Here is a 144179-nt window from a genome sequence, read left to right as displayed (position 1 = left end):
TACTGCAGAGGATAAGTTCATTAGAGTTACAAGCCTCAACATCAACTGTTCAGAGGAGACTGTGTGAATCAGGCCTTCATGGTCAAATTGCTGCAAAGAAACCACTACTAAAGGACATCAATAAGAAGAAGACACTTGCTTGGGCCAAGAAACACGAGCAATGGACATTAAATCAAAATCAAAATCAAATCAAATTTATTTATATAGCCCTTCGTACATCAGCTGATATCTCAAAGTGCTGTACAGAAACCCAGCCTAAAACCCCAAACAGCAAGTAATGCATGTGAAAGAAGCACGGTGGCTAGGAAAAACTCCCTAGGAAAAACTCCCTAGAAATGCCAAAAACCTAGGAAGAAACCTAGAGAGGAACCAGGCTATGAGGGGTGGCCAGTCCTCTTCTGGCTGTGCCGGGTGGATATATTAGACCTGTGGAAACTTGTCCTTTGGTCTGGAGTCCAAATTGTAGATTTCTGGTTCCAACCACCGTGTCTTTGTGAGATGCTGTGTGGGTGAACGGATGATCTCCGCATGTGTATTTCCCACCGTAAAGCATGGAGGAGGAGGTGTTATGGTGTGGGGGTGCTTTTCTGCTGACACTGTCTGTGATTTATTTAGAATTCAAGGCACACTTAACCAGCATGGCTACCACAGCATTCTGCAGCGATACGCCATCCCATCTGGTTTGGGCTTAGTGGGACTATCATTTGTTTTTCAACAGGACAATGGCCCAGCACACCTCCAGGCTGTGTAAGGGCTATTTTAACAAGAAGGAGAGTGATGGAGTGCTGCATCAGATGACCTGGCCTCCACAATCCCCCGACCTCAACCAACACTCAACAAAGAGCTGCAGTTTAGTTTCAGAGTGGGTGGCAAGGAATAAGTTAGCCCTAAATATCTCTAAAACTTAAAGCATTGTACTTGGAACAAAACACTCACTAAACCCTAAACCTCAACTAAATCTTGTAATAAATAATGTGAAAATTGAGCAAGTTGAAATGACTAAACTGCTTGGAGTAACCCTAAATTGTAAACATACTGATGCAGTAGTAACTAAGATGGGGAGAAGTCTGTCTATAATAAAGCGATGCTCTGCCTTCTTAACAACACTATCAACAAGGCAGGTCCTACAGGCCCTAGTTTTGTCGCACCTTGACTACTGTTCAGTCGTGTGGTCAGGTGCCACAAAAATGACTTAGAAAAATTGCAATTGGCTCAGAACAGGGCAGCACGGCTGGCCCTTGGATGTACACAGAGAGCTAATATTAATGATATGCATCTCAATCTCTCCTGGCTCAAAGTGGAGGAGAGATTGACTTCATCGCTACTTTTGTTTATGAGAGGTTGATTGCACCGAGCTGTCTGTCTAAACTACTGGCACACAGCTCGGACACCCATGTATACCCCACAAAACATGCCACAAGAGGTCTCTTCACAGTCCCAAAGTCCAGAACAGACTATGGGAGGCTAAATAGAGCCATGACTACATGGAACTCTATTCCACATCAAGTAACTCATGCCAGCAGTAAAATAAATAAATAAAAAAAACAGATAAAAAAAACACCTTATGGAACAGTTGGGACTATGAAGCAACACAAACATTGGCACAGACACACACACACACACACACACACTATGCATACACATGGATTTAGTACTGTAGATAGGGAGTATGGGCCTGAGGGCACACAGTCTGCTGGGAAATCTGTGAATGTATTGTAATGTTTTTTAAATTGTATAACGTGCCTTAATTTTGTTGGACCCCAGGAAGAGTAGCTGCTGCTTTGGCAGCAGCTAATGGGGATCCATAATAAATACAAAAAATACAAATTCAAATATAAATTGAGATGGTTTGGGATGAGTCGGACCACAGAGTGAAGGAAAATCAGCCAACAAGTGCTCAGCATATGTGGGAACTCCTTCAAGACTGTTGGAAAGGCATTCCAGGTGAAGCTGGTTGAGAGAATGCCAAGAGTGTCTAAAGCTGTCATCTAGGCTATTTGAAGAATCTCAAATATAACATATTTGTTAAACACTTGTTTGGTTAGTACATGATTCCATATGAGTTATTTCATCGTTTTGATGTCTTCACCATTATTCTACAATGTAGAAAATATAAAAAAGAAAGAAAAACCCTTGAATGAGTAGGTGTTCTAAAACTTTTGACCGGTAGTGTATATATATTTGCAAAGAAATATGTGGGGGATTGGAAGTGATGCAGACAATTACATTGATGGAAGCTACAATCTATACTAGCAGTATTAAAGCTGATATGCTCCCTAAAAAGAATAAAAATTAACAGTGGCGGGGAAGCCGCTTTGTTATTGTTTCAACATTGTTGTGATAATACTCAGAAACAACATCCACACTAACGCCCGTTAGTGCCACTCAATGTATTAGCTTAACTCTTACACCTCTTTTGTACTTACAATCTCCCTACTGTAGTATGTACCTTGGTACTCACACACAGGATATGGGCCTTTCTAGTAGAATAGTGTATAACAGTTGTCAGCTTTAAATCTGAATTCTTATAGCTTCTGCGTCAAAGTCTTTATTATGCGGCCGTACCACACAAAATGTTACTAAACAGTCCACTTCCATTTTGCTACCTTCAGGATGTTCACATAGAGTAGACCCTGATTGGCCATACTATCGCTGACGGTGGTGCTCCTAAAGGTTGAGGTCATGTAAGGATGTTCTATGTTGTGCCGTAGCAATTCGTCAATACTTGTAGAGAACACATGATGTACTGTGGGATCACAGAGTGGTTTATAAAAAGTGAACAATACCAAGGGCCATAGCAGCCCTCATTAAACCCTGTGATCATAGACAGGATCAATAAAGAAAACACACAAGGCAGGCAGCACTCATAGATACAGCAGATACACTACATGATACACTACATGACCAAAAGTATGTGGACACATCTCATTCCCAAATCATGGGCATTAATATGGAGTTGGTCCCCCCTTTGCTGCTATAACAGCCTGGGAAGGCTTTCCACTAGATGTTGGAACATTGCTACGGGACTTGCTTCCATTTAGCCACAAGAGCATTAGTGAGGTCGGGCACTGATTTTCGGTGATTAGGCCTGGCTCGGAGTCGGTGTTCCAATTAATCTCAAAGGTGTTCGATGGGGTTGAGGTCAGAGCTCTGTGCAGGCCAGTCAAGTTCTTCCACACCGATCTCTACAAACCATTTCTGTATGGACCTCGCTTTGTTGCTCAGGGGCATTGTCATGCTGAAACAGGAGAAGGCTTTCCTCAAACTGTTGCCCTAAAGTTTGAAGCGCAGAATCATCTAGAATGTCATTGTATGCTGTAGCGATAAGATTTCCCTTCACTGGAACTAAGGGTCCTAGCCTGAACCATGAAAAACAGCCCAAGATCATTATTCTTCCTCCATCAAACCTTACAGTTGTCAGTATGCATTGGGGCAGGTAGTGTTTTCCTGACATTTGCCAAACCCAGATTTGTCCGTTGGACTGCCAGATGGTGAAGCAGGATTCTTCACTCCAGAGAACTTGTTTCCAGTGCTCCAGAGTCCAATATTGGCGAGCTTTACACCACTCCAACCGACACTTGGCGCTGCGCGTGGTGATCTTAGGCTTGTGTGCGGCTGTTTGGCCATGGAAACCCATTTCATAAAGCGTTGCTTCCAGAGGCAGTTTGGAGTGTTGCAACCGAGGACAGATGATTTTTACGTGCTACGCGCTTCTGCACTTGGTCCCGTTCTGTGAGCTTGTGTGGCCAACCACTTCGCGGCTGAGCCGTTGTTGCTCCTAGACGTATCCGCTTATCAATAAGAGCACTTACAGTTGTTGGGTTCTGAGAATATGAAATGTACTTATTCATGTCACTTAGGGAGAGAGGGGAATGTATAACGTTTGCATTTTGTCAGGATATGTTATTGTTAGCCATCAGGGATCCTATGGGAGGAAGAAAGACACAGTCTGATACGAGTCAACATGTCAGCCGTGAGTTGGGGAGGAGTGAGCACTTTGGGGCGAGAGGTCAGGTCAGATGAAGTGAGGAAGAACAGATATCACTAAGGTTCTGTCTCGCAACAGAGATGCATTGGCTGTTCAGATGTGTAGGAGGAGACTCTGCATAGGAGAAAGGGTTAAATATTAGTGCTTGTGTGAATATGTCTTTGTCTGTTCAGCTGTTCGATGATGAATAAATGAATAAAATTGGTTTAAGCTTGCAGTGTCCTGCGAGTTCTTACTCTGATATTTAGAACCTAACACAGTTGACTGGGGAAGCTCTAGCAGGGCAGAAATTTGACAAACTGACTTGTTGGGAAGTTGGCATCCGGTGATGGTGCCATGTTGAAAGTCACTGAGCTCTTCAGTAAGACCATTCTACTGCCAATGTTTGTCTATGGCGATTGCATGGCTGTGTGCTTGATAGCTGAATCCACTAATTTGAAGGGGTGTCCACATACACATTAATTACCAATTGATTACCAGTACTTTTCACACCCATACTTACAGTATATCACACAAGGTGTAGAAAGCAAACACAATTCAGAGTGAGAGAGTAAGAAAGCGAGAGACAGAGATTCAGAGTGTTTAATAGTGACATGGACAGGGTTGCAGGTGTGACTGCAGGGTATAGTGAAAATCTTAGGTTTCGAGCTCCAAAATACAGGACTAAGTGAGAGCACAAGAGAGGGGCCACAGTGCATATTAAATCATTACAGATATAGACAGATCATTCTCGATCCATACCTCACTGTACAGTAAGATCTAAATTGCTGCTTATTGGCACATGTGCCCTGTGCTCTGGCACGAGAAGGCAGGTTTCCGGGGGCTGTTCCCATAGTAACTGAGGGGATTTGATTATAAGGCCCGGGTAATCCTGGTGGGAGGAGTTTGTGTAAAGTATGTCACACTGTTTGCTTAGTGAATACTACTTCCTCCTGATTCAGCTCACACAGAGTTTCAAACCCAGGACCTCTGCTAGAACACATGACCACCATCCTGAAGCGTCTTACCAGTCACGCCTGGCAGAAATCTAGCTGCTCGCTGGCACAAGTGGGGACACTTCAGGCTGAGGATTAAGGTTCACATCTCCAAGTGCCACATTCCCTGCTCAAACTTACTCAACAGCGATCCCAGCACAACTGTTAATTCAAGTCACTAGGCACCACTGTAAAGGACATCACACTGCTTGCTTAGCAAGTACCACTTCTTCCTGATTTAGCTCAAACTAGCCTCGAACCCAGGACCTCTGCTTTGCTAGCACACATGACCACCCTCCTGAAGCATCTTACCAGTCACGCCACGTGAAAAGCTAGCTATTGGTTCAGAATGAGGAGTATGTTTCACACATCTGCCCTACGTTTTCACCAGGTGAACAGTGATTGCATTCGTTTTGGAACCGAGCTGCGTCTCAGGTGTGAGCCAGGTGCCCTGTTTAAAGCCCATGGCGAATTTGACTCAAAACAAAAGTGACATAGCCAAAGATAGATTAAGCATGTGGAGTAATGCATAGGACTCTTTGTTTTCACATGCAAAGGTGATTGCCTTTGATAAAAAACGCTTTATCTGGTGCGCCGCGGCTCAGGTTAATAAAACTCCCTCAATGTCAGAATTCATGTTGTCAACCATGGTTGGCATCAATTCTCTGTGCTCCCATTGGTCCTGAGCAGTTCCAACCCCTCCTCCAGGCTAGTGATTCTCTGCAGGAGTCTGGCCCTGTCCTGCTGTGCACTGAGCCCCGCCTGCATGCTGCTTGGCCCCCCTGGGACTTTCATCCAGTACCAGCACTCCTGCTGAGTGGAAATTGTCAGTCACCAAGAAGAGAAGTACAGGTTGAAAAATAGTTGGGAAGAGATGTTCGATGTGCCAATTCCATAGTACATGATTTATGAACTGATACACAAAACAACACAGGATTCAAAACATGTAAATTATTATACAACATTCTTGCAACCAATAGAATGTTATGCATATGGGGGATACAACCATCCCAGCTCTATAGATTTTGCTGCGAAGAGACAGAATCATTAGATCACTTGTTTGGTGCTGCCCATACGTAGCTTGTTTCTGGTCACAGGTTCAGGAATGTCGGAGGAATTTAAACATTTAGCACTGCTGGGTGACTTGAAAATCAAGGACTAATATAATAATGCTCTTAGTAAAAATGTTAATCTTTAATTTATGATCTGTAGAAATTATGAGAATAGAAAGGTTCAGAACTTTTGGGAAACATCACATAGAAATCAAAACTGGATGGTTTTCAGAGATAGATGGGAAGAGTTGAGGGTAGCTGAAGGATAGGACTAAAAACAAAACAAAAAGATAACTAATGTAAAGTATACCGTGTCTGTAAATTGTATATATTTAGTATGTATAAGCTGAAAGTTGAAGGCTAAGTATTGTTGTCCATTAGTTTACTCCAAGTAGGGGTGGGGTGGTGAAGTAAAGGGGAAGGGTGGTGGGGTAAAGGGAAAATAATAAAGAAGGAAAATATATATATATGGGTGATTGGAAATCATGCAGAGAATTACATTGATAGAACCCACAATCTATCCGCAATATCGAAGCAGTTTTTTCTTGTTAATTTTTCAACTTTTTATCTTGATATTATTTTATATAGACAAAACATAATTACACATTTATTCTGTTGTTTTTTAATCTACTGAGTTCACATGGTACCCACATGGTATTTCAATTCAGTAAGTTCATGTGGTGTGAGAATACATATACATATTATTGTAGCCCCAAAATCAGTCATCTCCACAGCATATAAATTACTCATCTTCATACTGAATTGGGGCTCAGTACTGGTTCCAAAGATTAGCCTCCTGTGGCCCTGGCCGTGGTCCCAGTTCCTTGGGGGACACAGGGTGCTGATGACACTGCTGGAGCAGCCCTCCCCACTCTGCCCCAGAATAGCAGACGCCATGTGATTCTGGATGCCAGCAGAGCTCAGGAGCCCTGAGAATGGAGCTCTCCATTGGTCACCATTAATTTAGCAATTACTATATATGTGCCCACTGCTGGCAGTAATCTCTGAAGAAAATCGATGAACCCAATGGGAGGCTCTGCTGTGCGTTAGCTGTCTTAAAGTTAGGGTGCACTATTTAGGATCTTAACCAGTCAGGATCCCTCAGATATCTAAAGGATCCTATGCATCTGGCATAGGATACAATAAAGAACCCTTGTTCTGTAGTAGCTAAATTCCTAACTGATGTCTTAAAGTAAAATTTCAGCCTGTTTTTATGGCTTTTGGCGTGCCTGGTGATCAGTGGTGACCCTTCATTCAGGGCAAGTGAGGCAGAGCCCCACCTGTTTTGAGCCCCACCTGTTTAGCTGAATAAAATACGTAGTATCACATTTCAAGGAAGACCCAAATGCAGACAGTGTTGAAGTAACAAAAGTTTATTACTATAACAGGCAAAACGACAGATCAAGGGCAGGCAGAGGTCAGTAATCCAGATCAGATTCCAAAAGGTACAGAACGGCAGGCAGTCTCGGGGTCAGGAGACAAAGGGCTGTGAGACATGGGTTTGATCCTAGACACATGAAAAGTGGGATGTATACGGGATGGGATGGGTACGGGGCAACAGAAGACGAACAGCAGAGGGGCTAATGATTTTGGAGATGGGGAAAGGGGCAATAAACCGGGGGGGAAGTTTGTGGGAGTCCACCCGGAGGTGCAGATCTTGGATGGACAGCCATACCCTCTGCCTGAGACGATACCGGGGAGTCGGCGTCCGGTGGTGGTCTGCTTGTTGTCGATACCTGAAGGAAGGGTGTTACGGGCGTATTCGACCCACACTAGTTGCTGGCTCCAGGTGGTGGGGTTCACGGAGACCAGGCAGTGAAGTGTTGTCTCCAGGTCTTGGTTGGCTCGCTCCATTGTCACGGAGAGAGGCTGCCCGGCTTCATCAAAACGCCCGCAGTGTGGCAAACTATGCAGTGGATTTCCGCACGTTGGCAGCTGAGAGTGCCTGGAACCCGGAAGCGCTGTTCGACATGTTCCTGCACGGAGTATCGTAGGAAGTAAAGGATGAGCTTGCAGCTCGGGAACTACCGATGGATTTCGACTCGCTCATCGCCTTGACCATTCGGATCTATGGGTGACTACAGGAGCGAAGGAAGGAGAGGATGTTCGATATCACTCACCCACCTTGCCTCCGAGGCATCCCGGAAGTCTCCGACAGCTCCGTTGCCGAGAGAACCCAAGGCTTCCAGAGTTCCCCCTAGAATCTCCGAAGGCTGCCGATTCACCTCTTCCCGAACCGATGCAACTAGGCAGAGCTAGGTTGTCCCCGGCCGAATGGCTATACAGGCTTCACACGAAGAGTTTCTTGTATTGCGGGACTACCGGTCATTTCGTGTCCACCTGTCCACTAAAAGACCAGGCTCACCATTAGGAGCGAGTACTCTGGTTGGCCATACGGAGAACTTTTCCTCTCCCCTTACTCGCACCCCATTTCATGTCATCTTGCTGTAGGGGAACCAGTCAAAATCTCTCCGGGTACACATCGACTCTGGGGCCGATGAGAGCTTTATGGACCCTACCCTGATGTCCGAGCTGGGCATCCCAACTCAGCCCCTCTCCATTCCCATGGACATTAGAGTGCTGGACGGGCGCTCTATAGGCCGGGTCTATCATGACACAAGGCAAGATCCAGATGCAGACACAGGAGGCAGATGGTTGGAGTTTAAGATGTTTAATAATCCAAAAGGAGTAGGCAAGAGAATGGTCGTGGACAGGCAAAAGGTCAAAACCAGTTCAGAGTCCAGGAGGTACAGAGTGGCAGGCAGGCTCGAGGTCAAGGCAGGCAGAATAGTCAGACAGGCGGGTACAGAGTCCAGAAACAGGCAAGGGTCAAAACTGGGAACACTAGAAAAAGGAGAATGCAAGAAGCAGGAGAACAGGAAAAAAAACGCTGGTTGACTTGGAAACATACAAGACGAACTGGCACAGAGAGACAGGAAACACAGGGATAAATACACTGGGGAAAACAAGTGACACTTGGAGGGGGTGGAGACAATAACAAGGACAGGTGAAACAGATCATGGTGTGACAGGGTCACCCACAATACCACCCCATACCACCCGCTCAAGTCAGCACAGCCTGCCCCGGGACGTCTTCCTGGGAAGACGGAAGTTGCCCCGGACCTCTCTGCCATTCCCACAGAGTACCAGGACCTCCTGGAGGTGTTCAGTAAGACCCGGACCACTTCGCTTCCGCCGCACCGACCCTATGATTGCGGGATCGACTTTCTCCCAGGCATCACTCCGCCCCAGGAACAACTGTACTCTCTGTCGGGTCCAGAGACCAAGGCTATGGAGACCTACATTGAGGACTCCGTAGCTGCAGGGTTCATCCATCCTTCTGCCTCCCCCACCGGCGCAGGGTTCTTCTTGTGGAGAAGGAGTACCCTTGCAAAGCACTCACTATTTTGCTTCCCCTGCCTGCTATTCAGGGAGTGTGTGGTCCAAGTCTGGGTTTGAAGATTTAAAACATCTGTCTGAAAGGGTCTCTTTTCCAAGCTTAAAAGGATAAACATTCACACACAACACCATGGTCCAGAAAAGGTTAAATAGATTGCCCATGCTGTCAATCCAGCATGACTTCTGTCGCGTTCAAAATAACTAGAAACTCAGAACTGGGAAATCTCAGACAAGTCAACTGCTCCGACTGGGAAAATACTGTCATCCAACTCAGAATTCCAAATAGGGAACTCTGGCCTCTTTCAACCTTGTTTTTTTCAGAGTTCCCAGTTTTGTTGAAAGCACCATAAATCCAGAGAATGCCAGACTCTGATGACAAAATTTGATGACAACATTTGCCCACAAGATGGACCGGCGTGCCATCTTCCTGTTCAAGTGAGCACAGCACAACAATGGTGAGTCCAAAAATGTATTGTATGCTACTGCATAAATGATGTAATATGCCAGGGAGATATGTATACTGTAGCTAAGAAAGTAATACTTAGTGTATGTTGTATAGTAAGTTGTTAGTAGCCCATGTGCCTCACCCTAATAATTTGGACCCTTTCCCCCTCAGAACTTAGCCTACTGTTCTGACTTGGGGGTGCACATGTAGCCTATAGTCTGTTTTAGAGAAATATCATCATCGAATATTGTAAGAGCTTTCTTTGTCTGCTTATATGCCCCCTTTATTTATCCTAGGGTTCTGACTTTGTGTACAGGGAGAATACTGTAAGAACGTCCCATGTTCTGAATTATGTCGCAGTACATTTCAAAAGTGCTGAACAAATAGTTATATTGACTACATCCATCTTAGCTCGCTCATTAATGTCTTAATTGAAATTCTTATCCGCTCATCATTCATTTATGCTATAGTTTGTACATCTCAATTGTTATAGGGCTGTTGCTTATATAAGTCTATCTCATTAGTATCTTATTCATCATTTTGGCAATGTTGGAATGATTTCATTGCTTTGCTTACTTTGTGTATTATAATTAGCTCATATGCTTTTCTTGATGAGGAAGAGATACTATATAATGTTGTTGGGTCTGTAACCAGGTTTGCCAGTGACAGTCTCTTCCCATTCACATATTTGTTTTCAACAAAAAGTTCAGTAATAGACCCAAGTAATTCCAGTTGATATTACAATGGTTGTTCTGTTTGCGCAATGTGCTGTCTGTGCGTCATTACATTGTATATAAAAGTGGATCCTCATGATTGTATTTTCTTTCCTTTTTAGAACACATAGGCCTAATAAAATACTTAAAATGGTAGGCTAACCGAGTCTCTCTCACTCTCTCTCTCTCCCTCTCTCTCTCTCTGCAGACTTAAAGAAGAGTAAAATTAAGGCCTCAACATCTTGTTGAATTTATTTGAACTCATTATATTATTTGAATTTCTGTCGGTGTCCATTTTGAAAGTCCTGAGCGAGTAGGCCTATCTCGTCGCAGCTCGTTTGCTTGCACTTGCTTATAATTAGAGCTAAGTGTTAATGACATAAGAATAAACATTATGACTTTACCGAACATAAATGTAATAATATTTGAGTATGGTTCAAACCTCATTGCGGTTCTTATCGACTTACACAAATCCACAAGGAGTCAGTAGTAACCACATTTTTTAAAGCAAGTCAGACACATCAGCTATGGTTTTTAAAAAGGTAGGAAATGAGGTTGGATGAACTGTTTTGCTGGTAGAGAAGGCTCCGCTGATAGCCAGGCGTAGCGGTGGTAAGGATTCACTCCATGGTGCTGAAAGGAAAGCTCTGCTGTTGGGACAGCTTTATGTAGGCCCTAACAGTTTGTGGGCACCTTTTTGTCACTGTTATAGTGCAATTAATATATTGTTCAGTGTTGTGTAGTGACTATGCTGGCATGCATCTAAAAAAATATATTTTTGAATTTGCCTCACCTACATGCTAAAATCGCCACTGCTGGTGACATCACCAGGCAGTAAATGAGTTAATAGACCAATAAGAAAGAGAGTCCCAAACCTCTCTGCCTATAACAGCTAGATTTCCGTTTTCCCCTTCGTACTCAGACCACTCCGAGACAGTCCTAGCAAAATTCTTGCTTGAGAAATTTCTCTTCACTGAGAAGCTTTATTTTAATCAGTTTAATTGAAAACAATCACAATTAGGTACTTAATTTTCACCCAGAAATGATTTGATATTGAGATCAAAACAGCTGAATTGGGCCATTAATTGAGAGGTTTGATCCACTCCTGATTTTGTTCATCATAACAGAAATGATGAGCTTGTTCAGTTCACAACTACAACAGCTGCAACTGGTTCTGGCTCTCTACTGCTCATGCACAGTCAGGTCTGGGTAGTAATAGATTACATGTAACAGGGATGACGAATCGGATAAAAAATGAAGTAGCCTGGAATCAGCCCTGATTACTTAAAAAAAATGTGCAATCGGATTACAGTTACATCCTTAAAAACAGCTGATTACATTTTGGATTACTTTATCTAATATCAGAAGGAACATATTATACAACTTTGTCAGCAATGCTGTCACCCTCAAGACTTCACACATTAAGGGTGGATGGCTTCTATTGTATTCAAACTGGTTGAATGAATAGGTAGGGCGGAACATTTACACCTGGCCCACTGAACAATCAGATCATTAAATGTACTGTTAGGTTAATCAATTACACAACTATCAGAAATATAATATTTAGAGTTACAATCTAACTAGCCACTTCCTCTGGTGGTCAATTGTGCTGCGTTCATAACCAAGTGGGAAGTGGGAATATACCATCACTCTCCAAGGGTGTCTGAGGGGGAGTTGGGATATGCAAAAAATACATGACCATTTCACACTTGTACAGGTTAGTCAGGTTAGTCACTTGTACATGCAGTGAAACAGGATAAATATAAGCACCCCCTATTTGACCTTGTGCATGGACATTGCCATTAAGGTCTTCACCATATTAAAGTAGTCAACTGGGTTGGACTTCCTATGGGTGAAGGAAAGATCACATGAGGGATTAGCTAATGAATTATACTCGCGAGCAAACATTTCATAACTGTAGGTGGCAGTAAATTGCCATCCTTGGCTTTATAACTACTCAAACAACACACTCTAGATGGCAGTATGCACCATTTCCGTGTGCTTGCTAACTCATAGTAGTAGTAGAAGAAGAAAATTGACTACTTCAAAATGGAGATGACATCAATGGCGCTGCCTATGCACTTACAGACGTCATAATGGGAAATATACACTGAGTGTACGAAACATTAGGAACTGTTCTTTCTATGACATAGACTGACCAGGTGAATCTATGTGAAAGCTCTGATCCCTTATTGATCAGAGCTTTCACCTGTTAAATCCACTTCAATCCACGTCACCTGTTAAATCCACTTCAATCAGTTAAAGAAGGATTTTAAGCCTTGAGACAAGTGAGACATGAATTGTGTATGTGTGCCATTCAGAGGGTGAATAGGCAAGACAAAATATTTTAAGTGCCTTTGAATGGGGTATGGTAGTATGTGCCAGGCACACCGGTTTGAGTGTGTCAAGAACTGCAACATTGCTGGGTTTTTCATGCTCAACAGTTTGCTGTGGTCTAGCACCCAAAGAATGGTTCACCAACCAAAGAACATGCAGCCAAATTGACACAACTGTGGGAAGCATTGAAGTCAACATCGGCCAGCATCCATGTGGAACGCATTCGACAACTTGTAGAGTCCATGCCCACTATGAATTGATGCTGTTCTGAGGACAAAATATTAGGAAGGTGTTCCTAATGTTTTGTGTTCTCAGTCTGTAAAGATGATATCTTGATCATTCTCTATGTTTACCATATACGACTGGGAAAAATCTATTTGAACAGCCCTCCAACTGGTAATTACAAGTGGGAAACTCGTCTATCATCCTTGAGTGAGAATTTATCAGTTGTGAAGTCGTAAATACCAGTTGGATGCATTCACGTGCTTTGAAGATGCTGAGAAACGCACAATTGGCTAATGACCAATAAGCTGTGTCAATCATAAACTAAAAGTATAGCTATCAAGCAAGTAAAGAAATGATGGTGTTCAAAAACTATATTAATAGATCGTTTTTAAAAAATAGTTCATTTAACATCTGAAAATGTCACACCCTGATCTGTTTCACCTGTCCTTGTGCTTGTCTCCACCCCCTCCAGGCATCGCCCACCTTCCCCTTTATTCCCTGTGTAGTTTTTCCTTCGGTTGTCTGTCTGTTGCCAGTTCGTCTTGTTTGTTCAAGCCTACCAGTGGTTTGTCTCAGCTCCTGGTTTTCCCTAGTCTCTCTTATTCCTCGGCCTCCTGGTCTTTGACCTTTACCTGTCCTGACCCTGTACCCGCCTGCCTGACCACTGCCTCTCTCTGAGCCTGCCTGCCGTCCTGTACCTTGGCCTCTGCTCTGGATTATCGACCTCTGCCTGCCTTGGCCTGTCGTTTGCCTGCTCCTGTGGTTACAATAAACATTGTTACTTCACACAGTCTGCACTTGGGTCTTACCTTGTTTCCTGATACGAAAATGCTGTTATCGAGGCCATTTTCCTTAGTAGGTGACATCAGAGGTCACCATGTGGGAGAAGTCAAATAGATTTTTCCCAGTCTAGATTAAATTAAAACAATTATTTCTTGAATCATACCATTCAAGTAGCCTACACTTCTTATACATGAGAAGAGAACTTTATAACATGAGAACAAAATGTGTATATTGTGTGAAAACATGAGTAGGCTATGAATCCATGTATATGCTATGCTTTCAGACAGAATATAAAACGAGATTTATAGGTTCTTTATGCTCTCACACTCAAATTGGAAATAGTAATGTTACTAAATGAAATAATGCTATATTTGGAGTATTTGCAACATGTCTGCGGGACTGAAGTATTTCAAATTGGATTGTTTTCCTGGGGCCCAGAATTATTTATTTCCTTGTTCTCAAAACTCTCCTCGGGGACCCCCAGCTGGTTCATGTATTTGACCTATTCCAGAACTAGCACACCTAAGCCAACTAACCTGTCGCGCCCTGACCATAGAGAGCCTTTTATTCTCCATGTTGGTTAGCTCAGGGTGTGACTAGGGTGGGTTATCTAGGTTATTTTTTCTATGTTGGCCTGGCCTGGTTCCCAAACAGAGGCAGCTGTTTATCGGTGTCTATGATTGGGGATCATATTTAGGCAGCCATTTCCCCACTGTGTTTTGTGGGATCTTATTTTGAGTAGCACCTCTGTTGTCACTGGTTTGTTGTTTGTTTCTTTTGGTTGTTTGTAAAGTTTCACTAAATAAATATGTGGAACACAGAGCACGCTGCGCCTTGGTCCGTCTCTACACACAAGCATGACATAACCCTTGATTAGGTGAATCAGATGAACTAGTTCAGGACAAAAACAAAATTGTAAAACGTCTGGGAGAGGTTTAAATACCACTGGACTAAGCTAACCAGGTAAAACTCCGGACCCTAGTTGGAGGGTATGGCATAGTAATAAATCAGCTGTAAAATAGTTTTCATATGGGCTATGATGGGACCAGATTTTTCTAATCAGGTCATATGGTTTAAAAATAACTACTGCGATTGGGCAATGTAACTAACAGGGCTGAGTTGCATCATGTAGGCCTTTGCATCTGTAATTAAAAAGTTACTTACACAGTTTGTCTTCACTATTGTGTCGATTGATTAACTACAGTCAAAACTTTTGGCCGGATAAGGTCTTGGTAGCCTAGTCACTCGAATTTTGAATAAACCAAATTTGATCACATTCACATTTTATCTTAATACAAATGAATAGGCCTAATTTAAGCTATAAATACATAGATTAGGGTATAAATGCATGACGATACCACTTAGTTTCCGCTGGCAAGAGGGGATCAGAGCGCATAGGCTTCTCTAGGATACTTGCAGCTGTGCTTATCAGTAGGCTACAGCTGATCAGACTGAAGCGCAGATTAATTGTGCACTAGTTGACAAATAAATCATGAGGCAAATCAGTGCAAACAACAGTACTTTGTCCCTCATTTCAATGCTTTTGTGTCAATATTTTTTCTATGAAACCGAATCAGAAATGTTGGGGCAAATGCCAGCCCGCCACACGTTTGCCGGTGGCCCTGCTGTGCCGATCTCTGCCACATGAATAGATGGAAATCGCCACATAATGCTACAAATGAAGAAACATATCCTATATGTATATTCTACTATCTGGAAATGTCGAGTTAGAATCCATTTTAATTTACATAGCATGTAAATGTTTATATATATAGTATCTTAACATTTTGAAATAGTATCTCAACATTTTTAGAAATGATTTTGAAAATTTTAGATAGTATCTTGACTTTTTTAGATATTATCTCAAAATGTTGACTTACGTATCTAAAAATGTTGAGATAGTATTTCAACATTTTTAGATACGAAAGTCAACATTTTGAGATAATATCTAAAAAAGTCAAGATACTGTCTAAAATTTTCAAAATCATTTCTAAAAATATTGAGATACAATAGTGTTGTTTACCTGTAATAAAGCTATTGCGGGTAGCAGTGCTGATCCTAATCACAAGAAGAATTCATTCATTACATTTTGAATGGGTCAAATTACATACTATACTTATACAGTTGAAGTTGGAAGTTTACATACACCTTAGCCAAATACATTTAAACTCAGTTTTTCACAATTCCTGACATTTAATCTGAGTAAAAATTCCCTGTTTTAAGACAGTTAGGATCACCACTTTATCTTAAGAAGGTGAAAAGTCAGAATAATAGTTGAGAGAATGATTTATTTCAGCTTTTATTTCTTTCATCAGAGTGGGTCAGAAGTTTACATACACTCAATTAGTATTTGAGAGCATTGCCTTTAAATTGTTTAACTTGGGTCAAACGTTTCGGGTAGCCTTCCACAAGCTTCCCACAATAAGTTGGGTGAATTTTGGCCCATTCCTCCTGACAGAGCTGGTGTAACTGAGTCAGGTGTGTAGGCCTCCTTGCTCGCACAAGCTTTTTCAGTTCTGCCCACATATTTTCTATAGGATTGAGGTCAGGGCTTTGTGATGGCCACTCCAATACCTTGACTTTGCTGTCCTTAAGCCATTTTGCCACAACTTTGGAAGTATGCTTGGGGTCATTGTCCATTTGGAAGACCCATTTACGACCAAACTTCCTGACTGATGTCTTGAGATGTTGCTTCAATATATCCACATAATTTTCCTCCCTCATGATGCCATCTATTTTGTGACATGCACCAGTCCCTCATGCAGCAAAGCACCCACACAACATGATGCTGCCACCCCAGTGCTTCACGGTTGGGATGGTGTTCTTCGGCTTGCAAGCCTCCCCCTTTTTCCAAGCCTCCCCCTTTTTCCTCCAAACATAACGATGGTCATTATGGCCAAACAGTTCTATTTTTGTTTCATCAGACCAGAGGACATTTCTCCAAAAAGTACGATTTTTGTCCCCATGTGCAGTTGCAAACCTTAGTCTGGCTTTTTATGGCAGTTTTGGAGCAGTGGCTTCTTCCTTGCTGAGTGGCCTTTCAAGTTATGCCGATATAGGACTTGTTTTACTGTGGATATAGATAGTTTAGTACCGGTTTCCTCCAGCATCTTCACAAGGTCCTTTGCTGTTGTTCTGGGATTGATTTGCACTTTTCGCACCGAAGTACGTTCATCTCTAGGAGACAGAACGCGTCTCCTTCCTTAGCAGTATGATGGCTGCGTGGTCCCATGGTGTTTATACTTGTGTACTATTGTTTGTACAGATGAACGTAGTACCTTCAGGCATTTGGAAATTGCTCCCAAGGATGAACCAGACTTGTGGAGATCTACACATTGGCTTATTTCTTTTGATTTTCCCATGATGTCAAACAAAGAGGCACTAAGTTTGAAGGTAGGCCTTGAAACACATCCACAGGTAAACCTCAAATTGACTCAAATGATGTCAATTAGCCTATCAGAAGTTTCTAAAGCCTGTACATCATTTTCTGGAATTTTCCAAGCTGTTTAAAGGCACAGTCAACTTAGAGTATGTAAACTTCTGACCCACTGGAATTGTGATACAGTGAATTATAAGTGAAATAATCTGTCTGTAAACAATTGTTGGAAAAAATACTTATGTCATGCACAAAGTAGATGTCCTAACCGACTTGCCAAAACTATAGTTTGTTAACAAGAAGTTTGATGAGTGGTTGAAAAACAAGTTTTAATGACTCCAACCTAAGTGTATGTAAACTTCCGACTTTATACTAACTGTATATAATATTATTTAGACTGATGAAAGTGTGCTTCCACTCATGAGTGATGAGCAGTTACGCACCTAACTACCAACCTATGGGGTTCGCCTTGCCATTCTCACATCCTGCAGGGAGAAGACAAAACAGTTTGACACATTAAAATTCAAACTATTCAAACTAAAGGCCAAGCAGAGCCATCAGTCAACAGATCAATCGCCACAGGAAGAAAGCTCATGTAGAGAGACAAAATCAAGAAAGCTCTGAAGAGCAACAGAAACATTGAGTTGGGGTGGCTAATGTATCAGAGGAAGAGAGCTTTTGTGCAAGTCCAAGCCAGGCGAGGTTGGGGGACCTGCAAAGTTGATCTCCCCAAGGACTGGGGAAAGAAAGAAGTAAAATAAATGTCTCAGAATTCATATTTTCCAAATGGAAAAAATTAACACTGAATAATTGAAGACTTTGATGTGGATCTGATTGATTACAAAGAACATTCAATTGATGACTTCATGACAGTTTGACAATTATATGAAGCCACAAAGTCAAATATTATGAGGTTCTACCTGACAACAAAAGCAAGTTAAGAGGCAAATGAAACCAATGAAAGTGAAGAAGCAAATGTTGCTGCTGATGACAATGAAACGCTCTCCAGGTGCAAGCCGTCACACATGCTTACAGTGGCAAAAAAAGTATGTGAACCCTTTGGAATTTCCTGGATTTATGCATAAATTGGTCATAAAATTTGATCTGATCTTCATCTAAGTCACAACAATAGACAAACACAGTCTGCACTCATAACACACAAACAATTATACGTTTTCATGTCTTTATTGAACACACCGTGTAAACATTCACAGTGTAGGGTGGAAAAGGATGTGAACCCTTGAATTTGATAACTGGTTGAACCTCCTTTGCCAGCTGTACTGTCTTTGGCTATGCCGGATTACGTGGTATGACATGCTATTCCATAAAATCCTTTCTCTGTAATTAATATAACCTGATTGAGCTTATCATATAAATATAATTAACTCGAAAGTCGGGGTACCACGAAAGAGTGTTTATAGAGCTGTTATCTTCCGAATAAACTCTGAAAGACCTAGTAATATTTTATATCAATAGCAGTCAATATTAATCGTCACCTTATTTCAGTCTCATCTGAAAGTTGTAAATTCTTGGTTATCTTCACAAACCCTGTCTAACAAGTTGAATCAGCAATACAAAATTGGGCTTAATTATTTATTTACTAAATACCTAACTAATCACACAGAATGCAAATTATGTCATACAGAAAACTTCCGTGGGGGACGGAACTGTATGACGGCTTGTTACACAAAGAGAGCGGGTTGGGCTTGAATGAAAGAGCGGGAAGACTGAGGAACAAAGGGGAGCTAAGCTTTCAAAAATACAGTGTCTTATAAATTCTAAATTACCGCCCATTTGGAAAAGGAAAATGCTATAAATATTTACTCTGAGCTGCGCTTCCGTAGTTTAGTCGTAGATGCTGGCCGTGTTGGCCAACAGAGATCTTCCTGTCCTTGGAAGAATGTCTCTGGTGGTAAATTGGATACGTTGTAGTATCTTCGTTGTGTGTTAGACTGAATACGTCGTCCGTCCTTTCCTAGCCCACGTTTACAGCTGCTGTTGCTAACTCAACGGCTAGGAGGTCTCACTTCTTTAGTGAATAAGAGTTCAAAGTTCATACCATTCACAACCAAAGCTCACGCTAAGATTGGCTTAGTTCTGTAGTTGACATGTTAGTCCCTTTTAACGTATGGACCATTGTCCTATTGTCCTTGGAACAGGAGGTTACATTTTCGTCAAGGGCTTATATAGTGGAGGGAGAGAAGGGTGTGTTTCATAGTTTATAACCCATGTCTCTTCACAGGGACGGGCCACTGATTGAGCAGGGCTCTAACCTTATGACCTTATGAATACCCAATTCTCTCATTTGGAAGCTAAAATTACATTTAATCTTTTCACAAATAGTTTCATTTAAAATGCATTTTAATTGAACAACAATTCTATGTGAATCTGATAACTATAATGTGTAGACTTTCCCAGGTACAGTTTATGTCGTCCTGTCATCAGTCATAATGTCTCAGATGACAACCGAACAGACATCATATTCATTAACCTCATTGAGAATTCTGCACTGTCCTCTTTGCAGGATGGCCACTCCTAGGGAGAGTAGCAACAGTGCTGAACTTTCTCCATTTATAGGCAATTTGTCTTACCGTAGACTGATGAACATCAAGGCTTTTAGAGATACTTTTGTAACCCTTTCCAGCTTTATGCAAGTCAACAATTCTTAATCTTAGGTCTTCTGAGATCTCTTTTGTTCAGGCATAGCTTCTTGTGAATACTGTAGCAAACTCACATTTTGTGAGGGTTTTTTACAGGGCAGGGCAGATCTAACCAACCTCTCTCATTGATTGGCCTCCAGGTTAGCTGACTCCTGACTCCAATTAGCTTTTGGAAAAGTCATTAGCCTAGGGGTTCACATACTTTTTCCAACCAACACTGTTAATGTTTAAATTATGTATTTAATATAGACAAAAAAATACAATAATTTGTGTGTTATTAGTTTAAGCACACTGTGTTTGTCTATTGTTGTGACTATAATGAAGATCAGATCAAATTCTATGACTAATTTCTGCAGAAATCCATGTAATTCCAAAGGGTTCACATACTCTTTCTTGCCACTGTATATAAGCCTTCTGTCTTTGCACGCACTGACTCTTCATCCCCTGAGCAGGTCACCCAAAACACTGACATTGTAGCGATGGCTTTTGCAGGCGTAAGCACAGATTTTCTGGACGCAGAAGTCTTATTATATATAGCGGATATGCAATCTTTAATGGATCTCAGTCCTATGGATGAGAACAATATAGTCACAGTTGGAAATGGAGAACATACAGGGATAGTGGACATGAGGCTTGAAGACACGCTACCTCTCGAGAGCACCTCAGAGAATGCGGCTAGGATAGAAGACGTCAGTCTTGAGATTACTTCACCTCTTGAGGGAACTATCACCAATGCAGCAAAGAGTATAACACTAGTTGTACACCGAGGCCAAGTACTTAATGGACTGATCTGCCATTTCTGTGAGGACACTCATATTAGAAGCTGACATTCAGATCAAACTCATTCTTCCTGATTAAAAGTACACTCTAAAAAGAAAAGGTTCCTGGAGTATCATTTAGGGGTTCTTCAAATTGAAACTGTGATGGAACCCCTATAAGTTCTTGAGGGGGTTCTTGGAAGAGCTTTTTGGGGGCAATTTTCAGTGCCAAGAACCCTAAGGTTCTTCGGAGAACTTTGAGGATCTTAGAAGAACCCATGCTGAACCCCTAATTTTTGTACGAACAGGCCACTGATGAGGGAGGAATTCCGAGGGACTGTTTATCTGAGTTCTAGGAGAAGTTTTACGACCAATGTTATAGTACATTCCAGGTGCCGTTTCTTTGACACGACTTCGGGGGAAAAGTAATGGCAAAGTGTAGGCCGCATTATTCAGTTGGATGGAAAAAGGAGAGATAACTACATGTGAAAATGGCTCCAGCAATATTGTAACGAGCAGTGAGATCTGATCTTGTGGATAACTTCTAGAAGTACATAACCGAAGGGGAGTGCCTGACCTTGAAGGCCTGTTCGTCAGATTTCAGTGCAGAAATCCATAGTTTTCCCAACTACCATGACAGCACAGGAAAATGAAATCCAGCAATATATGATGACATATCCGGCTGTGTCAGTTCCTTCGGGTTCTGCACAGGATCTGATCTGTTTTGGGGAAAACAATCACAGTCAGCTTTAAATAGATCAAAGGCTTCCAGCGAAGACCACTAATGCATCCCTCCCATTCTGTGCTAAAGTTGTCAATATGACAACTACCCAGACTTTCGATCCGAGATTAACTAGATTCTAGAGAGAGGGTCATGGACATTGAGTAGTAGGGAGAGAGTGTCACACCTAGTTCTTGCCTTTGGATTAATGACGTGTTCACCTGTATTCAATGTTTGGTATTCAATGTTCAAACAACTTTTGATAATGGTGAAGTGGAGGAGGTGGGGTGAATAATATGTTCACCTGTATTCATGGTTTGGTATTCAATGTTTGAACCAATTTTGATGATGGTGGGGCGGGTGGAAGAGAGTGTCACACCTTGTTCTGTCCTTTGGATGAATAAAGTGTTCACCTGTATTCCATGTTTGAACCAGTTTGGATAATACCAATGTTGGCACAGATATGGAACCATCACAAATTTCATCCCAGGGCTGTGGCCTCTGAAGAATGCATACAAAGTAATGTCTATGTGAGTTTGAGATAGTTGGCCTTTAAACAATGCAATGTTATTGACCATGTTTGTACAGTAAAATGTTTATTTTCAAATGTTTGGTTTAATAAAAACAATTTAATAAAAACAATAAGGTTGCTTTAACATTAAACACAATACAAATAACTTTTTTTGCAAATGACTCACATAATAGTTGTACGTTAGTCTTCCTTTCCAAGCAATTACCTACCATCTCATTTGTCACGTTGGTAACAATGATTCGGGAGACAGGCGCAGGAATGCGTAATCGTTTTTTTTTTATTACGCCCCAAATTACGGCGTGCCGTGTAAGGGCACTGGGGATGAAGACCAAACAAACAAGTACACAAAACACAAGGTTGAAACTAGAGGTCGAAACTATTAATCGGATCGGTCAATTAATTAAGGATGATTTCAAGTTTTCATAACAATCGGTAATCGTCATTTTTGGATGCCGATTATGGCCGATTACATTGCAATCCACGAGGAAACTGAGTGGCAGGCTGACCACCTGTTACGCGAGCCAAGGTAAGTTGCTAGCTAGCATTAAACTTATCTTACAAGAAACAATCAGTCTTCACATAATCACTAGTTCACTACGCATGGTTGATGATATTACTAGGCTAACTAGCTTGTCCTGCGTTGCATATAATCAATGCGGTGGCTGTTAATTTATCATCGAATCACAGCCTATTTAACCTTGGCCAAACGGGTGATGATTTAACCTGTTGTGGTATAGGGGGCAGTATTTTCACGGCCGGATAAAAAACGTACCCGATTTAATCTGGTTACTACTCCTGCCCAGAAACTAGAATATGCATATAATTAGTGGATTTGGATAGAAAACACTCTAAAGTTTCTAAAACTGTTTGAATGGTGTCTGTGAGTATAACAGAACTCATATGGCAGGCCAAAACCTAAGAAGATTCCATACAGGAAGTGCCCTGTCTGACAATTTGTTGTCCTTCTGTTGCATCTCTATCGAAAATACAGCATCTGTGCTGTAACGTGACACTTTCTAAGGCTTCCGTTGGCTCTCTAAAGCCGCCAGAAAGTGGAATGGGGTGTCTGCTGTCTCTGGGCAAAGTACAGCAGCTCTGTTTGTGAGTGGTCAGCCTGGGGACAGTGAGACTGAGATGCGCGTTCACGAGACTTCTCAATTTTTTTCTTTCAGCCTTTGAATGAATACAACGTTGCCCGGTTAGAATATTATCGCTATTTTATGAGAAAAGTAGCATAAAAATTGATCTTAAACAGCGTTTGACATGCTTCTAAGTACGGTAATGGAATATTTAGATTTTTTTGTCACGAAATGCGCTCGCGCGTCACTGTTTGGATAGTTACCTGAACGCATGAACAAAACGGCGGTATTTGGATATAACTATGGATTATTTGGAACCAAAACAACATTTGTTGTTGAAGTAGAAGTCCTGGGAGTGCATTCTGACGAAGAACAGCAAAGGTAATCCAATTTTCCTAATAGTAATTCTGAGTTTAGGTGACCCCGAAGTTGACGGATGTCAAAATAGCTAGCCGTGATGGCCGAGCTATGTACTCAGAATATTAAAAAAATGTGCTTTCGCCGAAAAGCTATTTTAAAATCGGACATAGCGATTGCATAAAGGAGTTCTGTATCTATAATTCTTAAAATAATTGTTATGTATTTTGTGAACGTTTATCATGAGTCATTTAGTAAATTCACCGGAAGTTTTCAGTGGGTATGCTAGTTCTGAACATCACATGCTAATGTAAAAAGCTGGTTTTTGATATAAATATGAACTTGATTGAACAAAACATGTATGTATTGTATAACATAATGTCCTAGGAGTGTCATCTGATGAAGATCATCAAAGGTTAGTGCTGCATTCCCACCTCCCCTAGAGAGGTTTTAACAAAAGACACAGAAGTATATTTTTTTAAACCTGCATATTTAGTTAAAATAAATTAATGTTAGCAGGCAATATTAACTAGGGAAATTGTCTTGAACTTATCTTGCGTTCAGTGCAACAGTTTGGGCCGCCTGGCTCATTGCGAATTAATTTACCAGAATTTTACATAATTATGACATAACATTGAAGGTTGTGCAATGTAACAACAATATTTAGACTTAGGGTTGCCACCCGTTCAATAAAATACGGAATGGTTCTGTATTTCACTGAAATAATAAACGTTTTGTTTTCGAAATGATAGTTTCCGGATTTGAAAATATTAATGACCAAAGGCTCGTATTTCTGTATTTATTATATTGTAATTAAGTCTATGATTTGATATTTGATAGAGCAGTCTGACTGAGCGGTGGTAGGCAGCAACATGCTCGTAAGCATTCATTCAAACTTTACTGCGTTTGCCAGCAGCTCTTAGCAATGCTTGAAGCACAGCACTGTTTATGACTTCAAGCCTATCAACTTCCAAGATTAGGCTGGCAATACTATAGTGCTTATAAGAACATCCACCAGTCAAAGGTATATGAAATACAAATGGTATAGAGAGAAATAGTCGACGCGTCATAATTCCTATAATAACTACAACTTAGAACTTCTTAACTGGGAATATTGAAGAACTGGGAGTATTGAACCACCAGCTTTCATATGTTCTGAGCAAGGAACTTAAATATTAGCTTTTTTACATGGCACATATTGCACTTTTACTTTCTTCTCCAACACTGTTTGTGCATTATTTAAACCAAATTGAGCATGTTTCATTACTTATTTGAGACTAAATAGATTTTATTTATGTATTATATTAAGTTCAAATAAAAGTGTTAATTGTTCATTCAGTATTGTTGTAATTGTCATTATTACAAATATATAAAAATCGTCCGATTAATCGGTATCGGCCTTTTTTGGTCCTCAAATAATCGGTATCGGTTTCGGTGTTGAAAAATCATAATCGGTCTACCGCTAGTTGAAACCCAAACAAAAGAGCGAGGAGTACCTCAAATAAATAACACAAGCTCACAATGATTATCACATGGGACGAGACCCGTAATCATCTGTACAATCCACAAGGGCACGAGAGCCCAAAACACACAGCACAGGTACTCACACGAACCAACTGACATTGTAACAATAATCGACAGCACCATGGTGAAGAAAGGGCACACATATACAAATAACAATCAGTGGGAATAGGGGCCAGGTGTGCGCAATGAAAGTTCCAGGGGGATCCGTGACATCAGCCAAAGTTTGGCACTTTTAAACTCATGTTATTGAAGAAAGGCTCTCCTTTAGGGTCATAAACAAAATGAATATGATGTCAGATCAGTTGCTGTCTGAGACATTACTACTAATGACAGGATGACATAAACTGTATCTTGGAAAGTCGATACATTCTAGTTATAAGATTCACATGTAATTGTTGTGCAATTTAAAAGTTTAAATATGAAACTATTTGTGAAAAGATGATATGTAATTTTATGAGAGAACGGTTTGTCATAGAGAAACTCTGCCCAAGTGAACAGACTTTGGTTGTAAACTATGAAACGCCCTTCTTTCACCACTATATAAACCCGTTGACGAAAATTCAGCTTCCTGTTCCAAGGGCATGAGGACTTGCGGTCCCCGCGTTAAAAAGGACAAGGTCACCTACAGAACTAAGCCAATCTCAGTGTGAGCTCTGGTTGAATGACAAGAACCTAACAAAATTAGCATCGAATTTCAATGTGAAGATGACGATCCACACACTGAAAGGCTGAATTTCGACTATACCAGCCAGAATATAGCATGAGCTTAAAGTATGGCAACTTTGTATGAACTTTGAACTCTTATTCACTAAAGAAGTGATACCTCCTAGCCGTTGCATTAGCGCAGCAACTGTAGACGTGGGCTAGGAGAGGACGGACAGAGTATCCATTCTACCATGCTCCAGTTCACCACTAGACATTCTTCAGAGGACCAGAGATCCATGCTGGACCACCCCGCCTTCTATCTACGACCAATCTACCGAAGCGCAGCTCAGAGTAAATATTTATTGCATTTTCCTTTTTCAAATCGGCGGTTATTTAGAATGCATAAGATACTGTATTTACGATAGCATAGCTGCCTATGGCTCGATAGAGACACAAAATCTTTTTGTTCCGCGGGAAGCCGCTCTTTCATTCAAATCCAACCCCCTTTCTTTGTGTAACCAGCCGTCATATCTGTTCCGTCCGCTAGGGACGTTTTCCTTTATGACATAATTTGTAATCAATGTATGATCCATTCTGTGTAGATGTAATTTTGTGTGATTATTTAGGTATTTAGTAAATAAATAATTAAACCAAATTTTGTATTGCTGATTCAACTTGTTAGCCAGGGTTCATGAAGATAACCAAGAATTTACAACTTTCAGATGAGACTGAATAAAGTGACGATTAAATATTGACTGCTACTGATGTAAAAGATTACTAGGTCTTTAAAAGTTTATTCGGAAGATAACAGCTCTATAAACGTTCTTTCGTGGTGCCCCGACTTTCTAGTTAATTACATTTACCTGATTAGCTTAATCAGGTAATTGTCACGGTTGTCGTATGATGAAGGAGCGGACCAAAGCGCAGCGCGTGTATCGTTCCACATTTTCTTTATTAAACTGTGAAACTATGCAATACAACAAAAACAACAAACCGTGACGAAGAGGTGAAACATACACTAACTCAAAAACAATCTCCCACAAACCCAGGTGGGAAAAACAATTACTTAAGTATGATCTCCAATTAGAGACAACGATGACCAGCTGCCTCTAATTGGAGATCATCCCAAAAAAGCCCAACATAGAAATACAAAAACTAGAACATAACAACATAGAAAATCTAAACTAGTAAGAAAAAACATGTCACGCCCTGACCTACTCTACCATAGCAAATAACAGCTTTCAAGGTCAAGACGTGACAGTAATATTAATTACAGAGAAATTATTTTATAGAATAGCATGTCATATCACTTAATCCGGCATAGCCAAAGACACGACACTACCATCCCACCCCCTCCCTTCAAGATACAATGTTGAAATTGAAATAATTAATTTGTTTTGCTTGCATTTCAGAACATACATCAGGTCAGAGAATTGTCCACAATGTACAAGAATATATACTTTTTTTAAATAGCAAATTTAAACAAAGCCCTATTGTCTAAGTGTGTGTTTTCTCATAAAATAATGAATCCTATTTTATGAAATCAGGTCCAAACATTTTAAGTGGATCTGGGCTCAGTACACGTTGGGGAAAGCATACATCCTTATTGGCTGACCATTGGGAGCCCGAGCGTTGTGGGATGGCCTTATTCGGTGGTTGTTCCATGCATAAACCACCTGCTCCAGGTCCTCCTAGAGACAAAGGAAATAATGTTACTCAATGGAAAATATGGGATTCCACAGAGCTTGCATATTAGTGGACACTGACTTGACACATTTCTTAAGAGAGCTTAAAAAGTTGTTTACCAGGAGACAATATTATTGACACATAAAATTGGGAATTCACAGGGGAAAAAAATTATACTCAAATTCAATCAGAGTATCAGACCCCAGGATAAGACCCAGATGCAGACAGTTCGAAGTAACATACGTTTATTTCAAGAACAGGTGGCAGGCAAACGACAGGTCAATGGCAGGCAGAGGTCAGTAATCCAGAGCAGAGTCCGAAAGGTACAGAACGGCAGGCAGGCTCAGGGTCAAGGCAGGCAGAATGGTCAAAAACCGAGAAAGCTAGAAAACAGGGACCAGAGAGAAAAACAGGAGTACGGGAAAACCGCAGGTAGGTTTGACGAGACGAGACGAACTGGCAACAGACAAACAGAAAACACAGGTATAAATGCACAGGGGATAATGGGGAAAATGGGCTACCCCTGAGGGAGTGGAGACAAGCACAAGACAGGTGAAACAGATCAGGGTGTGACACTGAGTTTATTAGCACATGCACTGGAATACACACAGTACAATGACATGCTTACTAAATCCAGACTACTCAACTCACTATATGAGAGATTATTTTATCTGTGTTGTGTTTTGGAAACAACACTAGATGAGAAATGTGTCCAGGAAAGTGTCTGCAAACTGCCCATCTCCTCTGAGCTGGTCAATATGGTCCATCCAAAACAGAGTGAGCCACCAACGCTACATTTTTTTTTATTTTCCAGTGCTGGGGCCCAGAGTGACACAGTCTGTTCCAACCTCATCCACGGAGTGACACAGATATGGGTGTTTTCAGTTCCATGATCAATCCTCAATCTATGGGGGCATCGTTACTGTCACCACACAACATCCTTGAAATACCCAGCGATGATCCAAGGGTCATTGTTTGTCTTGCAGGCTTCTAAGCAATATCATTTTATGCGAAAACCCTTCAATGCATCCACTGATACTGTACATATTCTGTAAGGTTTTAACTTGTCGTAAACATCCCCGTGCCAAACATAATTTGTGCCACGACCGTTAAATACTCGCCTTCTTAGGCGGTTCCTTGCTCGCTGGTTGACACCGACGTTGACGGACAGTTTCCTTGTCGTTAACTATTCCGGCCTTTCAACAATTCTGGTGCATCCATGCCTGTAGAACATTGTAGAACAATAGACACGGGGGTCTTGAGATGGAATAAGTAGGTACCCCTCCTCTAATTACACATATTATTACAACACAATAATAGCTAAGCCATGGAAAAGAATAACCCACATTATCATAAAAAGAATCACAATATTATGAACTCAGTCAGATAACATATACATTTTATATTTATTGTCCAAAACAGGACTGTAACGGTTGTCGTCGGGAATGGAGGACCAAAAACGCAGCAGGAATGTGGATGCTCATCTTGTATTTATTTTAAAATCAAGTGAACACCAAAATAACAAAAAACGAAGAACTCACGAACAACAAAGCAGTCTTGTCAGGCTCACACATGCAAAACAAGAAACAACCACCCACCCTAAAGGTGCAGACCCCGGATGCACCTCATAAATAAACACACAAAAAAAAACAACAACAAACGAAAATTCCCCCTATACTAAAGGGAGGGAAGGGAGGGTCGCAGGCAGACCCCCTCGGTTCCGGGTCGCAGGCAGACCCCCTCGGTTCCGGGTCGCAGGCAGACCCCCTCGGTTCCGGGTCGCAGGCAGACCCCCTCGGTTCCGGGTCGCAGGCAGTCTCCCTCGGTTCCGGACTAGACACTGTTGCCGGATACTCTGGACTGCACACTGGTGCCGGATACTCTGGACTGCACACTGTTGCCGGATACTCTGGACTGCACACTGTTGCCGGATACTCTGGACTGCACACTGTTGCCGGATACTCTGGACCGCACACTGTTGCCGGATACTCTGGACTGCACACTATTGCCGAACTCTCGAGGCTGGGTTGACGCACTAGAAGCCTGATGCGTGGTGCTGGTACTGGAGGTATCAGCCTGGGAACACGCACCTCAGGGCTAGTGCGGGGAGCGGGAACAGGCCGAGTCGGACTGGGCTGACGCACTGGAAGCCTGATGCGTGGTGCTGGTACTGGAGGTATCAGCCTGGGAACACGCACCTCAGGGCTAGTGCGGGGAGCGGGAACAGGCCGAGTCGGACTGGGCTGACGCACTGGAAGCCTGATGCGTGGTGCTGGTACTGGAGGTATCAGCCTGGGAACACGCACCTCAGGGCTAGTGCGGGGAGCGGGAACAGGCCGAGTCGGACTGGGCTGACGCGCTGGAAGCCTGATGCGTGGTGCTGGTACTGGAGGTATCAGCCTGGGAACACGCACCTCAGGGCTATTGCGGGGAGCGGGAACAGGCCGAGTCGGACTGGGTTGACACACTAGAAGCCTGATGCGTGGGGCTGGTACTGGACATGCCAGCCTGGAGACACGCACCTCAAGGCTAGTGCGTGTAGCGGGAAATACTGGACCGTAGAGGCGTACTGGCGGTCTCGAGCGCAGGGCTGGCATCACCCCTACTGGCTGGATGCCCACTTTCCCCTGGCACATGCGGGGCGCTGGTACTGCGCGTACCGGCCTGAAAATACCCGGCCTCGCCACAGCACCCATCACCCCAAAGCACGGGACCTGTCCAGTATGTCTCTGCCCAAAAAGGGTACGGGGAGCTGGCCTGGGGCTCCATCCTCGCCCCGCCAAACTGCCCTTGTGCCCCCCCCCCCCAAAAGAAATTATTGGGGCTGCCTCTCGGGCTCCCTTACCAGCCGTGTTCCCCGGTCCTCGCCAGATTTCCTCCGCTGCTTGGTCCTGTTGTGGTGGGAGGTTCTGTCACAGTTGTCGTCTGGAAAGGACCAAAACGCAGCGGGTTGTATACTCATCTTCTTTTAATAGGCGAAAGAAGGAAAACCAAACAAACACGTATACAAAAATAACAACAATGATGAACGACAAAAAACCAGTCTTGTTTAGCTGTCTATGCCTGACAAGACTGGTTTTTCGTCGTTCATACACACACACACACACACACACACACACACACACACACACACACACACACACACACACACACAAACATTTTGTAGCCTAATTGACTATAGCAGTGGTTCCCAAACTTTTTATAGTCCCGTACCCCTTCAAACATTCAACCTCCAGCTGCATACCCCATCTAGCACCAGAGTCAGCGCACTCTCAAATGTTGTTTTTTGCCATCATTGTAAGCCTGCCACACACAATACGATACATTTATTAAACATAAGATTGAGTGTGAGTTTTTGTCACAATCCGGCTCATTGGAAGTGACAAAGAGCTCTTATAGGACCAGGGCACAAATAATAATATAATAATAATCAATAATTTTGCTTTTTATTTAACCATCTTACATATAAAATCTTATTTGTTAATCGAAAATTGTTAATGAGAATGGTGTGCTTGAAAGGATGCACATAACTTTGCAATGTTGGATTGTATTGGAGAGAGTCACAGTCTTAAATCATTTTCCACACACAGTCTGTGCCTGTATTTAGTTTTCATGCAAGTGAGGGCAGAGAATCCACTCTCACATAGGTACATGGTTGCAAAAGGCATCGGTGTCTTAGCGCGATTTGCCAAGGCAGGATAGTCTAAGCGCAGCCCAATCCAGAAATATGTCACTAGTTTCTGATTAAATTCAATTTTCACAGAACCGCTTGTTGCAATTTCGATGAGACTCTCTTGTTCAGATATCGGCAAGTGGACTGGAGGCAGGGCATGAAAGGGATAACGAATAGAGTTGTTTGTGTCATCCGTTTTGGGAAAGTACCTGCGTAATTGCTCACCCAACTCACTCAGGTGCTTCAATGTCAGTGTCCTGCAATGGCCAGCGAAGAGCCCGGATCTCAATCCCATTGAGCACATCTGGGGACCTGTTGGATCGGCGGGTGAGGGCTAAGGCCATTCCCCCAGGTGCCTTGGTGGAAGAGTGGGGTAACATCTCACAGCAAGAACTGGCAAATCTGGTGCAGTCCATGAGGAGGAGATGCACTGCAGTACTTATTGCAGCTGGTGGCCACACCAGATACTGACTGTTACTTTTGATTTGTTGCCCCTTTGTTCAGGGACACATTATTCAATTTCTGATAGTCACATGTCTGTGGAACTTGTTCAGTTTATGTCTCAGCTGTTGAATCTTATGTTCATACAAATATTTACACATGTTAAGTTTGCTGAAAATAAACGCAGTTGACAGTGAGAGGACATTTATTTTTTTGCTGAGTTGATCTTTAAATTTCCAGATTTATAGTATCTATACTATCTAAACATTTCGAGATGCTATCTAAAAATGTCAGAATATGGAAATCAAAATGTCGAGACAGTATATGTACATAAAAAAATGTTTTAGATACTAACCCACACTTTCAAGATACTAGAACATACAGTACATATAGGTGTTTCTTAATTTGTAGTATTATGTGACGATTTCCAGTGGTGTAAAAATACTTTAAAGTACTACTAGTTTTTTTGTATATGCACTTTACTATTTATGTATATAAATATATATATATATATATATATATATATATATTTGTTTACATTTATTTTTTTTTTGCATTTTCCAATTAAGAATATTCAAAACAAAAGTGAAAAGATATTAGACAACAATAGGACAGTGACAGTAACAGACGAGCGTAACAAAAAAATACAAATAATAATGATAATTATATATACAAACATACAATAAATAAGTCATAATAAAGAGTAAAATTTAAAATAATAATAATGAGACATTGGATCATATGGTCACCTGCCGTAAGCTACATATTATACATTACGTGTGAAACATATAAGGATTATATAGAGATTCAATCAATGTGAAGTGGGGGGAGATACTCCATATAGTCAATAAAAGGTTGCCAAATTCTGTAAAATGTGTATAACTTATTCCTCAAGCAGTAAGTGATTTTCTCTAGTGGGATACAACTATTAACTTCCGATAGCCACATTGCAACTGGCAGGGAGGAATCCGATTTCCATTTCAAGGCAATACATTTCTTGGCAATCGCTAGCAATATTTCTGTTAGCTTTATAGTATGGCTTTGCCTAAGATTGGTGTTAGTAAAGTTACCCAGTAGACAGACCTCCAGGTCTAAAGGGAATGCAACCCCGTGAATCGAGGATATGGTATCGCATTCCCCCTGCCAGAAACCGTGTAGTTTTGAACACTGCCAAGTGGAATGGAGGAATGTTCTTTCATCTGAGCCACATCTAAAACATAGGGAGGAGATATCAGGGTTGAACTTGTGCAGTCTAGATGGGGTGATATAGAGCTGATGGAGGAAATTAAACTGGATCAGTCTGTATCAGGAGTTCAATGTGGATGTAACACCATCCCTGCATAGGTCACTCCATAGACCCTCATCAAGATCAATACCCAGATCTTTTTCCCATCTAAGTCGGGGTTTATCTAGCTCAGGCAGTGTTAGTCCTGACATAAGAGCATCGTAAACACGGGAAATGGTCTTGAACAGTGGTTGGTCTGCATGGCAGAGTTGTTCAATAGGTGACATCTTAGGTAGGTTCCATTGTCCCTTGAGAGTCACCCTAATAAAGTTTCGTAGCTGTAGGTAGCTAAAGAAGTCCCTGATAGACAAGTGGTATTTCTGTTCCAGCTGATCAAAAGACAAGAACTCCCTCCTCATAACAATGTTCCAGAAGAGTGATCCCCTTATCAGACCATGGTCTAATGTTACTATTCTGGAAAAACATAGGGATCAATCTATTGTTCCATAAAGGGGTTTTAGGGGGAAGAAATCCCTCTCGTCTGAACAGCTCATGCAGTTTGCACCATGCCAGGACAGAATGTATGATTAAAGGGTTGTCTGTGATGGTTTTTATAGATTTTCTGTCCCATTTGTAAAACACTTCTGCCCCAGTGTCATTATTTACCTCAAGCTTTTCAATGTTCAACCATGAGGGAGAGGGACCATTGTCAAACCTCTGAGCCAGAAACCTAGACTGTGCAGCCCAGTAGTTCATTCTAAAATTGGGGAGGTTTAAGCCCCCTTGACCGTAATCAAGGGTCAGTTTATCCAGGCCAACCCTAGGTGTTTTGCCGTGCCAGATAAACCGTCTGGTTAGCTTGTCGAGAGAGGAAAAGAATGCTGCGGGCACAGGGATAGGGAGAGATTGAAACAAATCTAGAAATCTGGGCAGGACATTCATTTTAAGGCCATTGATTCTACCCAGTAGAGTGAGAGGCAAGTCCATCCATTTACAAAGGTCACCCTCCACCTTTTACAACAAACTGGCCAGATTGAGTTTATAGAGGTTGTTCAGATTACCATCCACCATTATGCCCAAATATGTGAAGCCCATAGGCGACCATCTAAAAGGAAACTTGTGCTTGATGGTATGATAGTCAAAGACAGACAACGGTAAGATTTCGCTTTTATCGAAGTTAACCTTATATCCAGAGAAAGAACTATAACACTGTAGTAGGATCTGCAAGTGAGAGAGGGAGTGTTCTGGGTTTGTTAGAAATAAGATAAGGTCATCCGCAAAGAGTGATAACTTATGGGTATGAGGGCCCACCTCAAACCATGTATGTCAGGGAACGTTCTAATAGCCTCAGCCAACGGTTCGATGGCAAGGGCAAAGAGGTGGGGGCTAATTGGGAAACCTTGTCTGTTCCCCCTATAGAGAGGGAAAGAGGAGGAAGTAATCCCATTGGTAGAAATCCTAGCTTTAGGAGATTTGTAGAGTGATTTTATCAAATTTACAAACACGGTACCTAAACCAAACTTTTCCAAGACGCGAAAGAGGTATGGCCATTCAACCCTATCAAAGGCCTTTTCAACGTCGAGGGAGACTGCGACACTAGGTATTTTGTTTTTGTTAGCAAGGTGAATTATGTCAAAGATCCTTCTGAGATTATTGGAGGACAATCTATTAATTATGAAGCCAGTCTGATCTGGGTTGACCAACAGGGGAAGACATAACTCCAGTCTCTTAGACAGCATCTTGGTGACCAGTTTACAATCTGTGTTAAGGAGAGAGAGATTGGTCTATAGGAGGCGCACTTTAGCGGGTTTTTCCCTTTCTTGTGGATTACAGTAATCACTGCTTGAGAGAAAGACTCTGGAAAGCAGTTGTCTTCCCCGGCTTTTTTAAGTACCTCCATAAGGTAGGGGACCAACAACTCCCTAAATTCTTTATAGAACTCTGGAGGGAAGCCATCCTCCCCAGGAGATTTATTAGAAGGTAAGGATTTAATGGCCTCCAACAATTCGGGAACTGAGAAGTGTTCACTCTGTCTTCCTCTGACAGGCATGGGAGGATGAGAGAGGAATATTATATTTCAGTTTTTTATTTACCAAAAGCTTGTATAGATCTTTAGTCAGAAATCTGAGATTTCAGATTGAAGGGCACTCAGTTAGGCACCGTGTTTTCTCTTCAGCCCTTTAGTATAGGAAATGATCTGTCCCCTCAGATAGGCTTTCAATGTTTCCCAAAGAATGAAACTGTCAGGAGCGGAGGGTTTGTTTGTCAAAGTAAAAATATTGATCTGCTCTTTGATGAATGCACAAAATTCAGGTTGCTTTAGGAGTGTAGAATTTAGTCTCCATCTATATGCTCCATTTACCTTGGTAGGAATGGAGATTGATAAGACCAGAGGAGAATGGTCACTAAGCAATCTGGGGAGATACTCGATATCTAACACTATGAAACAGTTGGGTCGATAGTAAAAAGTTACCTATGCGTGTGTTGTGTGGGTGTGAATAAAAAGAGTAGTCCCTATCCTGTGGGTGCAACTGTCTCCAGATGTCTAGCAAATTAAGATCTTTCATGAATGACATGGTGAGCTTGCCGGCTTTGGTAAGAAGTGAGGGTTTATCAGAAGAACTATCAAGAATTGTATCTAAACAAAAATTAAAATCTCCTCCAACCAGTAGCCATTCTGGTGGTGCTTGAGCGACCTGAAGGAAGACATTCTGTATAAACATATGGTCATCGAAGTTAGGAGCATAAATATTCAATAGGGTCCAATACTCCGAAAACATATGGCCCTGCACCAAAACAAACCTGCCCGAGGGATCAGAGATGGTGTTGTTGACGCAGAAGGGGATGTGTCTACTTATCTAAATTGCAGTTCCTCTTGCTTTGGAGTTAAACGAGGACGCGAAAACTTGTCCTACCCATTCCCTTTCTTGTGTTCACTGGCTGTAAGATGTGTTTCTTGTAAAAACACAATGTCAGCCTTTAATTTCTTAAGGTATGTATAGACTATTTTCCTTTTAATCGAGCTGTTAAGACCTTTTACTTTGAATGTGACATATTTTAGTGGATTAAGCATAGGTTGGGTTTCAAATATGTAACCGAATGGAAATCTCTCATATGTAAATAGTCAGGAAATGTTTCAACTTTGGTTTGAACACAGAAGTGACCTATGTGTCTCTTTAGGAAGGAAACAACAATAAACATAGAAATCCCACCCACCCCGATTGTCAGACTAAAACAACAATCCCAACAATCAAACATGAATCCACTTGTAGAGATACGTTGCTGCTCGCTTTCCATCTTGCTCTTACTAGCTAAACATTGGCGTAAACTAAAACCTGTGAGCTCTCTAAGTTGAAAACAAATGATGTGAATAGACATTTATGGCTGAATATTTACTGCCCATGGTAAGGGCTGCTTGAGTCTCTTTTCGGGAGAGGAGAAACATAAATGGGGGGGAAAGCAGTGGGCCTAAGCCCACTAATTTGCTTCGCCCAGTGGATATTGACTAAACCAAAATATACTGTCCTGTAAATGTAATAGAACTCACCCCGAGAAAAAAACGGTTAGTTGAAAATGTACAAATCAATTATAGCGACTGGATACCAGGGTAAACGGATCCAAATTCCAAGAAGATATCAGCAGTTCAGTCCCAGGACAGCCCGGATAAGAGAAAACAAACAAACTGTATCTTATCCCCCAGAGAGACCGTCCTGGTTCAGACGCGGTTCAGTTCTTTGAGAAAAGTGAACACTTCTCCCGGTGTGTTGAAGAGATGGCTTCGGCCTTTGTACTGAACTTTCATCCGCGCAGGGTGGATGAGGTACCCGGTGATGTTCTTCTCCTTCAGTGCTTTGGCGGCAGGTCTGAACTGCTTGCGACGTCTGGCGAGATCCGCGCTCATATCCAGGAAAAGGCTGACCCTCTTGCCATCGATGGTGATGTCCCCTTTGGCTCTTTCGAGTTGCAGTATCTTCTCTCTGTCTTGGAAACGGAGGAACCTGATCAGGACGGCCCGTGGGGGCTCATCTGGCCGGGGTTTCGGCGCTGATGTTCTGTGGGTGCGTTCGATTTCCAGCGGCTTGGTGAAGTTGATTATGCCTAGGACATCCGGGATCCATTGAGTGAAGAAACGGACTGGGTCACGGACCTCGCTGTCCTCTTTCAATCCCACCACACGGATATTACTACGTCTGCTCTGGTTCTCCATCTGGTCTACCTTGTTTTTGAGGTAGGCATTGTCCTTCTGTAGTTGTATCAGATCCTGGTCATGTCGAGCGATGGTATCTTCAACTGTGCTAATGCGCAACTCAGCCTCAGTCGTTCTCAAAAGGAGATCATTCATGGAGGATTTCAGGTCGTCAATGGAAGAATGGAGTTCAGCCGATTTCTTGTCAATTTTCATAGGAAGACCTTTGTTACCATCCTGAATTTCCCAGAGGAGAGTAGCCAGAATGTTGCGAGGCTGCCAAGAGCAACAGTCTGGAACTGTCGTCTGAGTTATGAGGGCTAATGCTAATCTTGCTAACTGTAGCGTTATTGTTATCTTGAGAATCAACAACGTTTTGGTCGTCCTTCTTGCCTCTCGGTCGGAGGTCCATGGCTCTTTGGGAAGGTAAGTACTTGACAATTTATCAGCCGATGTTAGAATATTGTTTCAACGTTGTTATTTAGGTAATAATAGAATAACTTTGAAGAGCTCGATTTGTCAACGTCTGCTCAGCAGCATCACGTGTCCCACGTGTCCGCCCTACTATTGATATTTTTGACAACTTTTATTTTACTACATTCCAAAAGAAGATAATGTACTTTTTACTCCAAACATTTTCCCTGACACCCAAAATTACTCTTTACATTTTGAAAGCTTAGCAGGAAAGGAAAATGGTCCAATTCACACACTTATTAAGAGAACACAAATGTTTTCCATTCAGCCACAAGAGCATTAGTGAGGTCGGGCACTGATGTTGGGCGATTAGGCCTGGCTTGCAGTCAGCGTTCCAATTCATCCCAAAGGTGTTGGATGGGGTTGAGGTCAGGGCACTGTGCAGGCCAGTCAAGTTCTTCCACACCAATTTCAACAAACCATTTCCGTATGGACCTTGCATTGTGCACGGGGCATTGTCATGCTGAAACAGGAAAGGGCCTTCCCCAACCTGTTACCACAAAGTTGGTAGCACAGAATTGTCTAGAATGTCATTGTATGCTGTAGCGTTAAGATTTCCCTTCACTGGAACAAAAAAAACACACACAAAAAACAGCCCCAGACCATTATTCCTCCTCCACCAAACTTTACAGTTGGCACTATGCATTGGGGCAGGTAGCGTTCTCCTGGCATGTGCCAAACCCAGATTCGTCTGTCGGACTGCCAGATGGTAAAGCGTGTTTCATCACTCCAGAAAACGCGATCTTAGGCTTGTGTGCGGCTGCACGGCCATGGAAACCCATTTCAAGAAGCTCCGCGGTCATCCCCTCTTCAAAGGGGGTGACACTAGACCCAAACTGTTACAAACCTATATCTATTCTACCCTGCCTTTCTAAAGTCTTCGAAAGCCAAGTGAACAAACAGATCACCGACCACTTAGAATCCCACCGTACCTTCTCCACTATGCAATCTGGTTTCCGAGCTGGTCATGGATGCACCTCAGCCACGCGCAAGGTCCTAAACGATATCATAACCGCCATCGATAAAAGACAGTACTGTGCAGCCGTCTTCATCGACCTGGCCGAGGCTTTCGACTCTGTCAGTCACCGTATTGATTGCCTCGCCTGGTTCACTAACTACTTCTCAGATAGAGTTCAGTGTGTCAAATTGGAGGGCCTGTTGTCCGGACCTCTGGCAGTCTCTATGGGGGTGCCACAGGGTTCAATTCTCGGGCCGACTCTTTTCTCTGTATATATCAAAGATGTCCCTCTTGCTGCGGGTGATTCTTTGATCCACCTCTAAGCAGACGTCACCATTCTGTATACATCTGGCCCTTCTTTGGACACTGTGTTAACAAACCTCCAAACGAGCTTCAACACCATACAACACTCCTTCCGTGGCCTCCAACTGCTCTTAAATGCTAATAAAACGAAATTCACGCTCTTCAACCGATCGCTGCCCGCACCCGCCCACCCGATTAGCATCACTACTCTGGATGGTTCTGACTTAGAATATTTGGACAACTATAAATACCTAGGTGTCTGGCTAGACTGTAAACTCTCCTTCCAGACTCACATTAAGCATCTCCAATCCAAAGTTAAATCTAGAATCGGCTTCCTATTTCGCAACAAAGCCTCCTTCACTCATGCTGCCAAACATACCCTCGTCAAACTGACTATCCTACTGATCCTTGACTTCGCGATGTCATTTACAAAATAGCCTCCAACACTCTACTCAGCAAATTGGATGCAGTCTATCACAGTGCCATCCGTTTTGTCATCAAAGCCCCATATACTACCCAGCACTGCGACCTGTATGCTCTTGTTGGCTGGCCCTCGCTACATATTCATTGCCAAACCCACTAGCTCCAGGTCATCTATAAGTCTTTGCTAGGTAAATCTCCGCCTTATCTCAGCTCACTGATCACCATAGCAACACCCACCCGTAGCACGCGCTCCAGCAGGTATATTTCACTGGTCATCCCCAAAGCCAACACCCCCTTTGGCCGCCTTTCCTTCCAGTTCTCTGCTGCCAATGACTGGAACGAATTGCAAAAATCACTGAAGTTGGAGACTTATATCTCCCTCACTAACTTTAAGAGTCAACTGTCAGAGCAGCTTACCGATCGCTGCAGCTGTTCACAGCCTATCTGTAAATAGCCCATCCAACCAACTACCTACATACCTCATCCCCATATTTGTTTTTGTTTTTCTGCTCTTTTGCACACCAGTATTTCTACTTACACATCCTCATCGACACATCTATCACTCCAGTGTAAATTGCTCAATTGTAATTACTTCGCTACTATTGGCCTATTTATTGCCTTACCTCCTTACTTAATTTTTCACACACTGTATACAGATTTTTCGATTGTGTTAGTGACTGTACGTTTGTTTATCCCATGTGTAACTTTGCGCTGTTGTTTTTGTCACACTGCTGTGCTTTATCTTGGCCAGGTCGCATTTGTAAATGAGAACTTGTTCTCAGCTGGCCTACCTGGTTAAATAAAGGTGAAATAAAAAGATGGTTTGCAGGAGTAGGCCAGTTTTATCACAAGGAGGAAAGAGGAGGAATGGAGGGAAAAGAGAGGGAGGGAAGAAGAGGGTGAGCTTGAGTCGGATAAAAATGGTGGCAAAAAGGGAGATGGTTTGTTAAAGAAGAATGGTAGAAAGTATAAGCAGAGGGTGCTGAAGACAGGAGGAGAAGTTGAGGTGAATGAGGGTGAAGTATCGGAGGTGGTAGGTGTAGTGAAGTTATCGGAGACCGAGGTATGCACCGAGGATCAGGAAAAAGATGAGTCTGTGACAGTAGGAGTGAAGTTTATGGAAAAAGTGGACTCTTGCCTTTTTGGCTGATCCATTTGTGGTTTCACGGTGGGTGAAAAAAAGAGTTGGGTAATGTTGAATCGGTGAGGGTAACCAGAAGTGGTCTAGTGATAATTGTGTTTCTGTTGGTCAGAGGGAGAATGTGCTCGGAGTTAAACGAATGGGGGCAAGAAAAGTGAATTGTTTTGTTCTCAAGAAAAGGGCACCAATGAAAGGAGTGATAACTGGGGCAGCAGTAAATATAAAGTTGACCAGCTGAGGGGAAAGATTCCGGGTGTATGTGATGCTCCACATTTGATGCGATGCAGACAGGGTGGCGAGAGTGGGGAAACAGAAGTGTCATTGTCTGTCCTTTTGAGTTTTGAAGTTGAGTCTTTGCCTGACAAAGTGAAGTTAGGACATAAGTTATCCTGTACGAGCATATGTGCCGAATACATTACAATGTTATAGGTGTCAAGCTTATGGGCATGAGGCAGCAGTGTGTAGGAGGGAGGGTCCAAGGTGTGAGAAATGTGCAGAAGGGCATGAGACAAAGGAATGTGTAGTATTGGGGAAAGTAGTGGAATGTGTTAATTGTTGTGGTGCCCATGGGGCTGGGGATCAGAAATGTCCTGTGCAAGAGAGGCAGGTTGAGGTTTCCAGGGTTAGAGTAGTGCAGAAGTTGTCATATGCTGAGGCAGTGGAGACAGTAGAGGAAGATGGGTTAAGGGGGAGGAGTGGTGAGAGTTGTAGATATATACCAGTACAGAGGGATAGGCCAACAAGTGATATATGTTTCAGTAAGATTGGATTTTTTTTGCATTCATAGCAATGGCTATCAACTGTACTGCAGGGATGGAATGTAAGTCGCAGAAAATTGAGGTTGTGGTGGCAGCAACAGAGAGGTATTTGGGTGTGCGAGACTTCACATGAAAAGAGTTACAGGGTGTGTTAAGGGGTGATGTTCCATCCTTTCAGGATGATGGCATGAGGTAGGAATAAATACATTTAGTTAGTGGAGTAGGGTCTTAATTTCATTTTATATAATTGTGAAGTTAGCGAGTGTAGTGTTAGATGGTAGGGTATTTATTTAGTCAATTTTTATTTATCAAGCAAAGTACAAGGGAGTTGTACTCCCGTCTAGTAGGTGGCGGTAATGCAACAATTCGATGCCAACCGCCGTTAAACCTCATAGAAGAAGAAGAAGAAGAAGAAGAAGAAGAAAGGCACAATAAATGCGGAAGATAAGTTTGTGTGTGTCGACGCGGTGTGCGCCATGGAGTGGGGTTCCCCAAAACACCAATCAGCACATTGTACCGCCTGAAATATCTCTCTATGCCGGACAGTAGCCTAAACAGAAGAACACCTATTGCAGTATTGCAAAATACACTGAAAGTTGCACTCAAAAGTAGTACTGTAATTGAGATAACCACGTCTGACGGAGTGCGGTGAAATTAAATTGTAGCACCCTACAATTTTGGATTACACGGCGTCGGTTGTGCACACTCCGCACGTTCATCAGTCGAATGCCGAAGGAGAGGGATAAGAGGCGAAAGACCTCCAAGGAGGCAGGGCTGTCTGGCGCTGGGATTGGTGAAGGGTTTTGTAAAGAGCGCAGAACAAGCTGCAAAGCATCTGAGAATTGCGATGAATTGTGCCATATGACAGAAGTTCGGATACCTGAGGTTAACGCCGTTCTAGCGCAATCTAGTATGATGGAGGTGCTCCGTGTACCGCAGGTGACAATAACCCCAGATGGAGGCTGCTCGCAGGAGATCGAGCAGGAGGACTGGGCTGATGTGGACGGTCCTCTACGACGGAATATGTCAAACTCCTCTATCTCCTCAGCAGGTTCCTCCATAGAGTCAGAGGATGACATTCTGAGTGACAACGAGAAAAGGAGCAAGGGGAATATCACATTAGAACATTTGTGTGAGCACACGGGAGAAGTGAGTACAGACTATTCTTTATTAAAATAAAGTCATATTGTTATTGGGTCGTTCCACAAAAAGAGTGCCTTTTGCGTCCCTTTTCATATTTGAAGGAGAAATTGTGCACCAATATAGAATTTTAAAAGCCTGTTATAGTAAATGAATTGCCCTTTAATAAAGCTGGGTTGAGAAACTCTGTTACCTTTTAATATAGACCACATGGAGAATTCAATAAATCAGATTTTTGAAATGAATGAAGACTTGCTAAAGTGCACAAATTCGTCATTTTTATTGCATTTATTGCAAGTCCTCTGATTTCTCGGATGATTTTTAACCCACTTAACTCCAAATGTGTCCAGGTTTTCACCATCATGTAGTTAAGCCCTAGTTCTGATAGTTATTTCTGAAGATGATTTTTATTTCATGTGATTAGTGATTCATTTACGTGTACCTCATTTTAAGGTCAACCCTGTTAAAGCGGCAATATGTAAAATTTTGGGGCGACCTGACAAAATTAATTGAAAGCAAGTCTAAGAAGCGGTAGCGCTGTTCTATGTGCGCTTTTTCTATGGTTCCCGTTCTTAAGTTTCGTTTTTGCAGTCTATTACTTTTGTCAACCCTGTTACCCATAGATATAGGCTAGAAATGTTTTGTCTACTAGTATATCTCAGATCTGGCAGTCATTTTGATATTATGACTGAGAACTCTGTCCAGGGAATAGGGCTGGATTTATTCTTCCCCCATCTACTGTACAGTACCAGCCCAAAGTTTGGACACACCTACTCATTCCAGGGTTTTTCTTAATTTTTTACTATTTTCTACATTGTATAATAATAGTGAATACATCAAAACTATGACATAACACACATGGAATCATGTAGAAACCAAAAAAGTGTTAAACAAATTCAAATATATTTTATATTTGAGATTCTTCAAAGTAGCCACCCTTTGCCTTCATGACAGCTTTGCACACAAATATATTTCACAGCGGTTTAAATGGTAGAAGGATTCTCTACACTATACTTGCTTGTTTTGTCACCTGAACTAGAATTTTAGCAACCAAGAAATGGCGGAGTGATTTCTGCATAGTTAGTCTTTAATGGATGTGAGCTTTCTGATTAATTTACTAAACCTCCTTAATGTATTAATTCATCTTTTAGAAGCCCTTTCATACACAAGACCATTAAGCAACATACAGTACATGTGATACTGGTATAATCAGTTGTTTTTGAGGATCTTTATAATGTTTTCTAATTTATAGTGCAGTAACAATGAATCACTGAGTGAAAAACAGGACATTTTTGTATCTAATCAACAGCCATGTGATCAGTAAGCGCTGATCACTTGGGTAATTACAGACACTAATTACAGACACTAATCTAATGGTTTATTTAGTCTTGTTTGAGATCATGTCAGATAGGCCTATAGTTAGCCATCTTAAAGGTCATTTCCTCTTTTGCGGTGCTCTTCAGTGAGACAACACAGAAATGGAAAGGAATTAGTTCACCCCCCCATCTTAATTGAGTTAATCCCCTTCATGTCTGATGGACCCTGGTCTGAAGCAGCCATTTTGTTTTAGCCATGTCTTATAGCACATAGTACAGGCGCTGCTGTTAGCCTGACCTACAGTATGATTTAGGGGGGCTGAGGATGGTGTTGTATTTGACTTCAACGCGCTTGATTGATGACTTGCTGTATAAAATAGTGACACAGTTGTGTTTGTCAGGGCACTACAGTAGTTTTAGATCCTCAAACTTAAAAGTAGCTGTGAATACCTATATGATGATCCAACAAAGCTTCCAAATAATGTCACTTGTGAATGTAAAAACGGAATTCAATGTTTGACTTCTAAGGCCTCTGTTCCTCAACACCACTGGGTGACAATTCTGATTGAAGTGAACAATAATCTACTTATCAGAAGCCATATTTGACTTTGTCTCCGACAAAGATCTGTGCCTGTAACTCATAAGAGCTATGCTCAGCCATCTCCATAGAAGGCTCTTAGCTGTCAGCTTCCTTTAAACACACTGAATACACATTGCCTGGCCCTGCTGGAAGAAATGGCTGGGCTGTGTACACTACATACTGGTTCTCAGTGCTCTCCAACTGGGCCAGGTCAGTATGACAGGCCACTTGAAAAGCTCTCATACCCAACCCGTTTTATTGATCTTCCCAGTTATTGAAAACAAAAAATGGTCACTCGCCTCCCTGTTATGAAAATAGAGATTTCATTAACTCGCTAACCTTTTTAAATGGCAGATGAAGTCTCCAGTCAGCCCCCACACTTGCATTACAAGCCACCCCCATAGTCTTATGACTATGTGCACGTTTTAGCCACATTGACATTTAGTTATTGCCCTTTCAACACAGCAAGAAAACTACAACTTTGTACACTAGGTTACCCATTCTGTTTTTCCAGTAGGGGAGAGGTTATGTAAGTAGATTTTTTTTTAACCCTTTAGCATTACTCCTTCAAGGGAAATATAGTATTCTTTCTAACAAAGATATCTACATATATTTCAGGATGTTGTGTATCCCTGGAAATAATCAGAGGTCATGGAAATATTACAGTTTTGAAAACATAGCTTGTCTACCTGACACTTTTAACATAGGCCCTGTTGTTAGCTCATATCCCCTGTTGTTAGCTCATATCCCCTGTTGTTAGCTCATATCCCAGCAATAATGCCTTGCATTACGCCTGGGAAGACAACACTTCAACTTGTTCAACTTGCCATTGGCTCAACTTACCCCAAGGCAAACATTTAGACTATATTAGCCCACACAGCATCAGTTGAAGTCAGAAGTTTACATTATGTTGGAGTCATTAAAACTCGTTTTTTCAACCACTCCACAAATGTCTTGTTAACAAACTATAGTTTTGGCAAGTCGGTTAGGACATCTACTTTGTGCATGACACAAGTACCTTTTCCAACAATTGTTTACAGACAGATTATTTCACTTATAATTCACTGTATCACAATTCCAGTGGGTCAGAAGTTTACATACACTAAGTTGACTGTGCCTTTAAACAGCTTGGAAAATTCCAGAAAATTCTACCTTCAAACTCAGTGCCTCTTTGGTTGACATCATGGGAAACTCAAAAGAAATCAGCCAAGACCTCAGAAAAAAAATTGTAGACCTCCACAAGTCTGGTTCATCCTTGGGAGCAATTTCCAAACGCAAGTATAAACACCATGGGACCACGCAGCCATCATACCACTCAAGAAGGAGATGCATTCTGTCTCCTAGAGATGAATGTACTTTGGTGCAAAAAGTGCAAATCAATCTCAGAACAACAGCAAAGGACCTTGTGAAGATGCTGGAGGAAACAGGTACAAAAGTATCTATATCCACAGTAAAAGAAGTCCTATATCGACATAACCTGAAAGGCCGCTCAGCAAGGAAGAAGCCACTGCTCCAAAACCACCATAAAAAAGGCAGACTACAGTTCACAACTGCACATGGGGACAAAAATTTTACTTTTTGGAGAAATGTCCTCTGGTCTGATGAAACAAAAATAAAAATGTTTGGTCATAATGACCATCGTTATGTTTGGAGGAAAAAGGGGGAGGCTTGCAAGCCAAAGAACACCATCCCAACCGTGAAGCACGGGGGTTGTAGCATTATGTTGTGAGGGTGCTTTGCTGCAGGAGGGACTGGTGCACTTCACAAAATTGATGGCAACATGAAGAGGAAAAGGATGTGGATATATTAAAGCAACATCTCAAGATATCAGTCAGGAAGTTAAAGCTTGGTTGCAAATGGGTCTTCCAATTGGACAATGACCCCAAGCATACTTCCAAAGTTGTGGCAAAAATGGCTTAAGGACAGCAAAGTCTAGGTATTGGAGTGGCCATCACAAAGCCCCCCTGCTACTCTCTGTTTATCTTATATGCATAGTCACTTTAACTATACATTCATGTACATACTACCTCAATTGTCCCGACCAACCAGTGCTCCCACACATTGGCTAACCGGGCTATCTGCATTGTGTCCCACCACCTGCCAACCCCCGCCAACCCCTCTTTTTTTTACGCTACTGCTACTCTCTGTTCATCATATATGCATAGTCACTTTAACCATACCCACATGTACATACTACCTCAATAAGCCTGACTAACCAGTGTCTGTATATAGCCTCGCTACTCTTTCTTTCAAATGTCTTTTTACTGTTTTATTTCTTTATACACACACACACACACACACACACACACACACACCCCCCTACCTTTTTTTCCCCGCACTATTGGTTAGAGCCTGTAAGTTAGCATTTCACTGTAAGGTTTACACCTGTTGTATTCGGCGCACGTGACAAACTTTGATTTGATTTGTCCTACCCAAAACGTTTGACCCAAGTTAAACAATTTAAAGGCAATGCTACCAAATACTAATTGAGTGTATGTAAACGTCTGACCCACTGGGAATGTGATGAAAGAAATAAAAGCTGAAATAAATAATTCTCTCTACTATTATTCTGACATTTCACATTCTTAAAATAAAGTGGTGATCCTATCTGACCTAAGACATGGAATTCTTACTAGGATTAAATGTCAGGAATTGTGAAAAACCGAGTTTAAATGTAGCTGGCTAAGGAGTATGTAAACTTCCGACTTTAACTGTATAATTATGTATTGTCATGCTAGGTTTAGGACCTAATTTTGAAGCTTATAGAGACCCCCACTGATGTATGGAACCTTCTTAAAATGATCTTCTTTGGTTTAGATGGAGGTTTCATGATGCTTCTAACACAATAAATTCATTTGACTTGCTTACCACTTTTTCAACGTGGTTTCTTCCTTCACAGACTTCATGAAATTATGACCTCTTCCTAAATATTTGGTCAAATGATTAATTTTGTGTATGGTTTACCCCTTTGGCTGAACTTACCCCACCCTCCCCTATGACAATTACTTTTAGTGAAAAAGAGGAATGAACTTTGATGACATCACATTTATTGGCGCTACCAATTTGTAAAAAAAAAAAAACAATACAATAAAATGGTACGTTAATGATTGCTCATATTCAAATCTGACAGGTTGAGAAACTGTTGCAAGGAAAATTAACAGCTTGAGTGAATCATTCAGTATTGTCACTCCCATGTTCCAGTTCTTGTTTACTGTAATGTCATTTATAATTGGTCGAGTCAAAGTGTAGTGGGCTTTATTTTCAGCTGATTCCAGGAGCATTATTTTCCATCAGTCTGACAACCACGCTAGGCACGGCTCTACAAAGAGATGTGTCCCAGAACTCACCAGGAATGTTTTAATAAAGGGTTAAAGAAACAACAATGTTCACAAACATGAAGTTATTGGAGTTTGTGAGAGAACATGCCTCATACCGTTATGGAAATGTAGCATTTACTTTTATGAATTGAAATACCTACTATGTTGAAATTCAGACTAGCTTTTACATTACGTCTATAGAATTGTGTGTAGCGACAAATGAAATGACTGTGTTCATATCTCCTTGTCTTGACAGATGACATGGCGTTATTAAGTACATGTTCATTAATATGTCACTGTACACTGTTGGCAATTATGTGTTTGCGAGAGAGTTGAAGGCCTGTGTGGACATGTGACACCCACATAGCTCTGGCTATACCAATAAAATCCATTTTTATATGCCACATAAACAACACCAGCAAGTGTCACTTGACATTTCAGAGTGTCTGTCTGTGAGTTCTGTTATTTGTTTTCAGTGTATACAATCAGTAGAATGAGTTAGTGTTCTTTCACTGCGGCCAATGACCAGGGCTTCACTTCCTTTTACTGCAATCTCAGTATACTGCATAGTGACCTCCGACCTCTTTCATTGATTACCCTAAATTGTCACTGGACTTACAGTGCATTCGGAAAGTATTCAGGCCCCTTGACTTTTTCCACATTTTGTTACAGTACAGCCTTATTCTAAAATGGATTAAATTGTTGTTTCCCCCCTCAATCTACACACAATACCGCATGATGACAAAGAATAAAGTTTAGATTTTTTTTTTAAATGTATAAATTAAATGTTAAAAACCCGGAAATATCACATTTACATAAGTATTCCGACCCTTTATTCAGTAATTTGTTGAAGCACTGAGTACAGCCTCGAGTCTTGGGTATGATGCTACAAGCTTGGCACACCTGTATTTGGGGATTTTCTCCCATTCTTCTCTGCAGATCCTCTCAAGCTCTGTCAGGATGGATGGGGAGCATCGCTGCTTAGCTGTTTTCAGGTCTCTCCAGAGATGTTCGATCGGGTTTAAGTCCGGGCTCTGGCTGGGTCACTCAGGACATTCAGAGACTTTTACTGAAGCCACTCCTGCATTGTCTTGGCTGTGTGCTTAGGGTTGTTGTCCTATTGGAAGGTGAACCTCCGCCCCAGTCTGAGGTCCTGAGCACTCTGGAGTAGGTTTTCATCAAGGATCTCTCTCTACTTTGCTCCATTCATCTTTCCCTCAAACCTGACTAGTCTCCCAGTCCCTGCCGCTGAAAAACATCCTCACAGCATGATGCTGCCACCACCATGCTTCACCGTAGGGATGGTGCCAGGTTTCCTCCAGACGTGACGCTTGGCATTCAGGCCAAAGAGTTTTCATCAGACCTGATAATTGTTTTTCTCATGGTCAGTCTTTAGGTGCCTTTTGGCAAACTCCAAGCTGGCTGTTATGCCTTCTACTGAGGAGTGGCTTCCATCTAGCCACTCTATCATAAAGGCCTGTTTGGTGGAGTGCTGCAGAGATGTTTGTCTTTTTGGAAGGTTCTCCCATCTCCACAGAGGAACTCTAGAGCTCTGTCATAGTGACCATTGGGTTCTTGGTCATCTTCCTGGTCAGCTCCAGGAATATTCTTGGTGGATCCAATCTTCTTCCATTTAAGAATGATTGAGGCCACTGTGTTCTTGGGGACCTTCAATGCTGCAGACTTTGTGTTGATACTCTTCCCCAGATATGTGCCTTGACACAATCCTGTCTCGGAGCTCTACTGACAATTCCTTTGACCTCATGGCTTGGTTTTTGCTCTGACATGCACTGTCAACTATGGGACCTTTTTATAAAGACAGGTGTGTTCCTTTCCAAATCATGTCCAATCAATTGTATTTACCACATGTGGACTCCAATGAAGTTATAGAAACATCTCAAGGTTGATCAATGGAAATGGGATGCATCTGAGCTCAATTTGGAGTCTCATAGCAAAGGGTATGCATACTTATGTAAATAAGGTATTTCTGTTTTATTTTTAATACATTTGCAAACATTTCTTAACCTATTTTCGCTTTGTCATTATGGGGTATTTTGTGTAGATTGAGGGGGAAAAATTATTTAATCCTGTTTAGAATAAGGCTGTAACGTAACAAAGTGGAAAAAGTGAAGGCGTCTGAATACTTTCCGAATGCACTGTATCTCAGTACTTTAAAAAAATATCTGGTTTTACTTTTATTTATTCAGGGGAGCCCAATTGAGACCAAGGTCTCTTTCACAATAGTGTCCTGAGTACAAACATTTTCGCAATAAAAAAACAAAAAAAACATTCATAATAAAACAATAATAAAAAAACAACCATTTTAACAAATAAACCAATACAATCAATCGAAACTGCAATCTTCAATGAATTCGTTTAACACCAGAGCCCTCAACTGCCCTAGTGGCACCAGGGAATCAAGATGCAAGGAATTTTACTGGTTATTTCAACAATGGGGGGGTACTAAAACTAGAGGAGGATTTACCTAAATTGGTCGAGACCAGAGGGACCTCGAGTTATCCCACTCGCAGGGATGGTTTGGTAGCTCATTCTTTTATACTTTAGTAGCACAGTTAGGTAAGTTGGAAGCTTGTGTAGTAGAGCTTTGTAAACAATCTGCTTCCTGCTATTTAGGGAGAGACAATATCCATTTCTGAAAAATAAGCCCACTTTACATGTTTTTAACTAGCTCATCTGTATATTTTTTTTAAACATTAAATCTTTGTCAATCCAAATGCACAGATATTTATTGGCTGCTGACCCGATCAATGGGAGAACCATCAAATGAATAAATATGTAGTCCATCCCCAAAATTTTGCGAGAATTAGAGAACATGTATTTAGTCTTGCCTACATTAAGTGTACGTTTTAAACCTACCAGAGCGTTCTGTAAGGCAACCAGGCCAGATTGCAGCTCTTACACAGCCTGGTCATCAGTTGGGGCAATGGCATACATAAGTGTCGTCTGCATACAGATGAACATTATAAAAACTTGTATCTCGTAAACTAGACTTAACACCATTAGAAATCACACATTGTGTCTTGTCTGACAGATAATTCTCAAACCACACTGATCCAGGCCTATTTCACTCAACCTTTGGTAGGAGAATGGGATGGTCAACAGTGTCGGAAGGTCTATAAAGAAGGCAGCATAATGATTTTTATAATCGAAGCAATTCAACACATCAGCTGGAACGGTGCCATGTCCAGGTCTAAAACCGGATTGGTGTGGAAATGTTTCCTTTTAGAGTGTAATAAAATGTCTCACCTCCTGTGTCATCAAGCAAGTGCTAAGTCTGTGTCGCAATTCTGCTGTGAACATGCTGTGTGACTGACTCAACGTCTCATCACAGATAGGGAACCAAAGTTGTCATGTCTCTGCCTGAATCATCCACATCTCGTTGAACAAGATCTCCCATGACTGTCTTAATGCAAATCACATGGAAACAGCAAGCCAGTGACCATACACAACAGCTGGTAGTGAAATGTGTAAGTTCCACAGAAATGACAACATATAGCAAAGAAACGAATATGTTTGCAGATGAGGCCAAGGTTAGTGTTTTCAAGTAATGGGTTAGGGGTAATGGCTATGTTTTTATTTATTTTTATCGAACCTTTATTTAACTAGGCAAGTCAGTTAAGAACAAATTCTTATTTACAATGATGGCCTACCAAAAGGCCACCTGCGGGGACGGGGGCTGGGATTCGAAATCAAAATGTAGGGTAAAACGCACATCACAACAAGAGACAACACTACATAGAGACCTAAGACGACAACATAGCATGGCAGCAACATGACAACAGCATGGTAGTAGCACAAACATGGTACAAACATTTTTGGACACAGACAACAGCACAAAGGGCAAAAAGGGAGAGACAACAATACATCATGTGAAGGATTAAGGTTTAGGGTTGAGCAAGAGTGTGGCCATGAAGCTAGGGTTAGATTTGAGGTTTGAATTAGAGTTGAGCCGCGATAAGGATATGAAGCTACGCTTAGTGACTTAGATACATTGTAGCAAATAACCGAAGTAACAGTAGCCAAGTGATTATGACAGCTGTCCGTCGTATTTGAGTCAAATCATGATTATTATCGTTATACAACTTAATTGACATCCACCCGACTGGTGAGCGCTGGCTTGAGGAGGACAGTGGCTCTGCCTGGTTGATAATGGACCAGATACTCCAAAGAGGTAAAGCTGACTGTTACTGTGCTTGGTCTTCCTTCTGCAGAGCATACCCTGGTGGACGCTAAAGAATATCGTCGTCAACTGGCCTTTTGTTGGCTCCCGGAGAAGAAACCTGTCCTGGGTTCAACTAGCTGGACACAAAGGTAAAGCACAGTCATCATGGTCATGACCCCTCACCTATCAGAGCAGCATACCAAGAACCAATCACTAATGACACATACTGTACACATTCCACGCAAAATAAAGCACACGAGACACAGACTACTGTATACTATTAGTCACACACAACTGCAAATTCCATCTGAAAAAATCTTCTTGACCCTTACCAGCTTCAAGACGGGTCACTCAACCGAGACCGCTCTCCTCTCTGTCACGGAGGCTCTCCGCACTACCAAAGCTGACTCTCTCTCTCTCTCTCTCCTCATCCTCCTAGATCTGTCCGTTGCCTTCGACACTATAAACCATCAGATCCTCCTCTCCACCCTCTCAGGGCTGGGCATCTCAGGATCTCCACACTCTTGGATTGCATCCTACCTGGCTGGCCGCTCCTAACAGGTGACGTGGAGAGGATCTCTGCACCATGTCCTCTCACTACTGGTGTCCCCCAGGGCTCCGTCCTAGGCCCCCTTCTCTCTATGCACCAAGTCACTCGGCTCCGTCATATCCTCACATGGTCTCTTCTATCACGGATGACACTCAATTACTTTTCTCCTTCCCCCTTTTGACACCCAGGTGGCGACAGGCATCTCTGCGTGCCAGGCAGACATCTCAGCTTGGATATCGGTCCACCACCTCAAGCTCAACCTCAACAAGAAGGCCTGCCTGCTCCAAGACCTCTCCATCACGGATGACAACTCTACGGTGTCTTCCTCCCAGAGTGCAAAGAACCTTGGTGTGATCCTGGACAACACCCTATCGTTCTCTGCAAACATCAAAGCAGTGACTCACTCCTGCAGGTTCATGCTCTACAACATCCGTAGAGTACAACCCTAGTACTTCACACAGGAAATGGCTCAGGTCCTAATCCAGGCACTTGTCATCTCCCATCTGGACAACTGCAACTCGCTGTTGGCTGGGCTACCTGCTTGTGCCATAAAACCCCTGCAACTTATCCAGAACGCCGCAGCCTGCCTGGTGTTCAACCACCCCAAGTTCTACCATGTCACCCCGCTCCTCCGCATACTCCACTGGTTTCCAGTCGAAGTTTGCATCCACTACAAAACCATGGTGCCTACCTACGGAGCAACAAGGGGAACTGCCCCTCTACCTAGCAATACTCAAACCCTACACCCAACCCGAGCACTACGTTCTGCCACCTCTGGTCTCTTGGCAGTCCCACCCCTACAGAAGGTCCGCACCTGCTCAGCCCAGTCCAAGCTATTCTCTGTCCTGGCACCCAAATAGTGGAACGAGCTTCCACCTGAAGCTAGGACAGCAGAGTCTCTGCCCATCTTCTGACAACAACTAAAAACGTACTACCTCTTAAAAGAGTATCTTAAATGCAGTGTCTTCACAAAATATTTATACCCCATGACTTATTACACATTTGTTACAGCATAAAAAAAATGGATTCAATGTATTTTTTTCCCCACTCATCTACACACAATATCCCATAATGACAAAGTGAAAACATGTTTTTAGACATTTTTGCAAATGTATTGAAAATTAAATACAGAAATAGCTAATTTACATAAGTATTCCCACCCTGGACTTAATCCATGTTAGAATCAGCTTTGGTAGTGACCTACAGCTGTAAGTCTTTCTGGGTAAGTCTCTAAGAGCTTTGCACACCTGGATTGTACAATATTTGCACATTCTTTTTCAAATTCTTCAAGCTCTGTCAAGTTGGTTGTTTATCATTGCTAGACAGCCATTTAAGTCTTGACATAGTTTTGACTTAAATCGACTTGAAAATAAGGCCACTCAGGAACATTCAATGTCATCTTGGTAAGCAACTCCAGTGTATATTTGGCCTTGTGTTTTAGGTTATTGTCCCGCTGAAAGGTGAATTTGTCTCCCAGTGGCTGTTGGAAAGCAGACTTAACCAGGTTTTCCTCTAGGTGCTTAGCGCTCTTCTGTTTCTTTTTATCCTAAAACAACTCCGTAGTCCTTGCCGATGACGAGCATACCCATAACATTATGCAGCCACCTCCGTGCTTGAAAATATGATGAGTGGTACTCAGTGATGTGTTGTGTTGGATTTGCCTCGAACATAACACTTTGTATTCAGGGCATGAAGTTAATTTATTTTACACATTTTGGCAGTTTTACTTTAGTGCCTTATTGTTGTTGAATATTTTTATTCTTTACAGGCTCCCTTCTTTTCACTGCCACCTACCATCAACCAATCATGCCAATACGGAGCCCTCCACATTGGTACAAAATGTGAGAGGCACACGGCGATGTGGTACGGAGCTTGATTTGGCCTCTGTGTTCCTCTGGCGGCTCTGCAATTGTCACACCCTCCATACAAAGCCTCCGACCATATTTTCGGATCAAGCCTAAATTGGATTTGAGTCTGGACTGCGCTGCTGTGATCACTTCCACCTGCCTGGGTTCTTCCTCTTATCGCTGGCCTCCTGGTTCACTCCTGGCCTCGTATCAGATTACCCTCTGACTCTCGCTGCCGTGTATGGCTTCCGCCTCCCCCTGATTATTTGCCAGTAAGCTCTATGGCAGTGGTCACTGACGATAAAGGCTTACACTCCTTTTTTTTGTGTGTGTTGCGCTGTTGTTGGTAGTTGCACTTGATTCAGAAGCCCTGCACACCAGGCAGGCAAAGTGTTCCCATTTTGAACCATTTCATTTGTCTGAAAAGACAAACTCTGTCTACCAGGCAGTCCGGGAGATCTGTGGTTAAATTGAGAGTGCCAACTGTGCTGGCCAATTTTAGATAGCTCAAATCACTTTGTCTACAGCTTCCCCGGCCACAAAGTGCTCTCTCCTTCCCTCTGCTGATCAAGACAACTGGGAACTCTGGCAAAAAATGAGATCCGACTGGGAACAATAGTTTGAACGGTCATTCAACTCAGAATTCCAAGTTGGAAACTCTAGAGCTCCGACTTTCTGGCCTGAAGATCAGTGACGTCACGATTTGACCATGCCCCCCCCAGGTCCCAGTTGTCATAAAAGCACCATTACCATCGGATGCAGGTACCATCAGTCAACAAAAAAAGCTCATAATTTCAATTTATGCTCACCTATGCCTTGCAAGTGCTACACCAACTGATCTATTAGTTATCAAATCTCGAGTTTTGAAATATAATATGGTCTGAGAAGAATATTGGCAAGCCAGGCATATAGCCAATATGCTTTAGGTTTGGGCCTACTGCACAAACCTCATTCCTACAGAACTGTTTTTATTAGGTTAATGTTACATTTTAAGTCCTGTTTAGAAAATATTATGAGCGATAGAATTCTGCATGCTTTTTGACTGCGAAAGTGGTCTTGACTCAGAAAAGGTTGGTGACCACTTCGTTACGGCCTCTCCCCTGAAGCGCCTCTTTCCCTGGCTCTGGTAACCCAGCCTCGACTCTTTTGCCATTGTGTGGGCCACAGTCATCAATCTCATTGAGTAAGTCTCCGCTCGCTGCTTTTTCCTCTGCTAGCAAAGATTTTGTTTTTGACTGTGGGTTATAGTGCTAGTTGGTTTAGAGTAGGCTAGTTGGGCTTTGGCTTGCTGCTTTGCCGACCATGGCGGTTTCCTTCATCTACGGCAACTGAGTTAGGAAGGACGCCTGTATCTTTGTAGTGACTGCTTGTATTGATACACTATTCAAGGTGTAATTACACGTTTTTTCATGCTTAAAGGAATATTCAATGTCTGCATTTTGTGGTCCTGTATGGCTCAGTTGATAGAGCAGGGAGCTTGTGACGCCAGGATTGTGAGTTCAATTCCCGTGGCTATTCACACATAAAAACGTGTGTATGCATGATTGTAATTCGCTTTGGATAAAAGCGTCTTGCTAAATGACATTTATTAATAATAATAATAATAATAATAATAATAATAATGAATCATTTATTATTATATACAAAAAAATACCAATAGGTGCCCTTTGCGAGGTATTGGAAAACCTCACATTTTACATTACATTTACATTTTAGTCATTTAGCAGACGCTCTTATCCAGAGCGACTTACAGTAGTGAATGCATACATTTCATACAATTTCATAATTATTTTTTTTTCTGTGCTGGCCCCCCGTGGGAATCGAACCCACAACCCTGGCGTTGCAAACACCATGCTCTACCAACTGAGCTACACTGGTCTTTGTGGTTGAATCTGTTTGAAATTCACTGCTCGACTGAGGGACCTTACAATTATCTGTATGTGTGTGGGGTACAGAGATGAGGTAGTCATTCAAAAATCATGTTAAACACTATTACTGCACACAGAGTGAGTCCATGCAACTTATTATGTGACTTGTTAAGCAAACCTTTACTCCTGAACTTATTTAGGCTTGCTATAACATTTACATTTTTAGTCATTTAGCAGACGCTCTTATCCAGAGCGACTTACAGTAGTGAATGCATACATTTCATACATTTTTTTACTGTACCGTACTGGTCCCCCGTGGGAATCGAACCCACAACCCTGGCATGGCAAACACCATGCTCTACCAACTGAGCCACACGGGACCACATATAACAAAGGGGTTGAATACATATTGACTAAAGACATTTCAGCTTTTTCATTTTTAATGAATTTATACAAATTTCTAAACATAATTCCACTTTGACATTATGGGGTTATTGTTTCAAGATAGTGTCACTATCTCATTTTTAATTCATTTTTAATTTAGGCTGTAACACAACAATTTGGAAAAAGTCTAGGGGTGTGAATACTTTCTGATGTCACTAAGTCATATGTCTTATTACCCCCCCCCCCCCTAAAATGCCAATATAAACTGGCATTCATGAGTGGTTTGCTGTGGAATGTCAGTGTGTCTGTGCTGCTCTTTTCCAGGTAATTTCAAAGCTGGCGGCGAAGGCACCATTCTGAAGAAGTTCTCAGAGAATGAGAAGCTGTGCTTTGAGAGATTGCAGGGTGACGTGCTCCAGGGCTTTGTACCAGGATACCATGGGGTGGTGGAGAGGGATGGGGAACCCTTCCTACATATGACTGATCTACTTGTCAACTTTGATGAACCCAGTGTCATGGACTGCAAGATGGGAGTGAGGTAAGGGAGCAGCAGATGGTCTGTTCAATAATAATGTGCATAATAATAATACTAATATAATAATACTACATGTCTGGCCCTTTAGGAGGGTTGGGTGAAAGGAGGTATTAAGCAATGTTGAGAAAATGGCAAAAGAATAACTGTTGGAGTAATATAATTTAGCAGTATCAGAGAGCATTTTCCATTTTTACACTTCAGTGCTCCTGATAGCAGAACATGCACACTGTAAACCTGTTTCTTTTTCTCTTGATAAAAAAAAACAAAAAAAAACTGTTTCTGTGAGGATTTCCTGCCACAGTTGGTGGGGGTGTCATGTCACACAGAGGCCCTCACGTTTCCTGTACATAGACAAAGAACCACATACACGCACACACGGGGGGTTGCAGGCACAGGTTTCCCCTGGAGACTCCCTTCTGACAAACACACAATCCAATTTACTCCCTAAGCTCTCTCACCGTCAGCTAACACACCCTGTCACACAGTTAAACTAACAGTCAGGCTGTGTACCCTGGAGTCTCCTCCTGACTTCCTCCTTTTATACAGAGGAAGTTCCATGAGCAGAATGAAACTGACCTTCACCGCGCATACATTGACTTTGCTTCTCTTTTTTTGTCTACCAAGTAAGACTTTGCATGCCGTTGTCTGTAGTGCCACCACACCAACTCCACTCTCATCATACACGACAAGAAACAATGAGAAGTCACTTAGCTGTGAGGACCTGTTGTCCTCTTCTCAGGACGTATCTGGAGGAGGAGCTGGTGCGAGCGCGGGAGCGGCCTAAGCTCCGAAGGGATCTGTATGACAAGATGCTGGAGGTGGACAGTGAGGCCCCCAGCCCCCAGGAGCACCTCCAGAGGGCCGTCACCAAACCCTGCTACATGCAGTGGAGAGAGACCCTCAGCTCAACACACACACTGGGGTTCCGCATCGAGGGCATCAAGGCAAGTACCAGTGTGTCAACATGAAAGAAGGAATTCGGTTAGTTTTCACTCAAAACGCCACCATAGAGATCCTTTCCCATTTAAACCAGAAAAGGTTTTTCTTAGTCCCCCCCCCCCCCCCCCCTCATAAGTTTTTCATTTGAAGTTCATTAACATATGCAATTTAGTCATGTTGGCTGTTCCTTCTCTCAGAAAGCTGACGGTACGTGTCATACGGATTTCAAGAAGACCCGGTCTAAGGAGGATGTCTCACAGGTCTTCAGGGACTTTTCCGGAGGCAACACAAACATCGTAGTAGGTTGACAGCTACGAGTCCTACCTGTTATGGTGTTACAGCAGCATTCATTTCGAGTCCTACCTGTTATGGTGTTACAGCCGCATTAATTTGCATGTTCTGCTGATTCATAGACAAATGGAGGCATACCTTGTCAAACAAATTGGTTTGACTTTACCTGTCTTGTGTAAGATCACGTGAAAAGTAATACACACATTGGTAAATATTTGGATAGGATGAGCAACCCACATGGCAATATGCACTACAGTAGATCCTGTTGGAACGACAGATGGCAAATGGAATTGAGCTACCTGTACACATAATCTCTATTAATTTAATGGATTTATCAAGGGAGGCTCCCAAGTCTCAACTCTACAGCCAGAATTATCATATTGCCCCCTATTCTCCCCCTCTCATACAGAATTCATTCCTCAGCAAACTAGCAAATATTCAACAAGCCCTGAAGTCATCTGAATTCTTCAAGAGACACGAGGTGAATAGAGGAGCTTTAGTTCATCAGCACCTGTTTTCTATTGAAATTTGTTCATCACATTATACAGTCGTGGCCAAAAGTTTTGAGTGACACATTAATTTTCACCAAGTCTGCTGCCTCAGTTTGTATGATGGCAATTTGCATTTACTCCAGAATGTTATGAAGAGTGATCAGATGAATTGCAATGAATTGCAAAGTCCCTCTTTGCCATGCAAATGAACTGAATCCCCCAAAAACATTTCCACTGCATTTCAGCCCTGCCACAAAAGGACCAACTGACATCATGTCAGTGATTCTCTTGTTAACACAGGTGTGAGTGCAAATGAACTGAATCCCCCAAAAAACATTTCCACTGCATTCCACAAAAGGACCAGCTGACATCATGTCAGTGATTCTCTAGTGTTGACGAGGACAAGGCTGGAGATCACTCTGTCATGCTGATTGAGTTCGAATAACAGACTGGAAGCTTCAAAAGGAGGGTGGTGCATGGAATCATTGTTCTTCCTCTGTCAACCATGGTTACCTGCAAGGAAACACGTGCCGTCATCATTGCTTTGCACAAAAATGGCTTCACAGGCAGGGATATTGCTGCCAGTAAGATTGCGCCTAAATCAACCATTTATCGGATCATCAAGAACCGGAGGCGGTTCAATTGTTGTGAAGAAGGCTTCAGGGCACCCAAGAAAGTCCAGCAAGCGCCAGGACCGTCTCCTAAAGTTGATTCAGCTGCGGGATCAGGGCACCACCAGTACAGAGCTTGCTCAGGAATGGCAGCAGAACTTTTGGAGGATGGCCTGGTGTCAAGAAGGTCAGCAAAGAAGACACTTCTCTCCAGGAAAAACATCAGGGACAGACTGATATTCTGCAAAAGGTACAGGGATTGGACTGCTGAGGACTGGGGAAAAGTCATTTTCTCTGATGAATCCCCTTTCCGATTGTTTGGGGCATCCGGAAAAAAAGCTTGTCCGGAGAAGACAAGGTGAGCGCTACCATCAGTCCAGTGTCATGCCAACAGTAAAGCATCCTGAGACCATTCATGTGTGGGGTTGCTTCTCAGCCAAGGGAGTGGGCTCACTCACAATTTTGCTTAAGAACACAGCCATGAATTAAGAATGGTACCAACACATCCTCTGAGAGCAACTTCTCCCAACCATCCAGGAACAGTTTGGTGACGAACAATGCCTTTTCCAGCATGATGGAGCACCTTGCCATAAGTGATAACTAAGTGGCTCGGGGAACAAAACATTGATATTTTGGAAACTCCCCAGACCTTAATCCCATTGAGAACTTATGGTCAATCCTCAAGAGGCAGGTGGACAAACAAAAACCCACAAATTCTGACAAACTCCAAGCATTGATTATGCAAGAATGGGCTGCCATCAGTCAGGATGTGGCCCAGAAGTTAATTGACAGCATGCCAGGGTGGATTGCAGAGGTCTTGTAAAAGAAGGGTCAACACTGCAAATATTGACTCTTTGCATCAACTTCATGTAATTGTCAATAAAAGCCTTTGACACTTATGAAATGCTTGTAATTATACTTCAGTATTCCATATTAACAACTGACAAAAATATTTAAAGACACTGAAGCAGCCAACTTTGTGGAAATTAATATTTGTGTCATTCTCAAAACCACGACTGTATATATTAAACACATCGAAGAGCTTTTGTGAGGCATACCGGTGAACAAGATCAACCATTATATTGTAATGAGTACTAGTCTTCTCTCTCCAAGGTGATTGGGAGCTCCCTCCTCTTCATCCATGACCACACTGAGCGAGCTGAGGTTTGGCTCATTGACTTTGGTAAGACTACAGGGCTTCCTGAAGGACAGACTCTGGACCACTGCATACCCTGGCAGGAGGGCAACCGAGAGGACGGATACATGTTGGGACTGGACAACCTGATGAGGACACTGGGCTCTTTGACCAATGAAGGCAATGGTGAAGGAACTAGTCAATTGACTAGTGAGTGAACTAGTGAGTGCCTTTTAGCTATGGCCACCCGGAAGGGAGATGGATTTTACATCATTCTAGCAGTTAGAGGACCCTGGGCAGTATTCTATAGTCTCTCAAGGGTCCTCTGTCACAAAGTATACCTACTGTATGAATCACACTTACAGCTTACCTACCTACTATATTCAGCACAACCAATTGTATTGTTGTAAATAATACTGTATTGTTGAAGCCATTGCAGCATGGAGGTAAGAGGAAGTTTTTTTTAGCGTATCTGTGCCTGCTGAACAAATGATACATTTTAGGGGATGAAATGTAATGAATATACAGAAACTTGATATTGTAAAGCCTGTACATTCTAGAAAAGGCATACATTACTGCTTATGTAAGGGACAGTATTGCATAGAAATCTAACACACTCCATATTCCAAGGTATTATTAGATATGATTGAAGTATTTGATAATCAAGCATGTCATTTTTGGTTTCAAATGTTAAGACATTGGGCATACTTTATTCTAATACAGTTACATATAGCAGTTTGTATTTAGGATCATATGGTGAAACATTTAAAATGAGTCTTTCTAGTATTGTATTTTGATAGTCCATGAGACTAACCTCAAACGCTATTGCCTTGTGTGAATGGTTGTGTATTGGGATTTCATATGTTAAAGTAAACATCTGTAATTCTGTATTATAAAACACTTTAAATAGGTCATTTATTTGGGGTAGTGAGATACAAGAACAAGTGTAGTGTTTGTTCTTCTGTGTAGAGGCCCATAACTTTGGATATGAAACCAATGTCTGCGGAAATGATGCTGTGACAATATTCTAAGGAAATTATGTGAAAATAAAATAGTTTTGACTGTTTTGGTGGGGGAGATTGTATTTTACCAGGTAGAGTCAGGTTAAAGGGGGTTTCTTCACTGTAATTAATATATAGGCGTCAAGTCTTGTCCACGTCAAAGTGTCACTGTAGCCTACATCATGGAAACACAGGACATTATCGTAACCTAAAATATCCAGTAAACAATGTTTATTTCAGTGTAATAAACTAACATGTACATCAGCAACCGTACCGCTTTAACTACAGCTCGTGACAAATAAAGTAAATGGCAAACAAGCCCTCAAGTAAATACGAACTTTAACTATTTGGTATTTCATATGAGAATGCTGTCCCCTGCTGGGTGTAGGAGGTACAGTAGAGTACATTACAAACCTGTAGTGTTCAACAAGACAAACACACTTTATAAATAAAGTATAATTGCTACAAATGTACGAAGTTAGTCCAGTTTAAGGAATTCCAATGTCAAATAATATTTTGGTGTTGCCAAGGTGAAATTCAGTAGTATTAACATTTTCTGTGGTGGAACAAGATGGACACAGGAATTCCTACCACATGATCTGCTCTAGGTTTCTCTAAAAACCCTCAGTAAAAAGTGAGAATAGCCACCATTTGATTAAATGCACATAGAGGGTAAAAGTATTAGTAAACAATTAATAGACTATAGTATTAAGAAAATAAGTGTGGAAATGACTACATTTAAACTATCTACAAAATAACTATGACAATTCTAAGCGAGATGACATTTTGGTCATGCACCTTATAGGGAACAGTAGGTGACAAGTCATAATTCTTATCGCAAGGAGCTACTTACTACACGTCATAGCATCCTCACAATGTAATTCTCCTTTCTGCCTTACCGTCACCTGCATAGGGAACCAGAGATTCTAATGTCTTCACAGTATTGATTTAGCAGTCAATCCCAGTCATTCATTCCAGTGTAAACCTACAATACAACTTTATTATCCATCCTTTCAGTGACGAACAAACCCCCCCCCCCCATCACAGACACACTGTTGAGAGGAGCACAGGGTCAAGCTGCAGTGCTCTCCCTGGATGGAGAGCATGTTGTGGAGTTATGGGCTCAACGGTAGAGGATTGTCGTTGGGATATGAACCCAGCAACTAAAGGTAATGGTAGAAACCGAGAAGGAATGGACAAACAAAAGAGCCCCGAAGCAGAGGAGACACTGCGCATTTGAATGGATGCCAGACAGTGCAGATGAATCCAGCTCGGGCCTAGAAATTCACTGAGGCTTGGATGTGCTTCTGTGCCAGTGACGGCCTTCTTGGGATGTGTCATATTCCACATCAGGAAGAGAACATACCACCTGTCTCCTGGCAATGCAGCATCTCTTCCTGTCTGTAAACTTGTTTTCCTGCTACTCTGCCTTTCATATAATTCTCTCACTGCCTATGCTAACTAGAACGCATCATCAGTTGCACCAAAACTGTATAAAATAAAACAATGAAATCGACAAAAGGGAGTGAAAATTATTTGGTCAAAATGGCTGCCGTCTCCAGTAGTGTGTTCCTGTGAGTGGCCATTGATCTGTGGGGTCTGTTCCAGTGTTCTGCTCCTCTCCCCCATGGGCCACGGTTAGACAGGGGTGACGCTCAGGTCCTCCGACAGGGAGAAGCCTGAGTCTCTGTCCCGGGTGGGTTTCTCAGGTTTGGTGTGCTTCCTCACATCCTCGTGTCCATAGCTGGCGTGGCGCTTCAGTAGCAGTTTGGGCATACAAGAGGAGGCTGCGCCCAGGCCTGCCCCTGAGGAGGAGAAAGAGCCACTGGGGGCACAGCTGGTGCTGGGGCAGGGCTCTGGGCTTTTGGGCACCACCAGGGGCAGTCTCTCCGCCTCGTAGCTCTGCTCGTCGTAGGCATAGTTGACGTTGCCACAGGGGAAGCTCTGCAGCTTCACCAGGTCCATGGCCTGGCCCCCACTGGCTCCTCCTGCTGGGCCCTTCCGGGAGGACACCAGGCTGAGGCTGGGTGCACCCTGGGGCTGGGGAGCAGAAATGGTCTGGCAGGACGAGGAGGGGGATGAGGAGCACAGGCTGCTGGGGACAGGGAGGCCGTGGCTGCCAGAGTCGGTGCACTCGGAGCTAGGGGGTGCTGCCTGGAGGGCAGAGCAGCTGCTGGACAGGGGCATGGACTGGGTATGAGACAGTGCTGTCTTTCCCTTACCAAAGCTCTCCAGCACCCAAGAGCCGTAGGTTGGGTTCCACAGGTTCTTGGTCTTGTTTTTGAGCCTCTGGCTGCCTGAGAAGGAGCTGTTCCTGGAGCAAGGCTGGAGGGGCTCGGGTTGGAGCCAAGCCCCAGGGCAGACCCCTGGAGCAGGGACAGGCTCAGCCCAGCAGGGCTCCAGGGCCTCACGGTATGAGGCCACCTCCTGAGGCAGCTGCTGGGGCCTATGTAGCAGCAGACAGGGCTTGTGTGGTTGGGGCAGCGGGGTGGGACCAATGCCCAGACCCAGGCTGCTGAGCTGGGGAGAGACCTCCTGGGTGTCAGAGTGGGCCACCAGCAGAGGGGTCAGACTGCCTGAGGTGTCAGGGCAGATCACAGTGCTCAACTCCTCCTCTATTGTGGGGCCATACTCCACAGGCAGGGGTGTGTTGATCACATCAGGGTCCTGAGTGTGTGAGAGAGAGAGAGAGAGAGAATATAAATGGTAAATATGAATGATGAGTGTTATAAAGGAAATGCATCCCTGGTTGCCAGTGGGTCAGTACCTGAGTGCAGTAGTTGATCCTCTCCAGAATGGTGGAGAAATTGGGTCTGTGTTCAGGGCAGTGCTGCCAGCACTGAGTCATGATCCGGTAACTACAGAAGGGAAAGGGAGAAAAAAAACTCAATATCATGGATTTAAGTCTAAAATTGCATATAGGCATTTCAACAACAGTAAATGCATTATAAACTCCCACCAGGAGTTAACTCCATCAGCTCAATCTGATCTACTCACACAGGCCCGGGACAGCTCTTCGGGGGGTCCATCCTCCCCCCACTCGTCACAAACTCCAGAACCTCTTGGTTGGTCTTGCAGGGGTAAGGCATGTAGCCCAGAGAGAAAATCTCCCAGAGCAGTACTCCAAATGACCTGCAGAGGGAGAACAGAGCTCAGTTTAAAAAGTTGCTAAGAGAAATCAGTTGCTGTCCCATTTACACTGGCCGTATGTACTTATACCACTCATTCAACTTTGGATAAATAAACTTTGGATCATGTAGAAGAGTAAATGGGTTACCATGTGTCAGTTTTGCAGGTGAAGATGCCTTCCATGAAGGCCTCTGGCGGCATCCACTTGACGGGCAGCATGGCACGGCCGCCCTTTCTGTAGTAGCTGGCCCTATGGAGGAGAATGAGTCATGGTTAGCGTCTCAAACTCCTCTAGGTATATAACTCAATGGGAATAGTACTCGAGTCTTCATCACTGCATGGAGCAAGACCAGACTGATCCTACAGATACGTTGAGATTTCAACTAGGAAAAACACACAATGGAGAAATGAAACGGCTCATGTCTCATGAAGATCAAGAGGCTTGGTAGATGCTGAGCGTGCTATCGGTGTACCTGTATATATCACGTGCCATTCCAAAGTCCCCTATCTTAGCCACTCTGTCTGGCCCAGGGCAGGTCAGCAAACAATTCCTGGCAGCTATGTCTCTGAAACACACAACATTGAATACCTCTTTATGTAATATGAATACCGTATACAAAAAAAAGGTCATGCTTAGGTTGTGGTAGGAGGACGTGGTAACCTGTGGATGAAGTGGTTCTCCTCCAAGTAACGGCAGCCGAAGGCAATGTCTCTGGCCACGTGTAGCAGCTCCAGCATGGTGAGGGAGGAGCTCTGACTCTGAAAAGACACCATACAAAACCATTACTGCTGGCTTTTACCTACACAGACCTACAGGGCTGTTGAACAGTTGAGAGACACTCCGCTTCTGACCGTTTTGGGTCGGTTCTGTCTCAGGAAGCTAATGATCGTTTTGGTTCTGTTCTGTCTCAGGAAGCTACTGACCGTTTTGGGTCGGTTCTGTCTCAGGAAGCTAATGATCGTTTTGGTTCTGTTCTGTCTCAGGAAGCTACTGACCGTTTTGGTTCTGTTCTGTCTCAGGAAGCTACTGACCGTTTTGGGTCTGTTCTGTCTCAGGAAGCTCTTCATATCTCCTCCAGTCATCAGCTCAAGGAGGATGAAGCGGGGCAGGATCTGCAGACTCACCCCAATGCAGCGCACTATGTTCTGGTGGCTGAACTTACTGTGGACACACAAGGACAATGGTGGTGAATACACTACCTCAGGCTAGGAGAATTGGCCAGACACCAGCTGTAATAGCTTCAGGGTACACAGGATCCGGCACCATTCCGTTTTGAACTGTGTCATTCCTGAAACTATTTGGCCGGATCCGATACCTCTCCTGGCAAAAAAGAAATAAACGTAATATGAAAAAGTTGATTTTCAGCCCTTACCTAATAGTCGAAGAGTTGATTGGGGTAGGCCCAGCCTGGGTTTATGGTTTGAGCAACATTATGTTTGAGACCAACGCATGGCCGTGGCTGTGTGAGAAGCACGGCTTTATCGCTCACAGAACTAGAATGAGATTCAGTTTCTATGATCTCTCTCCCTCTCTCTGCTCTGATAGACATGAGCCTGCAACTCTCCGCTCTCCAGCGTTGTACTTCATTTATTTCCATATAGAAATCATAGCCGCGCAAAGGGTTCTGGAGGAGCTGCAGCACCCCTGATAAATTCAAATACATTTGACAAAGTTACAGAATTACTGCTGTCTGTTCAGAAATAAATGAAATAATTTTGAGTAGCCTACTAATTTAGCCACAGAGGATCAACAGCTTCTTTAAAAAAAATAGCCTAGCTGTGGATTTTGTATAGTAGCCCATTAACAAGACATAGCCTACAAGTCGAGAACGCTCGGCATATTGGTCAGTTGCAATTTGTCCATTGCGTGGAATTTGTTTATTAAAAAGCCACATTTTTCCCCAGACCCTAGGCTATTAAAAAATGTTCCCCATGTGTGCAACTTCTGGAAGTGCCTCTACTCTACTGCTCTATGCCAACACGCAAATAAAATGCCATTACATGCAAGCCAGGCTTTATTATACAGGTGATGTGTTTTTTTCCTCATGGGTTCCGGTACCTCAGAGCTCCCCAGGTCACCCCCCCACGCTCATTTTTTGTTCCGGCACCTCCCAATTTACAAATGAAGCACAGATTTTTTACAAAACTGTGTGTGATGTTGTGTGGTGGCATCTACATTAATGTGTTTACATCTGTATGTCTAAGGTTATTTCATGGCGAGGAAACACTCCGGGTCCCAATTTATCCCAAGCTGCTTATTATGTACTCTGTTGTGCCTGCTTTAGCCCGACAGCATCTGCTCGACAGATATGCTTTTTAATGCTTTCAGCAGAGCTCCATTTGGAGGAGAGACGAGGTTCTTCTGGCAACCAGCTGCTGTCTCCTCGATAGGGATGAATTGCCTGACTCACTATGATAAACAACAGCTGGTGAGCTGGTTAACAAAACAAGCAGCGAATGAGGACTACACAAAACATGGCAGCAGACTAGCCTGCCGAGCGCTAAGTGACGGCATGACAGTGTTTGGGTCTCATCCGCCTGCCTCATGGTACGCTATGTTACAGTATGCATCCTTTGTGTGTGGTGCAGGAGGAAGTGGATGGGGCAGTGTGTTCCAGCCCAATGCACCTCATAATCAGGGCCTCCATCAGGAAATCCATCTCGTCCTGTTCAGAGCAGATCTCCGGAAGAGTCTGTGGAGCAGAGAGGTAACAATAGGCAGTCAGGCCAATCAGGTTCTATTCAGAGCAGAAAGAGAGACACCTCATGGCACAAATTTGTTTACGTCACTGTTAGTGAGCATTTCTCCTTTGCCAAGATAATCAACCCACCTGACAGGTGTGGCATATCAAGAAGTTGATTAAACAGCATAATCCTTACACAGGTGCACCTTGTGCTGGGGACAATAAAAGGCCACTCTAAAATGTGCAGTTTTTGGTCACAACACAATGCCACAGATGTCTCAAGTTTTGAGGGAGCGTGCAATTGGCATGCTGTCTGCAGGAATGTCCAACAGAGCTGTTGTCAGAGAATGTAATGTTCATTTCTCTAACATAAGCTGCCTCCAACGTCATTTTTGAGAATTTGGCAGTACATCCAACCGGCCTCACAACCGCAGACCATGTGTAATTACATCAGCCCAGGACCTCCATCTAGCTTCTTCATCTGCGGGATTGTCTGAGGGGGACTGCTGAGGAGTATTTCTGTCTGTAATAAAGCCCTTTTTCTGGAGAAAAAAATAAATAATTCTGATTGGCTCGGCCTGGCTCCCCGGTGAGTGGGCCTGCCTCCCAAGTGGGTGGGCCTATGCCCTCCCAGACCCACCCGTGGCTGTGCCCCTGCCCAGTCATGTGACATCCATATACGAGGGCCTAATGAATTTTTTTAACTCACTGATTTCCTTCTATGAACTGTATGTTACTCAGTAAAATCGTTGAAAATGTTGCATGTTGCGTTTATATTTTTGTTCAGTATACATTGTTTACTGGGGGGCAGGGCTACCGACATAAAGGCTAATCTGAAGATGGTGCTGGCTGAGGTTAAAACGGGTGAGTGTAGATGGTATAGGGATATTGTTATCCACAGCAGCACAAATTATGTTAGGATGAAACAGTCAGAGGTCACCGAGCGCAACATAGCTTCAGCATGTAATTTAACTAGAAAGATATACTGGCATTGAGTAATTGTCTCTGGTTGAAAACTTATTTCTGTCCCTCACAAAAGATAGAATTTCTAGATAGCTGGCCCTCTTTCTGGGACTCACCTACAAACAGGACCAAGCCTGGCCTGCTGAAGAGTGACGGATTCAATCCTAGCTGAAGAGGTGCTCTCATCTTATCTATCAACATTCCCATGGCTCTAACACCTCCATCTCCACAATGAGATAGCTTAGTGGAGTCTCCCCCTAGCACAGTCAGTGTAGTCAGCTCAATTTTCTCCATTGAGACTGGGTATGTGCCTCAATCTAGGTCTGGCAAAACTAAACATGGCAGTGTTTGCCTATGCAATCTCCCTGGAATAAAGACTTCCTCCATTCCTGTGATTATTGAAAGAGAGAGTGAAAATACATCATCTCAAAATAGGACTACTTAATGTTAGATCCCTCACTTCCAAGGCAGTCATAGTCAATTAACTAATCACTGATCATAAACTTGAGGTGATTGGCCTGACTGAAACATGGCTCAAGCCTGATTAACTGACTGTGTAAAAGGAAGCCTCTCCTTCTGGTTACTCTAATGACCATATCCATTGCACATCCCGCAAAGGCGGAGGTATTGCTAACATTTATGACAGCAAATTTCAATTTACGGGGGAAAAAAATGACTGTCTTTTGAGGGTCTAGTCATGAAATCTATGCAGCCTTCTCAATTACTTTTTATAGCTACTGTTTACAGGCCTCCTGTGCCGTATACAGCGTTCCTCACCGAGTTCCCTGAATTCCTATCGGACCTCGCAGTCATGGCAAATAGTCCACAGACACACTCCAAAAGGCTTTCGGAGCCATCATCGACTCAGTGGGTTTTGTGCAACAGGTCTCGGGACCTACACAATGTCACAATCATACCCTGGATCTAGTTTTGTCCTGTGGAATAGATATTGTGAATCTAAATGTTTTTCCTCATAATCTTGAACTATCGGACCACCATTTTATTTGCTCAGACCCCAACCGAGCATTAACAAGAGCCACCCTATAGGTTCTCTGATAACGCAAAGATTCCTAGATGCCCTTTCAGACTCCCTCCACCTACCCAAGGACGTCGGCGTACAAATAACAGTTAACCACCTAACCTAGGATCTAAACTTAACTTGGCGTAATATCCTAGATCCAGTCGCGTCGCTGAAAACAAAAAAAACATTTGTCACAAGAAACTTGCTCCCTGGTATACCCAAAATACCTGAGCCCTGAAACAAGCTTCCAGAAAATTGGAAGTCCACCAAATTGGAAGTCTTCCGACTAGCTTGGAAAGCCAATATCGAAAAAGACCTCACTGCTGCTCGATCAGCCTACTTTTCAAAATTGATTGAGAAAAATAAAAACAATACTGACGCAAAGCTAACTAAAAACCAGCATTCCCCAAGTGATAATGGCCTTCACTTCAGCAGTGATGAATTCATGAACTTCTTTGACGAAAAGATCATGATCATTAGAAAGATAATTGCAGACTCCTCTTTGAATGTGTATTTCTCCAAAACGCAGTTGTCCTGAGTCTGCACAGAACTGCCAGGACCTTGTATCAATGGAGAGACTTCTGTATTTCTCAACACATTCCACGGCAATAGTAATGGCCTCTAAACCTTCCAGCTGCCTAATGGACCCTATTCCAACTAAACTACTGAAAGAGCCATTTCCTGTACTTAGCCCTCCTATGTTGAACATAATAAATGGCTCCCTGTCCTCCGGATGTGTACCAAACTCACTAAAAGTGGCAGTAATAAAGTACCTTCAGGCGTTTGGAAATTGCTCCCGAGGATGAACCAGACTTGTGGAGGTCTACAATTTTTTTCTGAGGTCATGGCTGATTTCTTTTGATTTTCCCATGATGTCAAGCAAAGACGCTTGACATCATGGGAAGAGTTTGAAGGTAGGCCTTGAAAAACATCCACAAGTACACCTCCAATTGACTCAAATGATGTCATTTAGCCTATCAGAAGCTTCTAAAGCCATGACATCATTCCCTGGAATTTTCCAAGCTGTTTAAAGGCACAGTCAACTTAGTGTATGTTAACTTCTGACCCACTGGAATTGTGATACAGTGAATTATAAGTGAAATAATCTGTCTGTAAACAATTGTTGGAAAAATGACTTGTGTCATGCACAAAGTAGATGTCCTAACCGACTTCCCAAAACTATAGTTTGTTAACAAGAAATTTGTGGAGTGGTTGAAAAACTAGTTTTAATGACTCTGATGTAAACATCCGACTTCAACTGTACATGTACAGTCGTGGCCAAAAGTTTTGAGAATCACACAAATATGAATTTTCACAAAGTCTGCTGCCTCAGTTTGTATGATGGCAATTTGCATATACTCTAGAATGTTATGAAGAGTGATCAGATGAATTGCAATTAATTGCAAAGTCCCTCTTTGCCATGCAAATGAACTGAATCCCCCAAAAAACATTTCCACTGCATTCCACAAAAGGACCAGCTGACATCATGTCAGTGATTCTCTAGTGTTGACGAGGACAAGGCTGGAGATCACTCTGTCATGCTGATTGAGTTCGAATAACAGACTGGAAGCTTCAAAAGGAGGGTGGTGCATGGAATCATTGTTCTTCCTCTGTCAACCATGGTTACCTGCAAGGAAACACGTGTCGTCATCATTGCTTGCACAAAAAGGGCTTCACAGGCAAGGATATTGCTGCCAGTAAGATTGCACCTAAATCAACCATTTATCAGATCATCAAGAACTTCAAGGAGAGCGGTTCAATTGTTCTGAAGAAGGCTTCAGGGCACCCAAGAAAGTCCAGCAAGTGCCAGGACCGTCTCCTAAAGTTGATTCAGCTGCGGGATCGGGGCACCACCAGTACAGAGCTTGCTCAGGAATGGCAGCAGGCAGGTGTGAGTGCATCTGCACACACAGTGAGGCAAAGACTTTTGGAGGATGGCCTGGTGTCAAGAAGGGCAGCAAAGAAGACACATCTCTCCAGGAAAAACATCAGGGACAGACTGATATTCTGCAAAAGGTACAGGGATTGGACTGCTGAGGACTGGGGTAAAGTCATTTTCTCTGATGAATCCCCTTTCCGATTGTTTGGGGCATCCGGAGAAGATGCTTGTCCGGAGAAGACAAGGTGAGCTCTACCATCAGTCCAGTGTCATGCCAACAGTAAAGCATCCTGAGACCATTCATGTGTGGGGTTGCTTCTCAGCCAAGGGAGTGGGGTCACTCACAATTTTGCCTAAGAACACAGCCAATAAAGAATGGTACCAACACATCCTCCGAGAGCAACTTCTCCCAACCATCCAGGAACTGTTTGGTGACGAACAATGCCTTTTCCAGCATGATGGAGCACCTTGCCATAAGGCAAAAGTGATAACTAAGTGGCTCGAGGAACAAAACATCGATATTTTGGGTCCATGGCCAGGAAACTCCCCAGACCTTAATCCCATTGAGAACTTGTGGTCAATCCTCAAGAGGCGGGTGGACAAACAAAACCCCACAAATTCTGACAAGCTCCAGGCATTGATTATGCAAGAATGGGCTGCCATCAGTCAGGATGTGGCCCAGAAGTTAATTGACAGCATGCCAGGGCGGATTGTAGAGGTCTTGAAAAAGAAGGGTCAACACTGCAAATATTGACTCTTTGCATCAACTTCATGTAATTGTCAATAAAAGCCTTTGACACTTATGAAATGCTTGTAATTATTCTTCAGTATTCCATAGTAACATCTGACAAAACTACCTAAAGACACTGAAGCAGCAAACTTTGTGGAAATTAATATTTGTGTCATTCTCAAAACTTTTGACTACGACTGTACTGTACTTATAATCTCCACCGGCACAGCCAGAAGAGGACTGGCCACCCCTCAGAGCCTGGATCCTCTCTAGGTTTCTTCCTAGGTTCCTGCCTTTCTAGGGAGTTTTCCCTAGCCACCGTGCTTCTACATATGCATTGCTTGCTGTTTGGGCTTTTAGGCTAGGTTTATGTAAATTATAAGCACTTTGTGACATCTGCTGATGTAAAAAGGGCTTCATAAATACATTTGATTGATTGATTTTCACACCAGATTTTCAAGGAAAATCAATGAATTCATTAATATATGTAGCTGAATTAATTAATTCATTAAATGTCAATGTCAACATCTATAGTATGTGTGATGCAATTATTTTACATTTCCCCTAATTGGAGAGGGCGGGATTGTGGCTGGAGCGGAATAAGTGGAACGTTATCAAATACATCAAACACATGGTTTCCATGGTTTCCATGTGTTTGATGCCATTGCATTTGCTCCGTTCCAGCCATTATTATGAGCCGTCCTCCCCTCAGCAGCCTCCACTGATTTTAACCCTACTCTTAAATGATCATGTAATCACACATTGTTTGACTTACATCATGCATTTTTCCAAGCAGAAGCAATACATACAGACATGTTGTGTCACAGCGAAACAGAGCGACTAATAGAATGACATTTAGATCAGTGTTGATGTCTATTTAAAGGTCACCAGCTCAATCTCCTTTGTTCGATTACAGGTCTGCACGTCATTGTTGCTTACAACACAGAGGCAAAAAGGGGACCTTGTTATTGTCGACATTCAGACAGTTCTCAATGCAAAAGACCAGCAGTACACATAATGAAGAAAATGTAAAGGAAAACTACCATAGAGGAATACATTTTGGGGTCAAATGGTTATCATTATTAACCATCTTCTCTCCATTCCTGCTTTTTAGACATTCAGTCATATGCACTGCCAAAAGCAATTACTTCATTTCAACTGCTATGTGCTAATGTGCTTCAAGTCATGGACGAGTAATGGAGGCGGAGGAAGAGGAACTGACCTTTATGGCCACTTGCATGGCTGTGTTCTCGCCATTCATCCCTAGAACCTGGCCCTCATACACCTCCCCAAATGCTCCATGGCCCAACGCCCTGTAAACACACACCAAGCCAGACAGATGACAAAGAGCTTAATTCCAGATTCCAGTCAAAACCTGAAGTGATTTGAACATAGCACACTACTACAAATAAATGATAATGTAATGCACTTAATAGCTTATAGGTCTCTGCTAAGTCACCCTCTCTGTGTGTGTGGACTACCTGAGGAGGGTGATGTTCTTGCGTGGTACTTCCTTCAGCTCGCTCAGTGAAGCAGCCTTGCCAGCAAAGCAGTAGTTTGGGTTGTAGTCTGTCATGATGGTGGATGACCGGATCTTACTCAGCTTGTACTCTGGACTCTGGAGATGCAGCCTGACTGCATGCAGCTGGTTCTTCTTACGGTAGTATACTGTAGGGGAGAGAGACCAGGAAGATAGGGTTGGTTACTGCGATACAGCCCTCGGCTTCAAACTGTTGCTATACTGTAACTATCAGAGACACAACATCCCACTAGCGCTGCATCAGACACACTACCCTAATGTCTGTCTGTCCTCTAACCTCTGGCCCTGGTCCAATCAGTGACTAGCTGACAGTCTGTGAGTTGAGGACCGAGGACTCACCCTCCGTGGAGGCGGCCTGCGGTCTCGATGCAGGTTGGTAGTCTGCCTGGAGGGCTGGGTGGGGGCCCTGGGGGGCGATGCGTGGAGGTGAGAGGTGCCCTCTGCTGTGATGTTGAGCTGCAGGTGCAGACAGACGCGACACTCGGGGGAGGAGTGGGGGGCCCGTGGACAGACTACCAACCTACATGGGGGAGAGCTCAGGTGAAGAGACACTGTTAAGTGTCTGAGGTCTGTCTCCACCTGGAAGGGCCCTCTCCATGGGCCACCTTGGGGCTGCATAAACCATCTGGCCCAGGGCTAAGGATTTTGTGTTGGGTTGAGTGTGTGTGTGTGTTGTGTGTTGTACGTTGTGTGTTATGCATGTTGTGTGTTTAGGATATAGGGAAACTATTTACTGACACTGTACAGTATGTTTTTTGAATTGATAGCTCTGACATCACTTCCTCTGAGGCTTATGGGAACGTTCTGTGGTCATACCCAAAGGGACTTTCACTTCACGGTGAAACTTTGTGTTAATGACGGGTTTTATTTATTTAGCATTGGAAAAAAGTACAGTCCCACTTCAGTCATGGCACAGTGTATTACAGTTAGTGCACAAGTCAAACTTTAAACATCTGTATCTCATACTGACATAGAGGGATGGTTTGTTGCCTTCACGGACAAAAGTTATCACATAGTTAATCGTTAATATCCAGACACTATATTGTTATTGGAAGTATTAACTCCTCCACAGTTGAGAGATGTACACTATATGAGAGAAGTATAGGGGATTAGAGAAGATCATTTCGCAGTAAAGCAGTAATGCTTGGATCCTGACAGGGCATATGCATAGTGATGAGTCACCACCACAGTGCTTTTAAAGCTTAAGTTGACATTCTGCCATGGTAAGACACTCCATGGTTAGACACTCCTTTAATCAGCACTGGCTGGAAAATAAGTCTTCCACTGACAGAATTTACCTCCGCTCTTACTGCAGCACACGGACCTCAAAAATGGGGCAGTGCAAAGAGAAACATCAAATAATCCCTCACTGTCCTACATTTCTAGCCAAAAAACTAATAAGACAATTGGTTAAACATTTTTTTTTGCATGAGCACACATTAAGTACACACATAACACAGTAGCAGCATTCAATATGATATTGATCATTGCCTATTGGCAAGACAAAGTTAGACACTAATATTAGGAGAATTGATTATTATTCTCTCTTTCAACCCTCAAAGCAGAATAATCAAAGGTACAATTTAAAGGTTCATATCAGTCATTTTCCTAATTCCCTAATCATTCCTTTTAGCAGGGTAATTGTGCAATCATTAGCATTAAGCGGTTAAAAAAATGTTTCACCTTGAATGTGATTAGAAAACAAGTATACAGTAGAGGGTAAGAATTGTTACTGGAGATATGTCCAATGCGCCCTTTGAAGCATGAATAGATATACAGTATATGTTATTGCACACAATTAGGACCATCAATCCCAATGTGCCACACAACCAACTGAATACTTAGCTAACCCCTTCACTCCAACATAGTCTTAGATTTTGTGGTCTGAAATAATGCAAGAGTGAACAGTGGTTAGTCTCACTGTAATCCCTTAAGCCCCTCCAAAATGATGTGTATCACAGTTAAAATATGTCTAGTCTCCAATCAGGCTTGAAATCTGAAAAAAATATAATGCCCAAGGGCTTGCAAGACAAACCCATTATTGTCACTGTGGAAAATGATAAGCCAAAATTCCTAAAAGGCCACCTTTTGTACTCTTTCTGTCAAGTCTATGAGTTATTTTATATTCAAGCTCTGCCTTTCTCTACAATTAAATATCTTCCTGGTTTTTAACTGCTGTGTTGAATCGTGGACTTCTGCCATTCACTCTCATCCAATGTCACATTTCCCTCAAAGAGAACACATCAAACCACAGCTTGGTTTAAAATGCTAAGCGTCCTGCCTTTTCAGGATGCTTTCATTCTGAAAGTTAAATACAGTATCGTTGGCATGGAGAGAAGCTCACAGCTCACAGGCGGTGAAAGGTGGACGGCACAGAGTTGACACAGAACTGGAAGAGTCTCTTACTGATGGTGAGGCTGGCGCAGGTCAGGACGATGCCCGTCACCACGATAGATGCCACCACGGCCAGGATGAGGGACAGGGACAGCTGGCCTTTTGGGGTGAGGCCCTGAGGGGCTGCTGGGAGGGTCAGAGGTCAGGGTTAGCAGGGGAAGATGGAGAACCACTAAGATTATAAGAATGTATCAAAGACAATGGGACTACTAGTGAGGTCGTTAACAACCTTCCATTCCATTCCTCCATGTATTTTATTTGATGAGTGTGCCATTTAATGAGAAACAGATTGGCAGAAATTCTCAAGGACTCATTTTTAAAATTTTGCTTTCATGATCCCAAAACACATCCAGTAAATTAGGGTATTTCCATGACTGTACAGAAGTTACCTGTGCAGGTGACATTGTCACTGGCCAGCACCTCCTCGTTGTGACAGAGGCAGAGGATGAGTCGAGTGTCCTCGTCTCGTTTGCAGCTCTGGGTCTGGCAGTGACTGCAGTTGAGCTGCACCTTGATCTCACATTCTCCATGGCTCTCCATGGCTGAGTGGAGAGGATGACAGAGGACATTAAATCATCACAAGAACAATGCTGTAGCACAAGCACCGGTCAACTTAGCCATATGTATGACTAAAAAGAGAAGACGTTTTACAATCTCAGTTTTTTGTATCTCTTCTTCATAACATCGTCAAACACTGGAGTTAAATTCTTAGCTATGGTCAACTAAACCTAATCATGTTTTCACTGTAAAGTCGATACCGCATGACCATGGATCAATTCATCTGTTTTAGTTTGCGTTTTTGTCATGTCTTTCACTACAGAGAGGACTGCTTTGTATTCCGGGCAGCATTGGCGGCACATGCTTTGGCCACAAATGACATTGTCGTGCCGTAAAGAATTGATTGGCTGCCTGTTTTTCAGCGGCTAAAGAGAAGACAGCATGGCGCCAGGATCAACAGGATCCGTGAGGCTATCAATTAGGTCACCTGTGTCTGAGGATTGAGGCGCCCTTCCCTACTTCTCCCACTGAATCAGAGTCAGGTGATAGAGACACACAAACCTCTGTGTTACGGCCAGGGCTCTTTCCTTGCGCTCTCCTGGCTCCCAGTGACACTGATGTAGTAGGAGAAAGCCTTACCTACCAGCGGCGGGAGAAATATCTCCCCCATGGGATGAACAAAGGAGATGCCATCCTGACCGCCCGCTGTGATGTCATCAGTCAGCGCGGCATCGCCACCTTGATTTAGATTAAACACGATATTAAAGATAAGTGCATGTTTGAGCTAATAATAATGGCTTATTATTGCCTGCACAACATCTGCTGACATTATAAGTGGCAATCTTCCTTTTGAACAAAAAAGGTCTGGGCAGAGGGAGAGTATGTATGGTATGTTAACAATGCTGAAAGAAATCAAATGTCTCTCAATCAATCTGTTCATATCTTGATCGTTCAACCAATTCGGTGCCTTTTGAAAAGTGTCATTTGGTTTAAAAAAAAAAATCATAAAGAACACATGTTCAACTTCAAAAGTTGTCCCATCTCAAGATCTCAAAAATTCTCAAAATTATGATAGTAAATGTCTATTAAGTACCAAATAAAGTAACAGGGTTGACCATAACAGGTTTATTATCAAATCAGCCATAAAGCCCCTTGTGACAGGGGTATTGAATGCAAAAATCCAATAGTTGGCCTAAAATCAGTTTATGTGACAAAACAAGCAAGTATAGTGTAGAGAATCATTTTACCATCTAAACTGTGAAATATATTTTCCATAATCAAACATGTTGTATTTTCAGCTATTTGAAACTGGTGTACAAAACATCAAAGTAAAAGACACAAAAACATAGAAATAGCGCATATAGAACAGATCTACCGCTTTTTAGACTTGTTTTCAATGAGAATGACATACACTACATCACCAAAAGTATGTGGACAAGCCTTAGTGTATTAGTGGACTCAGCTATTTCAGCCACACCCGTTGCTGACAGGTGTATAAAATCGAGCACACAGCCATGCAATCTCCAGAGACAAACATTGGCAGTAGAATGTCTGGTAATGAAGAGTTCAGTGACTTTCAACGTGACACTGTCATAAGATGCCACCTTTCCAACAAGTCAGTTCGTCAAATCTCTGCCCTGCTAGAGCTGCCCCGGTCAACTGAAAGTGCTGTTTTTGTAAAGTGGAAACGTCTAAGAGCAACAATGGCTCAGTTGCGAAGTGGTAGGCCACACAAGCTCACAGAACGGGACTGCCAAGTGCTGAAGCGCCTTACACGTAAAAATCATCTGTCCTCGGTTGCAACACTCACTACCGAGTTCCAAACTGCCTCTGGAAGCAATGTCAGCACAAGAACTGTTCATTGGGAGCTTCATGAAATGGGTTTCCATGGCCGAGCAGCCGCACACAAGTCTAAGATCACCATGCGCAATGCCAAGTGTAGGCTGGAGTGGTGTAAAGCTCGCCACCATTGTAATCTGGAGCAGTGGAAACGCGTTCTCTGGAGTGATGAATAACGCTTCACCATCTGGCAGTCCGACGGACTAATCTGTGGAGGATGCCAGGAGATTGCTACCTGCCCCAATGGATAGTGCCAACTGTAAAGTTTGCTGGAGGAGGAATAATGGTCTGGGGCTGTTTTTCATGGTTCAGGCTAGACCCCTTAGTTCCAGTGAAGGGAAATATTAACACTTCAGCATACAATGACATTCTAGACAATGACATTCTAGACTATTTTGTGCTTCCAACTTTGTGGCAACGGTTTGGGGAAGGCCCTTTCCTGTTTTAGCACGACAATGCCCCCGTGCACAAAGCAAGGTCCATACAGAATGGTTTGTCGAGATCAATGTGGTAGAACTTGCCTGGCCTGCACAGAGCCCTGACCTCAACCCCATCGAACACCTTTGGGATGAATTGGAACGCTGACTGCGAGCCAGGCCAAATTCAGTGCCCGACCTCACTTATGCTCTTTCGGCTGAATGGAAGCAAGTCCCCGCAACAATGTTCCAACATCTAGTGGAAAGCCTTCCCAGAAGAGTGGAGGCTGTTATAGCAGCAAAGCGGGGACCAACTCCATATTAATGCCCATGATTTTGGAATGAGATGTTTGACAAGCAGGTGTCCATATACATTTGATCATGTAGTGTGACATGTAATAAATAATTATCTTAAGAAATGACTTTGTCAAAGTAACAAAATAAACAGGGCTTTACAATGACGCTGAATTTTTTTTGAAATATTGGGGTTAGGTGTGTTAAAATCTTCCTAGAAATCCCTTACAGAAAAAACACATGTGGTCTTATGTGAAGTTAATGTGATAACATGTGACAACATGTAAAAGCAACGTGATAACATTAAACTACACATGTGAAAACATGATCTCATGTGAAATAAATGTGACAACATAGGGCTGCAAAATTTCTACGTGATACCATGAAACTAGAAATTTGAGCACGTGAACCCATGATCTCATGTGAAATAAACGTGGAACAGGAATAAACATTTAAAGTTTTTCCAAATGTGAAAATGCAATTCCACATGTGCAAGTTACATTTTCATGTGAATGTTTTGCACGTGGAAGTGGAAGTTCAATTTTCACATGTAAAACATTTTCCACCACAGTTCGATTTTCTGCAATTTACATGTGAGGTGAAAACATGTTATTCTCCTCACATGTGAAAAAGTGGTTTTAACATGTGAACTCTAAATGTGATACATGTGAACATATGGTTCCACATATGAACAACTGACCTAACAAGTTTTTTTTTTTACATGTGAACATTTCAGCTCAACATGTGAAAACAGCTATTTCACATGTGAAAATGCGAAGTTCATGTGTTTTTTTGTTGTAGGGAAGGAAATGATATGGAGGTTTTAAAAGTAAGTGGGATGCTGTTCAGCTAAAATACTGCAAAATATCTTTAACCAATGACAATATGATAACATTTGACATGATCAATTAGTACTGACGTTTCAATATGACACCACCTGGGATTTGAACTCACAACCTCTGGATTTGGGGTACGCTGATTTTTCTGCTGCATCATAAAGTCTGCAGCATTCCTCTACACATTCATTAATTATAATAAATCTCTGCCTTTAGCATTACGGATAATCCTGAATGAATCGCACAAATATCATACCCCCAAGACATGCTAACCTCTCACCATTGCAATAACAGTGGAGGTTAGCATTTTTGGAGGGGGGTATGATATTTGTGCATCTGTAACTTTCTCACTCATCATTATTCACAATTCATGCAGGATTATCCACAATCATGGTAGCATCGACATTAATGTAGAAGTGTTTAGAAACATATTCTATACTTATTCACAATAAAATTGACTCCAAATGACACAATACATTATTTACTATTAATTTCTATTGGGCACAACATAATCTGAAACACAACCAAAACAAACAAGTAAATGCATCCAGCAAATGTGTAGAGTCACAAGCTTGATGTAGTCATTGCGTGCTATGAATATGGGACCAAATTCTTAACTTTTTACAACTCTAATACACATATAAGTGAATTTGTACAAATACTTTTGGTCCCCTAAAATCGGGGGGACTATGTACAAAAAGTGCTGTAATTTCTGAACAGGGGTTTTCTGTATAGTTGTCTAATGTTGGTGGGTCATATTATTCTGTTTAAATAAACATACACAATGTAATCATGTATGTCAAAGTGTGTCAAGTATGTAAGTTGAAAACACTATGTTAAAAGATATACAGTGGCAAGAAAAAGAAAGTGAACCCTTTGGAATTACCTGGATTTCTGCATAAATTGGTCATCAAATTTGATCTGATCTTCATCTAAGTCACAACAATAGACAACCATAGTGTGCTTAAACTAATAACAGACAAATTATTGTATTTTTCTTGTCTATATTGAATACATAATTTAAACATTCATAGTGTAGGTTGGGAAAAGTATGTGAACCCCTAGGCTAATCATTTCTCCAAAAGCTAATTGGACTCAGGAGTCAGCTAACCTGGATTCCAATCAATGAGAGTAGAGATGTTGGTTAGAGCTGCCTTGCCCTATAAAAAACACTCACAAAATTTGAGTTTGCTATTCACAAGAAGCATTGTCTGATGTGAACCATGCCTCAAACAAAGATATCGCAGAAGACATAAGAATTGTTGACTTGTATAAAGCTGGAAGGGGCTACAAAAGTATCTCTAAAAGCCTTGATGTTCATCAGTCTATGGTAAGACAAATTGTCTATAAATCGAGTAGGTTCAGCACTGTTACTACTCTCCATAGGAGTGGCCATCCTGCAAAGATGATTGCAAGAGCACAGTGCGGAATGCTCAATGAGGTTAAGAAGAATCCTAGTGTCAGCTAAAGACTTACAGAAATCTCTGAAACATGCCAACATCTCTGTTGACGAGTCTACGATACATAAAACACTAAACAAGAATGATGTTCATGGGAGGACACCACGGAAGAAGCCACTGCTGTCCAAAAAAAACATTGATGCACGTCTTAAGTTTGCAAAAGTGCACCTGGATGTTCCACAGCGCTACTGGCAAAATATTCTGTGGACAGATGAAACTACAGTTGAGTTGTTTGGAGGAGAAAAAAAGGCACACCACATCAAAACCTCATCCCAACTGTAAAGTATGGTGGAGGGAGCATCATGGTTTGGGGCTGCTTTGCTGCCTCAGGGCCCGGGCAGCTTGCAATCATCGATGGAAAAATGAATTCCCAAGTTTATCAAAACATTTTGCAGGAGAATGTTAGGCTATCTGTCCGCCAATTGAAGCTCAACAGAAGTTGGGTGATGCAACAGGACAACGACCCAAAACACAGAAGTAAATCAACAACGAGTGGCTTCAACAGAAGAAAATACATCTTCTGGAGTGGCCCAGTCAGAGACCTGACCTCAACCCGATTTAGATGCTGTGGCATGACCTCAAGAAAGCAGTTCACACCAGATATCCTAAGAATATTGCTGAACTGAAACAGTTTTGTAAAGAGGAATGGTCCAAAATTTCTCCTGACCGTTGAGCAGGTCTGATCAGCAACTACAGAAAAAGTTTGGTTGAGGTTATTGCTTCCAAAGGATGGTCAACCAGTTATTAAATCCAAGGGTGTCACATACTTTTTCCACCCTGCACTGTGAATGTTTACACGGTGTGTTCAATAAAGACATAAGAACATATAATTGTTTGTGTGTTATTAGTTAAAGCAGACTGTGTTTGTCTATTGTTGTGACCTAGATGAAGATCAGATCAAATTTTATGACCAATTTATGCAGAAATCCAGGTATTTCCAAAGGGTTCACATACGTTTTTTGCCACTGTACAGTTTGTGTGTGTATCCTATGTCACGCCCTGACCATAGAGAGCCTTTTTATTTTCTATTTTGGTTAGGTCGGGGTGTGACTAGGGTGGGTAATCTAGTGTGTGTATTTCTTTGTTGGCCTGGCATGGTTCCCAATCAGAGGCAGCTGTTTAGCGTTGTTTCTGATTAGGGATCATATTTTGGCAGCCATTTCCCCACTGTGTTTTGTGGGATCTTGTTTATTATGTGCCTGTGAGCACTCCATAGCTTCACGTGGTCGTTTATTTTTTATTGTTTTTTGAGAGTTTAATTTAATAGACATGTGGAACCCAGATCAAGCTGCGCTTTGGTCCGAGTACGCTTCCAACGACGTTCGTGACAGAAGATCCCACCACAACAGGACCAAGCAGCGTGTCCAGGAGGAAAGGGTATCCTGGGCTTGGGAGGAGACCAAGGAGGAGAAGACATCCTGGACTTGGGAGGAAATCTTGGCAGGAGACAAAAGCCTTCCTTGGCGGCAGACGCAAGGAGAGAAGGGAGAACAGCGACGACGCCGGGGTTCGCGGCCACATAGAAAACCCAAAAGACAGCCAAAATTTATTTTGGGGGGTGGGCACACAGGGTGGTTGGCAGAGCCAGGGAGTGAGCCAGTGACAACCTGGGAGGAGATAGAGAGGTGGTCGGTTGACCCAAGGAGAGTACCAGAGCCCGCCTGGGAGTCGATGGAACACATCGAGGAGGGATACTGGAGAATGGAGTTGGCTAGGAGTATGCGGCAACGCAGGCGTTTGGAGGAGCGTGTCACCAGTCCGGTGCAACTTGTGCTGGTCCCACGCATCAGGCCTCCAGTGCGCCTCCCCAGTCCGATACATCCTGTGTCCCCTCCTCACACTCGCCCTGAAGTGTGTGTCCCCAGTCCGGTGCGTCCTGTGCCAGCTTCCCGCACTCGCCGTGCGAAGTGTGTCATCGTTCTGGTACAATTTGTGCCGGCTCTACGCACCAAGTCTCCAGTACGCCTTCACAGCCCAGTATGTCCTGTGCCAGCTCCTTGCACTCGCCGTGCGAGGTGTGTCATCGTTCCGGTACAACCTGTGCCGGCAATACGCACCAGGTCTCCAGTGCGCCTCCACAGCCCAGTACGTCCTGTGCCAGCTCCTCGCACTCGCCCTGAAGTGCATGTCACCAGTCCGGTGCCACCTGTACCGGCCCCACGCACTATGCCTCCAGTGTGCCTTCCCAGTCCGGTACGTCCTGTGCCTGCTCCTCGCACTCGCCCTAAAGTGCGTGTCACCAGTCCGGTGCCACCTGTGCCGGCTCCACGCACCAGGCTTCCGGCGACGGTCCCCAGTCCAGGGCTTCCGGCAACGGTCCCCAATCCAGGGCTTGCGGCGATGGTCCCCAGTCCAGAGCTTCCGGCGACGGTCCCCAGTCCGGAACCTCTGGCGACGGTCCACAGTCCAGAACCTCCTACGATGGTCCACAGTCCGGAACCTCCTACGACGGTCCACAGTCCAGAACCTCCTACGACGGTCCACAGTCCGGAACCTCCTACGACGGTCCACAGTCCGGAACCTCCTACGACGGTCCACAGTCCGGAACCTCCTACGACGGTCCACAAGCCGGAGCCCTCCTTTGCGCCGGTGCCCAGTCCAGGCATGGTGTCCAGTCCAGCTCCAAGGCCGGAGCCCTCCTCTGCGCCGGTGCCCAGTCCAGGCACGGAGCCCAGTCCCTCTCCATGGCAGGAACCTCCCTCTGCGCCGGTGCTCAGTCCAGGCACGGCGTCCAGTCCCGCTCCATGGCAGGAGCCTTCCTCTGTGCCGATGTCCAGTCTAGGCACGGTGGCCAACTTAGCTCCATGGCTGGAGCCTTCCTCGGCGTCGAGGCCCAGTCCGGGCACGGCGTTCTACCCGGCTCCATGGCTGGACCCGTGGTCTGGGCGGGGGCAAAGTCCCGCACCAGAGTTGCCACCGAAAATAGATGCCCACCCGGACCCTCCCCTATTGAGTCAGGTTTTGCGGCCGGAGTCCGCACCTTTGGGAGGGGGGGTACTGTCACGCCCTGACCATAGAGAGCCTTTTTATTCTCTATTTTGGTTAGGTCGTGGTGTGACTAGGGTGGGTAATCTAGTGTGTATTTCTTTGTTGGCCTGGTATGGTCCCCAATCAGAGGCAGCTGTTTAGCGTTGTCTCTGATTGGGGATCATATTTAGGCAGCCATTTCCCCACTGTGTTTTGTGGGATCTTGTTTATGTGTAGTTGCGTGTGAGCACTCCATAGCTTCACGTGTTTGTTTATTTTTTATTGTTTTTTGAGAGTTTCATTGAATAAACATGTGGAACCCAGATCACGCTGGGTTAAAAAAAATATAAAGGTTATGTGATCACGTGAAAATCCAAGTGAAACTTCATGTGAAAAAAAAAAAACGTGAAGTGTTCCAAAAACACATAGTTTTACATGATTTCACACAGGCCAAACATGGACATCTCACATGTGAAATCATGTGGTTTTTCCGTAAGGAGTGAAACAAGTCTTTATACCTAAAAAAAAAATCTGATTTATTGAATTCTCTTAAAATGCAATATTGGTGCACAACATCTACTTAAAATATCAAAGGCACTCTTTTCATGGAACGACCCATCTCCTCTCAATTATGTTTGCAGAGGAGCCAAATGGAACACCCAATCTTATCAATCAATGAAGTACAACTTTCTTCCCGAGACAGAACAAGAAGCAGGGCCTTTCATGATCTCAGTATGGTTTAAACTGTCTCATATCAGTACATTCAGAACGGCCTGTGAGTTTTGTCACCAATCCACAGCTAGTAAATCATACTAGATAAAGACAGAAAAGCATCTGAATGTTGTCAGCCTGCCCCTTTCCTTGGGACCAATGGAAATTCTCCAGCATAAATATCTTGTCAGATTCATCCTACAATAACAGTATAACAGTACAACACATAGGAAAGCAGTAAATATTAGTATTATTATTATGTGTGTGTGTGAGCTTACCTCTGTATCCACCTCCTCCTCCTCCAGCAGTGCAGGCTCCCCCTCCCCCTCCAAACCCCCCGAAGGTGGCCCAGGACAGTTTGGATAAGGCTTGGGGGCAGGAGGAACCCCCCTCGGCCCCCTCCAGGAGAGACTTCCCTGCCCACAAGTGGCTGGAGGAGTCCTTCCAACCTCCACCTCCCCCTGCAACACACACACACACGCAGGCACGCACACACACCCCTCATTTAGCCATCACGCTCTCTAAACACTTCTTCCATAAATGTTTGCATAAGATGTGTCGATAATTGCTCCATAAGACCCTGCTGGTCAAAGGTGATTTAATGGGAATGTTCCATGAAGCTTTTCCAAGAACACTGACATGGTACTGCCATATACAGTATGCTGTTTCTCCCTTTTCAACAGTTGCATAAGTCAAAAGGCTGTAACCAAGATTATGAGCAGACCCAAAGGATAACCAGTCCAGACACAGGACCAGCTTCTTGATACAAACACATGCACTCCTGCCCTTTCTCTGACACACTCTTGTCCTGTCTCCTGAAGACACTCAAGTAGGAGCTTTAGCAGTCAGAGGAATGAAAGCCTTATGTTTTCAGGGAGCAGATCGTTAGCTCTGTGAAGAGAATCAGGGCGAAGGGCCACATGGAGGGGGTGAGGTAAAGGCAACCCTACCAACCTGCTGCCCCAGTCTTGCCGCTGGAGCTGGTGGCCATTGTGTCATTCTCATACTGCTCCAGAGGGATCTGGTCCAAGCTGCTCTCTGGGTCCTCCAGGTAGGCTTTACCTCCACCACCAGCTGCTATGAGTAGAGGCACCAGTACTCCACCCTCCATCTGGCAGGGGTCACAGTCAAACACAGTAAAAGCTTTTAGAGCACCCCTCTACCCTCTGTCATAGTCCATCATGCAACTTAGGGGCCAGTCGAGCGTTACAAAGACATACAACTTCTAGGTTAAAGGGCTCTTGTGATACAAACCAGTTAACATAACCTCTGACCTCTACTGCTTGTAAATACATCTGTAGAAAAAGACCATAATAAATGATCTTTTAGAATTCCTTCAGAACTTTTTTGAAGCTTATAAACCGGTTCATATCTAGCAGCTACAGTACATCTGCTTCCGATGGACACCAGCATGGCTTTCATTTTGTGTAAATGAGGTAAAGGTGGAAAAGAGTTGAATCAAGTTATGTTGAGATTAGGGACTCCTTTTAGGGACTCTTACGGTGTAGATATAGGTGGCTCCTCCGCCGCCTCCTCCACCACCTGCCCAATCATCCCCAGTGAACTCATCTTCTATCACTGAGGATTCCCCCAGGCAGATCTTCTGTGTCAGAGGATTTCTCTACAGAGAAGAAATGGATGTGGTCAGATCAGAGAGAGAGAGAGTGGCTGCTAGTCTGAAATTATATTTTCCTACCATCAGGAGGAAAATACTGTCTGGATGGCACCCGAGGTACCAGGAAGTAATCAAACGTTGAAAGAAAACGAAACACTTTGAACAGCAGGTTATCCATCCAATCTGTCACCTGAGGTGGCCTAACTCTCCACTCTAACACTCACCCCTGGACAGGCATCCTCCCCTTGATGTCCCACCAGTATATACAGGATGTCTCCCTTCTCCAAAGGGAAGATGGCTGAGATGAAGACCCCGTGGGAACGCTTGTTGTGGTTCTTTGCTCCTTTGCCACCTGCAGCTCCATAGGCTGAGATCCTGAGGAAGGCACAGTAAACATGTGATGAGACCACTGAAGGCCATGTTTGGTGCTTGGGTGACCTTATAACAGTGGCTACTCAATTAATTACAAGTGAGCATTGCAGAAAGAGGCAAAAAAGCCATGTTGGTTTGGTCTCTATAGTGCATCAGAAGTTTTGCAGCACTTCAAATCAGACTGTAACACTGGCAATACCAAGGCTTTGTCTGACTGACTTGTCTCATCAGCTTGTATCATCAGATGAAATCAGGGTAAATATTCTGTAGTTTTACTGTAATCAGAGCTCAGCTGAGCCCCCCCCCGACAACAACATACCAATGCTAACAAAGAGGAGCAGAGAAGCTCCCTGATACCCACTTCTTGTCTTTCTTTACCCCTTTTAACATCTAGTGTTATGGAGCTCATTGTAATGCCCCATGACTAGACCAGAAACTACAATAAATGAGTTCAAAGTCTTGGCTTGGCAGGGGCCAGATTAGGAAGAGAGAGTGAGCAGTGAGCACAGACAGACTAATCTATGCCTCCAGCCGGTGAGTCACGCTTCTCACTCTGCCTCAGTCTTTTACACACACACACACACACACACACACACACACACACACACACACACACACACACACACACACACACACACACACACACACACAGTCTGATCCCATGTAAGACCCCCCCATCTCCTAACCTGGATGATGTGGAAATCAATCTTGACACTCCAGAGACTTGCCTATATTCTATAGGTCTAGCGGATACGTGACATGAAGGTGATGGTAGTATTTAACCTGTATTCATTCAGTTGACTGATGTCTCAGGTCAGGCTGCTTCCTGCCAGCTGTCAATACTGATGTGCAGATACAATCATTGGTCAGGGGGCTTGTTTCAAGAATCTTTACCCTAGGGTTTAGTCTAGTGTTCCGACTGCAAAAACAGTTGTTCTCTCTCTGTGGCTTTCATATTTCTACAAGATTAGAATAACATAGCAAAATTTCCACCCACATGTATCTGTTGGTGGCTGGTACCCTCCAGGTCTGCACTCCTTTGAACGGGCCCTCCTTGCCCACGGTGACACTGACATTGGTGTTGCGGTATGCGCTGTCACACTGGGCCTGGGTGGGACCTCGGGGGCCACTGGCCCCACAGGATGTGAACCACCAGGTCATCAGGGACACCTCTGAGGAGAGGAGACAGACACATGAGTCACATGTCAGTCAACAAACAAACTCCCTGTGTTGCATGGAAAGGAGAGAGACATACATATAGTGGAGCAGCTGCTGAGGAAATCAAAGGAAATTACTTTAATGGATGCACCTGGTGTATTATGCAAAATTGAGGGGAAAGGCTCTACGAAAATCGAATTGCAAAGGCCATTGGTCATAGAAAGGCTAAAGATATTCCATTAGAACAGCTGGTAGTGTACCTGAGGCAGAGGGCTCTGGGAGGGGGCTGAAGAAATCCAGTTCACTGATGGAGTCCATTTCATGGAAGAATCTGTGTCCGAGCAGCAGGGAGTTGAGATCTGAGAGGTGGGAGACAGACACATTCATCTCTACAGTCTACAGACGGACCAGAAAAGCATTCTCTTTCAAACGACATCTATTAATAATGGTTTCTTCAAAGACGGAGACAGAGATAGGATTTAGAGCATAGACGTGTTTTTGTGAGGGCAGGATACAGTCCAGTTGAGTATATAAAAAGGCTGCAGGATTGAGGAGATAGAATAAGAAAGACAGACAGACTTATGGAGAAAGTGAAGAAAGACAAAGGGGCTTCAGGAAATAAGTAATAATTGTGAGGGAGGATATTGTGAAAGTCTTAGCAGGAGACAAGATAAGGGAGGTTATGACTTAGGAGCTGTAATTAGCTGTGGAATTCTGGAGGGTCTGGAGATGTGCTACAGTAAAACGTAATAGGGCCGATAAATCTGCGTGCCGATCATAGCACGCCCAACTGGTGCCTGTCTGGCGTCGACAACCCGCAGCCACCAGTACCATTTGCCTTGCACCAGACTCTGCAAGCACTCCCGCCTCCCTCCCAACATTTACCTAACCGCATTGTCAATTCCTATCAAATTAAACTAATGTTGGCAGGCTTCGGACCAAAGAGTTTCATGGTAGAGAAGAATCGATGGAGCGAAGAAGATGTGTCCTCGAGCGTGACAATAACTTGACACTGGAACCCACTGTTGGCGTACAATTTTATTGTCGGATTGCAGATTTCGAATCCCGTGGAGACGCATTCTACGTCGGTTTCCCTCTTTCAGAAGCAATCAGGCAGTGTGTGTATCATTGGGCCTCCTGGGGAGCTCTCCAGCTGCGTTGGAAACAGTGGTTAGCCATCGCATCTGTGTGCATCATTCTTTCGGTTAAGACTCCTCTCTGTCTTTGACTGTTCTTCAACAGCTCTATTGTTTCCAGTCATAAGAAATGCTCTATCAGCCACAGGGCTCTCCAGAGGGTGGTGCGGTCTGCCCAACGCATCACCGGGGGCAAACTACCTGCCCTACAGGACATCTACAGCACCTGATGTCACAGGAAGGCCAAAAAGATCATCAAGGACAACAACCACCCAAGCCACTGCCTGTTCACCCCACTGTCATCCAGAAGGAGAGGTCAGTACAGGTGCATCAAAGCTGGGACCAAGAGACTGAAAAACAGCTTCTATCTCAAGGCCATCAGACTGTTATATAGTCATCACCAGGTGGCTTCCACCCGGTTACGTAACCCTGCACTTTAGAGGCTGCTGCCCTATATACATAGACTTTGAAATCACTGGCCACTTTAATAATGGAGCACTAGTCACTTTAATAATGTTTACATATTTTTGCTTTACTCAATTCGTATGTGTGTACTGGATTCTATTCTACTGTATTTTAGACTATGCCACTCCGACATTGCTCATTATATAGTATATTCCTTAATTCCATTATTTTACTTTTAGGTTTGTGTGTATTGTGTGTATTGTTGTGAATTGTTAGTATTACTGCACTGTTGGAGTTAGAAACACAAACATTTCGCTACACTGCTAAACATGTGCTAAACATGTGTGTGTGACCAATAAAATGTTATTTTATTTTATTTGATAAACGGTCTCATTTGCAACTTCATGGGAATGCATCAGTAGTTCTAATATGGCGTTGTTCTCCACTGAATGTCATTCCTAGAACTAGACACATATGCTTTGGACTGTATTCAGGTGCTCCTGTACAAACTTCATGGCATCCCGCAGGTGAATGCCACATGTCAGTGATATTGGCAACATGAGCTTATAGCCATCATCCAGTTGACCTTTAACCCTCTAGAGTCGATGTCCGCGCCCCTTGTGTAAATCTAATTAGCATAATAAAAAATCCCCATCAAAATGTGGCAGTTTAAGCTTGAGATATCTGTTGTTGTTTTTTTGCATTGGATGCGTCTCAATCCACCGCATCCGCCGATGTCGCACTTCCACATCTGCGATGAAAGGTGACAGAGCTGGAGAGGTGTTTGTCAGACCATGAGACATCCCGAAAATCGGTCTTCTCACAAAATCATCTGTTGCGTCTGAACAATTTACCCTACGAACGATTTGGAAAGGTGCGACTCTCACGAACACGTACATGTCGTTTGCTCGTCTGAAGGTCCCCCGGTACCAGTAGAAAAAACAAATGTACAAAAGTGTTAGAAAACATTAGGAAAACCTACTCTTTCCATGACTTAGACTGACCAGGTGAATCCAGGTGAAAGCTATGATCCCTTATTGATGTCACTTGTTAAATCCACATCAATCAGTTTAGATGAAGGGGAGGAGAGAGGTTAAAGAAGGATTTTTAAGCCTTGAGACAATTGAGTCATGGATTGTGTATGTGTGCCATTCAGAGGGTGAATGGGCAAGACACAAGATTTACAGTAAGTGCCTTTGAACGGGGTATGGTAGTAGGTTCCAGGCGCACCGATTTGTGTCAAGAACCGCAACGCTGCTGGGTTTTTCACGCTCAACCGTTTCCTGTGTGTATCAAGAATGGTCCACCACCCAAAGGACATCCAACCAACTTGACACAACGGTGGGAAGCATTGGAGTCAACATGGGCCAGCATCCCTGTGGAATGTTTTCGACACCTTGTAGAGTCCATGCCCCGATGAATTGAGGCTGTTCTGAGGGCAAAAGGGGGGGGGTGCAACTCAATACTAGGAAGGTGTCCACAATGTTTGGTTTACTCAGTGTATGTGGAGACTGTTTAGTGCCAGAAATATGGGTTGAATGTAAAAATATATATATATATATTTTTACACACACAAATGTTTCCGGATGTTACTTATATCTCTTAGATATATCTCTCAGACACTTCAGAGCAAACTTCATTTTTTGGGACTGTTGTTCCATGTAGTGAATCTGTTTTTCAATGCGTTTGTATGGGCAATTCAATATAGATTAGTACGGGGCTATATTGGGGTTAAGGAACCTTATTAGCCATATCTTTATGAAAGAGGCCCCTCTCAATCAGTATGTAATCTGAAGACATTTAGGGAGTTTTACTCTATCACTGTTTGTTTGAGAGATTATTCAATGACGTGCTAGGAGCCCTCCAAATGGTTGCCCACTGTACTCTAGCCACAAAGTATGCTACAGTATCTATAATGAGAGCTGCCTTTGTGTTGTGTACAGATTGTGTTACATGGAGGGCTACCTGTGTCAAAGCATGCTGCCCCCAGGGCGATGTCATCTAGGGCGATGTCAGCATTGGAGCCTGGTCCCCACAGAGCCTTCACCTTGAGGTGGAACCTGGGTGAACACACATCACCATGAATGGAGGGAAACACAGAATGGCATTATTTTCATATTAGTTTAATTAAGTACCAAAAAGTACCTTAAATTCTTTCACACATCAGTCTATGCATTTCTTATACAGTACACTACAAACATATATTTTGTACTAACTAACACAGTCATCATTTATTCATGAACTACAATCACTCAAGAAACGAACTTTGAGCTTTTATGTGCTGTATGTTTGACACCTCTTGTCAGTAATTTAGCAGTAAATGATGGCACTGTACCCATTGAGGAGGGCAGGTAGCTGCAGAGTGATGTCCTGCCAGTTGTCTTTCCACTGTCCAGACCTCTCCCACACCAACGGGGACGCAACAGTACTGTTATCCTCTAGCGACAGCAGCACGGTGCCATTAAACTCCCCATAGAGATACAGGGAGAAATGCAACTGCAGACAGAGACATTGAGAACAGACGTTACGGTGAATTTCATGACATACTACTTGAAGACTTGACGATGGCTTAACCACCTGTGACCACCTGACTAATTACAAAAAATGTAAGACTTGGCTACGGTTGTGAGATTCTGGCATCTTTGAGGGTGTTTCTAAAACTTCCTTAATGAGGATGTCTAGAACTCATCCGTGAGTCATCAGTGAACATGTAGTTAGTAGGGGAGATTGCAAGGAAGCCATTGGTGGAAAGATATGTCTAATTTTCTCACCTGACAGGCTATGGTAGAGACCGGTCGGGGGAAGGAGGAACTTCGGACAGACGCTTTAATACTGGAACTGTTCCCTCTCACCGCCAGGAACAGGAAGTGCCCTGGGGGGGGGAGACAATAACCGCAACACTGAGGGGAGTGAACACTGAAATAATTTTGCACCACTCAAAAGGGCATGACTGATAGAGCTCTGAAGAGAACAGCTTGTCAGTCCTCATCTGCAAAACACTATATATTGCCTTGGTGCAGTGCTTGTTAATTTGGAATGAAACCAATTGGAGCTATAAACTGAAATGCAGAAGTCAGTGACAGGAAATCAATTCTGCAGAAACATGGCACGTTTTACCTCACACCACATCATGCTGGGCTAAATATAAAGTAGTCAAGTATTATAACTGATTATAAATCATCTACAAACTTTCCAAAGGATCTTATTCAAATATATTCAGTGATAACCCCATAGGGCAGGAGTATTCAACACTTACCCTACGAGGTCTGGAGCCTGCTGGCAGGAGTATTTAACTCTTACCCTACGAGGTCTGGAGCCTGCTGGCAGGAGTATTTAACTCTTACCCTACGAGGTCTGGAGCCTGCTGGCAGGAGTATTCAACACTTACCCTACGAGGTCTGGAGCCAGCTGGCAGGAGTATTTAACTCTTACCCTACGAGGTCTGGAGCCTGCTGGCAGGAGTATTTAACTCTTACCCTACGAGGTCTGGAGCCTGCTGGCAGGAGTATTCAACACTTACCCTACGAGGTCTGGAGCCAGCTGGCAGGAGTATTTAACTCTTACCCTACGAGGTCTGGAGCCTGCTGGCAGGAGTATTCAACTCTTACCCTACGAGGTCTGGAGCCTGCTGGCAGGAGTATTCAAATCTTACCCTACTAGGTCTGGAGCCTGCTGGCAGGAGTATTTAACTCTTACCCTACTAGGTCTGGAGCCTGCTGCCAGGAGTATTTAACTCTTACCCTACGAGGTCTGGAGCCTGCTGGCAGGAGTATTCAACACTTACCCTACGAGGTCTGGAGCCAGCTGGCAGGAGTATTTAACTCTTACCCTATGAGGTCTGGAGCCTGCTGGAAGGAGAATTCAACTCTTACCCTACGAGTGTCACGGATCCCTCCGGTACTTTCATTACGCACACCTGTCCCCTATTCCCAGTGATTAGTAATTGTATAAGTGTGCCCTTGGTTTACCAGTGTCCTGTCGATTATTGTTACAATGTCCGTTGGTTCGTGTGAGTACCTGGGCTGTGTGTTTTGGCTTTCGTGGCATTGTGGATTGCACAGATGATTACGGGTCTTGTCCCGTGTGTTAATCACTGTGTGCTTGTGTTATTTACTCTTTTGTTTGGGTTTCAAACCTGTGTTTTGTATAGTGTTTGTTTGGTCTTCGTCCCTGTGCCTTTACACGGAACGCTGTAATTTCAGTATAATAAAAAAAACTATTACGCATTCCTTGGGTCTGTCTCCAGAATCCTTTATACCAACGTGACAACGAGGTCTGGAGCCTGCTGGGTTTCTATTCTTCCTAATAATTAATTGCACCCACCTGGTGTGCCAGGTCTAATCTTTCCCTGAACAGAGGGGAAAAGCAGTGGAACTGGCTCAGAGGTCCAGAGTTGAGTTTCAAGTTCATAAGAAATTCCTCTGACTAAGCCAGTGTTTGCCGAACTCGGTTCTGGGATACCCCAAGGGGTGCACGTTTTGGTTTTTGCCCTAACACTAGACAGCTGGTTTAAATAATCAAAGTTTAATGATGAGTCGGTTATTTGAATCATCTGTAGTGCTACGGGCAAAAAACAAAATGTGCCCCCCTTGGGTTCCCCAGGATAAGCCATTAGATTCCCAATGTTTTGAAAACTTGAATCTGAATAGAAATTCCATTGGAGTCCAAAAAAACAACATGGATTTCCAGTCTCTGTGTAATATGAGAAACATGGAAAGAAACCTGAAGGATCATCTTTTCCTATACAGTCTTCTCATATTTCCCCTCTCTTAGCTCAAGGACCTGATGGACAAGACTCAGCAGCACTTGAAAACCAATTCTCAGAGGACACATCTAACCCTAGAGCTGTAGGATACCATCATACCTCCATTTACAACTCCTGGTCAATTGCCTATTGGGTGCAAAAGGTGCTTATACTGATGCCTATACAAGGTGCTTATACTGTATTTCACATATGACAAAAGGGTTGCAAGATTGAACAGTGAACTGAATTTTCAGTACACTGTGTGTCCACCAGTGTTTAGTGACTGAGTAAAAAACAATACCCAATTTACAGGATGAGGACCAGTCTAGAGTAAAATTGGTACTTTATACAGCACAATGCAATAACCAACCTCTATTTATGTCTAGCCTGATAACGGCGCCATGTATACCCCCTTCAAATAAAGTGTTAGCCAGCAATTTTAGGACTGGTACCCTTTGAGTGACCTGGTGTGTTTTGCACCATTTACCTTGGGTGTTTTGCAGAGCTGTCCCCAGCATGTCTTTACTGTGTTCTAGTTCCTCCCCACTGACCCTCCTCCAAGAGGACAGCTCACTGGACGTTGACCAGCCACAGGACCCAGGCTCAAAGGAACAGTGGGCTCCATAAGGCAGAGTGTCTGCATGGGGACACAGTTGACCAAAACATACTCGCTTCACTGACTCATTCAGTACCCTATACACTTATAAATACAGATACAGCTTATACAAATGAAAGCTTCTAGAAAATGATAAAATAGGACATAGTGACTAGGTCCACAGACTCCCCTTTTCAAAGACCGCCTTGTACACCAATTTGAGCACTCCCAGCGCATTATCTTTTCTTCTCAGAATGTAGTGGCTCTTGAGTATGCAAAAGGAAGGCTATTCTACTGTGCTGAACCCACAGCGTCTCTCCAGGGTCACACTATTCAATAGGTCTTATTAGGTCTAAGCAGGGTAGTGTAAACAGAATTGCCCAACATTCATACAATATAAATACTAGTAGCAGAGCTATGCTTTTGAAACAGCTGAAATGTACGGCCATTTTCAGGATATTTGAAACTGGTTTTAATTGAGTTTTCACCTGAAATTGCAGTAACAGCTTACAGTTACATGATATCTGATATTGTCAACGAAGCTTTAAGAAAGGAAACCTCAACAGCATTTTTCCCCTCTTGGCTGCTCTGAGCCACCATCCAGGAAAGAAGCGTGCAGCAAGAAGCTAACCAACTCACCAGGGAATTATCAAAGTTTTCAGTCGCAATTTTGCGTTTACCTCATGTAATGACTTCCATGATATTGATAAAAATGAAGCCTGCCTACTGGGCACATCACGTCATTTTAACATGGATAATTGGGTAATATTTGGTTGAGAAGTTGATCAATAAGATTACAACCTACAGTATATTGTTCACCTTTATTTAACTAGGCAAGTCAGTTAAGAACAAATTCTTATTTACAATGACGGCCTACCCCGGCCAAAACCGGACGACTCTGGGCCAATTGTGCGCCGCCCGATGCTTGGATATTCATCCACTTAAAGACAGACAAAAGTTAGTTGAATTTCCAATGTGTTATCATATGCTTCAACCATCTAAAAGCACAACCAAATTCCAATTGAAAAACAATGTCTGGTTTTTGGTTTAGTTGGCATCCAAATGTCTAACTGCGCTTTTTAAAGGGCCATTTAAAGGGATACTTTGAGATTTTGACATTGAATCCCTTTATCTACTTCCCCTGAGTCAGAGGAACTCATGGATACCATTTTTATGTCTCTGCATCCTATGAAGGAAGTTGGAAGGAGTTTTGTGAGTTAATGCTATCTAGCGTATTAACGCAATGACTGGAAGTCTATGGTATCTACTAGCATGCTAATAGCTACCATGCACTTTCAGTCATTGCGCTAACGATAGTTAGCAATTGCGCTAGTTAGTGACTTCCTTCAAACTGCACGCAGAGACATAAAAATGGTATCCACCAGTTCATCTGACTCGGGGGAAGTAGGTAAAGGGCTTAATTGCCAAAATCCTGAAGTATCCCTTTAAAAGCACACTAAAGTTCATGGGAATACAATGTCAGATATTTTGTTTATTTATACATGCTGCGCTTCGTCTAATAACAGATGCAAATGACCTGGATTGCAGTCGAGATTACATTAAAAGTACATGGTGCAAGTGATCAATGCCGTTCGAGATTCTGCACAGAATTTAACAGCAATTGTGAAGATCTCTACTGACCTGCGATGACCTATCTTGAACATCCACGCTTTATATACAGTAATAACACAAGAAGAAATGTATAGTTAGAGTAACCTCAAAATATGGCCATAGATGTGTTACTCATTTCAAAGTTGAATGTTACATTAGTTTGTTAGATAACATTAACTTTAGGCTATTTAATATATTACAAAATGAATATTGAATTGTGTTTGGTTGAGAACACAACCAAATAACAACTTTTAAATGAGATATATCTACTGCTTGGTTAGTTCCATCTGAGCCACTGGCTTAATCCCATTCTTTAATTGGTATTTTTGGTTGAGTTGGAAATGTGAATTCAACATATAATTTGTTAACTTGTTGACAAGTTAATAGGCTATTTAATTTATTTCAAAAGTGATACTGAATTGTGTTTGGTTGTCAAGAATTCTTTCCACCTCATAGCTTGTTTTTTGTTCTGCCATGCACTGTCAACTGTGAGACCTTACATAGACAGGTGTGTGCCTTTCCAAATCATGTCCAATCAATTGAATTTACCGAAGGTGGACTCCAATCAATTTGCAGATTGGATGATCAATGGAAACAATATGCACCTGAGCTCAATTTCGAGTCTCATAGCAAAGGGTCTGAATACTTATGTAAATAAGGTATTTCTGTTTTTATCTTTAATACATTTGCAAAAATGTCTAAAATCCTGTTTTTGCTTTGTTATTATGGGGTATTGTGTGTAGATTTCTGAGGATTTGTATTTATTTAATCCATTTTAGAATAAGGCAGTAACGTTAAAAACTTTGGAAAATGTCAAGGGATCTGAATACTTTCCGAAGCCACTGTATGTGATAAAGTATGGTCACATTTAATATGCTCTGTTAAACCTTCCCTTTGGAATGACTTTGATAGCAGCCTAGTAGTTTTGAAGTGGAGATCTTTCAACAATCATTCTCACGATATCACATTGGTAACAGTCAGTGACAAATAGCTAAGCAGGGCTTGGTTAAAACCCTGGATGAGAGACCAAAAGGTAGCTGTAGATATATCAATTCTCCAGTAGGAGGTGCTGCCCTGCCTGTTGTTTTTTTTCTGTTAGTGGATATAACGTTGAACAAATTAAACAAATTAAACATATTTTATGCACGGTTTTTTCTATGTTTACATTTGGTTACCATGATGACATAATCCTGTGGTTGAAATTTCACCCTCAAAACAGTTTACGTTGATAACTTTTTTCAAATCCAATGTATTTCCCACGTAGATTCAACGTCACAAACGTTGACAAATGACGTTGAAACAATAGTGATTCAACCAGTTTGTGCCCAGTGTGCGGTTTGTTCTATGGTAACTTTAATACGCTGAAACTGTAGTTTTATATTCGTATGAGAGGGGTAAACATTCATGTTTGATATGCTAACGTTACTAGCTAGCATTGATAGCTAGCTGTTTTATTGTCTTGCAAACTACATTTAGCTAATGCGTGTACGAACAAAAAAATGAACCCACAATTCACGTGCTTGTGAATTGTTGCATTATTCAAGAGTGTACTATGGTTTAGCTGCATTATTCAAGAATGTAGCTTGCTAATATGTTTTAGAGGAAAAGTTGCTTGCATAGTTGAATAGCTTGCAAGCTTACTGGCTAGTCAGTACCAGTGGCTACTGTGATACTAATATTTACGGTAAATTTTGAGCTGCAGAACGAGAACGTCACATTGCCAGCCACAACGAAAAGTCAGGCAAGGCTGTAACGTACATTGAAAAGTTTATGTACATCAATGGAGGCTTTTGAGGGGAGGACGGCTCATAGTAATGGCTGGAATGGAGTCAATTAAATAATATAAACCACATGTTTGATACCATTCCATATACTACATTCCAGGCATTATTATGAGCAGTCCTCCCCTCAGCAGCCTCCACTGATGTACATATTATGTCAACTGAAATCTTGTCACGCTGCATCTCCTCAAATGTTTGTCAATGAGAATAGCCTCTTAATTACCTACTGGAGGTACAAGTTGTATTGTCCATGTCTGAACCATTCTTTGCATTGAATGTGTTTTGAGTGAGTGTTAAGAGGGCTTTTATGACTAATGGTGTTGATGTGAGCATTGATGCAAGGGCTGCAAGCGTTGATTGCTACCTTCATGTTGTCACTAACTAATCAATTCCCTTTGTATACTTTCACAAAGCTGCCGTTTAAACGAGCATTTACATTCAAATACCAGCATTAATAATGGTATTTCAGTTCCAAGTGGTGTCTTGGAGAAACAGTACATTAATTAAACCCATAGAGAATGGTCCAAAGAAAAATATTAGCCTTAGTGGAAGGACTCTTTTGGCACATTTCTGTCTCTTAATGCAACGCCCATCTAGTGGTTGTTACACTTAGAGAGAAGGAACTGGCTGAGACACACAGTAGAGAGAAGGAGAGCACTTACTGTTGGCTAATCCACTGCCTGCAGTGAAAGGATTAACAATTCATCATGGCCTTAAACTTTAATACAGTTAATGCAGGTGGCATGCACCCTGCCAGTGGTACCACACTCTGTCTTTGTGGCTTGTCACATCACTCTCGTCACTTCTAATTGCATTAATTTAATCCAATGAGAATACCCAACGCAAAAAAAGATGTGATTTAAGATGCTGAAACTCTTTTTCCTTTAGGCTTAGCTGTTTCAAACATAATCTGATCACTACCTTATAAGATTTACTTTGAAAAAAAAACATTGTTTTGGTGAGGTTTAAAAAGAAAATCAAAGCTGGCAATGAATTATGGTGAAGCCCTATTTGAAATTTCAGAACGTTACACAACTTATTCAGATTTCTCAAAGTACGAAGTTCGGATCAAAGGTATACACATATTCGACAACATCTTTCTTGGAAAGATCAGATGCAAGTTACACATACCTAGGGCCCAGAATTTGTCCTAGCCACATGATGACCATGAAAAATCTGGACCCTGAATTCAACGTCAGTAATGTCATTGTGACGTTGTTGCACTGTTGGAGCTGCTCTTAGGGATACAGCGAGATTCTGGCAATCAAGACATTTTTCTACTTTTCATCTGACTCTGGGTAAGGAGAAAAACTGCTTAATTGCCAGAATCTCACAGTATCCCTTTAAGGCCTTAGACTCACCACAGATAAATCCCTCATCCTCCCCTAGGGGGCAGTCACTGTGGAAGTCACATACTCTCGTCTTGTCAATGCAGCCTCCTAGGTCACAGTGGAAAGAAGTGATCTCGTCACAGTCTGTGCCCAGCTGTAATTCATGGTGACCTGGAACAAGAAAGAGTTCACATTTAGTTTCCAGATTAGTTTCCGGAAAAATATCATAGCATTTTTATGTTTCTATTAACGTTCGGAGATGTAATTCAGAATTTACCCATGTCACAGTCTATGAGCTCCAGGGAGTCGAGGGCCAGAGTGCCCCTATCCTTCCCCAGGCAAGTGGAGTAGAGCAGGGTCACCTGGAAGGGCTCATCCACCTCTCCAATCACCGTCTCCAGCACCTCCCACTGGGCCCTGTTCCAAGCAAAGAGAGGGTTAACTGTGCATGTGTGTGTGGGTTGGCTCTCCTACACTTGTGGGGACATAAAATCCCCAAAAAGTCCCCACAAGGATAGTAAAACAAGGAACATTCTCCCTTGTGGGGACATTTCCCACGTCTTCATGAGGACAAAGGCTATTTTAAGCAGTACCCAAGCAACCATTATACTACACTTTATATTCTACTTAAAGATTATATTATGACATTTTAGATTTAGGTTTATACATTTCCCTCTCAACTGAAGTCAGCATAACATAATATATTATGTCCACCATCTCAACATCTGCTCATTTAACTATTTTTAAGTGCAATCTACAGTGCCACTTTTTGGGATGTCAATATGAATGTTATGTCTTTGTTTGTCATTTTGTCTAATCATTGCATGTTCTGTATGTTTTTACATCAAGGACCACTTTAGAAACAAGTGTTTTAATGAATAATGTGCTATCCTCTGGGGACACATTGTACATATTTTTGTATATCTTTTGCCCAAATAAAATTCAATTCAAACTGTCTAGATTCCAGTCTTTCTTGACAACATATGTTCATATTTCATATTTCTGTTCATATTGGCTCTATGCTGTCTCTGCTCCTGCAGTACCATACAACAACCATCCCTCCACGTGAGGTTCCCTGAGCTCAATGACAGCACAGGAGCTAGGAGAGGTTCCCTGAGCCCCCCCCCTCTCCCCCAATGGCTGGTAGAGCATGGTGTTTGCAACGCCAGCATGGTGTGTGCAACGCCAGGGTTGTGGGTTCGATTCCCACGGGGGGCCAGTACAATAAAAAAAAAAATTAAATGCATGAAATGTATGCATTCACTACTGTAAGTCCCTCTGGATAAGAGCGTCTGCTAAATGACTAAAATGTAAATGAGACCCCCAAACCCATTTTTGGGAGGGAGCTAAATGGAATGTTTACATCGCCTTTCAAATCCAAGTTTAAATTCTAATTACATTTTTTTTTTTTACGATAGGTGCGCCTTTATTCAAGAATATTACATGAGATGCTCTTAAAAGCCCACTACTATTACTACCTCAGCTAATAGGTACAAATGTGTCTGCACATTACGGTGGGTGAGTGCTGAACATCATACAGTACTGTACATTCTGTGAAAAAAACAACTTGTCAAGCTGAAAGCTTTCATTCATTTATTCATTAATTCCATCTGTTTCTTCTATATGTCCACCCCTGTTTATACAGTATGCCTTGCTTCCAGTGGAGATTAAGGTGACCTGTCATCCCCAGTACTCACCATCTTACAGTCTGTGAGTTAAAACCTTTTTCATAATGGACAAGCACTCCATTACTCTCCAAATAAAGAGGCCAGGGTATAACCTTGTTGCCCATCCCTCCACGCTACTGTCCAGGCCAATTAGGTCCAAATTCATTTTCAGGGTCTGCATTTGGAAACAAAATGCTTTTATCTGGTCCCAGAATGCCTGTGCCCAATATTAGATCAATATTAAGGACATTTGCCCAACAATAGTTACACAAAGATGATCTCTCTCCATGTCAAGGGATGTAGTGGTATTTCCATGCCATACTTAAAGCTTATTGTATGGGACTTTATCCCTCTAGGCATCCCAAGAACCTTCACTTCAGTGCATTATAGCAGAATGATCCATGTATTTCTTAAAACAACCACTTCAATCCATCAACAGACTGAGTACCGTATAGTTACTAGCAGTGTTTCAATGCAATGCTGGCCCCTTTCTTTTACTACTGTATTAGGTGGATGTGTATAGAGTTCACCGCCAGATTTCATCACTAAGAACGTACTCAAGATACATTGTAGAGTACCGTAAGTACCGTAAGTAAGTTACATATGGATGCAGTGTAGAGCTAGTACCGCAAATGCTACTACTGTAGGCATACAAAATAGAAATTGTTGAGAAGTTGTGTGGAATGTTCAAGTGAACAAGCATACAATTGAAACATAAGAGGCTAAACATGAGCATAAAATCTAGTCATAAGGCCTTGCTGACCTGGTGCCATCTTGGGCTCTGCCACTGAGAGCTGTTGTGCTGATGACAGATGCTGAGTCGACTGGTTTCACTAAGACTGAGAGGTTTCCAGCGGTGGGCCCTGACTCAAAGCGGGCCAGCTGCAGATGGCACAGTGGACCACTACTGTAGACCACTGGACTAGTGATGTGGTATTCACACTTTCTAGATGCCCTGGAGGCAGCGGAGGCACTCAAAAGCAGGAAGTGACCTAGAAAGGGAGGGAACCAGACAATAATTTCCCAGAAGTAAAAAAAAACAACAACTGTTGATTATAGAGCAAAACAACATTTTAAAAATGTGCCCCTTCTCTCTTGCCTGTTTTCCCAGCACTCAACACCATCTATCTAATGCCTCCATTACGTCTCTCTGAATATAGCATACTACACCATGCTCTCAGTGAGATAAAAGGAGTACCACATTAAAAGTGTGAGTGAAAAACACAATTTGTGACTGTGCTTCCTCCCTTACCATCAGAGCTCCCCTCCGAATGGTCGCTGACCGGTCTCATGGCCTGTGTGCTGGATCTGTGTTGCTGTGGTGACGTGACCCTCCAATCATATCTGATGCTGTGATTGGAGAAGATCCAGGAGCAAGGCGATTCAAAATCACAGGAGGTAACTGCAGGAGTGAGGATAAAGAGTTCCATTAGGTCTGAGACTGACTCTACGGACCTGCCACACATTCTTGCTCAACACTGGCCACTGTAACTGTATGATACCATTTACATTGTACTGTATTCATTGATGTCAACATGGAATTCAAGAGGAAAACTACATCTGAAATAGATTTGTAATCAAATGAGTTGACAGTATTTATACAAATGAATGAAATGGAGACACAACCCACGGAAATAATTATCCTTATCTGATGCCAATTTAGGCCAACATGGCATCCTGCTTCAGAAGTATGACAAGATTTTTATTTATTTTACTAGGCAAGTCAGTTAAGAACAAATTGCCCTATGGGACTCCCAATCACAGCCAGTTGTGACACAGCCCAGGATCAAACCAGGGATTGATCCAGGGTCTGTAGTGACACCTCTAGCACTGAGATGCAGTGCCTTAGACCACTGAGCCACAGCTCCTTCACTGTGTACTCCACTCCACCAATAAATAGTTCCTTACATGAGAAGAAGAAACTCAAAATGCCCATGGGTGAAATTAGCAGAAATTAACCAAATCTCAGGGCAATTATCATTTGAAACCATTATGGTTACAGTAAATTAGCTTCAGTATAGACTTCATCTTCAAGGACAGCATAGAATTGGAGCGATAATCTCATGATTGCTGACACGTCCTTGGTACAGTTACCACAGTTTGTGGGCATTACTGTTTCTACTGTAATTCTGAACACATTCAGACAAGCAATGCAGAGTGAGCCACATAATTGGTAGCCTCACAGGGGTCAGCGACATTTTCTACTCATACCAAAGGAGCTCTCTGACATGCATTATCTGAGAGCACATTTACCAGACTCCGATAATGGCAATACGCAGACAGCTCTGCCTACCTCCAAGAACAGCACATACAGCATATTCAGTAGAAAATGTCTATTTAGTTTGCCATTGAAAACTTTTTATAAAGCATCTCTGAGCCTTAACAAAAGGCCATCATTAAATATCAAATCCAAATAAAATTGTATTTGTCACATGCCTTGTAAACAATAGGTGTAGACTAACAGTGGAATGCTTATTTACAGGCCCTTCCCAACAATGCAGAGATAAAACAAGATGAGGAATAAATACACAATAAGTAACGATAACCTGGCTATATACACGGGGTACCAGTACCGAGTGGATGTGGAGGGGTACGAGGTAATTGTGGTAGATATGTACATATAAGTGACTAGGCAACAGGATAGATAATATGATAGATAACAGCAGCAGCAGCATATGTGATGAGTCAACAGAGTTATTGCAAAAAGGGTCAATGCAGATAGTCTGGGTAGCTATTGGTTAACTATTTAACTAACTCTTTAGTGTCTGGAGTCTGCTACACTCACACAATCATGCACAAATTACTCATGTCAGTACATATTCAGTACAGTTTCTTCTCAGCAACCAGAATTGACTAAAATGACCATAGAAACCCTGCTTAGTGTTTGGAGCTGTTATTGTCCGTTTCAGACTAATTCCATTTGCGCTTGAAATTACCTAAAGTGTAGTGCTGGAGATATCTAGCCTTTCTCCAATAAGACACCAACAAGACAATTCAAAAGCATTTTATAGTTCAAACTAAGAATGCTGCTTCGTGACTGATGAAGCTAGTCATTTGTGAACGATCAGACATTGAAACAGCAGAAGACCAGGGAATGTCAGTCTGGAAGAGGAAAATATACATTTTTAGAGGCTCCATAACTGGCATGGGGAATCTAACCAAGTGAATGTGTGAGGGTCCTGAATGAGTGAAACCATTAATAAGAAAGCCATTCCTCTCTTCTGGGACGCGGAAATATCCTAATGGAAGTGGTTAGGTGGAAAATGTAATTTTTTTTATTTTTTATTGCAATGCAGATTGATGGGTTACTATAAATACAAGCATGCTTTTGTCATGAATAAACAAGGCAGACGAGGCTTTTTGTGTTAAACTCCATTTCAAGAGGGTCTTCATTTAATGAACAAACAAGACTGAGAACGCAATGCTTTTGACTTCAGACTGTGTCACGTTTTATAGTTAAAGATGTTGCAAATCAAAATGAACACATTACCAATGTTGTAAAAGCTGTGACAAACACTGCATTAGATTAGTGCTTTCAATGGTTTAATTCACTCTCTGCAGACCACACAGACTACTGACTACCTAAGAGAAACGGCAGCCCTATAAGGCAAAACAATGAACAACCACAGACACCTGAGCCTTAATGTCCCAGACACACATGACCATTAATGACACTTAATAAGTTGGGTTCCATACACACTTTGAATATTTCACTAACGATATGGGAGAGTATTCTATGTGACTGTGTCAATAGCGTCAATAAGTCAATAATGAATTCTTCTCCTGGTCTGCTAATGACAAACAGCTTGCTGTGGCTGTGTCTAAGTGAATAGTCTTACTTTGGCTCTCGTCCTCAGGCCTCAAGTGATGGGGGAACATGAAGTTCTCCTCCAGGGACTTGTCCAGTAAAGCATGGCTGGAGCTGCTTACTGAGAGAGAGAAAGAGAGAGAGAGGAACAAGTGGTTAGATGATTGCTGTTATTGACTGTGCGTCCCGACACCAGAGGATAGGTGGCTTACTCAAGTGTTCTCTGATGAGGCCTTTACATATAAATTGCACTCTGACATGTTGAATATAAATGTAGCAGATGAATGTGGCCAAATGCTTGATGTTTTTGTTGTCCTACAGTTTCAATAATGAATCTGAAGCCCACAAAAGATAATTGCTTGTCATATAACCTTGGGAAGGATCAATTTGAGTTCACAACGAGTTGTTGTCGCTGACGCATATGAACAAGATGTTTGTAAAAGGTGAGTTTGTACTGTAATAACATGAGGTTCATAACATTTATAAGGCATTATTAACAGCTTATAAATCCAAAACTCAAGAGGTACAGTATAGTATTACGACTTGAGCACAATTACCTAACATTACTTTAGAATACATTTGTTTACATGGGCTGAAGTTAACAATCTGTTAACAACATGGCTTGAGTTCTACACAATAACCAAAAAGTGTTATTAAAAACTCCTTTGCCCTGTTTGAAATTGGCACACACTGCTTTGGATAGTAGTATCAAAGTAGATCAACTATCAGTACAATTAGATTAAGCTCTGTTTTGAAATAAGTCATTTTTATGGAACCCATTTTTTTAATAGCCCAATTTAGCTCTCATGAAAAACGGGGACAATAAGTTCAATACAAGGTAACCATTACAGAACAGCTCAGAACCTTCTCTCTGGATTGCCATACAGTATATTGAGTCCTCGCATTGTAATATACATTATTATCACCACTTTTGATTAAACACAACCCCTGTCTTCGGGCCTGTTTTAATCTTGGCAATAAAACCTCCACTTGTTTATAGAGGATGGAACATTAAGATATGCATCTTAATCGTATTAGTTAGGAATGCCTCCTCCCTGAATCTGTCTGTCCTTAGATTTCAATAACATCAGCTGAACTTAATTATCAAGTAATCCCTTTGGCTACGGCTTGTCCACACTTACTCAGTTAAATGAGGGTGGAGGGGATCAGGCTTGAATTTATACATCCTGGTCAGTGAGATTTACATGAAAATAAAACACTTGGAAAAACAAATTCTGGAAACCATATTTAAATGCCTTTTAATCTTCTACCACAGGAAGCATACAAGGCAATCCGGGATCTCAAGGCAGCTAGGTTTTCAGAATGTGTTAAAAAGAAAATATATATAAATAAACTATTCACAGAAGAGCCATAAACAAGATCAGGCAGCAGAGAATATTGCAAGTGTGAGAGCTCTGTTTTACCAAGGTACATACTGTAGGCCTACATTACAGTAGTTCCACAGAGTGAGAGGCAGCAGAATAAGAATACCAGCAAGAATATCTATGCAAACAACATTAGAGTTGCCTCATACACAGCCCACAGAAAACACTCCTCTCCCAAACACTCTATTTTATATGCATCATGTTATTTCTGAACAGGGTGCAACATCAGCACCGTTACAGTAAACCCTTAGAGGCTTAGGAATTCTAACACAAAGACCTGAATAAAGCCCTACTCAAGTTTCCTGATCCCTCTGACTCAAGGCTCCAGACTACCGACACATCTCTGACTCGCCAAACAGGAACTCAGCCGAAGTGATTGAAACAATTCAAATGTGTATAAACAGATTAATTATAGACAACAAGCCCAATTCAAAACAACGATTGACGAATTTGAACTACAAAGTCACACAAAAATAAACTGGACATGACAGTTTTAGCTCAGTGGAGTAGAGGGCCGGAAACAGGACACAACACCAACAATCAGAGCCCTGGGGGTTGATGGACAAATCATGTGACACACCCCACGGTCCAATTAGGATCAACACACACTAACAGGAATAGGGGTTTTCACTGGGGGTCAGCATAACTCAACCTCACAAGACTGGACAAAAGAGACAATAAAAATAAGTCAATACTAGTATCGTGTCATTCTAAAGATTGACGCCTGTATGAAAAGCTCACATGACAATAGACAGTCTGTATGTTGCCAGATGCTGAAGAAAAACATACGAGACATGGCCATGCTTGTGAAATTGAATTATAAAAAAGCAACTCACTAGATGAAGTAGGCTGTAACTATATTGGGTAAGATGCCATTTTTAATATTGTATAAAAACAGATGTTTCACTGCAAACACTAACATATTTTCTCAGCTTAGATGCCATTAGATGCCTTATTTGCCGTTTGTCACACCAGCCTTCGCTATGGCTCCCCCTCCTGTCCAGCTCAGGCGTTAGGCGTCGACGGCCTTCTAGCTGCTGCCGAACCTACTGCTGGCAAACGCCCTTCACTCATCAACCCCGGACTTGTCTCGTCATCATTACACACACCTGGTTCCAATCCCCACTCTATCACTGTATATATACTCCCTCTGCCATTTGTCTTTGTCGGTCATTGTAAATGTTACTTGTTTTCCTTAGAGGAATCTCTCCTACTATTTCCTCTACTATTTCCTGAGTACTTTATATTTTGAACTTTGTGTTCGCCCTGGGCCTTTTTGTATATGAACATACATTTTGAGCACAACAACATTTGGGTTTCGTCACACTTTGATCTATGGTGCTTAATAAATAAATTCAGTAGTTCTAAACCTGCGACTGCCTCCTGCCTACTCCTATCTACACCAGTGACAGAATAACCGACCCAAGAAAACAGGAAGCAGCAGGACATCCCGACCTCTCGGCTGTAGGAGCAAAGCTCCACCACCACGACTGGTGCCTGGAGCGCCTCGGGACTGCCATGGACGAGGTGCTTCGGGCCATACGCCAACTGCAGGCTACACCACCACCTTCCCAGCTCCCCGCGGTCGTTCCAGCCACCCCACCACCATCTACATTACCTAGTCCGATAGGCAACGTCCACCTGCCCCTCCCGGAGGGGTTTGACGGCACCCCAGCTCATTGTAGGGGGTTTCTCCTGCAGTGTGACCTCCACCTGGCCCGTCATGCCGGGACGGCCTCCGAGAGGGACAAGGTGGCCTTGGTGATCTCGGTGCTGACAGGCCGGGCTCTGGAGTGGGCGCACGTTGTCTGGGAGAGTGACGGACCAGAAGTGCAGTCCTATGAGCGCTTCCGTGCCGTCTTCGACCACCCTACAGAGGGCCGAGAGGGAGGTGAGAGGGAGGTCTCCTCCGTATACGCCAGGGGTACAAGACAGCGTCGGAGTATGTTCTGGATTTCCGGACAGTGGCAGCGTCCACTGGCTGGAACGACCAGGCCCTGTTGACGGTTTTCCGCAGCGGGCTACAGTCGGACATCCAGACCGAGCTGGCCTGTCGCGATGAGGACCTCACGCTGGACCAGCTCATCGCCATGACCATCCGCCTGGATAATCTCCTGCAGTGCCCTTCGCCGCCCATCCCGGGGGTTTGGGTCTCTCCCAGGAACCTCCAGCGAGATTGAGCCCATGGAGGTGGGCACGACGCACCTTCCCCCTGAGGAACGCCAACAGCAATGTCAACAGTGTCTCTGCTCCTACTGCGGGGAGTCGGACCACCCCTGGAACACCTGTCCCAGAAGGAGAACCAGGTGATTAAGCGACAGGCCGAGGAGCACTCCTGCACCTTCCCAGGTAGGCGTGGACGTGCCTTGCTCCTCTCTGTCCACCCAGCCCGTCCTTCTCCCAGTCACCTTCCCTGACTATCCTGGGCCCCCACTGAGTCCTGCCCTAGTGGACTCAGGTGCTGCAGGAAATGTCCTACACCGGTGAGTGGCCTTATCATTACGCATTCCTCTAGTCCCTTTTCAACTCCTATCCCAGTACTTGCCCTAGACAACTGTCCCCTAGGAACAGGACTGGTGCGCCAGACCATGATTCCCATTTCCCACACAGTTACTCACAACCACCTTAAACTCTCCTGCACACCCTGCAGTTTTAGGTTTCAGGGGAGGTGTCTCTGTGTCAATCTGTGCCACCTCCGTGGAAACCACCAATGTCCCTATCCCGATGGAGTACTGGGACCTACAGGTGGCCTTTTCGAAGACTCATGCCACGTGCCTGCCCCCACATTGCCCATTGGACTGCACTATCAACCTACTGTCTGGTTCTAACCTCCCGCGGGGGCACATCTATCCTCTCTTGCATGCAAAGACCGAAGCCATGGAGGCCTATGTCCAGGAGGCACTGGCCCAAGGATTCATTCGTCCGTCCACCTCTCTGGCCGCCTGCAACTTCTTTTGTGTGAAGAAGGAGGGAGGTCTCCGCCCCTGTATCGATTACCGGACACTGAGTAAAGCAACTGTTATATTCAGTTATCCCCTGCCTCTCATACCCACTGTGATCGAACAGATGCACGGTGCTAAGTACTTTACTAGATTGGATTGACCCAGTGCCTACAACCTGGTGCACATCAGAGAGGGGATGAATGGAAGACCGCCTTCAGCACCAGCACTGGGCACTATGAATACAGGGTAATGCCCTACAGCCTGACAAATGCACCCTCACCCATTCAGCACTGCGACAGGAGCCCTCACCTGCCCACTGTCCCGAGGGGCGTATCTACATGCCGTCTGATGTGCGGGACTGTCTCCTCGCATGGGCACACACAGCACTTTCGGGGCACCTGGGTATAGCCCATACTATCGACTGTCTCTCTGCCAAGTACTGGTGCCCCACCTTGGCCTGGGACGTCTGGGTTTAAGTCTCTTCCTGCTCGACCTGCGCACAGAGCAATACACCTAGACACCTCCCCTATGCAAACTCCACCCGCTGCCGGTTCCACAACGACCCTGGTCCCATCTCTCCGTGGACTTTGTCACAGACCTTCCTCCCTCAGAGGGGCACACCACCATCCTGGTTGTTGTGGACCGGTTTTCCAAAACCTGTCTGGTCTCCCTACGGCCCTGCAGACCGCGGAGACTCTCTTCTCTCACGTCTCCAGCACTACGGGATGCCGGAGGACATCATGTCTGACCGTGGTCCTCAGTTCACCTCCCGTGTCTGGAAGGCTTTCGTGGAACGACTGGGGCTCATGGTCAGCCTCACCTAAGGATACCGTCCCCAATCAAATGGGCAGGGGGAAAGGGTATATCAGGAACTGGGTAGGTACCTTCGTAGTTACTGTCAGGACCGGCCAGGGGAGTGGGCTGCGTTTCTGCCTTGGGCAGAATACGCACAAAACTCCCTCCGTCACTCCTCCACTAACCTCACACCCTTTGTGTTCTAGGCTATCAGATCAAGGTTCCTGCGGTGGAAGATTGGTTCTGTCACACCAGCCTTTGCTTTGGCTCCCCCTCCTGTCCAGCTCAGGCGATCAGCAATAATCGACAGCACCATGGTGAACAAAGGGCACATATACGCAAATACAATCGGTGGGAAGAGAGGCCAGGTGTGCGCAATGAAAGTTCCAGAGGGATCCGTGACAATTGAGATTGCCTGCAATGACAACAAGCTCAGTCCAATGATGCTGTCACACACTGCCACAGACCATGACTGACCCTCCTCCGGACCGCTTCAAAGTACAGGCCTCGGTGTAACGCTCATTCCTTGGGCGAGAAACGCGAATCCGACCATCACCCCTGGTTAGACAAAACCGCAACCCGTCAGTGAAGAGCACTTTTTGCCAGTCCTGTCTGGTCCAGAGATGGTGGGTTTGTGCCCATAGGCAACGTTGTTGCCGGTGATGTCTGGTGAGGACCTGCCTTACAACAGGCCCTCAAGCCCTCAGTCCAGCCAATTGCGGACAGTCTGAGCACTGATGGAGGGATTGTGTGTTCCTGGTGTAACTCGGGCAGTTGTTGTTGCCATCCTGTACCTGTCCCGCAGGTGTGATGTTCAGATGTACCGATCCTGTGCAGGTGTTGTCACACATGGTCTGCCACTGCGATGGCGATCAGCTGCCCGTTCTGTCTCCCTGTAGCGCTGTCTTAGGCGTCTCACAGTACGGATATTGCAATTTATTGCCCTGGCCACATCTGCAGTCCTCATGCCTCGTTGCAGCATGCCTAAGGCACGTTCACGCAGATGAGCAGGGACCCTGGGCATCTTTCTTTTTGTGTTTTTCAGAGTCAGTAGAAAGGCCTCTTTAGTGTCCTAAGTTTTCATAACTGTGACCTTAATTGCCTACCGTCTGTTAGCTGTTAGTGTCTTAACGACCGTTCCACATGTTCATGAATTGTTTATGGTTCATTGAACAAGCATGGGAAACAGTGTTTAAACCCTTTACAATGAAGATGTGTGAAGTTATTTGGATTTTTACGAATTATCTTTGAAATACAGGGTCCTGAAAAAGTGACGTTTCTTTTTTTGCTGAATTTATATACAAATACAATCAGTTGGAATAGGGGCCAGGTGTGCACAATGAAAGTTCCAGAGGGATTCGTGACAGGTTCGCCCTGTGACTTTTTGTTTTTGAAGATATATTTTGAGCACAACAGCGTTTGGGTTTTGTCCCGCTTTGATCTATGGTGCTTAAAAATAAATTCAGTAAACCTGCGACAGCCTCCTGCCTACTCCTCTCTATACCAGTAACACCATTTGCCATTTGGCTTCAAAATAAAGCAATTGTTGGTTCAATTTAACAATTGGCATGTTTTATTGAAAACACTAAAATGCATAAATTGATGTTTACTTTGGGGACGTTGGCTTCTTCGCTAGCTACTGACTATCAAATGAAGCAAAGATGTTTCCAGAGTAAGGGATTGTTTGACTGTTTAACGTCACATGTGCGGTTCAAAGCTGAGATGACGCCCTTAGATTGGGTCTAAAAATGTAACAAAAGAAAAAGATATTCAATCATCAACCACAGGATATCTGGTCATCTTCAGAAACACAAGGAATGGATGACCTGGGTTCATAACCTCCCTGCCGTGCTCCACATTTAGTTCAACTTCAAAGGTAGCGCCTGGTGTACCCTGCACGCACTACAAAAACCCCACACTTGGTAAAAAATTTGAAATGTTTACTCTTGATAACAGCCTTTTGTGTACGTTTGAGCGATTTGAATTGTTTGCATGTGTTCCATTTCACCTCACACCTTTCATCCTCTGAGATCTGCGAAACAGAACAAACACCTGCAGTAAAACATTTAAATTGTCACACAAAATGGACTTGAAAGATATTTAGTTCAGGGAACACTGTAGCTTACAGTACATTCTCACACTGTGGCGTTTTGCTCATTATATTTTCAGTCTTTTTTTCTTTCCAAGGGTTCCAGTACATAGTGGATTATGATAAGGTAATACATCAGTACTGAGCTATTTCAGATATTTCCAAATTGTATTCTGACCAAAAGGGTGCCCAAAACATATAATACTTGATATAATCTGTAGGAAAATGAACTCATTCACAGAAAAGGTCTTTAGAAGGGAGCAATTTATTTGCAATGTTGTTTTAATGAAATCCATATCCAAATCCTAAGGCATGGTTTGTTGTAGAGGGACATCAACTAGAATCAGTGGTCTGCATCATTCCCAACGGACACCAGTTTACATCCTGTTTAAGTCATGCACTGTCTATTCATGCAGAAACGCCTAAACATATCAGATGTCTCACACATGTTGGTGTTAAAAGCTCTGCAGGATGTACAGGAGCTGGTGCTGTACCCACTGAGAGGGGATGTCCAGAGGGATAGACTAATAATACATCTTTGGCAGTGCATGGGCAATTTACTGAAAGGCATAAACCATGGCGCTATTCTTCCAATGGACCATTGAATGCCTGTCACAGTGATACAACTCACTCATCATCACCATCTTTCCTAAGTCACCAGAAAAGCAACATACAAAGCTATGAAGTTATTTACTGACTTGAAATAGTGGGAACTGGAAACTAAAAACAGCACAACAAAAAAAACTATCAAGACAGTCAATTTACTATCAAGGCAACAAAAAAAAGCTCTGGTAGAGAAAGAGCCGAATATCATATCACAATGTTCTGAGCATCAGCCTTGCCTTTTTCTAATCTAGTTTACGAAAGTTCAATCAGGAAGGCTGGCCTGAATGCTCATTTAACTTCATCCAGTAGGCTTAACATAATTCACTTTGTTTCCTTTTCTACGGGTATATTGGGAATGAATACAAATGTATCATCATCAACATAGCGTCTTGCTTCTTCTCCTCTTTCCTATTAGCCATGTGTGGAATGTTTTTCACCTATTTACCTCATAGCCTTTAAGCACGGCACAATAATGCACATTCATCACGCTTGCTGTTTAACCTACGGGCTCACTCTTGCAATTAGCACCTTCCTCTCTCTCAACCAATGGGCTTAAATCTTGGGATGTATTTAAATGTCAACCTACGCTCGTTCTCTCACTTTCTCACTTTTCGACAACCATCCACCTCCTCACCATCACCAGCTATAATAACCTTAAGGTCTGTCATCAGCGGGGGAAAGGAGTTCCAATGATGGAAACCAGCAGACCCGCATAGGGCTACCTGCTATCACATCATCTGGCTCCGAGGATCTTCCCTTGGAGACAAGACCATTCCCCAAACCATTTATTCAAATGTCATAATATATTCCGTCATTGTTGTTCATTCAGTTAAGCCTGTACTCGATTGAATTAGCTGAAGGTCCAAGTAGTAGTCTTCATTTAGCCAATAACTACTGCTTTGATGAACGTAACAAGACCTGCCAAATGGAATCTTCATTATTCACAAATGAATGTTTCTGTAGTGATGTGGCTGTCACGACTTCCGCTGAAGTCGGTCCCTCTCCTTGTTCGGGCGGCGTTCGGCGGCCGACGTCACCGGCCTTCTAGCCATCGCCAATCCACTTTTAATTTTCCATTTGTTTTGTCTTTGTTTTACACACCTGATTTCAATTTCCAATTACATGTTCATTATTTAACCCTCTGTTTTCCCCATGGTTTTTGTGCATGTTTGTTTTATGTATTTCGGTCCTTTTGTGTGGGTGTCACGTCCTGACCAGTATAGGGGTTATTTTGTTATTGTAGTTTGGTCATCAAATGACTTAAATGTCAGGACGTGGCAGGGGGTATTTGTTTTATATGGTTCGGGTTGTATGTGTATGTAGATGGGTGTTTGGTTTATGTATTCCGGGGTTTTTTGTATTGTTCTATGTTAGTATAGTTCTATGTTCTGTCTAGTCTATTGTAGTTCTATGTTTAGTTTATTGGGGTTGGACCTTCAATTGGAAGCAGCTGGTAATCGTTGCTTCTGATTGAAGGTCCTATAATTAGGAGTTTGTTTTCATGGGGGTTTTGTGGGAGGTTGTTCTTGTTTTGCTGTACGTTGCCGTCAAGACTGTTTTTTCATCGTTCATCGTTTTGTTGTTTTTGTTTGTTAATAAGTGTTTACATTAAAAGTTCATTATGAGCACTCCTCACAACGAACGTTACAGTGGGCTTGGTATTTACTACATGGAATGTATATTATTGAGTAAAGTTACTTTTATTACTCATCTCTGCTGTCCTGCGCCTGACTCCTCTGCACCAGCTACACCCAGACCATTACAGAAACACGCACCACGAAATGGAGATAGCAGGAGCAGAAAAAACCCATTTCGATGTCGCTCGGTGTGCGCCTAGTGCAAGGCCCCTAGGCACTTGCCCAGAGGGAAGTTACAGCCCTTACCCGTTCCACAACGGCCGTGGTCGCACCTATCGGTGGATTTCCTCACGGATCTTCCTCCCTCACAGGGGAACACCACGATCCTGGTCGTTGTGGATCGGTTCTCTAAGTCCTGCCGTCTCCTTCCTTTGCCCGGTCTCCCTATGGGGTGCCTGAGGATATAGTGTCTGATCGAGGTCCCCAGTTCACGTCAAGGGTCTGGAGGGCGTTCATGGAGCATCCGGGGGTCTTGGGCAGGCTTTCACCCCGAGAGTAACGGGCAGGTGGAGAGGGTAAACCAGGATGTGGGTAGGTTTCTGCGGTCTTATTGCCAGGACCGGCTGGGGGAGTGGGCGGCACCTTGGCATCAGAGCCAGATCGAGGCTCCTGCGGTGGACGAATGGTTTAAGCGCTCGGAGGAGACCTGGGACGCCGCTCATGTGCACCTGCAACAGGCCGTGAGGCGTCAGAAGGCGAGCGCCGATCACCACCGCAGCAAGGCCCTGGTGTTCGCACCGGGGGATCGGGTCTGGCTCTTGACCCGAAACCTGCCCCGAAACCTGCCCTGCCGAAAGCTGGAAAGTCCTGAGGAGACTGAACGAGGTTTGCTACAGGTTACAGCTTCCCCCAGATTACCGTATTAACCCCTCGTTCCATGTGTCTCTCCTCGGGCCGGTGGTGGCTGGTCCACTCCAGGAGTCTGAGGTGCAGGAGGTTCCTCCGCCCCCTCTGGACATCGAGGGGGCTCCGGCGTATGCTGTTCGAGCCATACTTGGCTCGAGGCGTCGGGCGAGGGACCTTCAGTACCTCGTGGAGTGGGAGGGGTACGGTCCGGAGGAGAGATGCTGGGTGCCGGTGGAGGACGTTTTGGACCCTTCGTTGCTGTGGGATTTCCACCGTCTCCATCCGGATCGCCCTGCGCCTCGTCCTCCGGGTCGTCCCCGAGGTCGGTGTCGACGCGCGGCTCCTGTCACGACTTCCGCTGAAGTCGGTCCCTCTCCTTGTTCGGGCGGCGTTCGGTGGTCGACATCGCCGGCCTTCTAGCCATCGCCAATCCACTTTTCATTTTCCATTTGTTTTGTCTTTGTTTTAAACACCTGATTTCAATTCCCAATTACATGTTCATTATTTAACCCTCTGTTTTCCCCATGGTTTTTGTGCGTGTTTATTTTATGTATTTCGGTCCTTTTGTGTGGGTTTGGTATTTACTACATGGAATGTATATTATTGAATAAAGTTACTTTTATTACGCCTTTTATTGCGCCTGACTCCTCTGCACCAGCTACACCCAGACCGTTACAGAGTTTGGTGCTGATCCAACACACTTCCTTCAAACACGTTGAACCACAAGGGTATACTTTATCACCATTTAAAGAAAACAGGGATGAGAGGGGATGAGGGATGAGACTCACATGAGCTTAAAATAGGAAGTAACTCCTGGACATTGGGCTCCCTTGTAAAAATAGATTAACGATTTGATTCCAAGTGTAATCCTTTTCTATTCTAAAATGTTATGATACTGTATATTGTGTATCCATCCATACTTAGGGACTCGTACAATACAGCTTCAGCATCAATATAATATCTACAGTATGATCTGACTCAGAGCCATTAGTGTCCTCCTAAGTGAAGCAGTTATGTTTGACCTTGAATTGAAACCAGCTCCAGAGGCTAAGGAGTATCTTGGAAGAAGAGGGGACAGACAGTGGAGTCACTGATAAACAGAGCAGCACATGTGTTGAAAGCACATCTGTTCAACACATCTGTTCTCTTCATTAGAAGTGCTTGACATTCATTAGGTTCCAGGACAGTGAAACCGCACAGCGCTCTTCACCAAGCCTGTCAACAGGAATGTTTTCCTCATTAACTGAAGGTTTCCGCATTCCTGTCATATTATATAGAGCTGAGATAAAGCAGTTCTGTTCCTTACCCTGTATAGAGTTAATCATGATCAAATATAACAAGGGATTATGTCCTGCAGTCAACTTCCTTCAAACACTATATTATACATTAGTGGAATGAAAACAGGTTAACATGGCTCTTCCTGACTGGTATCCATTCAGGTAGGAATATTGCCCTTTTCATTTATTCCACTATAGCAGGGAGACTGACAAAGTCCAGCAACTTAACTGGTCAGCCTATTTTAATTAGGTCTACTCTGTTAGTCTGTGACTGGTACTAGATTTACTGTGGTTACAGACTTAAGTAACTCTGGAGTCAACCAAAAACTTATTTGCTGAAACTCATTGTTCTAAGAGATGAGGAAGATGTCAATCTGACAAATTCAAGCCCTATTAACAGGAAGTTAGAGCAGGTTTTTAGACATAGAGAACCAAACCTATGATAACAGAACATTGAATTCCAAAACATTGGTCATGACCCACCACAGGAAATTGTGTTTCAGGTTTTATTTTCTTGCTCATTCCAGACATATCGTATGGGGCTGTCCACCAGAACTCTGACGCACGCCACTGACACATCGAGGAGAGCAGTGCTGCAGAAAATCAAATACACCGGAGACTGGGCTCTTGTGATTACAGATATCCTCAAGAGCACAAACTCAACAGCCCAGAGGTCAAACTCAGCAGAATATGCTCTCTGTTAATCAGCCAGCCAAAATACCACGACAGTGAAAATTGGCAATTTCCAAAGGCGTTTGTTCAGGAGGAACCCTAGATTTGGACAGACCACAGACAGGATGGAAATATCCAGGCCTCCAGCTGTAATAAGTTCCTCTTTGTTTTTCAAACTAAACACAACTGGGAACAGGGTCTGTGCTGCAACTTGTCTCGTCCTTTTCTACCCAGAGAGACTATTGACCACTAGGAAAAACATGGCTACCGCACCGCAAGACCACGACAAAATACAGGGTCTGTTGTTGGAGCAAAATGCTGGTCTTTTCCCTGCCCACTTCTAAGGACCTATTCATATGCAATGAATCAGGCTTTTGGCATTTCCCAAAAATTACACCATAATTCAATTTATAATTTAATTGGTTGCAGCTAGGCTTGAATTAGATTCAGGGGTTCCTCAGACCTCAGACCCCTGTCCTTCCATTTACACTAAAAGCCCACATCATCCAGACATTCTGCCCCCCACACATCCTCTCTATCCCCCATCCATCCACTCACCTCATCACAACCTCGCTTTCCCATTAATACATTGAAAAGTGAGGTTTTATATAATCTTCAGTTCTTTCCCGTCAGTGGAAATTGGCCATTTTTAGAGGACTTTGTTCGGCAGGGACAGGAAGGAAATATGAGCCATCACAACCACCACAACCTCACTTTCCCATTAACACATTAAAATCTATTGATAAAAACACATCTGGACAAATTCAGGCATAAGTTTGGATGTGGGGACGAGTCGGAAATGTCTCACCGCAACGCCACTGACATATTCGCTTGTTACCATATTCGCTTGTTAGCTAAACATGAGCACAATTCCCGCTTGTATTTACAGCCCCTTTTACCCAAAATCGTGACTTGATTGGGAGAGTTGAGGAGTCTCCCCAGAATTGTTTTTCTGAATATCAGACAAAAGCTGACATTCTCCCCAGACTTTGTGCCGTTGCCTATAGGCTTACGCTGCTTTAAGTTCGGGGATATCCGAGACTATGCATAATGTTGGTGAAATTACATTATATGACCAAAAGTATGTGGACCGGACATACTGCTCATCAAACATCTCATTCCAAAATCATGGGCATTAATATGGAGTTGCTCTCCCGCGCTGCTATAACAGCCTCCACTCTTCTGGGAAGGCTTTCCAATAGATGTTGGAACATTGCTGCAGGGACTTGCTTCCATTCAGCCACAAGAGCATTAGTGAGGTCGGGCACTGATGTTGGGCGATTAGGCCTGGCTTGCAGTCGGCGTTCCAATTCATCCCAAAGGTGTTTGATGGGGTTGAGGTCAGGGCTCTGTGCAGGCCAGTAAAATTCTTTCACACCGATGTCGACAAGTCATTATGGACCTCGCTTTGTGCACAGGGGCATTGTCATGCTGAAACAGGAAAGGACCTTCCCCAAACTGTTGCCACAAAGTTGGAAGCACAGAATCGTCTACAATGTCATTGTATGCTGGAGCATTAAGATTTCCCTTCACTGCAACTAAAGGGCCAAGCCCGGACCATGAAAAAAAGCTCCAGACCATTATTTGTCTTCCACCAAACTTTACAGTTGGCACTATGCATTGGGGCAAGTAGCGTTCTCCTGGCATCCGCCAAACCCAGATTGTTCCGTCGGACTTCCAGATGGTGAACACTCCAGAGAACGCGTTTCCACTGCTCCAGAGTCCATTGGCGGCGAGCTTTACATCACTGCAGCCGACACTTCGCATTGCGCATGGTGATCTTACGCTTGTGTGCGGCAGCTCGGCCATAGAAACCCATTTCATGAAGCTCCCGACGAACAGTTCTTGTTCTGACGTTGGTTCCAGAGTCAGTTTGGAACTCGGTAGTGAGTGTTGCAACCGAGGACAGCGCTTCAGCACTCGGCGGTCCCATTCTTTGAGCTTGTGTGGCCTACCACTTCACGGCTGAGCTGTTGTCACTCCTAGACGTTTCCACTTCACAATAACAGCACTTACGGTTGATCAGGGCAGCTCTAGCAGGCAGAAATTTGACAAACTGACTTCTTGGAAAGGTGGCATCCTATGACGGTGCCATGTTGAAAGTCACTGAGCTCTTCAGTAAGGCCATCCTACTGCCAATGTTTGTCTATGGCGATTGCATGGCTGTGTGCTCGATTTTATACACCTGTCAGCAACGGGTGGGGCTGAAATAGCTGAATCGACTAATTTGAATGGTTGTCCACATACTTTTGTATATATAGTGTAGATGGCATCATCTTCATAGAAAAGGTGAGAACCTTTAAATTCTGCATTAAAATCAACAATTCCATAGTGAGTCATGCAAACTACGGTACAGAAGGCCATCATTTAATAGACGTGTCAGTCTGTATTCCATTCAGGGAGGCCTGCAATCTAACTGCTTCAATCATTCACTTAACATAAATTGAGGGATTGATTAACTGAAAACATGTTGAGAGTCTTTATCATTTAGAACAATATCTGAAGGGGGTAAATACATTTTCACAGCCTGGTTTTGACTATCCACCTGGAAATGGCTCATCACTGGCTTATGAAGGAGCAGGTGATATGCCATGGACAGTTTTGTACACTAAATCAGATGAGGGCTTACCTATTGGGAGCACTACTTTATTTAATAAAATACAATTTAATACAACTTTAATACATATTTGTTTAAGATAAATACATTTCCATCATCTTCACTCTGGTGCATTATCATTCTTCCTGTTTTGTCTTTCGTTCTTCTATGTTTTGGAGTCTGGTCTTCTTTGGTCTGTTATTTAGAAGGGTTCTGTTGTTTTTTGGTTTATATATGATGTCCATTAGGTCCAGGTATTTACAAAGGGGTCCAGTTTCAAGTGGATTTTAGCTGTTATTTGTTCCATATCTTGGATTTCGTTGGTTATGTTGGTCTAGTCCTGGATGGTTGGTATTTGAGGTGATAGCCAGTGTCTTGTTATTGCTTTCTTACTTCTGGCCAATAAGATGTTATATAGCAGGCCTCCTGAGTGGCACAGCAGTCTAGGGCACTGCATCACAGTGCTAGATGCGTCACTACAGACCCTGGTTTGTTCCCAGGCTGTATCACTCCGTGTTCGGGAGTCCCATAGGGCGGCGCACAATTGGCCCAGTGTCGTCCGGGTTAGGGGAGGGTTTGGCCGGGGTAGGCAGTTATTGTAAAATAAGATTTTGTTCCTAACTGACTTGCCTAGCTAAGAAAAAAAATTATTGGGCCATGTGTTTAACAGATGTAAAGCACATCAGACAGTAAAACCTTGTCATTCACTACTTAAGAATTCGAATGTCTGAATATGCCATCACTCATTATTTCCCTCTAATTGAGCGTTAGGAGCAACAAGCTACAAAATGGTTTGCATCAAAGGCACCATCTGTAGTATATTATTGTGTTTTCTAAATGTCCTTGAGTCTTAAAGAGTTTTCATATTCTTCCTCTTTATTCAAATATATTCACACACCTCGTTAATTGCTAATTGAGACAAGATTCACAATTAACTGCTTACTTAAATGAATAGCCCATCTGTTCAATTACATTGACGATTCATACAGTAAAAAAAAAATATTAATATGCCATCATAATAAACAGATTCAAGTAAGAATCAAAGTATTGGAGGTACAGCGTAATCGAAACATATTCATACCCCTTGACCTTTTACACATTTTGTTACGTTACAGCCTTATTCTAAAATGGATTAAAACATTTTTAATCCACATCAATCTACACACAATAAACCATAGTGACAAAGAAAATCTAGGTTTTTATTCATTTTTGCAAATGTATTACAAATTAGGAATAGGAATACCTTATTTACAAAAGTATTCAGACCCTTTTCTATGAGATAAGGTGCATCCTGTTTCCATTGATCATGCTTGAAATGTTTCTACAACTTGATTGGAGTCCACCTGTAGTAAATTCAATCATTGTACATTATTTGGAAAGGAACACACCTGTCTATATAATTTCCCACAGTTGACAATGCATGTCAGAGCAAAACCCAAGCAATGAGGTCAAAGGAATTTTCCATAGCACTCCGAGTAAGGATTGTGTGGAGGCACATATCTCGTGAAGGGTACCAGTAAAAGGCACATGACAGTTCGCTTGGAGTTTGCCAAAAGGTACCAAAAGGACTCTCAGACCATGAGAAACAAGATTCTCTGGTCTGATGACGCGTCACGTCTGGAGGAAACCTGGCAACATCTTATGGCGAAGCATGGGGGTGGCAGCATTATGCTGTGGGGTTGTTTTTCAGCGGCAGGGACTGGGAGACTAGTCAGGTTTGAGGGAAAGATTAATGAAAAAAAGTATAGAGAGATCCTTGATGAAAACCTGCTCCAGAGTGCTCAGGTTCATCTTCCAACAGGACAACAACCCTAAGCACACAGCCAAGAGTGGCTTTGGGACAAGTCTCTGAATGTCCTTGAGTGACCAGCTAGAGCCCGTACTTGAACCCGACCTAACATCTCTTGAGACACCTGAAAATAGCTGTTCTGTGTCGCTACCCATCCAACCTGACAGAGCTTGAGAGGATCTGCAGAGAAGAATGGGAGAAACTCCCCAAATACGTGTGCCAAGCTTGTAGCGTCACACCCAAGAAAACTTGAGTCTGTAATCGCTGCCAAAGGTGCTTATGTACAGTTGAAGTCGGAAGTTTACATACACGTTAGCCAAATACATTTAAACTCAGTTTTTCACAATTCCTGAGTAAAAATTCCCTGTTTTAGGTCAGTTAGGATCACCATTTTATTTTAAGAATGTGAAATGTCAGAATAATAGTAGAGAGAATGATTTATTTCATCTTTTATTTCTTTCATCACATTCCCAGTGGGTCAGAAGTTTACATACACTCAATTAGTATTTGGTAGCATTGCCTTGTTAGTATTTGGTAGCATGTTTCGGGTAGCCTTCCAAATGCTTCCCATAATAAGTTGGGTGAATTTTGGCCCATTCCTCTTGACAGAGCTGGTGTAACTGAGTCAGGTTTGTAGGCCTCCTTGCTTGCACATGATTTTTCAGTTCTGCCCACACATTTTCTATAGGCTTGAGGTCAGGGCTTTGTGATGGCCACTCCAATACCTTGACGTTGTTGTCGTTAAGCCATTTTGCCACAACTTGGAAGTATGCTTGGGGTCATTGTCCATTTGGAAGACCCAGTCAAGGGGTCTGAATACTTTCCGAATGCACTGTATATATTCTTGCCAAGTCCAACATTCCCCCAAATCCAGTCTCTAACCTAATGTTAACTATATTACCATAGCATAAAGTTAGCGTATTGAATCTGCTATGACAGCACAGACAGGTTTTCACAATGGCCTGAACAGCTCTTCCATAGAAGAGCCTCTTTACACTACACTTGTTTGACGACACATACTAGTTCCACAACACATAGTTTTGTAGTGTAAAGAGAGTGATCTAGCTTCAAAACTCTCTTTCCCAAGCCACCTTGGTATGTACAGTAGTGTGGGACACCCCTCTGAGTGGTATAGTGTAAAGACAATGGCTCTCCAACGCCTCATGCCCCTGCAAACTGCACGCAGAGACATAAAAATGTTATACATGAGTTCTGACTCTGGGTATGTAGAAAAAGGGCTTACATGACAAAATCTCGCACCATCCCTTTAAGTTAAAACAGATCGAGCAGTGGCGAAAATTAGAGCCATGAGTGCATAGCCACTGCTCTCTCCTCATCATCTCCCTACAGTGTATAGGCACGCATCAGTTATATTTCCGATGGTGTCAACATAATTACATTTTCATGCATTTGGGAGTAGAATGTATTTTTTTTTTAAATCACCAGAAATGACCTTATCACAGTCGTTGTATTAAAAAAAAAATCTCACGGGAGGCAGTGACCCCCACTACTTACTTTGCCACCGCTGCTGAAAAAAATCCTAGGGGAAACACTACATCTATCTACGATAATATGGTGTATAGCCTACTGTACATATTTCTGTACAAAGACTGTTCACAATAGCAGTGTCTTAACTAAAGGAGCTCCCTTCCAACTGAGATTTTCTCCAGTAGACATGTCGTGTAGACAATACGTAACCAATGTACCACTATACTCATGTAACATGCCTGCTAGAAGTCACATCAACATGAGTTTATTTTTTTATAGATTGGATCTGTTCCAAGAAAAAGGTAACTGGCACTTGCATTGAATTCATTCAGCTTGTATATCAATTCTAAATAATCAAATGAAGTTAGAGTACAAGTAAATGAAATAAATGTGAAGCTTCAGCAAGTATGGACAGTAGATTTCAAAGACAACGTATAGAGAAATTCCCTTTGCTGTCTGCTGTTGGTGTTAATTTCACCTAGACAGAATACTAAGCATTACTGGAGGGAGGGAACAGACGTTAACTGCCGTTCTTCTTATTAAAACACAAATTAAGTTAAGCAGATCGCCTCCTTTCCCTTCTTGGTTATTGAAAAGTCTACAGTGAACAAAAAGCCCTACAGTACATACCACTATAGCTCAATGATTCCAATGAGAGTGACTCTGGGTCGAACATGGTTATTTTAATGAATCAATTATATTTTCATAAGTAACCTCAAATCAGGTTTCGATTCCTTCCTTACTTTTGGCAGTTGCTTCTTCAATCATACTAAAAGCAAAAGTCAAATCCAAACAATGCACAGGGCTATTTAGACTGAGACGAAGAGGTATAATTCTGGTAATAGTTAACTGGCATTTACAGGAAAACATTTTCGTCATCTTGCAGAACAACAAATGCTCAAACATGTTCTGCAAACTAAGTTGTAGATGGTCTATTTTCATTAGTATGCTAGAAGAAGAACTAATTGATTGTGCCACAGAGGTGAAAATGATACCAATATTTGCTAATTCAGAGTGAGAACTATGTCCTGTTTTCCCTTGCGGAATATATTTTTTTGTGATTTCACTGTGATGACCATTGGATAGGTTATTTAATCAGTTATGTGGATAATACGGGCAGCGAATCAACTATGCACCAGAAAGCCAATGCCATTGGTGAGCTATCTAAGCAATGCCAGGAAATAATACATCAAATCAGTAGAGAAGCATGGCTTCACTTTTAATGTCTCTTGCTTTATAAAACCAATCCAAATGGTATTTGTCACAACAGGTAGACCTTACCGTGAAATGCTTACTTATGAGCACAATGCAGAGTAAGTAAGAAAGATTTGCTCAATAAACTAAAGTAAAAACAGAAACATAATAAATTAACAATAACGAGCCTATACACTATGGATACCGGTACCGAGTCAATGCGCAGGCGTACGGGTTAGTTGAGGTAATTGATGTAATACATTATACATACAAAAGTATGTGGACACACCTTCAAATTAGTGAATTTGGCCACTTCAGCCACACTCACGCTGTTATTGTGAAATGGAAACATCTAGGAGCAACAACGGCTCAGCCGCAAAGTAATATACACCACACAAGCTCACAGAACGGGACCGCCAAGTGCCGAAGCGAGTAGCTTGAGTTCCAAACTGCCTCTGGAAGCAACGTCAGCACAATAAGTGTTTGTCAGGAGCTTCAAGAAATGGGTTTCCATGGCCGAGCAGTCGCACACAAGCCTAAGATTACCATGCGCAGTGCCAAGCATCAGCTGGAGTGGTGTAAAACTCGCCGCCATTGGACTCTGGAGCAGTGGAAACGCGTTCTCTGGAGTGATGAAACACACTTCATCATCTGGCAGTCCGACGGACAAATCTGGGTTTGGCGGATGCCAGGAGAACGCTACCTTGCCCCAACGCATAGTGCCAACTGTAAAGTTTGGTGGAGGAGGAATAATGGTCTGGGGCTGTTTTTCATTGTTTGGGCTAGGCCCCTTAGTTCCAGTGAAGGGAAATCTTAACACGACAGCATACAATGACATTCTGTGCTTCCAACTGTGTGGCAACAGTTTGGGGAAGGCCCTTTGCTCTTTCAGAATGACAATGCCCCTGTGTAAAAAGCGAGGTCCATACAGAAATGGTTTGTCTAAAACGGTGTGGAAGAACTTGACTGGCCTGCACAGTGCCCTGACCTAATTTTTCCCAAGATGGTGCTGCAGTAGGACGTGTGTATGTGTATCTGTCTCTGTCTTTGTCTTTTGTCTTTTCCTGTGTAAATAGCCGGTCTTTTTTGTATATATCTTAATCTCACTTTCTATCTACGAACTAAATATACTTTCCTGCAACCCGCCTCACCCAACGTGGTACGGATCTGCTATTTTTATTCCTTATAACTGGAACTTCCATCAGGAGATAGCCAGTTAACTAGCCAGTTAACTACTAGTCCTTGTTAGCCACGGCTAGCGGTCCTCGCCTTTTTTCCCCGTCAGCCTTAGCTCGGACAACACCTGCCAGTCTGCACAGCGCAATATCAACCCAGAGCATATCGGACTGCTTCTCTCTACCATATCACCGGATTCCTGCCGCTTTGGATCATTACACCAAATCATTACTCCGGATCATCGCAGCTAGCTAGCTGCAAACGATTGGCTACTGTTAGCTAACGCCTCTGTCCCGAAGCAAGCACCAGCTAGCCTTGAGCTAGCCTCGAGCTAGGCCCATATACCAGCTAATTCTAGGGCTACAATCCTCCTTTGCCAATTGGCCGCCGATCCATCACGACTGGACTGCCGACTGGACTGCTCGCCTAGCGCAGAAGTGACTACCGATCAGCACCTTGACTCACCTATTGCTGCTCTTTTGACCCTATGATCACTCGGCTACACAGCCGATGCCCCCTGGACTGTTTCAATAACACGGTACCTCATTTTGTTTACCTGTCGGCCCCAACCTCGAACTCAGGTCCTGTGTGTACCTAACTGACCAGTTCTGCGCATTCATCGCCATTTACCCGTTGTTGTCTTAGCTCTCCTGATCAACACCTGTGATTGCTTTATGCATCTCTCTAATGTCAATATGCCTTGTCTACTGCTGTCTTGGCTAGTTTTTACTGTTTTATTTCACTGTAGAGCCTTCAGTCCCACTCAAAATGCCTTAGATAGCTCTTTCGTCCCACCCCACACACATGCGGAGACCTCACCTGGCTTAACTTGTCCCTCCAGAGACGAAACCTCTCTCATCGTCACTCAACGCCTAGGTTTACCTCCACTGTACTCACATCCTACCATACTCTTGTCTGTACATTGTGCCTTGAATCTATTCTACCACGCCCAGAAATCTGCTCATTTTATTCTCTGTCCCCAACGCACTAGACGACCAGTTCTTATAGACTTTAGCCGCACCCTTATCCTACTCCTCCTCTGTTCCTCTGGTGATGTAGAGGTTAACCCAGGCCCTGTAACCCCTAGATCTACTCCTATTCCCCAGGCGCTATCATTTGTTGACTTCTGTAACCATATAAGCCTTGGTTTCATGCATGTTAACATCAGAAGCCTCCTCCTTAAGATTGTTTTATTCACTGCTTTACCACACTCCGCCAACCCTGATGTCCTAGCCGTGTCTGAATCCTGGCTTAGGATGGCCACAAATAATTCTAAAATGTCCATCCCCAACTACAACCTTTTCCACCAAGATAGAATGGCCAAAGGGGGTGGAGTTGCAATCTACAGCAGAGATAGCCTGCAGAGTTCTGTCATGCTATCCAGGTCTGTGCCCAAACAGTTCGAGCTTCTAGTTTTAAAAATCCACTTTTCCAGAAATAAGTTTCCACTGTTTGCGCTTGTTATAGACCCCCCTCAGGCCCCAGCTGTGCCCTAGACACCATATGTGAATTAATTGCCCCCCATTTATCTTCAGAGTTTGCACTGTTAGGTGACCTAAACTGGGATATGCTTAACACCCTGGCCGTCCTACAACCTAAGATAGATGCCCTCAATCGCACACAAATTATCATGGAACCTACCAGGTACCACCCTAAATCTGTAAACAAGGGTAACCTCATAGATATCATCCTGACCAACCTGCCCTCTAAATACAACTCTACCAGGATCTCAGCGATCACTGCCTCATTGCCTGCATCCGTAATGGGCCCGCGGTCAAACGACCACCCCTCATCACTGTCAAACGCTCCCTAAAACACTTCAGTGAGCAGGCCTTTCTAATCAACCTGGCCCGGGTATCCTGGAAGGATACTGACCTCATTCCAGTCAGTAGAGGATGCCTGGTTATTCTTTAAAAGTGCTTTACTCACCATCTTAAATAAGGATGCCCCATTCAAAAAATGTAGAACTAAGAAGAGATATCGTCCTTGGTTCACTCCAGATCTGACTGCCCTTGACCAGCACAAAAACATCCTGTGGCGTACTGCACTAGCATCGAATAGCCCATCCTGTGGCTAGCTTTTTCAAACAGAAATTTGCATCCTGTAGCACAAACTCCAAAAAGTTCTGGGACACTGTAAAGTCCATGGAGAATAAGAGCACCTCCTCCCAGCTGCTAGGAAACACTGTCAGAGGCTAGGAAACACTGTCACCACCGATAAATCTACGATAATCGAGAATTTCAATAAGCATTTTTCTACGGCTGGCCATGCTTTCCACCTGGCTACCTCTACCCCGGTCAACAGCTCGGCACCCCCCACAGCATCTTGCCCAAGACTCCCCCATTTCTCCTTCACCCAAATCCAGATAGCCGATGTTCTGAAAGAGCTGCAAAATCTGGACCCCTACAAATCAGCTGGGCTAGGCAATCAGGACCCTCTCTTTCTAAAATTATCCGCCGCAATTGTTGCAACCCCTATTACTAGCCTGTTCAACCTCTCTTTTGTATTGTCTGAGATCCCTAAAGATTGGAAAGCTGCCGCGGTCATCCCCTCTTCAAAGGGGGTGACACTAGGCCCAAACTGTTACAGACCTATATCTATTCTACCCTGCCTTTTTAAAGTCTTCGAAAGCCAAGTGAACAAATAGATCACCGACCATTTAGAATCCCACCGTACCTTCTCCACTATGCAATCTGGTTTCCGAGCTGGTCACGAGTGCACCTCAGCCACGCTCAAGGTCCTAAATGATATCATAGTCGCCATCGATAAAAGACAGTACTGTGCAGCCGTATTCATCGACCTGGCCAAGGCTTTCGACTCTGTCAATCACCGCATTCTTATCGGCAGACTGAACAGCCTTGGTTTCTCAAATGACTGCCTCGCCTGGTTCACCAACTACTTCTCAGATAGAGTTCAGTGTGTCAAATCGGAGGGCCTGTTGTCCGGACCTCTGGCAGTCTCTATGGGGGTGCCACAGGGTTAAATTCTCAGGCCGACTCTCTTCTCTGTATACATCAATGATGTCGCTTTTGCTGCTGGTGATTCTCTGATCCACCTCAACAGCACAGCACTCTGTAGGGTAGCACCATGGTGTAGCCGGAGGACAGCTAGTTTCCACCCTCCTCTGGGTACATTGACTTCAACACAAACCTAGGAGGCAACCCCTTCCATAGACTTACACAGTAATTATGACAACTTCCAGAGGACCTCCTCCAACCTATCAGAGCTCTTGCAACATGAACTGACATGTTGTTCAACCAATCCAAGGATCAGACAATGAATATTGTACTGAAAGCATACAGTACTGCTAGCTAGCACTGCAGTGCTTAAAATGTGGTGAGTAATTGACTCAAAAGGAGAGAAAGACAATAGTTAAAAAGTTTTGAACAAATTCATTTATTCAAAAATTTTGTAGAAACAAGAGAGTGAGCTAGCTATATTTCATATTTTTTCACTTTCACTTTCACTTACTTAGCTAGTGAATGCAGCTAGCTAGTTTAGCATACTCAAACACCCGGCTCAAACAGAGAGGGATGCTATGTTACCTAGCTGGCTATGGCTATCTAACACTGGAACTCTTCCAAGTCAAGGTAAGCTTTTGGTTTTATTAATTTATTGCCACCGGGGCCCACCGGTGTAACTGCTCAACTGCTTGCTGACTGTACACTGTACTGCATGATTGTAGCGGGTTTACTAACGTGTTAGTTCTAGTAGCTATGTTGACTTGACGTTAGCTAATATGGTGGAAACAATGTAGGCTGTGTGTAGCGGTTATCGTTAATGATATGAAGGTTTGGCTTGGAAAGTTGTTTGTATGTAGCCGCTATGAAAGTGAACTGTGTTTGCGTGGGATCAGGGATGTATTCATTCTGCCAATTCTGTTGAAAAAATATTTCTTAAACGGAAGCAAATGGATAGAAACAGGGATAAACATACCTGAATTTGTCCAATAGAAGCTTTCGTTTGCAACTGTTGGACTAATGATTAAACCCTAGTTTAGCTAGATTGTGCAAGGCGGTATTGAATATGTATGTTTGTCACCTTGATTACTCAAATTTCTCTCGATCTGTGCACCTACTTTGTAAATGTTCATTCAGAGGCTAGGTTGTAGCAACCTCATGGATGGGTATAGGGAACATTTTAGAATCATGTAGTAGCCTAAACCTTTCAATGTTACATTGAGCTGGGTGAATGAAATATGAATGACAGGCATCAAATATGCTGTAATAGAAAAAAGACCATGCTCACACATTTTTTTCTGTCCTCCCTCATCTTTAACAGCAACGATCACCACTTTCAGTGTAGTACAGTGCATTTGGAAAGAATTCAGACCCCTTGACTTTTTCAAAAGGCTGTTACTTTACAGGCTTATTCTAAAATGGATTCAATTGTATTTTTTCGTCATAAAGGGAAATACAATACTTCATAATGACAAAGCAAAAATAGGTTTTTATAAAAAATGGAAACATCACATTTACATAAGTATTCAGACTCTTTAATCAGTACTTTTCTGAAGTACCTTTGGCAGCGATTACAGCCTCAAGTCTTCTTGGGTATGATGCTACAAGCTTGGCACAACTGTATTTTGGGAGTTTCTCCCATTCTTCTCTGCGGATCCTCTCAAGCTCTGTCAGCTCAATAGTTCAATATTGGTTTCATCAGACCAGAGAATCTTGTTTCTCATGGTCTGAGAGTCTTTAGGTGCCTTTTGGCAAACTCCAAGCGGGCTGTCATGTGCCTTTTACTGAGGAGTGGCTTCCGTCTGGCCACTCTACCATAAAGGCCTGATTGGTGGAGTGCTGCAGAGATGGTTGTCCTTCTGGAAGGTTCTCCCATCTCCACAGAGGAACTCTGGAGCTTGGTCAAAGTGACCATCGGGTTCTTGGTCACCTCCCTTACCAAGGCCATTCTACCCCGATTGCTCAGTTTGGCCAGGCAGCCAGCTCTAGGAAGAGTATTGGTGGTTCCATTTAAGAATGATGGAGGCCACTGTGTTCTTGGGGACCTTCAATGCTGCAGCCATTTTTTGGTATCCTTCCCCAGATCTGTGCCTTGACACAATACTGTCCCGGAGCTCTACGGACAATTCCTTCGACCTCATGGCTGCTCTGACATGCACTATCAACTGTGGGACCTAATATAGACAGGTGTGGGCCTTTCCAAATCATGTCCAATCAATACCACAGGTGGACTCCAATCAAGATGTAGAAACATCTCAAGGATGATAAATGGAAACAGGATACACCTGAGCTCAATTTTGAGTCTCGTAGAAAAGGGTTTGAATACTTAAGTAAATAAGGTATTTCAGCTTTTTTTTTTATAAATTTGCTAACATTTCTTAAAATCTGTTTCCGCTTTGTCATTATGGGGTATTGTGTGTAGATTGATCAGGGAAAAATGTTTTAATAACAAAATGTGGAAAAATACTTTCCGATTGCACTGTATGTGTGAGTGTGTGGTTAGAATCCAGTGAGTGTACATTGAGCCTGTTCAAGAAATAACAATAAAAGAAGCCAGTAATGTAAATAGTCCAGGTAGCCATTTGATTAACTGTTCAGCAGTTTTATGGCTTGGGGGTAGAATCTGTTAAGGAGCCTTTTTGGTCGCAGACTTGGCGCTCTGGTACCGCTTGCCGTGTGGTAGCAGAGAGTACAATCTATGTGCTTCTACATCTGCATTGCTTGCTGTTTAGGGTATTAGGCTGGGTTTCTGTACAGCACTTTGTGACATCGGCTGATGTAAAAAGGGCTTTATAAATACATTTGATTGATTGATGACTTGGGTGGCTTGAGTCTTTGACAATATTTGGGGCCTTCCTCTGACACCGCCTGATATAGGAAGCTTGGCCCCAGTTATGTACTGGTCCGTACGCACTACCTTCTGTAGTGCCTTGCGGTCGGAATGCCTGAGTAGTTGCTATACCAAGTGGTGAAGCAACCAGTCAGGATGCTCTCGATGGTGCAGCTATAGAACTTTTTGAGGATCTGAGGTCCCATGCCAAATCTTTTCAGACACCTGAGGGGGTGTTGTCGTGCCCTTATCACAACTGTCTTGGTGTGTTTGGACCATGATAGGTCCTTAGTGATGTGAACACCAAGTAACTCGAAACTCTCGACACGCTCCACTACAGCCCCGTCGATGTGTTTGGGGGCGTGCTTGGCCCTTCTTTTCCTGTAGTCCACGATTAGCTCCTTTGTCTTATAAGGTACTGCCTCAAGGTCAAGGATTTAACGTTTAACCTGATTTTTAGATATTTTTAAGATACCACTGTAGGTTGAAAATACACAAGACAGACAACATTTCAAGATAACAACTTATTATAAGGGACAAGCTGGTGATTTGAAGTTTTAATATTGAGAAATATGTGTAGTTCTATGGTAGCAGCTGCCAGCACAGTCAAACGTGCAAGCTAGATTATCTACAAATGTGCACACTACAAATCAGCATTTGTTTTGGTTGTTTTCAGACCCGATTAAATTATAAGCCTGTTATCAAAATAGTATATACATGCTTGGAATTCCCTGCCTCTATTTGACTAAACTAACAGTTCATCACAAGAAATATTTAGTTGGGAAATAAATTCATATATTACAATAAGATGTATTGGATAAACTATGGTGATTGGTCCCATCTACAAGACATGCGTTCAGTTTTAATGAGCACATGGATGACTACCAAAATAATAGAATCTGTGAAGCTGCACTATTTAAAATAATAAAGGTCTGTGAAAATAGTTCTGGTTCCTCTGATACCACTTTATTACAGTGTAATTACTCATTTGTTCTGATGTAATTAACTCATTTCATGTCAAATACTTCAATGTTCCTCATCTAAGGAATATTCTGCCGTGATATATAGCAAGAACGATTACATTAAACATAAATAAGCCACTATAAAGGAGAGCAAAACCACCTACTATAATTTGTTAATTAATACAGTTTTTCATATCATTTTTCTATTTAAAAAAGTTGAGAGATTTATGCTTTATCCATGCTTGGTTTAAAACATGTTTTAAACCAAGCCAAAACAACATTATATCAATTATTTATATTGAACTTACATTTGAACTTCATGAATCTTACATGAGTGTTTTCCTGTCATATTTATTTAACACAAATTGTGTTTTCCTAATGCATGATTTAGCATTAGCAACACATCAGCTTCTACTGCCACAATTCGTTTTAAGTAAAAAAAAAAAAAAATGGTATTTCAGTTTTTTATTTGTAATAAATGTGTCTGGGAGTGCAGTCATAATTACTCAGAAATCAGTGGGATGGCGTGTGTAAATTTAGTGTGCTTATTTTCGAAATAAGCACTATATGCAGGTACAGTATATGCAGAAATGTAAACTACAGTTAAAACAGACATATTGAAGCAGGTTCCTCAGGAACTCTCTGATTGAGACATCATGGATTATTAAGATTGCAAAAATGTGCATATGGCTGTAAGGATAATGAAGGCTTACTCTTTAAGGAAATACAGTGAGGCATAGTTAAAGAAATATTGACAACATGGACTATCCATGTGAATATTGTTTTCAAATAATCCAGCACCATTCCAAATATTCAGGGTGCCAAGAATCACAATGTCAAATAGCAAAGAATTATTCAATGGCAGTAATGTTTATAATCACAGTTGACCTGAAGCTACAATAGGTCGCAAAATGGTTATCTGACCATCTCAGGCGATTATTCCTAAAACCTATGATCACACATTAATAACAATATTTCTCTAGAGAAATCCGTTGAGTAAACAAGTTGACTGCCACAACCTTTCCTAACAAACGGAAATGTGTCGTTCTGAATTTTCCAGGTGCAAGAATGACTCTAAATGACTCTAAAAGTATGTTAACCTTAATGATTCGGTCAGGAATGTGTATTAATCTCACAATAAAATGAATTGATTAATATGCCTGTCATAGAAGAAGAACATATCATGGCCGTGAGGGGAACTGATGCTGAAACTTCGAATGAAGTATATTCCTCGTATCTAGACCAAACTAAAGAGATTTTTTTTTTAAATAAAAAAAACATTATTGAAATTGACTCCTCAGTGCCGCAATATAGCCAATGAAATTGTAAATATATTACTATATTCTACTTACCTATCAAAACGCTGACAGCGATATTAATAAAAGTGTGTCTTCTTATACAATCCATGGCTCCTTTTGAAAGGATCCTAGAAAGAGTTGTCACTTTTTTGCACTTTTGCCACTTTTATTTATTAATGTTAACAAATGATAAACAACCAAAAACACGTTTTAGATCACCAAGTCCCAAGGACGTGCAGCCTTTTTGCGAGCGTAGTTTTTACTTCACCTTGCTGTAATAGTGGCGATGCTGCAGCGTTTCGGTCTGAATTGGCGAACCAACTCAAACTCACTCCCGAATGAATGCCTGCTCCTTCTCTTTGGGTTACCACTGCCTACTTAGAAACTTGGTCCTAAAGCCTGCCTGTGGTGTCATGCTGTATATTATTGCTTTGCAGAGGGCTTTGTGTATGGTGGTTGGTTGGTATGGTCATGTTTTACAGTTGGCACAGCCTGGTCTCATACAATAGACGTAACATAGTGAATGTAAATCCAGGACACTTAAATTAGTATGAAACGGTATGAAAAGTTTGGTAACCCTAAGGTTGTGAGTTTTAATCTCATCTTTACCATTATTGTAATTAGTAACCTTTAACTACTTGCTACTTTTTAGCCATTTTGCAACTACTTAGCATGTTAGCTAACCCTTCCCCTAACCCTAACTTTAATCCTTTTAGTTCACCCTAACCCTAAGGTCTCACAAAATCAAATTACTGAACACCTGAAAAAGTCTCTATTGCAAAGTGCAAAAGTCCATTCCTCTAACATGACCCCATTATGCCATTGGATTCTTCTTCTTACTGTATCATATTTCATTCCTTTTCATTCATCAGTGCTCCTCTTCTTGTAACATAGAAATTCAATATGTTGAGCGTCCATGTGTCGTGTCTGATGTGTTTTTAATACAGGATATGGTTACGCCTGTCACCTCGTAATAACCTGCTAATAGAGGTTTCCTGCTTTTGATGTGTTTGCAAAGATCAGTGAAGATCAAAGGCCACAGCTATCTCAGCATAACGCTAATAAGGGGTGTCTGAGTGTAATGCCAAGATAAAGACGATGCATGCTTAATCTGTATTTTTTCAAATGATGTTTGTGCATTACTATTTTAAAGCAATGGGCATATATTGTATATTAATAATCACATCACAGTGCTTTTGATCTATTGTATAGGATTAGGAACAATAGATGTCCTTATAGCTGTATGAACACATATAATAAAATGTTTGTAAAAGGAAGTTCAGAAAAGCTTGTCAAATCTTGTGTCAAATAAAAGCTAAGGGTCTATATTCTTTTTGAAATTGAGGCATATATGCACTCAGTGTCCAGTTTATTAGGTAAGCCCATGTAGTACTGGGGCGGACCCCACTTTTGGCTCCAGAACAGCCTGAATTCTTTGGGCATGGAAACCTTGCTCAATTGTTATGAAGGGACCTAACGTGTGCCAAGAAAACATTCCCCACACCATTACACCACCGCCACCACCGCCACCATACCGTTGACACCATGCAAGATGGGGCCATGGACTCTGCTTCGTCAAATCCTGACTGCCATCAGCATGACGCAACAGGAACCATGACTAGTCAGACCAGGCAATGTTTTTTCCACTCCTCACATATCGTCCAGAGCATGAAAAAAAACTAGCTTGAGCTACTACAGTTGAAGTCGGAAGTTTACATACACCTTAGCCAAATACATTTAAACTCAGTTTTTCACCATTCCTGACATTTAATCCTAGTAAAAATTCCCTGTCTTAGGTCAGTTAGGATCTCCACTTTATTTTATGAATGTGAAATGTCAGAATAATAGTTGAGAGAATGATTAATTTCAGCTTTTATTTCTTTCATCACATTCCCAGTGGGTCAGAAGTTTACATACACTCAATTAGTATTGGGTAGTGAGTGTCATGACGTGGCCCTCATTGGGGATAGCGAGTACCATCCCCCTATCTCTGCACCATCCCCCTCTCTTTCTCACCACCTTTCTCTCTTCCCCCTACACCCAGGCTCTGTTATGCAGGTCATAAATTCCTAGAGGAGTCTCTCTCCTCATGGCCAGACAATATAGAGAGAATGAGTTTCACAGGAGAAAAAAGGAACCTCTTCCACATCACAGAACTTGAGAACTGAACAATGTCCATGTTTTGGAGAATCTGTACACAGTCGGGGGAGAATCCAGCTACGACCGGTCCGTTTCGTTTAATGTTTGTGAAACTCATGAGAGACAATACAGCCACATTACCATAACTCTGTTTATACAAGAGTCTCAGTTGTGAGGCTTGCATCTAATTGTTGTATAAAATGAATGAGTAAAGATGAAACTATCTGTCAAATTATGTAATGTGATTTTAAACTGTTTAATGAAGGAAACTCCAATTCCCTTTGGAGTTTCACTAAGTCATTGGCCCGCCCCATGAGCACAGACATGGATCTGGCGTCATGGGACAGCCCCTTTCTACTGTTACGAATATAACTCCCACCGGGAGGAATTTCATAGTTAGACCAGCTTACCTCAAATACCGAGAGGGCTAAGGTTTGAGTAGAGACCATAAACCTGATTATAAGCTAAGGTTGTAATGGTTGTTGAAACTCTGAGACTATCGATACCGACAGAATAAGAGCAAATCTTTGATACTAATTACTAGTCTGCAGCTAGGAATTCTATACCATTGAAAGCATAGGCAGACAATCGCCAAAACATCTATTCTATAAGAACATTTCTGAATGTTACTCTGAAGTAGCCATTCTAACCAAAGACTCCAGGGACACAGAGAGAGGGGCGGATGAACGTTCAACAGAGATCACGACGTCACACTGAGTGTAAATATATTTATATTGATTGCAATTACTCCCGAATGAGTGAGCGTTCATGTGCAAAGGATTAGCATTTCAATTGTTAGAATTATCAACTGTGTAGTGTCTTTTGTCTTTTGCGCCCTTCTCAGTCCCTTTGTCTACCAAGCCGCGATACCGGTTTAGCCCACTAGGGAACATCCCCTATCATTTTCTTGTAACCATATCTACTTTGTTGTTTGTTTATGCATTTCTGTGATTATTTAGTTAGTTAATAAATAAATGATTGAGACAATTGATGTATGGATGATTAATTGTGAAGACTGGGTTCGTGCAGATAACCAACAATTTACGACGTTTGGAATGAGACTAACGCGAGGTAAAGAATAATTAATTAATTAGATATTAAGAAGGGGGAGGCTTGCAAGCCGAAGAACACCATCCCAACCGTGACGCACAGGGTGGCAGCATCATGTTGTGGGGGTGCTTTGCTGCAGGAGGGACTGGTGCACTTCACAAAATAGATGGCATCATGAGGTAGGAAAATTATGTGGATAATCTGAAGCAACATCTCAAGACATCAGTCAGGAAGTTAAAGCTTGGTCGCAAATGGGTCTTCCAAATGGACAATGACCCCAAGCATACTTCCAAAGTTGTGGCAAAATGGCTTAAGGACAACAAAGTCAAGGTATTGGAGTGGCCATCACAAAGCCCTGATCTCAATCCTATAGAACATTTGTAGGCAGAACTGAAAAAGCTTGTGCGAGCAAGAAGGCCTACACACCTGACTCAACACTCAAGCTCTGTCAGGAGAAGTTACAAGTTACACAGCTCTGTCAGGAAGAATGGGCCAAAATTCACCAAACTTATTGTGGGAGGCTTGTGGAAGGCTACCTGAAACGTTTGACCCAAGTTAAACAATTTAAAGGCAATGCTACCAAATACTAATTGAGTGTTTGTAAACTTCTGACCCACTGGGAATGTGATGAAAGAAATTAAAGCTGAAATAAATCATTCTCTCAACTATTATTCTGACATTTCACATTCATAAAATAAAGTGGTGATCCTAACTGACCTAAGACAGGACATTTTTACTAGGATTAAATGTCAGGAATTGTTAAATACTGAATTTAAATGTATTTGGCTAAGGTGAATGTAAACTTCCGACTTCAACTGTATATACTATAGACATTTTAAGGACACAATCTATTTTAAAATAGTTATATTTTGTTTGCTTTTAGTCCTGGCCTTCCTTTATTCAACCCCTCCCATCTTTCTCTTAACACCTTCCATATTGGATTTCTGTTTGCCATATATTTTTCAACTGTTCTGTGATGCTTCACAAAAGTTCTGAACCTTTCTATTCTCATAGTTTCTACAGATTGCAAATTAAAGATACACATTTGTGCTAAAATAATTATTATATTATTGATCGATTGACTATGACTTTTCAAATCACCCAGTATTGCTATCTGCAGCATTAGCTGTAGGTAAATGTTACAATTCTTCAGCCATTCCTGGACCTGTGACCGAAAACGAGGTACATATGGACAGTACCAAAATAAATGATCTAATGACTCTGCCTCCTCACAGCAAAATCTGCAGAGCTGGGAAGGTTGTATCCCCATATATACTGCTCAAATAAATAAAGGGAACACTTAAACAACACATCCTAGATCTGAATGAAAGAAATAATCTTATTAAATACTTTTTTCTTTACATAGTTGAATGTGCTGACAACAAAATCACACAAAAATAATCAATGGAAATCCAATTTATCAACCCATGGAGGTCTGGATTTGGAGTCACACTCAAAATGAAAGTGGAAAAACACACTACAGGCTGATCCAAATTTGATGTAATGTCCTTAAAACAAGTCAAAATAAGGCTCAGTAGTGTGTGTGGCCTCCACGTGCCTGTATGACCTCCCTACAACGCCTGGGCATGCTCCTGATGAGGTGGCGGATGGTCTCCTGAGGGATCTCCTCCCAGACCTGGACTAAAGCATCCGCCAACGCCTGGACAGTCTGTGGTGCAACGTGGCGTTGGTGGATGGAGCGAGACATGATGTCCCAGATGTGCTCAAATGGATTCAGGTCTGGGGAACGGGCGGGCCAGTCCATAGCATCAATGCCTTCCTCTTGCAGGAACTGCTGACACACTCCAGTCACATGAGGTCTAGCATTGTCTTGCATTAGGAGGAACCCAGGGCCAACCGCACCAGCATATGGTCTCACAAGGGGTCTGAGGATCTCATCTCGGTACCTAATGGCAGTCAGGCTACCTCTGGCGAGCACATGGAGGGCTGTGCGGCCCCCCAAAGAAATGCCACCCCACACCATGACTGACCCACCGCCAAACCGGTCATGCTGGAGGATGTTGCAGGCAGCAGAACGTTCTCCACGGCGTCTCCAGACTCTGTCACGTCTGTCACGTGCTCAGTGTGAACCTGCTTTCATCTGTGAAGAGCACAGGGTGCCAGTGGCGAATTTGCCAACCTTGGTGTTCTCTGGCAAATGCCAAACGTCCTGCACGGTGTTTGGCTGTAAGCACAACCCCCACCTATGGACGTCGGGCCCTCATACCACCCTCATGGAGTCTGTTTCTGACCGTTTGAGCAGACACATGCACATTTGTGGCCTGCTGGAGGTCATTTTGCAGGGCTCTGGCAGTGCTCCTCCTGCTCCTCCTTGCACAAAGGCGGAGGTAGCGGTCCTGCTGCTGGGTTGTTGCCCTCCTACGGCCTTCTCCACATCTCCTGATGTACTGGCCTGTCTCCTGGTAGCGCCTCCATGCTCTGGACACTACGCTGACAGACACAGCAAACCTTCTTGCCACAGCTCGCATTGATGTGCCATCCTGGATGAGCTGCACTACCTGAGCCACTTGTGTGGGTTGTAGACTCCGTCTCATGCTACCACTAGAGTGAAAGCACCGCCAGCATTCAAAAGTGACCAAAACATCAGCCAGGAAGCATAGGAACTGAGAAGTGGTCTGTGGACACCACCTGCACAACCACTCCTTGCTAATTGCCTATAATTTCCACCTGTTGTCTATTCCATTTGCACAACAGCATGTGAAATGTATTGTCAATCAGTGTTGCTTCCTAAGTGGACAGTTTGATTTCACAGAAGTGTGATTGACTTGAAGTTACATTGTGTTGTTTAAGTGTTCCCTTTATTTTTTTGAGCAGTGTATATAACATTCTATTGGATGCAAGAATTGTCTATAATAATTTAAGTAGAAAAATAGGTTGTTTTGAATCTGGTGTCGTTTTGCGTGTCAATTCACAAACTATGTGCCATGGAATCGATACATTGAAAATCATTTCCCAACTATTTTGCAGTTTATATTGCACAGCTGTCGATTTTTTGGTCCTTAAATGAAACTGGTATATATTTTTATTTATCACAATTTTCATTAACCAATTTTGGTCTTTAATGCAAGGCCGATTTGATGAGATGTTTGGAACTCTCTTTGTTATCGGTCTATTAACTTATACTGCCTGGTGATGTCACAAGGCAAGCCAAAACTCCACGCATGCAAAATCAACTGATTCGAAGGTCATGTGTAAATTCTATTTTCAACCAGCAACTATCAGGAAATAACAGTGATCAAATTTTTTGACACTTTTACAATGTTTAGTTTCATCAGCTGTTGTGCAATGATACAAAACACAGGAAAAACATCATTCTGACTGCACTAGGCCTTAGCAAATCTGCATGGATATGTCAGTGTATCCAAACTCAAGGTTTTTGGTTCATGATTGAACTAGTTCTGCAATTTGAATATTGAATGTATGCCCAGATCACACTAGACCACACCATCTGTCCCGGTTCCTGGATGGATGTGGACTGCAGTATGAGAGAATGGCTGAGGCTTGCCTCGTAGGGGACTGTTCCAGACTACTGTCAAGATGTGGCGGTCTTTTCCTAATGCTCTTAAAGTCGCTGAAGCATCTCCCAGGTGGGTGCTACACTTTGACAGAGGATGAGCCAGCCTCCCTACGGAGGAGGAGACAGCATGCCTGATGAACACCATTTTCCCTCCGCTCCAGCTACTGTTACTGACTGAACTGCCTAAAGACATCTGAACCTGTGGAAGACCATGAACTGCCGGAATCCCTAAACGTGTTTTTGTTTTTGTGTTCAAAGTGACTTTGAGATTATTGTCTGTAATGAAAAGCGCTATATCAAAAAGACATGTGTTGTTGTTTATTATTATTATATCTGGAATGTTAAATGAGTGATATACAGTTTGGATCTGGAGATGATGATCACTTCAGTTCATTTCATATCAGTATTCACATATGTGATAGGAAGCCAGGGGGCCCAAACTGGGGTTTCATCACAATGCTACCATGACCTCCATATGACTGCAGCCATCTCTCAGGATGACCGCAAAGTTAATCAGCCAATTGAATTAGAAGAGCGTCATTACTTTAAATTGCCTGCAGAAATAATGCTTTGTCTTAGGGCTCATTTTCGGACATTTCTCCTAACGTAGAGAGGGCCTCGTTTAAGACAGAAGAGGTAGATGTTCCCCAAAATAAGGTTCTTTAAATCCTCAAACCCACTAACCTACGTCTGCCTATCTTAATTCTTTAATTAAAGTCGAATGATATTTCTGACAGCCACCAACCATTTTATATTTACCTCCTCCTCCAGTCATTCTGTGCTCTGAGCGATTTATGAGGCAGCTATCAGTATAGTGCCTCGCCATTCAAAGCTGTCCAATTCACTCAGTACATTCCCCACCAAGTCACACAGTACTGAGCAGCTGCATTGGATGAAAACGGGCAAGAATTTAAAATGCATGGCATGTTTATTGAGCAGTGTAAGAAATATTGATTCCGGAAGACCTTGGCTTCGCACGTGTCAACCACTGCCATTTGGCCATGTATAGAGTCAAGTCTAGAGGATATAATAAGTCAATGCATTAGCCCCTTCACTTTTCCATATAGTATCTTCAGTTGAAGTGGGAAGTTTACATACACTTATGTTGGAGTCATTAAAACTCGTTTTTCAACCACTCCACAAATTTGTTGTTAACAAACTATAGTTTTGGCAAGTCGGTTAGGACATCTACGTTGTGCATGGCACAAGTCATTTTTCCAACAATGTTTACAGACAGATTATTTCACTTATAATTCACTGTATCACAATTCCAGTGGGTCAGAACTTTACATACACTAAGTTGACTGTGCCTTTAAACAGCTTGGAAAATTCCAGAAAATTATATCATGGCTTTAGAAGCTTCTGATAGGCTAATTGACATCATTTGAGTCAATTGGAGGTGTACCTGTGGAGGTATTTCAAGGCCAATCTTCAAACTCAGTGCCTCTTTGCTTGACATCATGGGAAAATCAAAAGACATCAGCCAAGACCTCAGAAAATAAATTGTAGACCTCCACAAGTCTGGTTCATCCTTGGGAGCAATTTCCAAACGCCTGAAGGTACCACGTTCATCCGTACAAACAATAGTATGCAAGTATAAACACCATGGGACCACGCAGCCGTCATACCGCTCAGGAAGGAGATGAGTTCTGTCTCCTAGAGATGAACGTATTTTGGTGCGAAAAGTGCAAATCAACCCCAGCACAACAGCATAGGACCTTGTGAAGATGCTGGAGGAAACAGGTACAAAAGTATCTATATCCACAGTAAAACCAGTCCTATATCGACATAACCTGAAATGCTGCTCAGCAAGGAAGAAGCCACTGCTCCCAAACCACCATAAAAAAGCCAGACTACGGTTTGCAACTGCACATGGGGACAAAGATCGTACTTTTTGGAGAAATGTCCTCTGGTCTGATGAAACAAAAATAGAACTGTTTGGCCATAATGACCATCGTTATGTTTGGAGGGAAAAGGGGGACGCTTGCAAGCCGAAGAACACCATCCCAATCGTGAAGCACAGGGTGGCAGCATCATGTAGCGGGGGTGCTTTGCTGCAAGAGGGACTGGTGCACTCCACAAAATAGATGGCATCATGAAGTAGGAAAATTATGTGGATATATTGAAGCAACATCTCAAGTCATCAGTCAGGAAGTTAAAGCTTGGTCGCAAAAGGGTCTTCCAAATGGACAATGACCCCAAGCATACTTCCAAAGTTGTGGCAAAATAGCTTAAGGACACAAAGTCAAGGTATTGGAGTGGCCATCACAAAGCCCTGATCTCAATCCTATAGAACATTTGTGGGCAGAACTGAAAAATCTTGTGCGAGCAAGAAGGCCTACACACCTGATTCAACACACAAGCTCTGTCAGGAGGAGTTACAAGTTACACAAGCTCTGTCATGAGGAATGGGCCAAAATTCATCCAACTTATTGTGGGAGGCTTGTGAAAGGCCAACCGAAACGTTTGACCCAAGCTAAACAATTTAAAGGCAATGCTACCAAATATTTATTGAGTTTATGTAAACCTCTGACCCACTGGGAATGTGATGAAAGAAATAAATGCTGAAATAAATCATTCTCTCTACTATTATTCTGACATTTCACATTCTTAAAATAAAGTGGTGATCCTAACTGACCTAAGACAGGGAATTTTTACTAGGATTAAAAGTCAGGAATTGTGAAAAACTGAGTTTAAATGTATTTGGCTAAGGTGTGTAAACTTCCGACTTCAACTGTATGTGGACCTCTTCAGCTCCATCTTTCAGCACCACCTGTGATTAAGACAGCTCCCCAGCGTCTGAACAACAGAGAGGTTAAGAGAATAACATGATTCAAATCACAGGGTTGACTGTGACAGAGTAATGTCACTGACGGAGAAGGGTGACGTCCTACGAGTTTCAACCCGACTTTGCTATTTAGTGACTTTAACAGAACGTTATCTTTAACAGAAGGTTCATACTATTATCACATATGATCGCCAAGCACTTCTGTACATCAAATCGACATTTACAAACTTCAATTACCGACTTCAACTCCGACTCAACTGTTCCCTTGTTCATACCAGACCCCAGTTCTTTGTTTCACGGGCTACCAAAACACCGCAGGCGTAGACGTGGCAGGCGAACTGGCATCCTGGTGAGAAAATCGCCTGGCACTCCCTTCCGTTCTATTGACAAATGTCCAGTCACTCGAGATGGAAAAGCTTAGTTCGAGAATCTGCTATCAGAGAGACTTGAAAATCAGCAATATTATATGCCTTGCAGACATATGGCTGGATGACTATGTGCACAGAACTCAGTGGTTTCTCCATGCAGTGGCATGATCGGATGAAGTCGGCCTCGAGCAAGTCCAAAGGGGGAGGGGTGTGGCTCTTCATAAAAAACAACTGGTGCGCTCTTTCCAGTGTGAAGGAAATCTCAAGCTTTTGCTCAGCTGATATAGAATACCTCATGGTAAGCTGCAGACCCTATTATCTACCATCTATTATCTATTATCTTCTCATCCGTAATTATAATGGCTGTCCCTCCACAAGCCAACACCACTTTGGAACTGAACAAACTGTATGGGGCTATAAACAAACAAGAAACCACTTACTCAGAGGCAGCGTTTCTGGTGGATGCAGACTTTTACACGGGGAGACTTAAAACCATTCTACTTCACTTCTATAAAGTCTCCTGCACCACTAGGGGCACTAAATCTCTGGACCACTTTTATTCTACCCACAGAAACACATCTCTCGTCCTCCCTTCGGCAAATCGGACCACGACTTTATTTTCCTGCTTCCTGTTTACAAACAAAAGCTCAAACAGGAAGTTCCAATGACACGCTCAATACTGAAGTGGTCTGATGAAGCAGACACGAGGCTACAAGAGTGTTTTGCTAGTACAGACTGGGATATGTTTCAGAATTCATCTGATAGCATTGAGGAGTTTACCACATCAGTCACTGGCTTCATGAATAAGTGCATAGACAACTTCCCCACAGGGACTATACAAACATATCCAAACCAAAAACCATGGATTACAGGCAATATCCACGCTGGGCTAAAGGCTAGAGCTACTGTTTACAAGAAACGGGACACGGCATGGACGCATACAAGAAAGCCCGCTACGACTTCTGACGAGACACAAAACATGAAATAGGATAATATAGGAGGAAGGTAAAATCCTATTGCACTGGCTTCGATGCTCGTCATATGTGGGGCTTGCAGATGATAATGGATTACAAAGAGAAATCCAGTCGTGAGATGCCCAGTGATGCAGAAAGCTTAATGCCTTTTTTGTTCGCTTCGAGGAATACAA

At 43.0% G+C, this 144179-nt stretch overlaps 2 protein-coding genes across 3 annotated transcripts; one reads left to right on the top strand and one right to left on the bottom strand.

Annotated features, from left to right (window-relative positions):
• Positions 1–41391: 41391 nt before the first annotated feature.
• Positions 41392–56809, top strand: ip3ka (Inositol-trisphosphate 3-kinase A). Its single transcript, NM_001141466.2, is given in 3 exon segments — positions 41392–41984; positions 51421–51520; positions 56345–56809. Coding segments are annotated over 3 exon segments (741 nt in total). The 5' UTR covers positions 41392–41561; the 3' UTR covers positions 56563–56809.
• Positions 56810–61239: 4430 nt separating this feature from the next.
• Positions 61240–133489, bottom strand: ltk (leukocyte receptor tyrosine kinase). Of its 2 annotated transcripts, none has more exons than XM_014210289.3 (29): positions 133204–133489; positions 104639–104728; positions 102052–102201; positions 101563–101791; positions 99410–99549; positions 99163–99303; positions 94302–94451; positions 91842–91942; positions 91406–91566; positions 91036–91130; positions 87790–87888; positions 87369–87543; positions 86224–86374; positions 85886–86005; positions 85339–85495; positions 84663–84845; positions 76501–76599; positions 75753–75905; positions 75376–75489; positions 72911–73097; positions 72652–72742; positions 66781–66845; positions 65185–65314; positions 64814–64911; positions 64626–64718; positions 64301–64402; positions 64021–64155; positions 63791–63881; positions 61240–63690 (listed from the first exon to the last, which is right to left on the bottom strand). In XM_014210289.3, exons 1-29 carry the CDS (start codon positions 133256–133258, stop codon positions 62662–62664), a joined length of 4584 nt encoding a protein of 1527 aa, XP_014065764.2. In that variant the 5' UTR covers positions 133259–133489; the 3' UTR covers positions 61240–62661. The 2 variants fall into 2 exon arrangements, with proteins under 2 accessions (XP_014065764.2, XP_014065765.2); XM_014210290.3 differs by having other exon boundaries at positions 75376–75486.
• Positions 133490–144179: the final 10690 nt, after the last annotated feature.

This window comes from Salmo salar, chromosome 09, assembly GCF_965601325.2.
Source record: "Salmo salar chromosome 09, fSalSal1, whole genome shotgun sequence".
NCBI classification, from domain to species: domain Eukaryota; kingdom Metazoa; phylum Chordata; class Actinopteri; order Salmoniformes; family Salmonidae; genus Salmo; species Salmo salar.
Note: the sequence above shows the minus strand (reverse complement) of the source record. Positions and strands in the feature narration are given on the sequence as shown.

Coding starts and splice junctions, on each gene's coding strand:
- ltk (XM_014210289.3), bottom strand. CDS start 133,258: ATGGATTGTATAAGAAGACACACTTTTATTAATATCGCTGTCAGCGTT. Junction 75,490..75,752: donor TGACAATGTCACCTGCACAG/GTAACTTCTGTA, acceptor TGACCCTCCCAG/CAGCCCCTCAGGGCCTCACC. Junction 73,098..75,375: donor CTGCGCCAGCCTCACCATCA/GTAAGAGACTCT, acceptor TCTCCCCTACAG/TATACTACCGTAAGAAGAAC.